The sequence below is a fragment of the Canis lupus genome, chromosome 10, assembly GCF_003254725.2.
Source record: "Canis lupus dingo isolate Sandy chromosome 10, ASM325472v2, whole genome shotgun sequence".
In the NCBI taxonomy this organism is placed as follows: Eukaryota; Metazoa; Chordata; class Mammalia; order Carnivora; family Canidae; genus Canis; species Canis lupus.
Window position 1 is genome coordinate 22,105,483 of NC_064252.1, and position 121,896 is coordinate 22,227,378.

The 121,896-nt window shown below is 58.2% G+C and overlaps 1 protein-coding gene and 1 long non-coding RNA gene across 7 annotated transcripts; one reads left to right on the forward strand and one right to left on the reverse strand.

The window, feature by feature from the left end:
- Window positions 1-24,341: 24,341 nt before the first annotated feature.
- Window positions 24,342-35,262, reverse strand: LOC112666268 (uncharacterized). 4 transcript variants are annotated; one of them, XR_004819280.2, is made up of 5 exons: window positions 34,687-35,175; window positions 33,466-33,831; window positions 28,714-32,918; window positions 25,260-26,776; window positions 24,342-25,148 (listed from the first exon to the last, which is right to left on the reverse strand). It is a non-coding gene; the product is annotated as an uncharacterized LOC112666268 (long non-coding RNA). The 4 variants fall into 4 exon arrangements; XR_007413423.1 differs by having other exon boundaries at window positions 25,260-28,888; window positions 30,261-31,820; window positions 34,687-35,172; XR_007413425.1 differs by having other exon boundaries at window positions 25,260-31,820; window positions 34,687-35,262.
- Window positions 35,263-47,015: 11,753 nt separating this feature from the next.
- On the forward strand, window positions 47,016-121,646 carry SHISAL1 (shisa like 1). 3 transcript variants are annotated; one of them, XR_004819288.2, is made up of 6 exons: window positions 47,579-47,733; window positions 72,774-72,869; window positions 76,433-76,646; window positions 86,160-86,477; window positions 116,171-117,801; window positions 117,894-121,646. XR_004819288.2 is itself a non-coding variant. In XM_025456914.3 (5 exons), coding segments are annotated over exons 2-5 (600 nt in total). In that variant the 5' UTR covers window positions 47,016-47,113; window positions 72,774-72,802; the 3' UTR covers window positions 116,172-121,646. The 3 variants fall into 3 exon arrangements, 2 of the variants coding, with proteins under 2 accessions (XP_025312699.1, XP_025312691.1); XM_025456914.3 differs by lacking the exon at window positions 47,579-47,733 and adding an exon at window positions 47,016-47,113 and having other exon boundaries at window positions 116,171-121,646; XM_025456906.3 differs by having other exon boundaries at window positions 116,171-121,646.
- The last annotated feature ends 250 nt before the right edge of the window (window positions 121,647-121,896 follow it).

The following is a 121,896-nucleotide window of genomic DNA, read 5'->3' on the forward strand; positions in this document are numbered from 1 at the left end:
ATTTAAAACTGACTCAGAGTGCGGAGGGAGCAGTGACAGGGGGCCCCTGAGGGATGGGATTGTCACCTGCAGGGGTGCAGCAGGTGTCAGCCAGCGTGGGGATGCCAGCGTGGCCAGGCCAGAAAGCATGCCTCTTACCTCCTCTGCTCCCTTTCTCTGTCTCTTTCTTCCTTCCAGCACCCAGCCCTGCGTCCCAGGGGAACAATCACGATGTAGAGGAAAGATCACCAGACTCTGTTTTTTTTTTTTTTAAGATTTTATTTATTTATGTATGAGATACACACACAGAGAGAGGCAGAGACACAGGCAGAGGGAGAAGCAGGCTCCCTGCAGGGAGCCCGATGTGGGACTCGATCCCGGACTCCAGGGTCACGCCCTGAGCCGAAGGCAGACGCTCAACTGCTGAGCCAACCAGGTGTCCCCAGACTTTGCTTTAAAATTGACTTAAATAAAATAAAATAAAACAAAATAAAATAAATAATAAAATTGACTTCCATCCAACACGCCGTGTGACCTTCAGGAAGCCACTCAACCTCTCTGAGCCAAGGCTTCTGCTAGGCTGAACCCGCAGATGACATTCTTGCCACCAGGCGCTGTGGCGCAGGCCCAACCGGTGATAAACACCATCGGGTCCTGAGGCTCATCACAGAGGCATTGGCATTCATTCATTCCTCCATCCATATGGATGTCCCCCCGGGCCGGCAGCCCCCGGCCACCCCCTCCTGGCCTCTCCCGTCGGCCCGGCTGTGAGTTCAGGCCATCAGCGTTCAGATGTGCTCAGTTGATGTGATTAACGTGCATTCCACTCAGCATCACACGCGGAGGGGAATGTGGCTGGAGAGCAATTATAATCAAGTTTGAGGAAAGCTGATGGTATTAATGAAAATCATTACACTCCTGGCAGCTAATCCAGGCTAAGGGAGGGGGTGACTCTGTTAGAATTCCATTTTTTTTTTTTACTGTTCTGCTTTCAATCGGGAACACTTTCAAATGGCTGGTGAGGGAAAGCTGCCTCTGGGCGTGGCCGGTTTCTGCTAACCTGGGTGGCGGTGGTGGCCCTTGCAGGGGATGTCGCAGGCAGGGGAGGACAGCTCGGGGTGGCCTGCCTCCCCCAGCCGCCCCCGGAACCTTCCTGGGGTCGTTCCTCCTTCTATCTTCCCATCCGTCTGTCCTTCTTGGAAAGGCTGGTCAGGCTCTCTGCCAAAGAGCACCTGCCGGGTGCCAGGGTCCCGGCCCCCTCTCGAGCCCCGGACCTGCCCAGCTCACTTCCGGCTCTGTGCTCCCCGTCTTCCACAGACCCGAATCTGGAGTCCCGCGAGGGCCTGTCCGATCCTCTCCCACCCCACCCCGCTCCTCCCAACCGCATGCCATGGCTCAGCCCTGCAGCCCCTCCCCAGATGCAGCCCTGTGCCCTGGCCCCTGTCCTGCACTCCAGGCACCCTCTGTGTCTTTGTGCACCCTGTCCCTCGCCCAGAGCACCTTCCCTTCCTCATTCGCCCATCAGCTCCTCCTAATCTAGTCATCTCCTGCCTCGGTTTCCCTAAGAAGCACTCTCCCAGTCTCCTTGCCACCACCAGGGCCATCGGTCTGGCCCTCTGTGCTCCCTTGGCTAATCTCTCCACTCATGTGTGTTTATGTCTGGCCTCCCCATCACAGCCACCGGTCCCCAAGAAGGTGCCTGGTTCCCCCACCCCTGTGGCCAGCATGTGCCCTACGCTCCTGACACCTCCAGGCTGTGGGCATCTGAGCCCAGCCTGCCCCTCGCTCCCCTGCGCTCCCACCCAGGACCACTCCAAGGGCATCTCGGGCACAGCCCACCAGCCAGTGTCACATGCCTCGCCTTGTACCCAGCCAAGATGTTCCGACAGAGGACAGCTCTGCCTTCTGGAAAGTTTGTCCTCTGGAGTTTCCTTATCTCCGTTCTCCAGCACGGGGCGGGGCGGGGGGGGGGCGGCCTCTGACTGCCCGGCAGCCATTCAATGGGAAGGCGTAATGGGCACTCGGTGGGCAGCACTGGTGTCCTCCCGAAGCATGCAGTGTCACCCGTCACGCACACCTGTGCAGGGACAAGACAGCTGTGGGGCTTGGCACAGGTGGAGGTTGGTGCCTGGCTTCTCCGGCTCCCTCTGAAAACCCTCCTCCAGGGGAAATGAGTTTGGGTCCCACCTCTGCCGCTTAGTGGCTCCGTGACCCCCCCACCCCCCAGAAGTTTCCCGAAGCTCTCTGAGCTTGGCAGCATCGTGGAGGGGGAGGGATGCTATTCGCATCCCCCAGCAGGCGGTGTAGAGACCCAGCTCTGCAGCTGGTGCTTTTCTAGGCGCAGGGATTTGCCCTATAGCTCAGCTGGTCTATTGCTCTGTAACCAGTGGCCACACATTTGGGGCTGAACTAGTAAAATCTGCTCTCTGGAGACGGTTCTGGAGGTCAGAGTTCTCACTCATCTCCCTGGGCGAAAACCAAGGTCTGGGCAGGGCCGTGCTCCTTGCTGGAAGTCCTAGGGGAGGCCCCGGGTCCCGCTCACTTGGAGGCTGAAGAACCTGGTTCGTTGAGTTTGTAGGACTGAGGTCCCGTTTCCTTGCTGGCGGTCAGTGGTGGGGCTGATCCAGGTTCTGGGAGGGCTGGGGGCACTGCATCCCTGGCTCCGGGGCCTTCCTCCTTCCCCAAGGCCGGCGATGGAGGGCGAGGCCCTCCCACCCTCGTGACCTCTCCTTCTCCTGCCATCCCGCCCCCAGCCAGGAAAGGGTCTCTGCCTTTAAGGACTCTTAGGATTAAATTAAACCCACTTGCATAACCTGAGATAATCTCCTCGTTTCAAGGTTCGTGCCTTGAACAGCATCAGCAAAGTCCCTTTGGCCAGGTGAGGCGACCCACTTACAGGGTCTCGGGATTTGGGTGCGGGTGCTGCTGGGGGCTGTTATCTGGCATCCACACGCGGTGCAGAGGGGGGACCCGCAGCCCTCGTGTTCCAGCGAGGGGAACGCAATACAGCCATAAATTACAACCTGAATGAGACACGTTAAGATGTAGGCAAGAGCCTTGGAGAGAAGGGGTGGGGAGGCTCCCTCGTCCTGGGGGCCCATGGATGGACACATGGACAGACACACAGACGGTGGCCTCGACTCTGGCAGGAGGCGCCCAGGGCAAGCTGAGAGAGGCACGGCAGGGGGAGGAGGGGGCGGGAGGACGGGCGGCCGCCTAAGCCCAGGGTCCCGTTTCTGATGAATAGGTCTGGGAGGGGGCTGGCCAGGCAGTGTCCAGGGGAGCCCTCTGGACCCACCGAGGCCTCAGAGCTCCCAGCCTGGAGCTAGGCGCTATAGCACTGAGCCGGGGTGGTCTAAGGGATCAGAATCGCGAGCAGTCCCGCATCCAGTGTGTGCTTTGTCAAAGGCATTATTTCTTGCAGAAACTACAAGACTTCGGGGCTGCCCCTGGTGGGTGGAATGGTCAGGTGTGGGGGGGCAGGGGTCTGCCTGGGGAAGCCCCCAGAGCCTCCATCATCTTATCTCAGGCCTTGTCCAGCTCTTAGGGGTTCCAGCTCTGCAGCAGGATGGAGGAAGATTCCAACCCCAGCTCTGCCTTGGAGAGCTGGCGACATGGAGGGAGGTCGTGACCACTCTAGGCGCAGGTTCCCCCCACGTACGGTTATGACAATAAGATCTGCCTCACTTGATGGTCTAAGCAACATTTGCTGCGCACCTGGGGAGATGTCAATGCCCCAAACCGGCCTGTGCCCATGGGCAGGAGGCAGACATTAGCTACCTGAGGGGATGAGTAGCTACAAGACAGGTCACCACCCTGAGCCCACCAGGGAGCGTGGACAGCTTCCTGAGCTGGGATCAGAGGATGGATGGACGTTAAACTAGGAGGGGAGAGAGCACCTGGGGGGCTCAGCGGTTGAGCATCTGCCTTTGGCCCAGGGTGTGATCCCAGGGTCCTGGGATCAAGTCCCACATGGGGCTCCCCTCAGGGAGCCTGCTTCTCCCTCTGCCTGTGTCTCTGCCTCTCACTCTCTCTCTCTCTATGTCTCTCATGAATAAATAAATAAAATATTTTTTAAAAACTGGGAGGGGAGGAGGGCAAGAGAAAGGAAAAGCATTGCAGACAGAGGGAACCATATGTGCAAATGTCCTGGGAGTGGGAAGGAACCTAAAATGCTCAGGAAGAGAAAAGCTCAGAAAACAGAGGGGGGCAGGATGTGTGACGCAGCTGTGGGCAGGGCCCAGTTCCCACAAAGCCCTAGGCAGAGGCTCAGCATGAGGTGACCGCTTGTCTGGGGGGGCTCAGGGCAGGCCCATTTATACCCGTTAGGCCAACTTCATTATTGATAGCTCTCCCTTGTACAGGGAGAGTAAACTCATGTAAACTGCCAGTTTGCATCCTAAGTCTGGGGAGGATTTGAGTGTTTATCCTATGAGAGGGTGCTGGGGGGTTTCTGTGGGCAGCTGACACCATTGGGCCCATGCGCAGAAAGGAGCCTGCTGGTGATGGGACCAGGAGGCCCGGTGCGGTGAATGGGGCGGAGCAGGGGCATCAGGAGGTCAGCTTAGCTGCCGGAGCCAGTGGGAGGCGTGTGTGGGGACCGGGGGGCCTCCGGGCTCCCTGGCTTGTGCAAGTGGATGGGTGAAGAGCTTTGGGTGAGGACAGGTTGGCCGCTGGAAGGCCGGGGGCTCCACGCTCGGCCTCCCCGCCTCCTCCTGTCTCCCAGACCCTCTCAGGGACACACACCCTCCAGGCGCACGCCCACGCACACCTGCCTTTGGCGTCAGCAGGGCTCAGGCCGGCCCGGGGAGGAGGCAGGGGTCGGCTCACCCACCTGGGCGAGGCTCAGCGACCCACAGCCCGAGTAGGCCACCCTCTCCTGCACCGGGCGGCCTGAGGCCCCGGGGTCCAGCACCCTCTCTGCCAACCCGCCCCCCTCCGCCAGGCCAGCCCCGGACCCTGCCCTCCGCAGCAGGAAGGAGGCCGTGTGCGAATCCCCCACGTAGGCCGCTACCGGCACAGCCCACAGCTCCAGACCAACGAAGGTGCCGCGCAGCAGCCCTGACAACGGCTCGCATCACAGGCGATGAACACACATTTGCACGCGCACGTGCGCGGACCAGAAGCCCCCGAGGCGCTCCCGGGGCTACCGCAGGGAGGTCCCTCCGCTGTCTCCGGAGGCTGAGCCCCCGGGGAAGGGGAGTCTGTACAAATCCCACGGATTGCAACAGTTCGCTCCCCGACCGAGCCTGTTTGTGCAACATGTTCTTGTTGACGCGGCCCTCCTCCGTATGTGGCCCGCTAACCCTCTGTGCGTGTGGGCCGCGGGGGACAGACCAGAAGGCGGGGCAGGGCGGGCACCGTGCTGGTGGCGCCCGGGGGCGGGGCTGAGCTGGCCGAGATCCGCGCTGGCTCCCAGGCAGCACTCGGGGGTCCTGGGGGGCACCGGCCTGGCACCAGGACGCCGTCTGAGCGCCCGAGGAAAGCCACTGCTACCTTCCTGGGTAGGGTGCGGTGGGGAGAGGCTCAGCAGGGCCAGATGGATCAAGGGGGCTGCCGGGGCAGCAGGGGGGTTGGGGCTGGAGCTCAGGGAGGCGACAGGCAGGATGCACACCGGGGGGCAGGGGCATGTAGGGTCGGGGTACAGAGACAGGGCACGACTTGCCGACAGGGGGTGCGGACACAGAGGGCAGAGGAGAGTGCAGGGCCCGGGGCACTGGGGCCTTCGGGGGGGGGGTCATCAACCTCTGCTGCAGGTATGGGGGTGGCGGAGCCACCCAGCCCCATAGAGCGCAAAGCACAGAGCAGGGGGGCTGCTGCCCCCGGGAGGGCATCCCTGGTCCTCCTGGATCTCGGTGGACAGGGTGTCCAGTCTCTGAGCTCAGCAGGTGTCACGCGCAGGCTCAGCACCCCTCCCCTGGCCAGGGTGGGGGTGCTCCTGGGGGCAGGGAGGATAACAGATCTTAACTCTTCCAGGATCCATCCCCCCATCTTCCTTCTCCCCCGAGAACAGTCCCTTCTCCTCCTGCCTCTACCCCGGCACCCAGGCCATCAGCAAATCCCACAGCCCTGCCTTGCAGACATCTCCCCTGTCCTCGGCCTGCCCGGCTTCCCTCTCCAGCTGCTCATCTCTCACCTGCTCCTCAGGTGGCCCCCTGCCGACTGGACCCCCCAACCCCGAACCCCAGGACTTTGTACTTGCCCAGGGGCTCTTTAAGGTCTTATTGGCACCACGTGATTTCTCCCCCATGGGTGGCTCTATAGCCTCCCATCAACATCAAAGGACCCAGCCACCCGATCTCCTAGCTCGGCCTCAAACCCAGCTCTCGGCCTTCTCCAGATTTCTGGAAATTTCCAGAAGGCTCTTTCTGGGCTCTCTGCATGGCTGGACTTTGGATGAGGGTTTGGATCAACCAGCCCACAGTGATGCCCCTCCATGCCTGGGCCTGTCGGGAACCAGGGACTCAGGCTTGGGCCCTGCCCTCAAAGGGGGCAAGTCTTCACTAAGGCAGGAAAACTGAACTCTCTGTGCTCCTTTCTATGACAGGAAAGCCCAGGGCTACTTTAGGTAATCAGGGAGGGCTTCCTGGAAAGGGCACCCTGAATGGACCCGGAAGGAGGCACCACCAGGGTGCTGCAAGGCTGAGCAGTGCTGGAACGGGGGGCCAGGGGGCATGAACCAGGAACAGTAATGGAACGGGGGGCCAGGGGGGCGCACGAACCAGGAACAGTGATGGAATGGGGGGGCCCAGGGGCACAGGAACGAGGAACAGTGAGCCCCGCACCATGGCGGACTCTCCCTCCATTATCTCAGTGTTTCCCTGGGAAGCCCTCCCCTCAGCTGCACCTGAGGGCGTGGGGTCCCCCGGGGCCAGGGGACCTTCTGGCAAGTGGCAGATCTAGGGTGCCGGCCGGCGGATCCCCCGTCCTCGCCACAGAGGGTTGCACACCTCCGAGGGACTGGGGCCGCTGCAGACTTCAGCCAGAAGGAAGACAAAGTCACAGACCTGTTAAGGGTCATTCTCATGCGGGTTGGATACGCCGGGTTCAGATCAATTTGTGGCCGAAAGCTCTGGAAAGGGTATCCTGAAGTACTTTGCGGGTGTGTAGAGCGAGGCCAGGGCCGCCTGAGGCTGGCTGGTGCAGCCCCCACCTGAGCAGGGCCAGGCTGGCTCACCTGCCCCCCCACCCCCACCCCCTAGAGGCGCGGCCCCCACCTGAGCAGGGCCAGCGGTGACAGGGGAGCCGGCTGCCAGCCCCACGCCAGCCCCGTGCCAGGATCCTGACAGTGAAATGATTAGGTCTTGAGCTCTGCTTTAAAAACCTTAATGGATTTCTTTCCACCCCACGAAGCCACCCCTCGGTCTGGGGATGAGTGAGCATCCGTGCCCTACAGCCCCCCCCCCCACCAGTCCAGAAGAGGGGGCTCCGCAGCGTGATGCCTCAGCTCCCTCCGTCTGACTCCCCAAGCGTGTGGCAGTCACCCCGGCGGGTGTCCCTAAGCGCCAGCACTCAGCCTCTGCAAACCGGAGCACACTGGGCCCTCGGCGGGCCTGCAGGATGGGGGCCGCCCTCACCATAGCCTTCTCAGGGGGAGACACCGAGGCACAGATGCCTGTGGGCTCCTCCCCTGGCCCAGGAGCTGCACCCCTACACCCAGCACCGAGGCTTGCACACCCCTGAGGACAGGGTGCTCTTTTTCTTCAGAGTCCGTATGATCCAGCTGCTCTGACCATCCACCGGGTAGGTACAGAGGTCACGCCTGAGGGTGGCCCCTCGCCGTTGGACTCGCCCTGTCCCCGCAGCAGCATCACTCCCTGCCTGGCCCAGGAGCCTGGAGGGACCAGGTGGGTGGATAAGAGCCACGTGTTCCTTGTAGCACCTGCCATCCCCCGGGCCCCTCCTCCGCGACTAGGGTCATCCTGGGTCCCCCTCACCTGTCAGGGGGGGCGTTAGGAAGTGACATGCTGGGGCCACCTGGCCACTGGACGCCTCTGCCCCAGAGCCTCGTCTCCCCGAGCTCCCCCTACCTCCCTCGCGTCCCGCTCACACTCTGTGCCAGCAAGTCACCATGACAGCAGTAGCAACGGGCTGGGTATTGGGGGTGCCGGGCCTGCCTCCAGCAGCTCCCACCTGTACCTCTGGGAATCATCCCACCGGCCTCTGCGGAACACACCCCGTCCATGCCATTGTCCCACTCAGGAGACCGAGGCCCAGAGAGCTCGGGATACTTGCCCAAGGCCACACAGCTCCCAAGGTGAGGGAACAGAAGGAGTTGCTCTCGCTGGCTTGTGACCAGGAAGCCTGGGGGCCTTTGGGGCCCTGGGAGGAGGGGGACCTTAGGGCACTGAGCCCAGGAGCCGCGCTGGCCCCTCCTCCAGGTGTGTCTGGGACACCCGGATGCTCGGCCTTCCTGATCCGACTCCTCTCTCTGCAGGGCCTGGACTCCCCTCCTCAGCCCTCCTGCCAGGGCAGCTCTTTAAAGGGTCCAGAGGCTCCAGACAGGGCCTGTGCCCTGTCAGGACCCCTATCCCCTGGGTATTCACAGGGGAGAGGCTCCTGGCTCCCTCCCTGGAGTCTGGCAGCTAACGGGTCTGGGCTGAGAGGAAGCTCAGAGCTCTACACTCGGTCCTGCCACCGCCCCTCACAGGTGACCTGGGCAGGTGGCCTGGGCAAGTGGTCCCTGGACCACAGTCCCCCTCTGCAGCCTGTGAGGGCGAAGAGCTGCTATTCTCCGCACACCTACTGTGTGCTGTGCGCCAGGGGTAGCCTTTTCCCATATCCACCCCAAAGATTCCTCCCAGGAGTCCAGTGAGGGGGCGATGCTCCCCCGTCACCAAGGGGGAAGTGAGGAACTGCCCCGGTGCCCAGAGAAGAGGACAGGGGCAGATCCGGCCCTCGCCTTGCTGACTCAGGTTCCCGCCGCCCTCTGGAGCTCTGGGGTCGAGCCCTCCCTTGTTCCCAGATAAACTGCCACCCTTTTATTCTCAGGGCTCCCTGGCTGCACTTGTCCCACCCCCCGGACCCCCTTGTGACCCTGGGGCACACACAAGGAGGGAAAATTCTTTGGAACCAACACTTGACCAGCTTTCCTCTGGCATGGTTGGAATTGGCTGGATGAGTAAGGGATGCACACAATGCGTCGAGAATAATTTTTACTTTGCATCTTGAGTGTTGGTCAAGCTTTAGCTTCAAAGTGCAGACTCAATTCACTCACCAGCGTGCAAGACTGCTGCCCTGCATTAGCTCCTTGCCCGCCCCCCTGTCAGCCACCCCGGAATCAGTGTTGTTTGGAAGCAGAGAACGTCTGGGCTGTGCGTGATCCAGCTGCAGAGGCAGCAGAGCCCAGCAGCCTGCCAGGAGGAGGAAGACAGCAGGAACCCTGCCCTGGAGACGTCAGGCATGCTGGGCTGGGTGTGCCCTGCTCTGCTAGGACACAGACCCGCCCATGTGGCCCCTGCTCTCTCCTGGGATCCCTTCTGGGGCCTGGACCAGTCTCTGTTACTGGGAGCACAGGTCACAGAATTGGGTCTATGTTTGAATCATGGCCCTACATGACTTTGGGCAAGTGGCTTCATTCCTCTGGGCCTCAGTTTACTTATCTGTAAAAGGGGGGTGGTGACAGTCTTCCAGAGCTATCCTGAGGACTCCAAGAGAGACAATTTGCAAAGTGTTCAATATGGTGCCCTGCCCCCCTACCTGCCACATCCTGACCCTGCCTCGACGAGGCCGCCACCTTTCACGCCCTCATAAACCTCCTCGTCTTTGCACACCATGCTCAAAGGAACGCTGGTGAAGGACTTGACAGTAACTGGTGATTCCACCCCTGTGCATTCCCATTTTGTTCTTTTTTGAGATTTTTGAAATACTACAGGTCCTTTTCATTTCCATATGAATAGTTGGATCAGCCTATCAATTTACACACTCACACATACACACACATGCATGCACACATGTGCTGGGAATTTAACTGGGATGGCATTCAATGTTCAGTGTATAGATTAGTTTGGGTTAGAACCAAAAGCGTGGGCAGCCTGAGTGGCTCAGCGGTTTAGCGCCACCTTCAGCCCAGGGTGTGATCCTGGAGACCCGGGATCGAGTCTCAAGTCGGGCTCCCTGCATGGAGCCTGCTTCTCCCTCTGCCTGTGTCTCTGCCTCTCTCTCACTCTCTCTGCATCTCTCATGAATAAATAAATAAATAAAATCTTAAAAAAATAAAGAACCAAAAGCTTTACGATGCTGAGGTCCTCATCCATGAACATGGTCTATCTCTGTTTAAAACAGATTTTGTTTGATTTCCTTCAACAATGGTACTTTTCCTGCATGGGAGTCTTGTACATCTTCCATTAGTCATTCCTGGGTACTTTGTTTTTGATACTATTGCAAATGATTTATTAAAATTTCATCTCCTAACTTTGTGGGGGAGGGGGTTATCTAGAAATCCAGCTGGTTTGGGCTTTTTGACCTTGAATCCAGCAATCTTGCTAAACTGATCAGATCTATCAGATTCTGTGTACATTCCTTTGGATCGTCTGTCCTCACAAACCATTCCCTGGTACATGCTGACAGTGTCATTTCTTTTCTTCCAGTCTTTGTGCTTTCCCTTATTGCAGTGGCTAAACCCTTAATGTTGAACAGATGCGGTGACCCTGGGTCCCATTGACTTGTGCCTGACCTCAGGTGGGGGATGTTTTCAATCCTTCATCATGGAGTATGATGTTCCCTAAAGGTTTCATAGATATTTTGATCAGATGAGAGAAGTTTCTCCTACTCGTAAACCACAAAGCAGTTTGTAAAAATCCTGAACGAGTCTTGAAATGTATCACGTGCAATTTCTACATCCACTGGGCGAACGCCATTATGTCCTACCTTCTTCTAATGCAGTGAATTTTCCTGACTGTCAAATGCCCAATCAGTCTTGCACTTCCAAAGTACCCCAATCATGGTGTATTGTTCTTTGTATAGAGAACCAGATTCTACTTTGCTAACATTTTATTTGGGATTTTTGCATCTTTAACTTTTGGCCTTAAATTGGTCACTCACTTTTCTTGTGTATTAGTTATGTATTGTTGCCCAAATTGTGCCCAAATATCTTGGCTTACTTAAACCAGTAATATTATCTCTAATGGATTCTGTGGGTCAGAAATTCAGATGCAGCATAGCGGGGACCTCTTGTGACTACTATATGATGTCTGGGGCCTCAGCTGTAAGACCCAAAGGCTGGGACAGGGCAGGAATCACATGAGGTCTCAGACACTCACATGCCCAGTGGTCCATGCTGATTGCTGGCTGGGGACCCAGCTTGGGCTTCCTCACAACATGGTGACTGGATTCCAAGAGCAAATGTCCCAAGAGTGAGAGAGGGAGAGAAAGAGGGAGACGCATACACTGTATTCTCTTATCCTTTATAGACCAGGCTGGGAAAGTATACACCATTACTTCTGCAGCCCTCCATCGGTCAGAGAAGTGCCCCCTGGCTCCTCCCAGATTCAAAGGGAGTAAGAAGAGTGTCCACCCCATCATTGTAAGAGGAGCCTGAGGCATGGGGTGAACATATTAGCATATCACCTTTGGAAAATGCATTCTAACCCTTTTCTTGTTATGTCCTTATCAGATTTAATTATGCACATTCTGCGCTGCTTCCAGAACAAGTAGGGAAATAGTCCCACTTCTTTATTCTGCCTGTAATTTATATCTGACTGGTGTTATTTCTTCCTTGTGTGTTTGGAAGAACTCACCAGGGAGGCCAGCTGGCCTGGAGAGTTCCCTGTGGGAGGGTTTAAATTCCAGATTAAATTTTTAAAATAGATGTAGGATCATTCAAACTTCCTATTTCTTTTTGGTCAGTTTTGTTCCGTTTTGTTTTTCTAGGAGTCAGGCTGTTTCAACTGGAAATTTTAATTTACTGGCATGAAGAGGGGTTCATAATATCCTTCTTTATTCTTCTTTAAAACGTTGATAAGGTGGGGACGCCTGGGTGGCTCAGATGCTCAGTTAAGCATCTGCCTTTGGCTCAGTTAGTGATCCCGGGTCCTGGGATCAAGTCCCGCATCGAGCTCCTCACAGGGAGCCTGCTTCTCCCTCTGCCTATGTCTCTGCCTCTCTCTGTGTCTCTCATGCATAAATAAAATCCTTTTTTAAAAAAAAAACCTTGGTAAGGTTTGTAAAGATGTCCTCTTTTTATTCTTGATACTGCTTTTTATTATCTTGATCAGTCATGCTAGCGGTTTGTCAATCTATTAGGCATTTGAAAAATTCTGATGGTTTGTGGATTTTTCACTATTACATGTTTATTTTCTGTTTTGTTATTTTAAGATTCCCCTCTTTTTTCTTTCCTTTTAGTTTCTTTACTATGTTTTTATTCACTTGTTTGTTTTTTGCCTCTGAAGGTGTATACTTAGATCATTTCTTTTTAGTTTTCCCCCCCACCAAATGATAAATTTTTAGACTATATTTTTTCCTTTAAGCACACGTTAGCTGCATCCCATATTTGGGGGATTCATTTTTACCATTGTTTATTTCAAAATATTTCCCCATCTTCATTGTCCAACTCAATGGTTATTTAGAAGAGTTTTTATTAGTTTACAACTGGCGGGGATATTCTAACTGCCTCTGTTAATGGTTTCTGGTTTAATTCCACTGATTTAATGCCAAAGAACTTATGATTTTAATGATTCGAAATTTGTTGAGACTTCCTTTCCAGCCTATCATATAATCTGTTATGGCAAATGTTCCAGGTACACTTGGTAGGAACAAGTGCTTACTTTCACAATGTTCTGTACGTATCAGTGAGATGAGGCTGATCAATCCCATTGTCCAAAATTTTCTGTATCCTGACTACATCTTTGTCTGCTTATTTGATCAGTTACTGAGAGAAATGCACTGATCTCTCGCTAGGATAACGACTCCATCCATCTTTCCTTTTCATTCTGCTCATTTTTCCTTCATTTATTTTGGGCTCGTGTTATGAAGTCCATACACATTTAGAATTGTTTTGTCGTCTTAGCTAATTGACCTTCTATCATTGATCTTGGTTAATCGTCCCTCTTTATCTCTACTTAGGATTTCGACCCTAACCTCTACTTTGCCTGATACTACCATAGCTAACGAAACCTGCTTTCCTCTGATTCCAGTTTGCATGATCTTTTCCGATCTTTCCACTTTCAGCCTATCCTAGAAGTCATAGTTAAGACCTCATAGTTAAGACCTCTCCTCTAAGCAGCACAGACCTGGGTTAAAATTAAACCAGTTAAGGGATGCCTGGGTGGCTCAGCAGTTGAGCATCTGCCTTCAGCTTAGGGTGTGATCCTGGGGCCCCAGGATCGAGTCCCACGTCAAGCCCTGCATGGAGCCTGCTTCTCCCTCTGCCTATGTCTCAGCTTCTCTCTCTCTCTGTGTGTCTCTCATGAATAAATAAATAAAATTTTAAAAAACAATAAAACTTTAAAATTGTGAGATGATGTCTTTTAATAAAAAGTATTTTCTATTGACTCTGGACATCCTGTGTTCTTTTACTCCCTTTCCTTTAAAAAAAAAAAAAAAGGATTTTATTTTTTTATTTATTTGAGAGAGAGAGGAGCGAGCACACACACCCAGAAGGAGGGAGAGGGACAAGCAGACTCTGTGCTGAGCACAGACCCAACGGGGCGCTTGATCTCAAGACCCTGAGATCATGACCTGGGCTGAAATCAAGAGTCAGTGGCTTAACCTATTGAGCACCCAGGTGCCCCACTCTTACTTTATTTATTTTAGAAAAATGAATTATTTTTATTCCACTTTCTCCTTTCTATTAGCCTGTCAGTTAAACATTCTTAAATTAGTCTGTTAGTGTTATGTAGAGGTTACACCATGCATTTTTGACTTATCGTAGTCTAATTGAAGGTACTATTTTTACCACTTCCTAGAAAATGCAAAATTGCAAGGGCCTCAGAGCATTTTAACATGATCTGCCCCCAAGTGTACTTTCCTTGTTGCTCTGCTATACTCACACATTTATAGGTTTACCTTTGCTCTTGCCTCTATTCTCCCAGTGTTATTATGTTCCTTTTTCAGTATGCCTGGGATTCACTTTCTCCTGCCTGAAGAGCTTCTTTTACAGCATTTCCTTTCTTGAAGGTCTACTCAACATAAATTCTCTAAGCTCTATTTGCCTGAAAATATCTTTACTTCACTTTTATTTTTGTAAGGTATTTTGATAGGAGGTATAGTTCCAGGTTGGTGGTTATTTTCCACCAGTTTTTGGAGGGGCCAATCTATGGTCTTCTGGAATGCATCATTTTTGTTGAGAAGCCACCTGCCAGTCCTAATGTTGCTCTATTGAAAGTCATGGGTCTCTTTTTCCCTGACTTAGAAGACTTTCTCATTTTCTTTGGTGGTCATCAGTTTTGCGACGACACGCCTCGTGTGGTTTGGAGGTGTGGTCAGGCTCCTTGAATCTTGGTTTGATGTCTTCTATCAGATTCGGAAACTCATTAGAAATTACTCTTCCAAGTAGTGTTTCTGCTTGATTCACCCCCAGATTCCCCTCCTGGGACTCCAATCATGTACACGTTGGATTTTTTTTTAATATTTATTTATTTACTTATGATAGAGAGAGAGAGAGAGAGAGAGAGGCAGAGACACAGGAGGAGAGAGAGGCAGGCTCCATGCCAGGAGCCCGACGTGGGACTCGATCCCGGGACTCTAGGATCACGCCCTGGGCCAAAGGCAGGCGCCAAACCGCTGAGCCACCAGGGATCCCCCACGTTGGATTTTTTAACTCATCCTGTGTCCTTTATCATTCCTTCTTTTGTCCCTCTGTGCTTTACTATAATACTTCCCAAACATTATTTTCCAATTAGCTCATTTTCTATCCAGCCTAGCCTACTTTGCTCTCAACCCTCAACTATAGAATTCTTGTTTTCAGTTATCACATTTTTCAGACCCAGATTTTCCATTTGCTTCTTTTTTGTGTTTTCCAGCTTCGGGTTGAAATTCTCTGCATTGTCATCTATTTTCTTGAACATACTAACTGTAATAATACTGACATCTACATCAGATCACACTAATATTTGCATAGCCAGTGGGTCATTTCTTTTGTCTGCATTTTTTTCCTCCTCTTCCTGTTGCTTCAAGCCTGGGCATTTTTAGAAAAGATTTTATTCATTTATTTGACAGAGAGAGAGAGAGAGCACAAGCAGGGGGATTAGAAGGCAGAGGCAGAGGGAGAAGCAGCTCCTCACTGAGTAGGGAGCCTGATGTGGGACTTGATCCCAGGACCCTGAGACCATGACCTGAGCCAAAGGCAGAGACTCAACCAGCTGAGCCACCCAGGTGCCCCAAGCCTGGGGATTCTCTTTAATGAATGTTGAACATTGGACACAAACTTGTAGGGATATAATTCTAGGTTGGCAGTGATTTTCTTTCGGCTCTTTAAAGATAATGTTAAAATTCTTTCGAGAGGGTTTAGCTTCTGAAGGCATTTAGGTGACAGCGAGGTAACTGTAAGTCTTTCTTGGGGATGCTCACCTCTGACTAAGCTTTATTCTTTGGGGATAGCTAACTTCAGGATCCTGCTGAGATGATGGCATTTCCCCCTCCTCACTGGTCCCCAAACTCCAATATTTTTTTCCCACCACCACAAATCTGTGCAAAGTTCTGCTAAGATTTTCAGGATGTTGGCAGCCACTTTGTGCTGGGCTCATTCTGCTAAGGAAATGGCAAGTTTTTCAAAGGGGAGATGGACAGAGCACAGGGCTCCCTCCTCTGTGCTTTGCTTCTGGAACCTAAACCTTCAAGTCCTTTATGGCCTGCTAGCTGTCAGTCCCAAACTTCCTCTCCCAGCCCCAGGAGGTTTCCAAAAGCTCCAAGAGATGCCAGTTTCTGCTCAGCCCCTTGGCCTCTTGGAACCACCGCCTACAAATGGGCAGGTGACTCTGGGGAAAGAGCAGGGTGGACAATCAACCTCACGTAAATGAGCTTCCCTTCTCTCTGGGATCTTGGCTCCTTCAGTCCTGGATATCCTGTTTCTCTTTCACATCTCAAAACAGATGTTTCCTGCATTTTATCTCACCTTTCTCCTTGTTAGGGCAGGAAGAAGGCCAGGCAAGAGGCGATGCTGGTGGCAGCAGAGATGGCAGCAATAGAGAGACGTGCTGATTTATTTGAGGGGGGAGGAGTCAGTGGGGAATGCAGATTGTCCCTTGGGAAACCGAGCACATATTCAGTAATGCCAGGCTGATGCTCCCACCCAGGCTCTGACAGCCGTCTCCCCTGGGCACCCAAACCTCCCTGTCCATCCTCCCCATTAGAGCCTTGACCACTCTGTGGTCATCATCCATGTCCTTGTCCACTTCCCTCAAAGGCAGGGGCTTTTTCTGCTTGTTCCTATGTTCCCCCAGTGTTGCCTAGCAGGGAGATGGTCACAGGGAATAAATTAACTAAAGAAATGTGAATTTGGTTAATAATGAGCAATGCTGAAACTAGAGTTTCCTGGGTCCAGAGGCACCTGGGACCTACTGCCCTGCACCCAGTTGGGCTTGAGCGGGGCGGTGGGTTTACTGGGTTTCCACTAGAGGTGCTCCCTAGGCCCCAGGCCATCTGTTCCTCTGGCAGCTGGCACGCCTGCACCCAGCTCTAACTGGGTCACTGGACGAGTCCCAAGGTTCTTCCCAAGGCTGATGCCTGGGCTCCTGGCTGTCTCTGGCCCTCACTTGATCCTGGCCAAGCCACATTCTCCCCGCCCCTCCGCTGTCTCAGGTCAGAGCAGGTGCGTGCTGGAGGTGGGCCTCTCCCTGGCAGTGGAAGGGCAGGAGTTGACAGTAGCCTAGAGGTAGGTAAATACTGATTGTTATGACTTGGCCCTCCCTTGGCCCTGGGGTGGGTGCAGGATTTAAGCCAACAACAGGACAATCCCTTGCACCCACCACTGGAGCACCCCCACCCCCACTGTGCCAACCCCCCTCCCAGCTGCCCCCTGCTCCTCTCTCCACACCACATGGGAAAGAGCTGGTCCAGTAAGTGCCACACCCCTCTGACTTTGGGACAAAATTCCTGCAGGGAAGGGTCTGCGGGACAGAGGCACTCCCGGGGGAGAGGCGGCTGGTGACAGTGTGGGCAGAAGCTGCCTTCCCAGGAGCCGTTTGTTGGTTTCAGATGGAGATTTTCTGTCCTGCTGTGGATGGGTTTGGGCAGAGAGGTGGGGTCAGAGAAGGGGGGATACAGGGTTGTGTGGGCAGGTAATGGGGCTGGGGTATCAGACACTAGGATCTGGTTCTCTCAAAGCTCCAGAAGCTTCTGGCGCTACAGCCAAGCTCCTAAACACTACCCATTGCCTCCCCCAGATCCTGGCCCCCAATAGACTCCTATTCCCCCCTCAAAACTATAAGGCTGCCTCTTCTGGGAAGCCTTCCCATTCCTCCTGAGTAGAGGCCATCCTTTCTCTAGACTGCCTCCCTGCTCAGTTTCATGCTGGGTGAGCTGTCTTTGCATCTGTTTGCCCCGCACCCAGACCTGAGCATCATGGGGGCAGTCTGATTCACCTGGGCCAGCCCCACCCCCAGCTCCCAACACCCAGCATGGGGTCAGGCTCAGAGCTGGGGCTCCCAGGAGTCCTTGTGGAAGGGGAGAGGCTGGAGGAAGGGCAGGGGATGGGGAGACTTTGCAGCCTGTCATTGGACATCTGATTTATTCATTTCAGCCAACCCCCTGACAGTGGTGGGGTGGGGTGGGGGACACAGGGCGTGTAAGTGCCATCAGGAAAACTAACAGTGAAGCAGGTAGGGCGGCCCAGGTGGCGGAGGGTGCTGGGGGTGGCTGCGGGCGTCACCCGCCGCGGACCTGCAGGAGGCGCTGGCTCGAGCCTGCCAGGGTGGCTGGGCGCCAACACCCTAGGACAGATCCTGAAGCTGACTGAGGCACCCCCCTCCCGGGGCAGGCAGCCTGTGCGGCCACACAAGGCTGGGTGGTCCCCCGAGTGCTGGCTGAGGCTGGAAGAGAAGCCCGGATGCCCTCTGGCTGCTGCCCCCGGGGAGGCGAACCCCCAGACCTTGTCCAGCCGGGACTGGCAAGTGGAGCCTCGCAACGCATCCCACGGAGATTTCCATCTCAGCTGCCCTGCCCCAACCCTCCTCGTGGGCAGGAGGAAGGGGGGGCCAGACCCCAGCATGCCCACACCCAGGCCTCCCTGTCCGACCCCCTCTGCACCCCTGCAGGCTGAGAAACAGGAAGGCCGAGCTGCGGCCTGGGCCTCGGGTCTCTCCAAGACATGGACGAACTAATCAGGTGGGAAGGGGCTGCCAAGCGCAGCCACGGGCTGCATAAACTCACAGGCTCCCTGCCCCGGGCACACAGATACAGCCCTCGAAGACCGAGACACCGTGTCACTCCCGAGAGGTGGCCCCAGCCGACCCCAATTATCTCCCTGCCACCGGCCCCAGGAGCAATTCCAAGCCAGGTGCTTACTGGCACCTATCCTCAGGGGGCTCGACGCAGACCCTGCCCGAGAAAGGTGCCCCACCAGGAGCGCCAGAGCCAGGGGCCGGCCGAGGGGCCCAGGATGGAGTGGGGACCTGTCCCCTGCCGTGTGGGGAGCCCTGGCGTCAATTCTGGTACGTGGGACTCTGGGAAAGCTCACTGGTGGTGCGGTCCGAGGTACCGGCTTGACTGAAGGCCCATTCCTGCCACATACCAGCTGGGACTTGACACACCCCAGCTCCTCTGCCCGAGCCTCGGTGCTCTCATCTGTAAAATGGGCTCCCACTTGTGTCACCGCCTTGTCCTGAGCGTCAGCTTCAGCTGGTGAAGGGGCTCCTGACCCTGCCCACCCAGGAGCCCTAACTTCAGGTGGCGGGTGGCTGTGTCTGTAAGAGCAGCTGAGGGTGTGTCTCATGTTAGGACTTTATGAAGGAAACGACGTATTTTGAAGATGTCTGCTCTAGAGCAAGAATGACGTATACGGCTTAGGAGGCCACTAACTGATATTCTCATAAATATATGTGACATCCTGTTGTAGTTGGGCATAGGTACAAACAACAGGAAATAGGAATAATAATAAATAGGGACGCCTGGGTGGCTCAGTGAGTTAAACATCTGCCTTTGGCTCAGGTTGTGATCCGGGGTCCTGGGATCGAGTCCTGCATCGGGCTCCTGGTAGGGAGCCTGCTTCTCCCTCTGCCTCTCCCTGCTGCTCCCCCTGCTTGTACTCTCTCTCTCTCGCTCTGTCAAATAAATAGATAAAATCTTTTTTAAAAGAAGAAGAAATAATAATAAAATAATAATAAATCTCTAGCCTCTGCTTTCCCTCCCCACGGAGGGATTGGGGAAAATGGCTCAGCTAAGAGAAGTACTTCTAGGTCAAAAGCGAGGCCGCTCTATTCTGTGTCCAGAGCCCCGGTAGTTGCATCCTCCATCAGGATCCTGGCTTTTCACTGCGGAGAACATCATCTGGGCGCTCGGTCAGTCGGTCAGTCGCAGCTGTTCACATGGTCTCCACCAGCCACATCGCTGGGAGGCTGGCCTCCCCTAATGGACTTCTGCTGAATGCCTGCCCCCCGATCTAAGGCATCTGGAGTGACCTGGACGCTCTGCATTGGCGCAGCTGCTGTCTGAGGCCTGTGCTGGGCGCCGAGCACTTAGCAGCAGAAGCTTTTGATGTGAAGAGTAATTTCCGGGCAAGCCTGCACTATAAGCAGCTCCCCTAATGCACGCAGGTTTTGAACACCTATCCCCAGTACCGGATTCTCAAATCAGATATTATCGACTATAACCATCTCAAATCTTTGTGGCTGAAAATAACAACCATTTACTTTGCTTGTGACGCCGCAGGTTGCCTGAGAAGTTCTGGGTCTGGGTCAGCTCAGCTTATTTCTGTTGGGCTCTCTCATGCGTCTGTGGTCAGCTGGCAGGTTGGCTGGTGATAGAATGATCTGGATGGGGACCCCTGGGTGGTTCAGTGATTGAGAGTCTGCCTTAGGCTCAGGGTGTGATCCCGGGGTCCTGGGATCAAGTCCCCCATGGGGCTCCCCACGGGGAGCCTGCTTCTCCCTCTGCCTGTGTCTCTGCCTTTCTCTATGTGTCTCTCGAGAATAAATAAATAAAATATCTAAAAACAAAAACAAAAACAATGATCTAGGAAGGCCTGACTCACATGACCGCTGGTTGGGGCACCTCGGTTCCTCGATGTGGCCTCTCTGGCAGGTGATCTGGGGCTAATTCACCAGGTGCAACATGAGGGAAGGAAGCCCCCAGCACACATGTGCTTTCCAAGCCTCTGCTTGCATCACACTTGCTAATGTCCCTTTGGCCAAAGCAAGTCCCATGGGCAAGCCCAGCCCTGGTGAGGGAGGACTACCCACCCAGATCAAGGGATGAGGAAGGGGACGTATAGGTGGCTGTTTTGGCGATCGAAGATCATTATTATTTCTATGATGAAGGTAGGACTCATTATAGAAAAATAGGAGAAGTGGGAGGTGAGCCAGCTTCTCGAGTGGCCATGGGCCTCCTGTCTTTGTCGGTTGGTGTTGGGGTGAGGGGGACACATGCTCACAACGCCCAGCCAAGGTACCATTGAAAGCCAGCCAATATTACCAAGCCAGTCTGAAAAGGCCGCATGCTGTATGATGTCAGCTCTATGACATTCTCAAAAAGGCAAACCTATGTTGACACTAAAACGACCAGTGTTTGCCAGGGGGCGGGGGTGGGGAGGGAGCACAGAGGGTTTTTAGGGCAGCAGACTACTCCGTGTGCTCCCGTAATGGTGGATGCACATCACTGTACGTTTGTCTGCACCCATAGCAGGTTCAACACCAGGAGCGAACCCTCATGGGCTTTGCCACCAAAATGGATGGCACTGGGTGCTGTGTCCATGTAGCTTTATCAGTTGTGACTAATGTCCACTCAGGGTATTGATGATGGAGGGGGCTATGCATGTGAGGGGGCTGGGCACATACGGGAAATCTCTGTACTTTCCACTTAATTTCCTGTAAACCTAAAATGTTCCAAAAAGTAACACCTATTTAAAAAAAAAATAACCAAAAACCCGACCAGCTCCACTCTGAGAGAGGATCTGATGTGAGGTGAGGAGGCTGTGCTGGGCAGTCAGGAGTGAGCAGTGAGCAGAGGGTGAATCGGGAGAGAGGAAGGAGCCGGAGGGGAGGGTCTCAGAGTGCTGGAGACCCGAGACGCCTGGTACGACCTCCAGCCCCTTCACAATGGGGAAACTGAGTCACAGATGTCCAGGATAGCCGAGGGGAGGGAAGGGGGTGGCCTCTTCCACTTCTAGCTGCCTCCCTCTCTGTGACCTTGGGGTGGGGCCCTTGACCTCCTGGGGTTGGGTCTCCTGTCTGTAAGGTGGGTCCATTCTCTGTCCTCCCATCCTAGGGTTGAGGGAAGGATTTAGTGAAATGATTTGTGTGAAACACAACCAGGTCTGGCGTGCAGGGCGTGCTTAGGGACACACTGTTTTTTTGTTTTTCGTTTTTTTTTTTTTTAAATTTAAATTCAATTAATTAACATATAAAGTGCATTATTAGTTTCAGAGGTAGAGGTCAGTGAGTCATCGGTTGCATAGAACAGCCAGTGCTCATCCCATCCCCTGCCTCCTCATGCCCGTCCCCCAGTAACCCCATCCCCTCACCCCCCTCCCCTCCAGTGACCCTCAGTTTGTCTCCTATGATTGAGAGACTCTTATTGTTTGTGTCCCTGTGATTTCATCTTGTTTTGTTTTCCCCTCCCTGTTCCTATGATCCTCTATTTTATTTCTTAAATTCCACATGAGTGAGATCGTATGATAATTGTCTTCCTTTGACTTATTTCGTTCAGCCTAAAACCATCCACTTCGTCGCAAATGGCAAGATCTCATCTTTTGATGGCTGAGTAATATTCCATTGCATATACACATACACCCCACATCTTCTTCATCCATTTATTGTTGCTGCCGCCACTTGAACACAGGCCTCCCGTCTCCCAGCCCCGAGCTTCTTCTGTGGCCATGGGGCGGCTCCTGGCAGCACGAGTCCTCAGGCCTGGGGCCCTCTCTTTGAAAATCTCACATCTGCCTCTCTTGGGAGTGAAGCCCCCGTGTTGAGGCCGCAGGTTGATGGGGGGCTTCCGTGTGCTGGTGCGGGAGGCTGGGGGCAGAGGGGCGGCTTGCAGAATGCAGCCAGTTCACAGATGTCCCCATTAGATGTTAGCATCGTGGTCACTCGGGGGGGCTTGCGGTCCACGCGGGGGCCAGTCCCAGCTCTGCTGTGTGACCTTCGGACATCCTTTAGCTTCCCCGTGCCTCAGTGGCCTCTGGAACGTGGGCCTGACAATCAGCTCCACTCAAAGGCCCTGTGAGGACAAATGGTAGCTCCTTAAAGCAGTGGGAGAAGCACCCCACCCATGGTGGGTGCTGGAAGGAGTCCGTTTTATCCTTTTATTATTATCGCTGCTCCTTAAAAACCATCCATCCGTTCCTTCATGCTCTCGTTGGAGCGAGTCCTGCAAGTCTCTGGGTTACAAGCTGATCCGGACCAGCATCTGCTCCCAGAGAGCTCCCCCTGGGCCCCTGGGGCTGAGACATAGGGAGCCCGGGGCTGGAAGGGGCCTCAGATGAGTCAACTCACGTCCACGTGTGACCCTGTGCAGGTGGCTCCCCCTCCTGAAGCTCAGTTTCCCATCTGTGCGGTGGGTGGGACTCCCACATCCCTTTATCTGACACTCGCACCTCATGCCAAGGGACATGGGACGGCGCGGCAGGAATCTGGGGCAGCAGTGCTAAGAGCCCTGCAGAGGGTGCTTGGGGAAAGCTCAGCCAGGCACAAGACCCCTGAGCTGGACCCAGAGACATGAGACCCCAAGGTCCCTTCCTGCAGATCTGAAGGCTCGGTCTATACCTGCTGGGAGCCGTGTAGACGCCCAGCTGCCCGAGGCCTGGGGAGGGCACCCCTAGGGTGCCATCTGCGAGAGCAAAGTCTTGAGGCACGAGCACTTCTCTCTGGCTTTACTCAATTTTCAGAGATCATCCTTTTTAGGATCCACCTGGGGCCAAACTGCTCAATTTCTTAAAAGCCAGGAAGAATGAGGGACCAATGATTCTAATGTAGCCCTCGGGTGCCGCGGGAATGAGGCTGCCCCCTGCAGAGGATGGCCTCGGAGACCCGGGAAGTGTTTGTGTGTGTGTGTGCATACGTGTGTGAGCTCACGGATGTGAGTGTGTTCACCCATGCGAGTGTGTGAGTGCACACATGTGATTTTTAGTGTGTGACTGCACATACATGAATGTGAATATGTGCGCGTGCACACATGTGAAATGTCCATGCACATAGGTAGGTGTGAGTGTGAGAGTCGACATCTGTACGTGCGAGCCCACCTTCTTCAAGCATCCATGTGCCATGTCTTTATTTCTGAAGCTTCCTGAAGACAAAGGCGCCCTTTCCGACGCACCCTGACTCAGGTTGTGATGACACAGCTGCAGGACTTAGGGCACCGAGGGGCACAGGACACAGGTGCCTCCAGGCCAGGACGGGAGTGGGGTGGCTGTGAACGGTCGCTGACATCAGGAGGGGTGTTTCTAGCAGGTGCACCGTGACAGCCCAACCTGAATCTCCCTTTGGAGGGACTAGGTTCTTTGGTGACTTGACCTTTCACCTGGGGTCAGCGCCCCCCCCCCCCGTGCCCCCTGCACCTCCTCCATCCTGCAGTGCCCCCACCCCCGGGGGACCCGGCACCCTCCCCCAGGGTCTGGGCAGCCCCTTCCCTGCACCCCTGCCATGCTGCTCACACACCCTGTCCTCCTCACATGCTCTTTTTAGGAGCCCTCACCATGGGTCCAGTGTGGATTGGGGCTCGGGGGCAGGACCCCCCAGCACTCATTCTTCCCAGATCTGCACCAACACTGCAGGTACTTCCTGTGGCTTTTCCAGGCAGGTCTGGGTAATCCAGCCCCTTCCAGGAGAGTCTCATGGAATGGAAAGCTCCTGCCTGCCCCAGCTCAGCTGGTTTAGGGGCCAGGGCCTTGCTGGTTCCTCCTCTGTGCCCCCTCCGTCCCCATTGCGAGGCAGAGCAGTGAGGAGGGGCAGCCGGAGCTGGGGTCAGGCCCCCTAAACAGTCTTTGGAGACCCACCCACAGGCCCCTAGGGCTGCAGTCCCTCGGCCATGCTCTGCGCTCTGCCCCAGCTTCTAGAACCCATCCTTGAGGGTTTAATACAGTCTCGAGAATGAGCCCCTTTGTCCCTTGGCAGCGGACAAGGGTGGCCCTGCCTCTTGGCTCCCCCCAGGCAGTCTCTTGTTCCCACACCTACATCCCCGAGGGGTCCCAGGGGACACTTGTTTGCTTGGTCCCTGCACCCATCCTCCTCAAGCAGTGACTGGCAGATTTGTGCAAATTAGAGTCAGGCCTCTTTTTTTTTTTTTTTTAAGATTTTATTTATTTTTATTCATAGAGATGCAGAGAGAGAGAGAGGCAGAGACACAGGCAGAGGGAGAAGCAGGCTCCATGCAGAGAGCCTGACGTGGGACTCGATCCAGGGTCTCCAGGATCACGCCCTGGGCTGTAGGCGGCACTAAACCGCTGCGCCACCGGGGCTGCCCAGAGTCAGGCCTCTTCCTCCAGGCGGACCCCCTGGCTTAGCTTGGCATGGAGGCTTGCCTGGAACCTAGTCCCGTTTGCATCCCGTGGGACCTGTCCCCAGGGCCAGGCTGGCTTGGGAGTGCACACCACCAACGCCTCCACCCCGAGCCCCCTTCACCCTGTGCTCCCCCTTGTCAGCACCCAGCACCTGGCCTGGAGACCACCCCCCCACCCACCGTCCCGAAGGCAGGCCGTGCCTCCTTGCTGGCAGCCTCCACCCACTGGGGCTTCAGGGCCGTCAGCGGAGTGGTGAGCTGGGGAGGAGCCAAGCTCCCTGCGAACTGAGGCAGGGCCCGTCACCACCTCGGGGTGGGGGCTTGGGAGATGGCAGCTGGCGATCTCCAGGGATGGGGACCCCTGCGGGAAGCACCCCCTTACTACCCCTCCCAGGCCCGAGGCCGCAGGGTCAGCCCTATTGCACCTGCCTCGGGCGGGGGCCCGTCCCCAGCAGCAGGTGGATCTGGAAGGAGGGCAGGACAGGGCGAGCAGTGGCTGGTGGGGGGCCCCGCAGGAGCTCAGCCACTCTGATGACCGACGGGTGGAGGCAGGCTCCTCCTCTGGGCCTCCGAGTCCTCATCTGTGAAATGGGAGCAGGGAAGCAGGTCTGTCTAACTGAAGAGGCTTCTAGCTCACGGGGCTCCAGGGGTCCCCGCCCCTCCTGTGACACTTGGCAGCCACTGCCTCTCACCGGCCCAGCACGGACTCAGCGTCAGACGGGAGCTGGAGTGGGATCCTGGAAGGCCCGTGGAGGGAAGCTGGGTGCCATCGGGCGCCACCGCCAAGGCCGCGCCAGGGAAGCCTCGTTAGCAGCCGGGCCAGTGTCCCCGACGCAGTGGCTGGCCCTTCCAGGGGGCTGCGGCTGTCCCGGGTGGAGGGTCCACACCTGGGCGCCCACCCCGCTGTCCTGCATCCCCACAGCACCCGACGCACGTGGTGGGGAGGGCGCCCATCTCTCGGCGGAGGAAGCCAGCGCAGCCTGTCGGCAGCAGGACTGCTCCAGATGCCACACCCCTCGCGCACATGGTCACTCAACAGCAGACTGCGGGGCAGGGTGGCCCCTGGTCAACCCCCCCCCCCGCCTCCATGGGCGAAGTGCTGCAGGTGGACCTGCCCTCGGCCTCTCTGCTCGCTATCTGCCCATCTGTGCAATGGGTCTGACCACAGTGCTTGCTGCCGGTGTTGGCACAGGGGACGTGGCGCGCTGGCACAGGCCCACGATGCCGGCGTTCACTGTGACGGGCACCTCCTGTGTGGAGCCCTGTGGAGGTGCCGGGGGCGGGTGGACATCCCCGGTTTCAAGACGCCTGGGCTGTAAACCACAGCCGCCCCCGAGCCCAAGGCTAGCAGGTGCCCAGAGGAGGGGCCTCCACCGGAGGGGACACTGAACCCAACCTTCCCCCGAGACAGGAGGCGCCCCTTTTCTCTCCATTGCGAGTAGGAGCGGGAGTTGAAGGAGCGTTTGAGGAGGAACTCCCGGGACCCCACTGCCCTACCCGCAGGGCCGTCTTCGGGCCGCCCAGCGCTGCTCCGACCCGCGGCGGGCTCCACGTGCCCCGCGCCCTGGCCAGGTGTTTCATTCTCTGAGGCCTGCCCCGGGCTCTGCCACCCTGTGGCCCCGTGGTCCTGGGCCTGCTCTTCAGCCGTGCGAAGTAGAGACAAACTCTCTGCTTCCTTAGGATGAGACGAGAAACCAACGAGATAACCCGGAAAGAGTGTCTATGGGGCCAGGCCTCGGAGAGCCGCTCAACAAACGCTGCCCTCCCCTCGCATTTCCAGGGCCGCCCAGTTTAAGCCCCTCTAGACGCCCTGGAACGGACCCGCGTGGCTCCCTTGATCGTCTCCGCCAATGGTGTGCGCCCACCGCAAGCACCGCCAACGTCTATGTGCCCAGAGCTTCCCCGTGAAGCCCCCCAGGGGTGGAGAACTCTTTGGGACAAGGTCAAGTTGGGCTGGGGCTCCTGCAGGGTGGGCTGGAGCCTTTGGGGGGAGAGATAAGTACTTCTCCTGAAATGCCAGGGTGTCCTCTTGTCCAGTAACAGGTGCCAGGGGCAGGGGGCGGCTTAGCCGACAATAGGCACTTGTCGCCTCGCTGTCTGGAGGCCGGAAGTCCAAGGTCAAGGTGTCTGCGGAGCTGGCTCCTCCTGTCTGCTCTCCTTGGTCTGCAGACCACCGTCCTCTCCCCGTGTGGGTCTGTGTCCTGAACTCCTTTTTTTTTTTTTTTTTTTAAGATTTTGTTTATTTATTCATGAGACACACACACACACACAGAGAGAGAGAGAGAGAGGCAGAGACACAGCGGCTCCGCACAGGGAGCCTGACATGGGACTTGATCCCGGGTCTCCAGGATCAGGCCCTGGGCTGAAGGCGGCGCTAAACCACTGGGCCACCCAGGCTGCCCCTGAACTCCTTTTATAAGGACGTGAGTCATGTTGGACTAAGGCCCGCCTTAATGCCCTCGTTTAATTTCATGATCTCTTCCAAGACCTTGTCTCCAAATCCAGTCACATTCCGCGGCACGAGGGGTTAGGACCTCACTGTACGAATGATGGGGTGCACAGTGACGCCCAGAGCCCTGCGGACTCATCACAATTCTGGAATTCCTGGAGCACCCATCACACGGAACCTGGTAATCCCCGTGAGAACGCCGCCCCTCCACCCCTGCAAGAGCTCTGTCTCCTCCAGGGAAACTGAAGCTGGGAGACACCATGACTTTCCCCGGGGTCACACGGCCAGCCAGCAGACCCCAGCCTGGCTCATTCCAGAGCCTGTTTGTTACAACGGCTCCCAAAATGGTCCAGGAAAGTTCTGGGCTCCCCAGAAGCCACCTGCGAGGGGCCACGACACGGCTCTACAGCAGGTTGTCCGCTGCCCAGCCCTGGAGACTCCAGACCTACTTGTCTTGCACCCGCGGTGGCCCCTACCTGACCCGCAGCTGTGGTCCGGGAGCCATGGGACGAATGGGGGCGACACAAGGCACAGTCGCTGCCCTTTAGGAATACGTGCCCTGGGCAGGAAGGCAGCTCGCTGCACATGTGACCCCTCAGGACACCAGCCAAGAGCCGGGCCACCGCTCCCCTCTGGTCTGGGCCGCGTGTGGGGGCCAGCCTGTCCCTTGTCCCAAGCCCTCGGCTGTCCCGGAACTGAGTCATGACAGAGCTTGGGAGGACTCCTCAGGGTGGGGGTAGGGGAAGGGGGGCAAATCTGGCCCTCACATGTTCTCGCTTGCTTCCGTCCACGACAGCGGCTTCAGCCCGTCCCCTCGTCACCCAGAAGTACCCACGGAGGACACATCTGGGTGCCGTGAAAAGCCCCAGCTCTGAATTCCTCCCCCCGGGGGTCCCCGGGGCAGCTGCCAGCTGCAAACAGCGTGACCAGACAGCCCCCGAGGGCAGGGAGCCACAGCAGCAGAGAACACGGGTCTGTGTCCCGTTGGAGTCGTGTGGCCACATCACATCCGATGCGAGGGGCCTCCTGTTAGGAGCTCAGTGCGCGCCCCAGGTGACAGGTGGCGCTCCACTAGGACGAGGCCCTAGGACCCCGCGCCTTGCCGTGTGCCGGGGCCGTGCCTCCGTGGCACTCGCTCAGGGAGCACCACAGCCCCACATAACAGCTGGGAAACTGAGTCAGGGTCCGATCACGCAGCACCAGGCAGGGAGGGGCAGGGCAAGGAGTCCCCGCTCACGCCTGGGGCTCTGACGCTCGTGTGGCTGGGCCGTCCCAGCTCCACCCTGAGGGATGCTTTTCCCAGTTGTGCTCTGTGCTCCCCCAACATTCACTGCCAACCCCCTCCCCCTCGCCACGTTTTCAGGTCCCATCGGCCTCCGGGCCTTGGCCTAAGCTGTTCCTACTCCCTGAAATGCCTTCCCAAGGCCACCTTATTGCAGGCCCTGCTGAGACTCGTGACCTGGGAGCTGGGTGCAAGGTCCCCAGGCCCAGGTGTGCATCTCCTCTGAGATCTAGGTGGGTCCCTTCACCTCTCTGAGCCTCCCCACCTCCGTTTCTGTGTCCATAGACCAGGAACAGATTTGGGTCCTTCTAAGGGCTGTGAGGGTCAGTGAGATGTAAGATGAGAAAACCTTTTCAAAAATAGGAAAAGCCTTCAATGTGTCATCACCAGTCGGCCCCAGGGCCCTTGCACATACCCGTTGGCAGCTCATGGGAGTGTAGGTGAGGATCTCTCCCCTTCAGCCACCCCAGTGGTTGAGGTGGGGGCGCCTAGTTCTTTCTTCTTCCTCCTCTTCCTCGTCCTTCTTTTTCATCATCATTGCTCACATGATAGGCCAGGCTCCTTGAGGACTGGGTATTCTGGTTACCTGTCTGGGGGATGAGGAAGCTGAGCCGGGCGAGGAGGCCAGGAGGTGGCTGAGCTGGGATTCAGCTCTACAGCCACGACAGTGCTGGGGTCAACCATGCCGTGTCCCCCACCCGGGAGCAGGTGGGTGCCCCAGACAGCCCAAGAGCTCCGAGCTCCGCCCAGACAGACTGCTCCCAGATCACTCGCCCTGGCTGATGCCCACCGCCCCCACCCCCACCCCCAGGGCCAGACCCTTCATCATGACACCAAAACCTGTGCTTTCTGGAGGCTGAGGGCATACGGATGGTCACCTGCCAACACCCGCCCCGAGGCTTTTGCTGCTCTTGCTCTGCTCACCCAAACGGGGGCTGGAAACCCCGGCTCTGTCAGTGCACGCTGGGCCCCCCTGGAATCTGGGGCCCGGCATCTGCTGGGTGCTCAGCGTGGCCCCAGCGTGGCCTCACATCCCTCCTGGCCTCCCTGCCTCCACGTCTCGGGACACCTCTGAGCCCTGCCAAGTCCCCAGGGACGCTACGGCCCTCGACCTCCTTCCCCTCTCCCCTACCATGTGATGACCCCCCACCTTGTCCAAACTCCCATGAGGCTCCTCTGAGAGCTCTCCTCCTTGACCAGACCTTGACCCCGCCCTACTCCAGCAGAGAATCCCACTAAGCCGTTTCATCAAGGATCCCCCAGTTCCTCAGCCCCCATCCTTGGTGTCTGAGTCCTTGGCCCTTAGGAAGAATTCTATGAGGCTGTTTGGCAGGAATCCCCCAACCTCTGGTGTCTAATCAAGCCCCTGTCAGTGATTTTCCATGCACTGACCCCTTGATCTGCTCCATGGCTATAAACCCCCAGCCGTCTTGGCTGTATTTGGATTTGACTTCAATCTCTTGATCTTTTTGCAATAGTCTTGACCCTTATAGCAATAATCTTGAACAAAGCCTTCCTTGCTGCTTTTAGCAAGCATCTGGTGCAAATTTCTCTTTAACAGCACCCGCCTAACCTCCGCTAGCCTGGCCATCCACCCCAATGCTGCTCACTCTTGAAATCTTTCTTTTTTTTTTTTTAGGATTTATTTATTTTTCATGAGAGACACAGAGAGAGACAGAGACACAGGCAGAGGGAGAAGAAGGCTCCACACAGGGAGCCCAATGCGAGACTTGACCCCAGGACCCCAGGGTCATGCCCTAAGCCAGAGGCAGAGGCTTAACTGCTGAGCCACCCAGGCACCCCTCACCCTTGAAATCCTACTCTGTGTCTTGGTCTAGGGCAAGCGTGGCATTCGGAGCCCCGACGTCACCTCCTGGCTCCCCGCCCGGGTGGGCGCTCCCTCCCTCCACCCTCATCCACATCTGTAAAATGGGTAGAGAAGAGAGAAGAGACCACACGCACACCACGGAAGGCAGCTCCCCGAGCAGAACAGGTGCTTGGCAGACATGTGCTCCTTTGTCCTTCTCGGGCTCCTGTTTATAAGACGCCTTAAATCTGCCAGCAGAGAAAGACTCCACGCTGCTGGGATATTCTGTGTTCTGATGGGGAAAACAAAATCCCAGGTGGCGAGCGAGCGGCAACTCTCAGAAATGGTGACATCTGCCCAGCTCTGCTTCCCTATTTATCTCTCTATTTCGGTGCTCAAAAGGACAGGCAGGTGGCCAGCCGCAGAGCCGAAACTGAATAAAAGAACCGGGAAGGTGTGGGACAGTCCAGGCTCAGCCCCGGCGGGGTATGGGTCTTCAGCGACAGGGCAGGGCATGTTTTAGGTGTTCATCGGGCGTTTCCCTTCTCTTACCCCAGGCCCGCAGCTCTCTCGGGACCTGGCTGGCAACCTGCGTCCTGACCTGGAGTGGCTTCGAGGGGAGGGCCTGGGGGGCAATGAGTCCTAGAGAATGTGACACCCAAACTCTCCCGGGAGTGGGGACAGGCCAGCTCTCGTCTGTCATGCAGGGTCATGGGATGAATACGTGCAGGAGCTGGGGCCAGAGGCACGGATTCCCTTCCTTTTACACCGACTTCAAAAGTCCACTGCTCCGCGAAGCCTTCTTTGCATCCACCCCCGCCTCACCCCAGGCTGGCTCAGGGTCCCTCATCAGAGCCCTGATCGTGCCCCATGGCATTCAGCGTAGCTCCCTCTACTGGGACCGGTGTGTCCCAGCACAGGGGTGGCAGCAATACGTTCCTGCAAGCAGGAACGCATGGAAGCCTTTCCCTTCTCTGATGGGCAGCCTCTTCTCCTGTGCACACGGTGGTACGCGGGGCGCTGTTATCCCCCCAGGGCCAGCTCAGACCTGGCAAATGATGGTTAATTACAATAATACTATTAATATGACAACAATAAAAATAACCACCACACTACTGCCACCACCAATTACTGAGCCTTACTACGAACCAGGTGCATTTCCCAGTGTACTTTACTGAAGACTCGTGACAGCCGTGGGAGGTGGGTATTATTATCCTAATTTCTCAAATGAGGAACCAGAGACTCAGAGAACTGACTCCTTTGATGAGCGAGGGCGGCGGCCCTGGAGGAGCCGGGTGTGGGCAGGGAGGGGAAAGAAGGGGTGCGCGGGGGGAGCTGGGTAGCCTGGTTCATGTCTCAGGGCTGCTGTGACGGGGGCCACAGACGGGCGAGGGCAGGGGGCTTACGACGACAGGTTCTAGGAGCTGGAAGGCTGAGATCAAGGTGTTGGCAGGCTGGCTCTTTCTGAGACTGTGAGAGAGAGAATCTTCCCTGGGCTTCTCTCCCTTTCTGGGGGTTTGCTGGCAATGCACGGCGTTCCCTGGTTTGCAGACGCGTCCCCGGATCTCTGCCTCTGTCTTCACGTGGACTGCTCCTTGTGCACGTACCTGGGTCCAAGTGTGTCCTTTTCATCAGGACATCCAGTAGCCATATGGGATTAGGGCATACTCCAGGATGACCTCATCTCAACATCATTCGTTGTACCTGCATCGGTCCTATTTCCAAATAAAGTGCCACATTTGGAGTTACAGGGTGTCAGAACGTCAACCCATGAATTCTGGAGGTCAAATTCAACCCGTAACAGTGACTCCAGGTGGGGCTCCGGGAAATGGGGTGGGCTGTGGAACCAGTGAGGTGAGGCTGAGTGCCAGGTGGGGACTGGGGACAGGCCAGCAGGTGGAGGGGGCAATGGGGGCACTGCGCACACCCGTGTGTCCCGGGGAAACCAGCAGGTCAGGGAAGTGTTGCCTGGGTTCCCCCAGCAGGGCAAACATTTCCACAGCCCTCCAACCCCATCCTCACACCATGAGCCCTCAGATCTGGACCCTGACCACCTCAAGAACCCTTAAATCTGTTCACTCCTCAGAAATAAGCGAATACGTATATAGTCTATAGCAGATGGCAGGGAACATCTCAGGGGAAAAAGCTGAGAAGACAGGTAGGAAGTGTCAGGAGGGGAGGGTGCTTCGGAGAGGTAGTGTGTCAGCCGAGGCAGGCAGGAAGGAGGAGGCCAGGGTGGGAGTGGACAGCAGAACCAGCCAGTAGTCAGGACCAGCCAGTACAAAGGTCCTGAGGCAGGCGTGTGCCTGACACGTCCTAGGAGCAGCAAGGAGGACAGTGGCATGGAAGAAAGGGTCAGGTGGGAAGATGCAGGAAAGGCCGTCTTGGAGCTGGGTGGGTTACCTCGCGTGCCCCCGGCCCAGCGCAGCCTCTGACCCAGGCTGGTTCCCCTCCACCTCCGCATTCGATGGTGAGAGGAGCCTCACGGCCTGAATCCCTACCCCGAGGCACACCTAGGTCCCCAGGCCTGTCCTGGCTGCACAACAAGCATGCTTGTCATGATGGAAATCCCTTTATGTAACAATATCATGAAAGCCTGGGGAGGAGCCGGGAAGAAAACCCCTAGAAATAATGAAATAAAGACAACGGACTCGCTATGAATAGAAAGCCCATTTGCAAAAATCGCAGAAGGGATCACAATATTTCCAAATCTTCCCATGGCTTTGCTTTAATTGCCGCCGAGCACCACTTTCTTCCTGATGCTTTAATCAACCAATTTAGATGTATTGCCGCGCTTGACACAGGCTTGATTTCTGATAAATGGAACAAAAATATTAAGAAAGCGGGCACAGTTGGAAACAGCAGGCCCGCGCTCCCTGCCCGTGTTCTGCCTGACGTTGCTGCAAAATGTCCCCCCTCGTTCAGCAAATCTTTGCGAAGGGCCTACTGTGTGCCAGGCCCCCAGAAGGCACCGCAGAAGCAAGCAGATCCATGAGAGCGGACTCCCAGATCAATGAGTATTTGTAACAAAGTGACAAAGGAGCAAAGTGCCCAGATGGGTAGGAGGTGCTTCAGCAAAGACAGGCCCTGGGAAAGGGGAGTCTTAACTAGGACGGAGGGGCAGGGGGAGGGGCAGCGAGAGCCCGTGGAGGCCTGAGGAGGAGGAGGGTGCTGGCATCCTAGAAAAGATTCCGCGGAATGAGCCAGTTAGCTGTGTGGGTCTCTTAGGGTAAGAGCCTTGCAGAGAAGGGGGGCCACGAAGCTGGCCTTGGCTCTGGGTGGGGTGGGTCCCTTGGGCTGCTGGCTGAGAGCAGACTGGGGGGCAGAGGGGTATTTGAGTCGCAGCTCTGCCCCAAATACCTCAACTGTGTGATTCTGTGCTCCTCAAACGACCTGGAAGCTTCCGTGGGGCTCAGGCCGGGGGTCAGGGAGACAATGGTCCATTGAGGTTTGCAAAAGGTGGTCCTCCTGACAGCCCTGCATCTGGGCGTTCTTGGACAAGTCAGTCAGCCTCTGGATGGCTTCTGGCCATAATCACCGCGTGGGCCGTCTGGCTGCCGTGAGCCGTAGTTTAGGGAGTGGGTGAGAATGTGCTGGACCCCATGCAGGTGCTCTCTGCACTTGGAGAAGCACCCCTGTGAGTCCTGTGGCCGTGACTGACTGGCCCGGGCAAGTCCTCAGAACGGGATGGGATGGACGTGCACCCACAGAGCACCTGCCACACACCTGTCGGGAGGCACAGGGCGTCGAGGTGAGGGCTGGGGCCACCTGAGCTCTCCACAAACAGGAACTTAGCTGCAAGCAATGGGTCTCATTAGGCCCCCGAGGCCAGACTTGGGGCTGGGAGGGCACCGTGCCAGGCCCTGCCCACAGTCTAAAGACCTCCACGCTTGGCTCATGCGTCTCCATGTTGACATAGATGCCTCCCGGTCCCTGAGACTCAGAAGGCAGGCCCAGGTAGGAAGAAGCACCCCTCCCCATGCACACACCCTGATGGATGGGCCAGGCAGCCTGGCCTCAGGATGAGGAGTGGGACCAAGGACCCTGGACCCAGTCAGAACTCTGCTACGTCTCCCCTTGAACAAGGAAGCAGTCAGCTGAACCACAGCCCCCGGGGCCCCGAACGCAAACCCCATCCCATTGCTGCCTATCTCATACCCTCCAGTAAACCTGCAAGGTGTGCTCATCATGAGGAATTCTCTAATAAATACAGGGCCCTGTCCCCGGGCTACTGCCACTGCCCCAACCCCAGACAGAGCCCAATTCTCCGACACAAACACCTGGAAGACCGACTGTTGGCTTCCTTTCATCTCTCAGGTGGGAGAGATGCCATCCTTGGGCAGGATCCCTCCTGCCCTGGGCCCCTTGCCTAGCCCACAGGACTCCTGTAAGCGCCATTGCTAGGATGACCCTGAAGAGCTGGGTGCCACCAAGCCCCACCTACTGTGCGCCCCTCCCTGTGCAGAGCTCACCCTGCAGCCATGCCTCCATCACAGCCTCGATCCCCATCTCACAGAGGGGGACACAGGCCGGGAGAGGTAAAGCCGCAGGTCTGAGATCAAAAGCCTGTGAGTGGCTCACCTGGGCTTTGTCCCTAGGCCGTCAGCTTCCAGAGCAATGTTCTGGGCTGTTAGAACTGGGCAGCCATGGAGAGCAAGCACTGGGCGAAGCTGGAGGGTGCACGCAGGGCCCTGGGACGAGGGTCTCCAGGCTCCTCGCAGCGGGCAGGATCCGGGAGGGGCCGGGGACCAGCTCCAGGTGCTGAGGCCGGGCCATGGCCATGTCCTCCCCTGGGAAGCCCAGCTCCGAGGACAGGTGGCTCGCTGAAGGTCACTCACCAGGAAGCAGCGGAGCCAGGGTTCAAACACCTCCCCAGACTCCAGGGGGGACCTCAGCCCAGCAGCCAAGCGTGAGTTCAGCACTTTCGGAGGTGGAAAACCCCCCTTCTTCTGGCTCCTCTCCTCCTCCAAACAGCTGGCAGGGCTCAGCCCTGTGCCCGAAGATGCCAGGAGCAGCTGTCCCCTCTGCGGGCGGTAGGGTCCTTTAGCTCCTCCCGCGGGGCTGGGGGCTGGGAGGGCAGCTGCCCCAGCTATTCTTAGCTCCTGGGGCCCACAGGCAAGGTCACCCTGCTGTCCCGAGAGAGAAGTACTCTGATCTGGACAAGTTGGCAGAGCGTGTGGTCCACGGGCTGCCCTGCTCGGGAAGGCGGGGGCCGTTCCTGGTTCGGGGATTGGGCCGGGGCGGGCAGCCAGGTGGAAAGCCGGCCCAGAGACAGTTAGAGACCCCAGCCTTTGCCTGTGGGTGCCCGGGGCCTGAGCCCCCGGGTGCCTGTGTTTGCTGACCTGATCTGGGGCCCCCAGGACAGCTCCTGGCACCCAGAAAAGGCTCCATCAATACTCATGGAACACATGGATTAATTAATCCGTGAGGAAGCCCCGATCTCATTTTCGAGAACTATGCTACCTGGGGAGGGGGAGGCAATGGCCGAAGCCATGGCCCACATCTACGAGGTGCTGTCTCCCTGTCAGCCTTCCCAGGAAGGACCCCTGTACCTCAGTCCTTGTGACAACCGCACAGACAGAGCACTGGCTCATCCTCATGTTGTGCATTGGGACATCGGCTGTGGGGGAGCCAGGGGTCCCCAGGGCAGTGACTCCAGTCCCCAGGCTGGAAACCATCCCGAAGTTGCAGGCTGAGGTGGGAGCTCCTGAGGGCAAGGCCATCTCAGTGGACCCTGAGATGGACCGTGGAGATGGGCATCCTAGAAGAGGCGGCACATAAGCCATGACCCGGAAGCCTGTCATGGAGAAAACCTTCCACTGTGGACGCTGGGCACACTAAGAAGACTGCATGTCCCAGGGTTTTGGGGGGCGCAGGGGAGGGCTTGGCAGGAGGCAGGATTTAGGGTTGTGCTTTGGAGAGAGCCCCTGGGCTGCCCTGCTGAGGGGGCAAGGGGGGGGGCCAGCAGGAAAGCTAAGGGGGACTGGAGTTAGTTGGTGAGGCCTGAAGTCAGGGTGGAGATGGCCCCGAGTCTCCCTGCCAGCTGGGGGAGGGAGGAGCATGGGAACCTAATTACAGGGTGGGATTAATCACAGCACTTTTACGGAGAGGACTTCACACATCATTATCTGCCGGGGATGAGCAGCTTGTTTGGGGTGCGGGGAGAATTAATTAAGGTTGGGGACGCCTCAGAGAGCTGCGGATGAAAGGTACGAGGCAAGTGCCAAATATACTTATTAATAAAATTTTGGGGCAAACTTGCAGAGGCGGCCGGATTGTGCACTGGAGTCGGGGGCGGGGGCGGGAGGGTGTCAGGCACCTGCTGGCTCCGCCCAGGTCTGTTAGAACCAGGTATGCAACCTCTTGAGGCTCGGGCTGGGCCTTGTGCTGGGGGATGGGGGAGACGGGGGGGGGGGGGGGGGGGGGGGCACCGGGAGCCAGGTCAGACCCAGGCCGGCCCTCAGGAAGCTCCTGGTGGTGACAGGAGTACAGACAGACAGTGTCACTCAGTGTGAGCAGCGCTGTGATGGGCGGGAAGCCCAGAGGCAGCAGGACGGCAGCCTGGGCCCGAGAAGGCTTCCAGGAGGAGGAAACAAGTGACCAGGTCGCAAAGGATAAAGAAGGAACAAGAGACACACACTCTGGGATCAGAAAACAAAGAGCCAGAGGCAGGTGGCATGAAATAGAGTCAGGTTCAGGAAAGATGAGAGCCTGAGCGAGCCTAGGGTGACTCTGCGCAGCAGACAGAGCTTGGCGGCCTGTGGAATCCAGACTTTGTCCTGAAGGCAGCAGGGAGCCAGGGAAGGGTCCTGAGCAGGAGAGTGAGGGTCAGATTTGGGTTTCACGAGGATCCCTTTGGCTCTGGGGTAGGGGGGCAGAGTCAGGGAGGCTGCTGGCTGCTGCTCGAGTCCAGGCAGGAGGGAGTGAGGCTTGGACTGGGTGGCACCGGTGGGTACTGGGAGGAATGGCCGGGAGGCTGAAGCCAGGGGACCCTCAGGGCTCTGCCCGGTGAAGCCAGCCCAGCTGGTGCTGGACGGGTGGAGGCGTGAGTATCGTTGAGGACAGAGTTCCCCACACGGTTGGCCTCAGCGTCCATGGCACCAGTCCTATCCTTCTCCCCGGCTAAGCCCCATGCTCTTGGGGCAGGGCCTTGACCAAGGGTGTTCATGGATCATGGGCCCTGTGGACTCCACCCAGTGGGGAAGTACCCAGAGCCCCTGGTGAGCTTGATGACCCCACGTCCCCCTCCTGCATGCCCCCAAGCTGTCTCGGGTGGCCCCCTGTGGGTGGAGGACAGATGATGATGCAAAGTGCCTGTGTCCTGCCTCATACACAGTAGGTGCCTAATCCACAGCTGCTAGTAGGATCAGTGAATGCCAAACTCCAGGCGCTGGCTGCCGACAGGGGGAGAGGGCGGGGCTCATCGAGTAGAGCCCCCCTGTGCACCAGGCTTTGCACTGAGGCGCTCGCTAACTTAGTGGCCTCAGCTGGCCATTTCTCACAGGGTCCCTGAAACATAGGAGCTGTTGTCTCCATTTCAAAGACAAGGAAACTGAAGCTCAGACGGGAAGGTGACTTATCTGACGGCCATCCCGGGAGGAGGCAGGCCCAAGAGTCTTACTCCAACGCTGGGGCTTATTTTGTAACGAAAATGCATTAAGGCAGCGAGAAGGCTTAACGTGCTGTGTGACGTTGGGCAGCTCACTGGCCCTTTCTGAGCCTCCGCTTCCTTGCCTGCACTGGGGGGTCCTGCTGCTGATGGTGGAAAGCGGCCCGTGTGGGCCATGGTTCTGGGATGCATCCTTGCTGGTGTGTCACTGCCCAGGACACCCCATCGTGCTCTGCAAGCAGAAGGCAGCCCATCCTCTCTTTGGTCTGGGGTCCAGTACGAGGCATTGCATTCTGGGGGTGACGGAAATAGAACCAACTGCAGGGGGCCTGGCCCTTCCCATAGTCGAGTCCCAGTGGGCAGGACTGACACAGAGGCCTGTCCCCCAGGACACCAAAGGGAGGTCACCTTTTCTCTAACAAAGTGATATTGGTGTGAATGGTCCTGAACTCAGGAATCTAACACGGGGTGGACAGGTCTCTACTGACCTGGTGTGTGACCCTGGGCAAGGTACTGAACCTCTCTGATCCTATCCTCAACTGAGAAGGTGCTAAGAGAACAGTGCTTCCTTTAGGGGGGGTGGGGGAGCTCATGAGGAAGTGTTTGCCAAGCTCTAGGCCTGGCCCAGGGGTACAGTCATGTTCCAGAAGCTGGACTTTCCCTTCCTCCAAAGGAACCAGGGGGGTGGGCTAGGCCTGCTCAGCCAGACAAGCCCTGGGCAGGGCCTGGGGGGCACCAGAGCCTATGGCCACAGCCACACCCCTTATTCTCCTCCCCCAGGCACACCCCCCCCCAGGCTCCTAGCGGCCCCTCGGGGGTTCTGACTCACTAGATGTCCACCTACGAATAGGCTGTGGCTGCCAAAGGGCTAGACCGGCAGGGGCTACCTGGCCAGGGTCATGGGCTCCACCCAGCTGTCCAGGCCGGGCCCGCTTCCCCACAGCGGGGGGTCCCCCCAGAACAGAATTCAGACAGATGTTGGAACCCACCACCAAAGGCTCCAAAACCCGAGATTTTTGCAATAATAGGCTGCTCTGTGAGGCTAAGCCAAACAATTTACAATATTTGGAGAGGCTGCTCAGAAAAATCAAAGAAGCCTGGAGTTCCAACCCGGGTCACAGGGGGCCTGTTGACCCCAGACACCCACCTCCCAGGGCCTGGGTTCAACCCACAGGAAGCAGCGCTGGGCTGAGCCCACCAGAGCCTCACACCATCGGAGCCAGAAGAGGCCCTGACCAGCGTGGAGCTTGGAGCAGGTGGGGGGATGGAGGCCTGGGGAGACAGAGCCAGGACATGCTCCCGGTCCAGGGCTCTCTCCTCTGCCCCTCACTGCATTGAGGGCAAGAGTGCACTGGGCTGGGGCAGGGCAAGGACAGACCCGAGTTCAAATCCCAGCCTTAACCACTTCTTAGCTTGTGTGACCCTGGGCTAGTCACTTAACCTCTCTGGGCCTGTTTTGTCAACTGTAAATAGGAATGTAGAGAAGCAACTCCCGGGATGGTAACCAGGATACAGGGAGACCATCCAAGTGATGCCAGGGGGCGCTGAGCACCCAGTAAGTGGAAGCTGTGACCTATCCAGGGCGGAGCAGCTGCAGAGTGGAGACTCCTTCCAACGCTGGTTCTACAGAGCAAGGCCCTCACCCCACTTCCCCAAGTCAGAGCTGCTGAGGAGGGGCCGCCAGGGCAGTGAGACCCTCACAGAGCCCCCCCCCCCCCCAGGTTCTTACAGGCAGTGTGCCCTCGGGCCGTCCGGTGACCTGGCTGGGCCCCCTCCTGCAGCTCTGAGCTGGGGGTGGCCCCCTGCCCCCCACCCCGCGTTGGCTCTAGGTGCAAAGGCCGCAGAGGCTTGGAGCTGAGGAGGCTCTGCACAGGCCAATTATCCGGATTATCACTGTTGTTGTGATGACTCCAGGGCGTGCCCGCGAGGAGGGCTGCATGGCGTGGAAATTAGGCCTCCGCTCAGGGTGCTTGGCTCAACCTACCAATTTGCATCATATTAATCCTCGTCATCTGCACTCTGGGTTGGAGGCACTGGTGAGACGGGGGAGCCCCAGAGCCACCAGCTGCCGCCGAGCCAGAACCCAGGCGGATGCAGGAAAGGGGTCCTCTGGGTCAGATGGGCGCAGGGGGCAGGGGCAGACCCACTGGGTGTCCCAGGCCTGGCCGGAGGCCTCCCACTACCCCCCACCCAGTCTGGCCTCTCTGTCTTCCGCAGGGACCTGGGCTGTGCCTCCTGGGAGCAGGGCCAGGCTGAGCTCCCTAGACCCCCCCCTCCCCCGCAGGAGGTGAACCAACGTGTCCATGGCCACCAGCGGGGACTCGGGGGAGCCAGGGTTTAGGTTTAGTGTGTGCCACGCCGCGAGGCCAGGGCTCTGCTTCCCTGGGTCCTCCCCACTCCCAGTGTCACAGCCTGTCACTCCTAAATTCTGTACCTGCGAGACTGTCATAATGACAGAGAGGACACCGGCTCCAATGCCACAGGCTTGTCACGACCTGAAGGCAGGTTATTATCAGTGACGTGGACAGATGAGTAAACTGAGCCCCTGGGGACTCTTGTTTTGCAGTTTGAAAAGCCAGGTTGGGTGTCGCCCGCCAGCCCTTCCTGGCTACCACTGCCCCCTTGCGGCAGACACGCTCCTGCCACCCCCTCCACCCCCACCCCTGCGGCGGCTCCTGACTGCTGGGCATTCACAGGCTCCAATCCAAGCCTTAGGGTCTGGGGCAGGCAGGTGTGCAAGGGCCACCTTCCGGAGTCTGGATGTTTCCCTGGGCACGAGGCCCGTTGCTAGAATCGGCTGCCCTGAGCCTGTAGCAGGGACCTCGCTGCCAGCTTTCTCCAGATGGATGAAGACTCTGTCTTTTCATCCCTGGGCTGAATTTCCTAAAATGTGGAATTTTCAACTGTGTCTCCCATTGGCTTAGATCTCCCCGATATCCACATCCCTGCTGTCAGGGACGGGGGCACACTGAATGAAATGGAAACGCTTGGGAACACGTAGGTGCCCTACCCGAGGACAGGGAGCTGTCATGATCCAGCAGGTGCGTCCAACCAGGGACCAAGGCAGCCCTCTGCCCACAGCACACGTGGATGTGGGAAAACAGGGACCAGAACCCAGAGGGCCTTGAATGCCAAACTAGGGACTCGAACTTCATCCCAAAGGTGTAACCACAGAAGGGCCACAGGCGGAGGGATGGCCAGGTCAGGATCCCGTTGTACCGAGACCACCCCGGGGGCTCTGCAGTGGGAGCGATGGGCTGTCAGGATCTTCACCCCGTAAAAATTAAGTAGTTGGCCTGAGTGTTTGCTCAGTATATTGGTTTTTCTTTATATATATATAAAGAAATATATATATATATACCTAGATTGGTATTTCTATGACCACCTAATAAATGTGGCAGCTTCAGACAGCGCCCACTTATTGCCCCAGAGCTCCGGGGGTCAGAAGCCTGGGCGGGCTCAGCACGTCCTCCTCTCAAGGTCTCACGAGGTAGAAATGAAGGCATCGGCCAAGGTGGGCCCTTGTGGGGAGACTCTGGGGGCCGGGTTCGGGGCTCCTTCAGGATGCTGGCAGGACGCGGTGCCCGGTGGCTGTTTCCTCCTGGCTGTTGGTGGGGGGCTGCTCTCACCTCCTGGCCCCGAGACCACCGCACTCTGCAGGAGCCTCGCTCCCCTCTGGCTTCGGCTTGACTCTCTTCTAACACCAGCCCGGAAAGCCCTGAGCTCTCGGAGCCCGGAGGCCGGTGTAAGCAGCTCAGGCACCAGATAATCTCCTTATCTTGGGGTCGGCTGATTAGCCATCTTCATTAAACCTGTCAAGCCCCACATAACGTGATCTCAGAGTAACACCAGGAGGGAAGGGGGTGGGACCACTTTAGAACTGGGCCTGCCATGTGTACTTTTGATGCAGACAGAAGCCCGGTCTCTTCTCGCAGTGAGTGGTCCTGCCGGGCTCCCTGCCAGGGCCAGAATAGAAGCTGTGTTCGCACCTTGCGGCCAGGAGGGAGGCAGGCAGGAGCAGGGAGGAGCGGGGGGCTGTGCAGAGGCACCCCTGGCCCGGGGCTCGCGCATCCGTGTCACCGCAGCACCTCTGGTCCACGGAACGGGCTTCTGGACCCGGCGACCAGCTCCCTGCCTCCAGGCTCCCGAGTCTCCTCCAAGCGACAGTGACCACAGCAGCGGCTTTGATGCACTGAGCGCCTACTATGTGCCTGGCTCGGAGCAGTCAAGACACCTTCCAGATGAGCACACACAGGCAGCGCAGGCTCAGTGCGAAGTCCTCTTCGTCCCTGGGCTGCCCTCCGGACCCGGCCCTGCGACTGCGGGGAGGCTGCAGCTTTTTGCCCATTGGGAGAGCATAAGCAGCAAGGTCACAGGGTGGCCATGACCTAACTGGCCTCCCACCTGGGCAGTGGTGGGGGTGGGTCAGGGCTGGGCGGCAGAGGCCTGGCTGCTGGCTGCCTCTTCCCACCCTCCAGGGGCTTGTGTCCTCTGAAAATAAAGTGATGGGACTTGATGCCCACCCCTCCCCCCACCCCCGCCCTTCACAGTGCTTTATCCAGAGGTGGAGGCAGCATGGGTGCTTCAGCCCCTTTGGATGGAGAAGGAAACAGGCTGCAGGCAGTGAGTGACCTGCCCGTCACCCCCATCCACTCCATAGGAGGGGCCAAGTGGCCAGATGGCCCAGAACCGAAGCCCCGAGCCAGGCCAGCAGTTCAAATCTTGGCTTGGCCTCATCCTCCATGGGTGACTCTGAGGGTGGGATTTCAATCATCTGTGAGCCCCAGTTTCTTGTTTTGAATTCTGGAAATCGGGCCTCGGGGTGGGAACCATAAGATCTTGACGAAGGAGAGGCCCTTGGGAGGGCAGAGGCTGCTCCCCAAAGGAGGGGTGTTGAGGGGAGACAGTGTAGAGGCTGGGGGCCAGCTGGTGGTGCTCACTCTGGCTGGCACCCCCCCCCCACTCAGCCGCCAATTACTTTGCTCCCTCCCCAAAGGGGGGCTTACTGTACAGACTGCTGCTGAATGCCTCGTGCCCCCAACTTCTAATTAAATGGCAGTGATTTTGACGTGGCAGGTGATCTTCTCGGGAGGCCTGGCTTTAAATTTAGCTCCCTCCCCAGCCAGCCCTTTGAAAAGGCTGCTCTCCACGGAGAGAGTGTGAGTCATCCACAGGCCTCCCTCCCGCCCGCCCTGGTGAGCAGCAGCGTTTGCGGGGGAGCAGGCCTCCCGAAGGCAGAGAAATAGTAAATAGGGATGGTATTAAAGGCGACAGTGCATGTGGAGCTCAACACACAGTAGGCTCAGAAATGGGGAGTCTGTAATTACCTGCACACTCGCCCTCGCCTCTCCCTCCCCCAGCCCGGCCCCCAGAGGGGACGCAAATATTTGTGGTCCGGGGACCGGATGCTGGCGTCCAGGCTCAGCTCACCTAGCCCCCAGTGGCCCTCGGAGCCCACTCCTCCTGCTCCTGCAGATGCACAGCCTGCTGGCTGGGGCTCTGAAGCCTGAAGACGCTCCCCACCCCCAAAGATACCTTCTTGTGCCCCTAGAACTTGGGGATGTTACCTTATATGGCAAGAAGGAAAAAAAGGAACTTTGCAGATGTGATTTAGGAAGGGTCTTGAGATGGGGGATTATCCTGGATTATTGGAGGCCCCCAAGTGCGATCCCAGGGGGGACCTTCTGTAAAGGGAGCTCTGGTGTCCGTGGAGGAGCAGGCCACCCGAGGAGGAGCACAGAGATATGGACAGATGCTGGCCTTGAAGGGCTCCGGAGTGACACGGCCACAAGCCAAGGAAGCTGGCAGCCACCAGGAGCTGGACCAGTCCTCCCCTCGAGTCTCAGAGGGAGGCAGCCCTGCCCACACCTGACTTGAGCCCAGTGACGCTGGTTTTTGGCCTCCTGGCCTCCAGAACTATAAAGGAATAATATGTGTTGTTTTAAGTCACCAAGTTTGGGGTCACTGGTAGTGGCAGCCATCAGAAATCAGTGCACAGCAGTTGGGAGGAGTGAATGTACTCGCCCTCTGTCACACGGCCGGGAACAGCCATGCAGAGATGCAAGCCCAAGTCCGAAGGGCCAATAGGAAGGAGGGGTTGCTGGGGATGACAGGTGGAGGCAAAGACTGGAACAGGAGAGGGGAGCCTGTGCAGTGGTTGCAGGGGTCACAGTTGGTCAGTGCCAACATGCCCAGGCTTTTCCCTGCCCACTCGGGACCTCCTGGAAAAACAGAAGGGACACTGAGGCAGATTGAGTACCAACCGAGTGCCAGGTGCACATTTCTTTCCAGATATACTCTCCCATCTAATCTTTATGTTGACACTTTGTAGTGGATAAAATCACCCCTATTTTGCAGATGAGAAAACTGAGGCTCAGGGAGGCAGCCTCACTTTGCCCAAGGTGGGGGAGCCAACCGTAGGGAAGGGGAAAGCACGGCCTCCAGGGAGCAAGGTGAGGGCAGCCCCACCGCACACAGTGGTGGGGAGTGGGTTTGAGGCCTCCTAGGGAAACCCCAGCGGCTAGCGGCCTCCGTGCGTGTCTGGCTGCAGACAGGGCTGGGAAGGCGGGCTGGGCCCCCAGTGCCAGGAAGGGGTGATGGGGTTTGTGTTTGATCAGCAAGCAGAAAATCGGGGTCGATGGAGGTTTAACATCCCGAGTCATCACTGGACTGGGCTGTGAGCCTCTTTGGGGCAGTGAGCTCATCTCACCTCTGGGTGTCTCGTACCAGACAAGGGACAGGCCCAGAGCCCTGCTCAGTGACGTGAGAGGGGACGAGGGATCGTCTTGAATAACAAGGCTTTGCGGTATCGGTATACCCTGAACACACCACACAGGCACACAGATCCCACACACATGGACTCACACACACACACAAACGCACGAACACCGCACACACCCCACATACACACACACCCACACCATACATATATCATACCCACCTCACATACACACAAGCATCACACACCACACATTGTACACGCACACACCACACCCCACATACACACAAATGCCACACACATACATAAACACACGCATACCCCACTCTGTACAGCCTCGGTGCCCCCCAGGATACAGCCTCTGGCTACAGAGGACAGATGCCTCAAACCTGAATACCTCCCCCACGAGCACTTTGGCCTGTTTCTTAACCTTCCTTGTCCTTGGTTTCCACCACAACACGGGGTGATCACGGGCCCCCTCTCGGTGGGGTCTGCAGGTACCAGGAGAGGATCCTGCCTCATTGAATCCTCACATGATCCTGTGAGGGGACTGCTGCTGTGATCTCCGTAGGGAAGAACAGTGCCCCAGGTGGAGAGCCTGCGACCACGATGGGAAGTCAGGGTGACGTGGAGGCAGCCCTGCCTCTTGCGGGCTGTGTGGCTCTGGGCAGGTGTCCTAACCTCTCCCGCTCGTCCCATCTGTAAAACAGGAGGGACACCACCCAGTGCTGTGGGGAGGAATAAATAAAACACAGTGCAGGAAGGGCTCAGGCCAGTTTCTGGTGAGGTTCAATCAATGTCTGTAAACATTTGTAAACGTGAAGCCAGAGGAGTTTGCACTGGAGGGGACTCACTTGCCCTCGGGGCACTTACATGCACTCTCTCTCCCCAGATGACCAACTGACAGCCATCCTCAACACTACTCCCTCAGCAGGGTCCTTGCAATGTACCCCCCCCCCCCCCCCCGCATTCCCTACCACTGGAGGTCAGGGGGTCTGGGACAGAGGAAAGTGGGGGAGACCGGCTTACTGAGGTTGGCTCTCTGACTCGAGGCCATGCAGGGTGTAGCACACCTGTGGGGTACAGGGGAGGAGTAGAATGGGAGGCCAATAGGAAGGAGGGGTTGCTGGGGATGACAGGTGGAGACAAAGACTGGAACAGGAGAGGGGAGCCTGTGCAGTGGTTGCAGGGGTCACAGTGGTCAGGGAATTTGGGTTTTCCCATCAGAAACTGAACAGAGCATCCTCTCTGATGAGATGGATCTTCCTGCCCCAGCCTGATCTTGCCACTCACCACCTGGGCCTGACCCTGACCACCTGGGTCTGACTCTGCCACTGACCAACTGGGCCTGACCCTGCTAGTGACCACCTGGGCCTGACCCTGATCACCTGGGCCTGACCCTGCCACTGACCGCCTGGGCCTGACCCTGATCACCTGGGCCTGACCCTGCCACTGACCACCTGGGGCTGACCCTGACCACCTGGGCCTGACCCTGCCACTGACCCCCTGGGCCTGATCCTGCCACTGACCACCTGGGCCCTGACCACCTGGGCTTGATCTTGACCATCTGGGCCTGACCCTGCCACTGACCACCTGGGCCTGACCCTGACCACCTGGGCCTGACCCTGACCACCGGGTGCCTGGTCTGGCAGGAAGGAATGCCTCCCTTGACAAGAACAGCCCAGGGAAGCAACCTGCAGGCGCCAGGCCATCTGCCAGGACGGGGCCCACCTGCCAGAAGGGGGTCTGTGTTACCGGAGGCAACAGGAGTAGGGGGAGCACCCGGGAGGAGGCAGGTGATGGGGAGCCGGGGATGGAGACAGGGTGGGGGAGGCAGAGAGACGCGGCAGGAGGGAGGAGAGAAGCGGAGGAAAAAGTAGAAAGGACGCAGGGAGGAAGGAGAGAAGGGAGGGAAGGACAGACGATGGTGAGAAGAAAGAACGAGCCACAAAAGGAAGGAAGAAGAAAGACTGCGAGAGAGAAAGCGAGAGGAGGAGGAGGAGAGGAAGAGGGAGAGCGCGCCGGAGGGAGGAAGGAGGGAGGAGGCAGCGGGAGGGAGAGAAAGAAAGAGGGAGAGAGCCCGGGAGCGCGAGGGAGGCGGAGGGGGCGGGCGCGGCGGCCGCGGGGGAGCGCGGCGGCGAGGGCAGGACGGCGGGGAGCGCGGCGGGAGGGGGCAGCAGAGGGCGCGGAGCGAGCGCCAAGAGTGAAGTGGCGGCGGCGGGCGCGGGGCCGGCGGGCATGAGCGCGGCGGCGGCGGCGGGGAGCGCGGCGGGCGCGGCGCGGGGCGCGGGGCCGGCGGGCGGGCGGCAGGCGCGGGCCGCCCAGTAGCCGCGGGGTCCGGCGGGCGGGGGGCGGGGGCGGGGGGCGCCGGCCGGAGTCCAGCCCCAGCCCCGGCCCCGGCCCCGGCCCCGGCCCCGGCCCCAGCCCCAGCCCCGCGGCCGCGCCGCGCCCCGCGCGCCCAGGAGCCCCGAGCCCCGAGCCCCGAGCCCCGAGCCCCGGCCGCCGAGTCCCCGCAGCCCCCGGGGCCGGGACAACTGTTGCGGCGGCGGCGGCGGCGGCGGCGGCGGCGGCGGCGGGGGGGCTCCGGGGGCGTGGGCGGCCCCGCGCCCCGGCAGGCGGCTCACCCCGCGGGCGCCGGCTCCCGGCGGCGGAGCGAGGAGCGAGCGCGCGGCGGGCACGAGGTGAGCGGCGCCCCGGGCGGGCGGGCGGGCGGGCCGGGTCCCGGCGGGGGAGGGGCCGGCGGGGGCCCGCGGGGCAGGGGTGCGGGCGCGCGGGCCGGGAGCGCTGGGCGCGCCGGGAGAGGCGCGTTCGGTGCCGGGGGGGTCCGGCGGGCCTCGGAGCGGGGCCGGGGCCGCGGGGCGGAGAGTCGGGGGCGGGAGCCGTGGGGGGTCGCCGGCGCCCGGGCCCCTCGAGGTCGGGGTCGCCGAACCCCGGGGAGGAGGGAGCGGTCCGGAGCGCGTCGTGCGGGTCGCGGCAGTTGGGGCCAGAACGCGCGCCCGCGCTGGGCACCGCGTCCCGGAGCGCAGAGCCGGGAGCCCCGAGCGCGCCGGACGGAGTTCCGGAGGCAGGCGGGCACCCGGCCGGTTCCGGGACCCCGCGGGGCGGCGCGGGCCACCGGGAGGACCTCTCCAGGAGCGCGCCCCTGGCCCCCCGCCGGCCGCGTGGCCCCGCTGGAGCCGCCGCCGCTCCCGGGGCCCGAGTCAGTATTGATCCCGCGCCTGGGGCCGGGCGGCCGGCGGCGGCCTCCGAAGCTCATTAGCGCCAGCGGTTGCCGTGGCAACGGGACCCCAAGCCTCTTCAGGTTATATTTATTCTAATTATTATTATCATTATTAGTATTAGTATTTGTTAGCCGGAGGAAGAAGAATGGAGGAGGAAATGCCAGCGCGTCCTGGCGCCTCCAGCTGTCCTCTCTTTGGAGAAAGAGCCTGTGCGGGCGGGTGGGCCAGGCCCGCTGGGTGGCTGTGCCCTGGGGGAGGGGGGGAGGCCGCGCCCCGGGGCGGTGGGGCCGGTGGGGCCAGGGACGGGGAGTTACATAATCTGCCGTGGGAGTCTGTCTGTGTACCTCTGTGCGTCTCCCCTGCCTCTCTGGGCCTCTCTGATCCCTGCGCTTAGTGACTGCTCCTGCCCCAGGAACCCCAGACCTGGATGGGAGGAGCAGAAAGTGCCTTGCACGGGCAATCATAGCAGGTGGCCTGGAGCCCTGCTCTTCCCTGGCTAGGGTGACCTTGGGGGGGGGTGCTTGACCCCTCAGAGCCTGTTTCCCCATCTGTAGAGTGGCACGGGAGCCTTTGCCACCTCTGAAGGTTGCACTGAGAAGGCCCTGTCTGTTCTGATGGTGTGCTGTTGGCTGTGTGACCCCAGGTGGCTTCCTGTCCTTCTCTGGGCTTCAGTCCCCTCGTCTATAGAATGAGGGCCTTGACCCCCCCCTGTAGCTAAGATGGCTTTAGTCACTGGTGTCTTGTGAACCTCCCGCTGAGCTGTGATTGAAATGCTGTTGAGCCAGCAAGCTAGGCCCCATTTGGAGCCAGACTTGGGGGGGAGGGTTCCCCTCCATCATCCCTTGTTTCTTCACCTGTCAGTTGGTCTGACCGTGACCAGGAAGCGTGTGGCCCAGTGGAACATTGCACCGACAGGCAGTCTTCGGGATATGGTTGGAAATGGCTTTTGAACCAGAATGAGAATAAACCCTGGGTCCCTGGTGCCAGCTCAGGACAAGCCCCATGCTGATCAGGGTTGTCCAGAATTGCGGGATCCCCTCCCCCCAGCCCCTGAATCTGTCACTGCTCAGGGTAGGACACCTTCCTGCGAGCAATCAATCCATCTCTCCAGGGAGGCCGTTTGCCACGCCCGGCCTGACCTGCGGTTGAGCTTTGGAGCGGGAGGTGGCCAGAAAGTTCTCCGTTGGCCGGGTGGCTCCTGCGCGCATGTGGGGCGGGGCTCAAGGTGAAAGCCCCGGGTAGGGGGTTTGCCAATTTCTTTAATGTCACTGTCACGCTGAGTTCCTGGCTCTGTCTCAGGCATCTGGGAGCAACGGGACTGTCGGGGAGGTGAGGAGAAGCCGTTTGGCTTGGAGCTGCGGGTGTATGTGTGTGAGAGAGAGTGTGTAAATGTGTGCGAGAATGTGAACGTGTGAGAGTGTGTGCTGTGAAAGTTTGTAGCAGCCGTGGTGTGTGTGCAGACGTTGTGGCATGAATGTGTGAGTGTGATCATCTGTGGTGTGTGTGTCCATGTATTTGTGTGAGGGTGAGTATGTGTCCCACCCCCAATCCCGGGCCACCCAGCCTGAAGCCTATCCGATGGATGGGAGGGGTGGGGGCAGGGCCAGTGCTGCTCAGACTTTGACAGGTGAGAAAAGAGGGGGAGGGAGGCCTGCGCCCCCCCAGACGCGGAGAGCCACTCCCGGGTCCTCCCATCGTCCATCCACTCATTGCTTCACGCAGACCGCCCAGCGAGCCCCCGTGGCTGCTGCCGAAGGGCATCAGCTCTGCCCTTGGCAGCTCTTGAGGACACAGCCCCTGACGAGCTAAGGGGTTAGGGCCCCGCCTGGGGGCAGCCCAGGCGGTGGGGGCGCAGGTGGGGAGCACCTGCCCTAGAGACCCGGGGCAGGAGGGCTGCCAGGGGAGCCTGGTCCAGAAGGCAGGCCTGAATCAGCCAGAAGGGAGGAGCAGAAGGTGTTCTGGGCAGAGACCCTCGGTGGGTGATGATGCAGATTGGGGGGCAGGGAGGGCTGCAGGACGAGGGAGACAGGCGGCAGATGGTGCAGCCATGTGGGCCAGGCGCCAGGGAGCTGGACGCCCCCCCCCTGCCCCCGGCGTGCGGGAGGGTTCAGAGGCAGGGGTGGGGCAGCGAGGAGGGGAGGGTGGGTAGGTTTGGAGCTGGGACACTTGTGCGGTTCCCGGGTGGGGGCGGCGGGGGGGAGCCCAGGGTTGGGATGGTTAGAGGGAAGGGTAGTTTGGGAGGACAAGATGGGTCTGGTTTCCAGCCCTCTAGGACAGTGGCCCTCCCGCTTCCGGCCACACTGCGGAGAGGAGTGCCCAGGGCCAGGGGCTTCCAAGGGAGGGAGGGAGGGAGGCAAGTGGACACCAGATCGGGCCGCTTCTGCTGTCTGCGTGTAACACACGACTTTGCTGACACGTGCGCAGGGTGGCACCTCCGCGGCAGTGGGCCGGCACCTGTAGCGGGAGCAGAAGGCCTACTACGTGCCAGGCGTTGCGCTGAGCGGGCTCCGAGCCCCAGCGCCCCCTTTGATCCTCACGCCATCTGTGTAGACTGGTCACTACGGATGTGACTGCAGACAAAACCTCGGAAGGGTCCAGAATAACCCAGCTGGGATCCTGCTCACAATGGCTCCACTACTCCTCCCGGAGCCCGGCCCAGGCCCCACAGCAGTCCTTCGAGCCGCTGCCAGTCAGGGCCTCTGGAGTCTCATTTCCGAGACATCGTTCTGTTTACTCTGCTCTGGACCGAGCCGGAGCGTGGCCCCATCCTATGCTCAGATGGCAGCCGTCACCTCCTGTCTCAGGGACATGCTCCCTCTATTCACTCGGCCCCTGTTGGTTTGCTTCTCCCCAGCTGAGTCACACCACAGATTCACGTTGATCCTAGGGTGAACTGAGAGCCCCATCCCCAGCTCCCTGCAAAAAGTGGCTTTTTCCCAGCCCAGCTGCTCTTTCTAGAAGTTACTGAAATAATAGTCAACTTCGAAGAACAGGAGGGCCTTGTGTTCTAAACACTCTTCTGTAGGGTGGAGTCCTGAACACCTGGAGCTAGCAAAAGCAAGGAGGGTGACCAGAGGCCTGGGCCACACCCTCCCGGGGACCGCAGGTGCCCCCCTACTCTATTGGTTTTGGTCTCACTGCACAAAGCCAGGCAGGAAGGAAATCCCATCTCCTCCTCTCTCCATCCCTCTCTTTTTTTCCCTCCTGACTTCCTTCCTCCAGCTCGCACATTCCTTGACCCCTTCTCTGTGTGTGATACCCACCCCCACCCCCACCAGGAACATAGAGAAGATCCCAAGGCCCCTCAGTCCTGTCCCCATGGAGTCCCTGCCTAGTGATGACCAGGGTTCAGTTTGTGTGGCGACTGAAATAGATAATTCTCTGGGACCATGGCTGCTTTGGCACCCCTGACCCTATTAACATACACCCCAAGTGTCAGCTAGGCCCACTTGTGACAGGCCCCTCCGTCCTCTTCCCCTTGACTGTGATCAGGTTGGAAATGTTCTGGAAAGCCTTCTCTGGGCCTCCTGACTTTGCCACTCCCTGGCCTGTCACTCGCCCTCTGAGTCTCTGTCTTCCCGATGCAGGACGGGAAGGTTGCAGGACGCGAAGGTTGTCGGCGGGGGGACGGACTGGTAGGGTCTTGGGTATGGGAGCCCCCATTCTCCATAGCCTAAAGTTGGGGGAATCAGACAAAGACGGGGACCCCAGCACATCTGGGGCCCATGTGCCACACTAAATAGAGGGGCAGCCCGAGGAGCTGCTGCTGTGGGTCCCGAGAGGGAGCTGGCAACGTGCCCGCGTACCCGGTTACAGACGGGGACACTGAGTCCAGAGCTCATGGTCCCAGTGAACGGGCGTCCTTGAAGGCCAGGGATGTTCAGAACATGATGCAGACTTGGTAGGTGTTTTTCGGAGCCCCCCCCCCCCCCCCGCCCCCAGGCTGCCTGGGATGGGGGATCGGCAGGCGGCATTTTTACTCCCTTTAGAAAAAAGGCTCCAGACACCCCACCCCCCAGCCCCACCGGGACCCATGGCCACTGGAGCAGAAAAGCAGGAGCCAGAGGAAATGCAAATGCCTCCCATCCCGGATTTCCGGACCTGGGCCCTGAATGGAGCCTTTGCTTTGCAGGTTGCCAGCCTGCCCCCTCCCCGCCCCCCGCTGGGGCGCGCTCCCATCACCGCCCATCTGTCCCCACGCACGCGTACCTCGGCAGATGCGTGCAGACTCGCCTCGAGAAATTAAGAAATAATGCATGAGTTTCCCAAATTACACCCATTTAACACTGAATTAAGTTCTGGAAGCTCTTAACAGAGCCCTGGGAGGGAATTTTTTTTTTTTTTTTTTTTTGTTCACACTTCCCTGGAAAATGAGACAAACCGTGATCTTTTCAAACCCAGCTACATAATCTGATTATTCCTGGCTGGCAGGCGTCAGGGAAGTGCCCGGCGGAGGGCAGAGATGGCTCGGCCACCGCCGCGGGATCTGCACGGGTAAAGTTTGCCTCCTGCGCCAGATTCGAGGCTCCTCGGTGCCCGATGGGCTCCGAATAAAGTGCCGCTTTCTCGGATACGGGCACAAATTAAAAATAAAGGCAAATTCCTTCCATTATCCAGCGTGAGAATTTCCTCCGCGGCTCCCCGAGCTAGTTACGGAAACGAGGGTGATTTGCTTTCACTTCGGGCTCCTTTTCTTTTCGGGGAGAATCTTCCGCGTGCAGCTGGATTTGTAGACACACAGCAAATGAGTTTAGCTGCATCCATTCCGCGTTCCCGGAGCACCTACCCTCTGTGCCCCCCCGGACACGGTGCCAGGCCCCAGGGACCAGAGACCATGAAAACGGGCCCCGGTGGGTGGGTTCAGGAGTGTGTTTGTTGGGGGGCAGCACAGAATAAAACAGGCATCTGCGAGGTCCCGCCCTGCCTGAGCGGGCAAGGAGGGCTTCCTGGAGGAGGTAGCTTTTGGCTTGGGTCTTAAAGGGTTTGTAGGAGCGTGCCTGGCCCAGAAGTGGGTAGAGGGCATTTCAGAAAGAGGAACAGCCCGATGCGAGTCTCTCACAGCCTTGGGCTCCCAGTGGCATCTTCCAATTTTCACATTGGCAGATTGCCCCTTCGTATGCATTACCTTCCGGCACCCTTGGGAAACCCCAAGGCCAACCTCTGAGTCTCCCGCTCCCTAAGGAGAATGGAGCCCAGAGAGGAAGCAGGTGCTTGGAGTCACAACCAGAGAGGGCTCTGGAGCTCAAGGTTTTGGGTGGGTCCCGTGGGCTCTGTGGGGTAGGGGAATAAGTCTAAGCCACCAAAAATGGAAATCCTAAACATGAAATCATAGAACCACAGACATTAATACCAAGGTCTAGAGAGTCCCCTTCCTCCTTCCCCCTGAGCCCTATTCCTCCTCCGCCTGGAGCAGAGGCTGGGCTTCAGGACGTGGGGCCTGGGATGCCTGTGCTAGAGGCTGCCAGCACCGAACCTCAGTCCCTACATCCAGAAAATGGGGGCAGACAGCCTCTCTGCCCGTTTGCAGGAAGCCAGGTGTAGTCACTGAGCCCCAGAGGCCCGGCCTCGAGGGTCCAGCATGCCCCCAGGGGCTGGTTTCTGCGGCCTCTGCTGTTGCAGCGTTTCTAGTTCTGGGAGCAGGTGGGGAATGTGGCATCATCTAGGGTATGACTGCCTGGAATCTGATCCCTGGGATCCCGGGGCCTTTGGGGAATGAGCTGAGCCTCTGAGCTGAGGCCCATCGTCAGGGCAACGGCGGGGCTGGAGGGAGGCTCCTGGCCCAGATGGCTGGAAAGCGGGTGCTGGGGCTCCATCTGCCACCCTGGCCTCTGTTTCCTCATCTGCAAAAAGGGGTTATTGTGGGAACCAGATAAGATTTGCAGAGGTGCTTCATGAGCACGTAGCGTGCATCCACAGACACGTGAGCAATCTGTGTTCTCACTTTGTAACGGGGAGCAGGACTGTCCGTGTTGCACTGCTCATACTGCTCCGGCCCTTCCTGCAGCAGCCGCACCCGCCCGTCCCTGAACCTCTGGCGCAGGGGACTCCATGGCAGTGATTGTTGACTGAATGACAAAATGAGTCCAGGGAGCCACCAGACCTGGTGGTGCCCGGCCCGCCCAGGGGGGGTGGGGGCAGCGTAGGGTGGCCCGGGGCCAGCTCCAGCTCATCCTCCTGGGCTCACACCCCAGCTCCAGCATCAGGCCGCTTGTTTCACTCCAAACCTCAGTGTCCTCATTTGCAAAAATCAGGGTGATAATGTTGATAATAAGAATAATAAGTTACAAGGGTGGCTTTGAGGGTTACAGGTAAGAATCATAATGTCCGGGTTCCCGGGTCCATCACAGTGATGTCCGTGATTCCTTATCCCAGAACTCTGGAGGGACCATCAGGGCTCCAATCCCAGTGTCCCTCCCTGCTGGCTGTGCGATGACCTTGGGCAAGTTACGTGACCTCTCTGAGCCTCAGTGTCCTCCTCTGAAGATGGGGATAGCACTTACCTCACAGGGTTCTCTCAAGAACTGAGTAAATCCAAGGACCGTGCTTGGTGCAGAGGCTGACGCGTAGTTAAGTGCTCAGTAAACGTTACTGTCATTACCACCACCGTTCCACTTACTGACAGAGACACCCAGGAGGCACGGTTGCAGTGGTGCTTCTCTCTGTCCTCCAAGGGTGGAGACCACGTCACTCCTGATTTAGCGCTGTGACCCGGGCCTCATTCAGGTGTGCCTGGACAGGATGGACAGATGGGCGGGCCGATGGATGGATGGATGGATGGATGGATGAGTGAAGGGAAACATGAAGGGAGGGAGGAGGACAGCCGTGAGGACACGTCACAAGCCTAGGATCAGGGCAGCTGGGGAGGGGCTTCCCTTTGAGGGCCTTGAGCAATGAGGTGGGATGAGTTTTATAGGCATCTCTCTTCTCTGCACAAATGTCTCTTGTCCCCTGCTCCAGGGCACCGGGCAGGGGGGCCCAGGCCACCTGGTGCCCCTGACAGTTTGTGAGCTGGACAGAGCTGAGTTCAGGCCTTTGCACAGGAGAGTCCCAGGGCAGCTCTGAACCTCCACTCGCTCCTCCACAGTAGGGCCGAGTGCTGCCTGCCTTTGGGGGGATGGTGATGCGCAGAGATAACGTGTTTGAGCGTAGTTTGTAATCTGTGAAGCTACGCTGGAAGTCGGAGGAGGTGTTTGGACTCCATACGGTGGGGGACAGGTTGCACGGGAGGCTTTGGAGCAGGGGTGGCACGCTGCAGGCAGAGATTTCGGAACACCAGCTTGCGAGCCATCTGAGTTCTTCCAGACGGGGCCCAAAACACGGGGTCAGGGAAGGGGCAGGACCAGAGCGCCGCCAACCCAGGGCAGAATTAGGCCTGCCGACCCTGGGCGCCGGAGCACCGGATCCCAGGCCGGCGGGAGCCCCGACCTGCTGGGGAGACCCATGAGTCGCCCCCCAGCCCCTGCGCTGGGTGCCCTCTAGACCCCACCCGGTTTCATCCCCGGAACATTCTGTGAGCAAGGACAGGTTACCACTCCCACCCAAGAAGTGACTTCCCTGCGAGCACACAGCTGCTAAGTAGCAAAGCCAGGACTCGGATCTGGCAGTGTGGACTCTCCCCCGCAGTGCGAGGCTGGCTATGCACAGCAGTCAGGAGGGGTGCGGGCGTGGGGGCCACAGTCCTGGGCACCCCCTCAGCAGTGTGTGGCCTTGCCAAGCTGCCTCCCCTCTGTCTCAGTATCCTCCTCTGTGAGATGGGGTCCACAGCAGGGCCTCGAGGGGCCGGGCAGAGTGTTCCAGAAGCTAGCCCCTGACACGTTGCACTCATCTGTCACCATCATGGAGCTCATTCTCTTTGGAGGAGAGAGATGCAGGGGAGTGAGACCCTGGGGAAGGGGTGGGGTCTGGGTGGGCTTGTTCTGGGGTTGCCCCAGCATCATCTGGGCCCAGAGATGAGGGCAGTGGGGTCTTTGATATCTAGCACCTGCTTTCTGCAGCCACCCGTGACCTCCTCAAAGGAGTCAGGTGTCAGATAGGGGTGTGCAAACCATCTGCTTGGGTGCATGTGGCTTGTGGTCTGCAGGAAGATTGGGCACAGTCGCCTATCCTGCCCGGGGTCTGAGCCCCGCTCGGTAAGGGACCGAGCCAATGTGGGTGATGACAGAGGTTGGAGGAGCAGTTTTGCATGGAAAAAGGGGTCGGAGCAGCAAGGAGGCCTTCCCAGAGGAGGTGGCACCCCAGGAGGTGGAGTATGAGATGACCAGGTCAATGAGCGAGGGCTGGAGGGGCATCGAGTCAGAAGGGACGATGCACATGGGGCGCAGAAAGGGAGTTGGAAAACTTTGGGCACATGGGCTGGGCCGTCCCGGGTGTTGGTGGAAGCAGAGCAGGTGAGGCTGTAGCATTCGTGGTGGGCTGACCTCCAAGGTCTCTGCAAGTTAAGGAGCATTTGTCCCCTGCTGTGGTCATAGGGATAATGTTAAGGAGTGTTTGTCCTTTGCCGTGGTCACCAGAGATCATGACGGCCCTTTACAGTTGCTTGCGTTGCGGCTCAGCTCAGCACCCGGCGTACTTTGCTGAGGAAGGCAGGTTGCAGCCTCCAGCTCCGTCCAGGCCTCCAGGCTCCCCTGTGGCCCCCTTGCCTGGAACACCCCCTCCCCCAGCCCAGGTCAGTTCTTCCTGGGCAAGCAAAGCCTTCTCTTCCAGGGACAGGATATCTCCAGGGGGTCCTGGACCTGAGCTCAACCTGGGAGCACAGACCCCCAGCCAGGGTGAGCCCCAGGCTGTCTCCCGCGGCCCCACAGGCCTGCAGGTGGGACGTCCCAGCCCGGTCACCCGGGGCAGGGGGCGAGGGCCTCCTGGCAGATTCCTGGGCAGGGTGAGGGAAAGATTAGGAGACTTTTCTCCTGAAATTCAAACAATTGGACAATCTGTTCTGGATCGATTTAGAAGCAGTGAAGTGGGAAAAAAAATCAGAAAATATAGTGTGAAAGCTATTTTCTCTCTCTTTCAGTTAGGAAGAGGGATGAGCAGTTTATTTGTGGACTGTCCAAGGCCATGGCCGAGGCCTCTTACCTCCTCGCTGCCCCTCCACCACGGGAACCCCCCAATCCCCCCACTCGCTGCCTCCTCCTCCCCCATCTCCTCCGGGGCAGGGCTGGGCAGCCAGGGCAGGGTCTCAGGGGGGCATCAGCCCCGGCTCCAGCCTCCGCCGGGGCCGCAGGCGTGGACATCGCCAAGATGCACAGCCCGGCTGGGTCCGTCCTGTGCAGACAGCGGGTGGGGACGCGTGGATGGGGCCCCCCTGCCTGCGCCGGACCGAGGCCTCTGCTCTGGGTGCCAAGGACAGGCATCTGCCCGGGTCTAATTCCTGAGTCCTGGAGGGCTGAGAGTCAGGGGTGGCACCTAATAGGTGCTCAGTGAAAATTTCCAGGCTGAATAGTGGATGGGAGGGAGAGAAGCGAGAACAAAACCGCGGGTTCGGATGAGGGGACCTGCTTGCAGTCCCCTGTGTCAGATAGTGGTGGTGGTGGCATCAGAACCGGACCTGTCATCCCAACGCCTGGATGTCCCCCACCCACACTCCACCCCTACCGGGAGCTAGGTCTGAGGCCCTGGGCTGGGGAGGGGGTGCTCCCACCAAAGACCCCCTCCTTTCCCAGGCATGGCCTATCCCACTCGTCCTGACACAACCAAATGCAGATTTCGTTTTCACAGCTTGAGCCAAATGCCGATTGTTTTAAAATAAGCTTGTGGAGTGTGAGGCCAGACTAGCGTAGAGGGGAGGGGCAGGAGTGCAGATTCCTCCTCCCCAGCTTCCCAGGGTGACTGGGCCCAGGAGGATGGGCCCCCGGGGGCTGTGGGGAGCTGACTTCTGGGGACGGAGGGAGTTCAGTCAGGGGCCACGTCTGCCGGGAAGTCCTGAGTGTGGGCGGAGGGCCGGCTGGGTGGGAAATGGGACCAGCTTATTCCAAAAATGGTCTCTCCTCTGCTTTCCCCCAGGCCTTGGGAGAAGGGGGGAATTCCCTGTGGTTTCGCTTCAGGAGCGTGGCAGGTCCCTCCCACCACCACTTCCTACCGATTGCCCAAGGCCAAGAGCCAGAGGCCCAGAAGGAACCTCGACTGGGAAACCGGTCGGCTTGGGGCCAGTAGCTCAGCAGCACTGGGGCCTTGGCCTGGTGACAACCTCTCAGAGTCTTACTTTTCTTGTCTGCAAACTGGGAGCAGTAGCCACACTCCCTCCCACCCTATGTGAGAACTAAAGGAGAAAAATATTCATCAAATGCCCATCCCAGGGCTGGACACGTAGTAGGTGCTCAGGAAACAGTCTCTCTCTCTCTCCTGTCTCCACTGTACAGAGGGCCAGGTCTTGTATGCACTCTGAGTCTTGTTTGGGTTCTGCTTCCAGAGCCTGGAGCTGCGGGCTCTCGTCCAAGGAAGGACGGTGGGGGGGGGGAGGGTGCAGGGGGGTGAAATGCATGGCACAGAGCCCCGTGAGCCCCAGGATGTCTCGGCGCCCACCCTTAGCCATGCCCCGGGGAGCTAACCAGGTGTGGCCAACGTGGCATTGTTGGAGGGAGCCCTGTGCTGAGAATCTGGAAATCCTGGTGCCAGTCCCAGGTGGGCTTCATGTGAGCTATGTACCCCCCCTCCAGTGACAGCCTCTCTGAGCCTCCGTGTCCGTATCTGAGGCTAATAGCCTCCCGCTGGAACACTTCTCGGGGTCACATGCAGCTCACCTAAGAGAACATGGAGTGGCTAGAAGCCAATCCCGAGCCCCAGTGAAGGAAGGGCCGAGAAGGGAAGAAGCCCTGTTTATTGACCACCCGCTGACTGCCCCCCCAGCTTCGTCCTGGGTTGACAGGTACCCCCTCCTTTAATCCCCCAGGTCTCTCCTGTGAGGCTGGGATGCGCACCCCACTTCGCGGGCAGGACGGAGGCCCAGACAGGCTAGGTCGTGTGTCCGGAGTCATAGGACAACCGTGTGCCCTCCCCCTGGCTGGCCTGCTCCCCATCCTCCCTGCGCCTGCCCTCTGCCAGCCTCGGCCCCCTCGCACCCGCCTCCTCCTGGACTTCCACCCTCCCCACCCCAGTTCCGACGGGGTTTCCTGCTGACAGAGCTCTTTCATAAATGCTTTTTGATGTTACCTCTCCATTCCCCAGAAATTTCTGAGCCCACACTCCCCAAAGCAGCGCACTAATTAGACCTCCGTTATACTGTTTACCTAGATGTCAACCTATGCTGTGAAATTGAGCAATTTTCTCCCCGTTATGAGCGATGTTCAGTTTTGAAAAGCAGGAAGCCTGCTGTGGTGGGCTGGGATGGTCCTTTGGGCCCACAGAGGCCCTCCCAGGGCCAGGCCCTGCCACCCAGTAGACCGGGATGGATCTCGGGGTTGGGGTGTGTGGGGGGGTGTAGGCCTCATGGCCTGACGTAGGCCTGATGGTTGTTGGACCAGGATGGACCTCCGGGTTGGGGGGTGGGGTGGGGGTTTAGGCCTCATGGCCTAATGTAGGCCTGATGGTCGGGCCCTCCCGCCGGCAGGGGCCTGTGCTCCACCCCTCACCCCCTGCTCCCTCTCAAGCATTTCTGGCGCCAAGATGACCAGAGAGCCCACCTGGGGGGGGTCCGAGGGCTCCAGCCGCTTGGTGGAGACAAGCTTCTTAGGGATTCTTTTGTTTCTGGAGTGCAAACTCAGAAGAATGGCTCTCTGGTTTGGGTTTGGGGAGGAAGTGAGGGCTGGTCCTGGCTGTGCTGGGGAGGAGCCCCCAGGCTGGGAAGAGCAGGGAGGCAGACAGGAAGGGAAGAGCACCAGAGGCGGCTCCTGACCAGACACCTGATGGTGCCTGGACATGGAGGCCTTAGGCCGGAGAGCTGGCTTCCCTCCAGATCCCCTGAGACCACGTGGTACTGCCGTTCCTCTGGACAGGGTGAGGCCTGGGGGAGTGTGTCCAAAGCGAGGGTCTCCTCTCTTTCCTGGAACCGCCAACTCTCACACCAGTCTCGTGGCTGACCACTCGCTCAGCCATGGGAGGGGGCAGCAAAGCCCAGGGTGGGGGCCCCAGGGCAGGGCCCGGTCGAGGAGTTCAGCTTGGGGTGCCAGGGGCCCCAGGAGCGGAGATGAGCAGGAGGAGGGCTGCAGGGGTGAGCAAAGGTTCGTAAGCGCTCAGGGAAGGTGGTCAGGAGCTGCTTCCTGGCACCTCTGGAAGCGTCCTGTTTCCCCCGGCTGCCTGGCCGTTGCCACCAGGGAGCCCTCTTGGGTGTGGAGGGTCCCAGGTGAGGCCAGGCTCGGCTCACTGGGGGCCAGAGTGGACTAGGGACCCAGGACAGCTAACCTGGGTGGCAGCAGATGCTTTGGAGAGGGGCATCAGGGCCCAGCTTGGCTTTTGGCAGCTGTTGGCTCACCTCCCGCTCAGCAGCTTTGGTGCCAATTATGGGGAGTGTGGGCGGGAGGCTTGTTAACCCCCAGAAGGGGAGTGGGTCGGGGGTGATTTGTGTGGACGTGGCCCCTGCAGGCCAGTGGGGGTGGGGGTTAGGAGTGCCAGGTCCAGCAGGGGAGCCAGCTCTCACGCATGGTCCCTGTGCTCTCCTTTATGGCCCTATTTGCATAATTTTGAAGTTGATTGGCCTAAAGGCAACTTCGCTTAATCACAGCTGACAAGTCTCTGGTTGCAACAGCAGCTGCTGCCAATTAGCCGCGTTGGTGCTGTGGTTTGTTATAACTGGCCCTTCCCCCTCCCCTCCCCACCCCCGCTCATCAGACCCGAAGGGACTGGCCGGCCTGGTGGCTGCCTGGGCAACCTGCCTGGACAACCTGCCTGGACAACCGCTCTGTGGCCGGGGCTTCACAACCTTGCAGGCGCCAGGACCGGCTAGCAGGCCCCAGGACTGGTTAGTAGGCACTGACTAGCAGGCCCTGGGACCGGTTAGCAGGCCCCAGGACTGGTTAGCAGGCACTGACTAGCAGGCCCTGGGACTGGTTAGCAGGCACTGGTTAGCAGGCACTGGTTAGCAGGCCCTGGGACTGGTTAGGAGGCACCGGTTAGCAGGCCCTGGGACTGGTGAGCAGGCACTAGGTAGCAGGCACCAGGACTGGTTAGCAGGCCCTGGGACTGGTTAGCAGGCACTGACTAGCAGGCCCTGGGACCGGTTAGCAGGCCCCAGGACTGGTTAGCAGGCACTGACTAGCAGGCCCTGGGACCGGTTAGCAGGCCCCAGGACTGGTTAGCAGGCACTGACTAGCAGGCCCTGGGACTGGTTAGCAGGCACTGGTTAGCAGGCCCTGGGACTGGTTAGCAGGCACTGGTTAGCAGGCCCTGGGACTGGTGAGCAGGCACTAGGTAGCAGGCACCAGGCCTGGTTAGCAGGCCCTGGGACTGGTTAGCAGGCACTGGTTAGCAGAGACCAGGACTAGTAGCAGGCCCTGGTTAGCAGGCCCTGGGACCGGTTAGCAGGTGCCGGGACCAGTTAGCAGGCACCGGGCCTGGTTAGCGGCACTGGGTAGCAGGAGCCAGCACCGATTAGAAGGCGCAGCCCCTGATTCGGCAGGTGGGGCGGCCCGGGAGCCTGTGTTTCCAACCAGCTCCCAGGAGGTGCCCTGGATGCTGTCCGTGGACTGCCCAGTGGGCATCCAGGCTCCGGTGCAGGGGTTCACAGGCTGGGCTGCCTGTTTCTGTTAATAAAGTTTTTTGGAACACCGCCTCACCCACGTGCTTAGCGTGTATGGCCGCTTTCTTGCTACGAAGGCAGGGCCATGGCAACAAGACCTAGTGGCTCGAAAGCCAATGATAGGGACTGTCTGGCCCTTTCTAGAAAACGTCTCCTGACCTCTGACTAGCCCAGTGGTCCTTATTCTTGAGCTTGTGTCAGAGTCCCCTGAAAAGCCGACGTAGATACAGATTGTGAGATCCTGCATTCCTAGCCAGCTTTCGCGTCGAGCGCCAGGTCCACACCGCGGCACCCTGGTCTAGCCACCTCTTACAACATTCTGTACACGTCTTGCCCTACCCTGAACACCATCCCCATTAGACAGAAGAAGACGCGACGGTCTGAGAGGCCCCTTGATTGTCCAAGGTCCTGAGCTGATAAGTGCTGGCTCTTCCCTGCACATACTCTACCCTTGACGCAGGTACCTCTCACCCCAGGGTGAACACACCCCGGTACAACAGTTGCTTAGCTTGGTCTGTTTCGAATCCGGGTTCCACACTGGGGCCTACGATTAGTGTCAGCAACACCTGAGCGAGGCACAGAGTGTCATCATCCCCCTTGGGTGAGGGGAGCGCCATCAGGGAAGGTCATGGTGTCAAGGGCACGGCCCAGAGCACCTGGCCCTTAGTGAGGGCTTTGTCGTCTGTCGTCCCCCCACGTCTGCAGAACGGCTGGCAGTTTGTGGTGCGTTCGGTCACCGACATCCGTTTGGTGTCATTTCCCCGCCTGAGACAAAGCCCACCCATCCTGCCATCCCTGAATCACCTGGCGTCACTGTGAATGATCAAGGGCACCTTGTGTACAGCATGCTCCTCATCTCCCACGTCCCCCCAGATCTGGAGAGGGGAGAGGCAGGGCACCCGCCTCCCGGGGAAGAAACTGAACTCGCAGGGGCAGGTGAGCCGCCCAGGCAGGTACGAGGCAGCATTGGGCTTCTGTGTCTGGTTAGGTCAGGTGGGTCTCCTAATCCCGAGGATTAAATAAATACCACCCCAACCCCGCCAGGCCGGGTAGGGCACCTCCCCACGGCCCCTGGTTACCCCGTGATGCCATGGTCACCCTGGGGACCACTGTCCCCCCGGGGCCGTGGCTGGAGAAGGGGAACCCAGAACCCAGGCCAGTCTGAACTTCGTGATAAGCAGAGCCCCCGTTCTTTAGGGGGTGAGGAAGGGGGTTAATCTCCGGCCCAGCTCCGACAGGCAGGGGATAGAGTGGAGGGAGAGGGAGCTGGCCTCCTTTATGGCCCGGCTCGAAGTGCTTTCAACCTCCCGCCTGTCCACCCAGCTCCCCGGAATGGCCTGTGTGCACACCCAGCTGGCCAGACGGAGGACTGAGTGGGCAGACTCGGGCCCCCCGCCGGGTCACACTGGCCCCTGTGTGAGCAGGGGTCCCTCCCTCCCTCCCCCATTGAATGCAGCCCTAAGAATGCCCAGAAGGGCTTCGCACACAGTAGGTGCTCAAGTGGCTCCCTCCCACCCCACTTCCCTTGCTTTTTGCCCTTTGCTCTGTTTCTCAGTCCCTTCCCCACCCAAGAGTGTAGCACCCCTCATTTATGGTGGGCCTTATAAATCGTAGGAGTGAGCCCGTCAGCACCCCTTCTGTGCCCGGAGTGCCCACCACGGTCCTGATAGGTAAACAGGGCCTCCTCCCCCACCTCGGCCTCCCCTCCCCCTTCTCCCAGGGCACCTGCCTCATCCTCCCCTGGCTCTGCTCCACCTCTCGGCCTTTCCCCGAGCTGTGCTCAATGCTGGCGCACTCCATCCCCGAGGCCCACCCTCTCCTGGTCTGGGTAAGGCCCAGCGACCTCAGGTCTCAGCTGCCCTGGGGTGCCCCCAACCCAGACCAGGTCAGGGCCCTCCCATTGGCTCCGCTGCCCTGGGTCGCACAAATGGGTATCTGGCTGGTTTCTGAGGGTGGGGCGGGTTTGTTCAGCTCACCGCGATGTCCGCTGTCCCCAGCCCAGCACCCGGTGTCCCACCTTGCAGGGAATGAGTGAACAAATACATTCAGGCATGCCTCCCTGGTCCCTCCCAGCACCCCAGCAGGGCGGGTGTGTGAGCCTCATTGACACATAGGAAACTGAGGCTTGGCTCCTGTCGTCCCCCATGGGGAGGGTTCCCAGGGCCAGGGTCCCTCGCACGGTGGGAGGCCTGGGTGTCAGGAAAGAAATCGGGGCCACCCTCCGACAGGCGTTCTGCGGGCCTGTCTTTCCTCTTCCTGCCCTGACACTTCCAGTGATTCATTCTTCATGTGATATTTTTGTGTTTCTCCAGTGGGGAAGACAAAATGCCGCTGGGATTTCCAGGGGTTGTTTTATCTCCATGGTGCGGCCAAATAATTCGAGGGAACAGACAGAGGCGGAGGGATGTCAGGTTGCAGAGTGTCCCTCGATGGCTTCAGCTAAGCTCTCCCTTTAACGAGGGAGGAAACCGAGGCTGAGGCGGGAGAGCCGCTTGCCCTGTGACCCGAGGGGGAGAACAGAACCTCCAGGGGCTGGGATTTCCCGCCTCGGTCTCCTCACCTGTGACGTGGGTCGAGCAGCAGTGCCTACCTCCAGCATTGGAGAAAGGGACATGCAGGGAGGACTTGGTTGTGCAGAACTGGCCCCGGGGCAAGGGGTCAAGGAAGGGGTCCAGGGAAGCAAGGCGAGGTGAAGACTTGAACCCAGAGCCCAGCTGGCCGGGTGGAGAGTGTCACAGAGGGCAGAGAGCCCTATCAAGGAGAGGCTGCAGTGTGTTCTGGAAGCAGGGATTGGGACGCTCTTTCCAACACCCCATACTATAGTGTGCAGAAATCCCTCTGACCCTGCAGCGGCCCCATGGAGCAGGTGTGATCATGCCCGCCTGATGTGGGTGACTGCAGGGGGCCCGGGGGGTTCCCCGGCCCCAGAGTTGGGGTTTGGGGTTTCTCGGCTAAGGCGAGTGGCTTCCACGGCGAGGCTGGTGCCCAAGGGTCGCTGGCAGTGACAGTTGAAGTCGAGACCCTGTCTCTACCGGAGGAGAGAGCGTGTTGCCCTAAAGGCCAACGCCTGATGCACCTTGTTTCCTCCCAGAGCTTGCTCCTTGCAATGAGGTGGGCCTGGCACCCAGGCCAATGAGTGTGGACGGGGTTCCCACCCTTTTGGGCAGCAAATGTCTACTCAAGCACCTACTGTATGCAAAGCATGGTGGGGGGATAAGAGGCACAGAAGTCCCCTCTGCCCCAGAAGCTTGCACCAGGCAGGGAAGCAATTAGCCAGCAGGCGGGGTGGAAAGATCTTAGCGCCAACTAAAGGCATAGGCGCAGCACGAAGAGGAATTCACCTGGAGGCATAGTGTTCAAACGCCCTTTCATTTGCTAAGGGGCACCCAGGAAACTCTGGGGTCCTTAAACCATTGGCAACAGTGGATAGGAGGCACTCATGGAGCGTTAGCATTATGCTCTGGCACTAGCCTTTCTGGCTCTTTCTGTCTCTTTGTAGCCCAGCAAGGTGGGGGCCTGGTTCCCACCTTACAGATGAGGGACCAGAGGCCAGGGAAGTAAGCTGCCGAGAATACTCAGCTAGTGAGCGGCAGAGCTTAGATCCCAGGCTAGGTGATGTCACCCCCGCACCCACCACCAGCCCATTTGCCAGCAGACAGACCTGAGTTCAGGTCATGGCCCTGCCCCCTCCAGGTCCGGGCAAACCACTTAGGCTAAGTTATGGTTTATTTATCTGCAAAGCAGAGCTAATGATGCCTACAGTCATCCCCCAGCCCAGCGAGTGTTTAGAAAGTGCCCACTGTGTGCCAGGCCCCGTGCTGCTTACGGTGACACGCGGCGACCGCATGGTCTCAGCAGGGCCAGCTTTGGTGGCACGGGACCTGTGCAGTCACGCCGAGCCCGGCACTCAGGAGGGCCCAAGCTTGTTTTTTTTTAAACAAAGACCTGCATTTTTTATTTTGCACCGGGCCCTGCAAGTTATGTCGCTGGTCCCAGGTCCCAGCCCTCGTCCGGCCTACAGCTCGATGGAAGACAGATGTGCTCAGAGAGCCCCTGCGCCAGGCATGCAACTAGAAACCGCCTTCTGCGTGGGAGGGAAAGGTGGACGGGCAGTGAGCGCAGCGGCAGGGGTCAGGCCTTGGAGGCCACAGGCCCTGGGGGATTTGTCTGGAAGTGCCAGGGGCGGAGAGATGGCCAGTGAGGCTGGAGGGGGACCTCCCGGCCAGGGAGGAGCCAGGACCCCTCCAGAGTCTGCTCTTCAGCCAGTGCCTTTGGGGGGTTTTGATTGGGTCGCTGGGGCCCGCATTTTGAAAGCCAGCTCTCTGGCTTCCAGGTGAGGATGGGTTGGGGGTACAGCAGTGGTGCACAGGGACCCCGAGGTGCTTGACTGATCAAGGGAGAGGAAGTGGGGGGCCGGAGGGGGCTCCCTCCCAGGCTTGCAGGTCTGCCCTTGAGGTGGGAGCAACCCGGGACCTCAGGGGCCAGCACAGTGAGGGGGTGGTAGGAGCTGTGGGGAGGGGGCTGGCGCGGGGCTCAGCGCACCTGTTGCTCTCTGGCCTGTGTGTGTCCTCCACGCGTGTGCTCCGGCCCCCTGGCCCCGGCCAGCACAGGGAGGGAACACGTCCCTCCTCTCTCCGCCCCGCTCCCTCCACTTTGATCTTGTTTCATGCAGGCGTCCCGCCTCCCTGCGAGTTTATTCCCAGACTTCACATTTCGGAGTGAGAGTTCATAACCTCGAAGGGAGCGCCGTCCTGAACGAAAGTTCAAGTTCGTGAGCTCAGGGTCGGGTCTGTACCTCTTGGGAATGCGCTGGAGATTAAACATCACTGCTGATACCACGTGTGCTTCCATATGGGTGCGGACGGGTACGGTGTGTGGATGTGTGTGCACATGTGTGTGTTGCCTGGGGTGTGGACGCGCTCATCTGTCAGTGTAGACAGGGCACAGGGGCAGAGCACGAGGTTTGAATCCTGGCTCTGCCCTCACCCTCCATCTGCTCCCTGGGGGCGGGGTGGGGGGGGAGGTACAGCCTCAGGGCTGGGGTGTGGCGAGCGGTGAATGAGCTCGGGGAGGGGCCCCAAGGGCTGTCGCCTCCCCATCACCTGTCTCTTGGGCACCTGCTGCCCGCAGGACGGTCTGCGAGTCCCTGAAGCGCCCCACCCTTGTTTCATTACTATTCGCAGCAGTCCTGTTACTGCCAGTAGTAGTGGGAAGACTGTCCAAGCTTTGTGACTAATTCGTCATGGAATCGGGTGCTTCATGAGTCGCCCCCCCAGACCCTAGTCCCATGGCCGCCAGGCTGTGTCCCTCTTGCCTGTGTCTGAACGCCCACCCACCCTCGCCTGCACTGGGGTCGGCCCATTTGGGTATTCATTGAATGGACCTCCAGAGGACGAACCACTCCCCGGACGGTGGGGTGGGAGGGTGACCAGGTGGCCTTGGCGCTGGGCCTGGTAGGTTGGTCTGACTTGGATGTAGGAGTTGGGGAAGGGGGCACCCGGGAAGGACCCCACTGGACGCCCGTGCTCTGCTCTCCGCCACCCGGCACCCAGTAGGCTGGGGCAGGACCTGTCCTCGCCCTGCCGTGGGGCCCTCATGCACCCGGCAGGGGAGGGGGGGGCTGGATGTGTTTGGGTGACACACCTGTCACTAGTCAGGCGTCCTTGTAGGTTTCCAATGCCGGGAAATTCCGGGCTTGGGTGGCCAGGTCTAAAGGGGGTCAGGGCCACATTCATTGTCTCTTCTCCCGGTTTGCACTAAAGCTTTGTGCCCTGCCGTGCTCCTGCCCATGCTGGGGGTGGGTGAATCCAACACAGCCTGAGACAACCCGGGGCAGGCGCAGGGGCAGGGAGCTTTGGGAGCCCACCCAGGGGCTGAGCCTTGAAAGTTGGGTCGAAGCTGCCCAGCTGCGGGACAGGGGAAGGGGCTCCCAGGCACGGGGTGGGGGGGCAGCCTGTGCCGGCGCCCAGAGGAGAGGGCGGACCCTGGAGGAGCGGAGGGAGTCGGGGTGGGGGCCAGACCGTGCGGGGCCTCAGGATAGGGTATAGACTTGAACCCGGAGCTGCCGGGACTCCTGAGAAAGTGGGCACGTCAGAAAGCCGGCCCTGGGGCCACGGGGACCTGGGCAGGTGCTGGGGGGCGGGGGGCTGGGGCAGAGGCAGCCCAAGGAACACTGAGCACCGACACTCTCAGCACCCACTGCCTGCCAGCTCCGTCCCAGGCACTTTGATGCATCACCTCATTGGACGGACAGTCACGAGGATCCTGTGAATTAGATACTATTTTTATTCCCATTCTAGGTCCAAGGAGACCGGGGAGACTTGTCCCAGGCCACACGGGGTGTGGTGACATAAGTGCAGCCAAGTCCCGGCCCCAGACGGTGTGGTCCAGGCTGCGGGACCCAACCTGCAGGCCATGCTGCCCTTGACCGGGTCCCGGCAGGAGGATGCGCTCGGCCAGGCCCGGGGCCGGGTGTGGTGGTCCCAGAAGGGGGTGCCCCCCGAGGGGTGCCCGGCCTGGGGTGTCCTCGGCAGCCCCTCCTGCCTGCACCCAGGCCCTGCCCCGCGTCCCTCCCTCGCCCGGCCGGGCTGACGAGAGCAGATCTGCTGTCGTCCCCGGTGGGGCATAATCCATCAGCTCTTTCTCTCCGCGTGCCCTCCTTCCTCTCCTCTCCAGCCTCGCCAAATTCGGTGTTTAAAAATAATCCTCGAATCTGGGAACAGCAGTCCCCGGCTGACCCGAGGGGTGGACCGCAGAGATGCGTGCTGGACCCGTGATTCTGGATGCGATCAGAGCTTGGGGGAGTCCTACTCATCCAGAACATTCTTCCAGTTATTTGAGTTTTATTGGCGGCCCCGAGCTACCCTCGTGGGGGTAATTTTACCAATTTTCAGAGAACTAGAACCCAGGACGATAAATCTAATCCATCTGTGGGAGATGTGCTTCCTCAGGGGGAGGGGCGGGGGGTGGGGCGACGCCCCGAAACCCTGCAGCGCCCAGGCAGACAGCAGGACCCCGGCGGGGTTGGCCTCCTGTCCCGTCCTGGTCGCTGAGGGGCCGGGTGACCTTGAGCCTGTTTCCTTCTTTACGAGACGGGGTTTGGTGGCCTGCCTGCCCCGGGTGATGGGGTTCCCAGAGATGACACAGGGAAAAGTCAGGGTCCAGGACTCAGGCCCCGGGGAGGAAGGGAGTCTCCCCTGTCCCGCAGGCGTCACCCATGGAGGTCCCAGGTGGCCACACCTGACATGTGACGTCCCCTTTCCACCTGCACCCGTGGCCCCTGGGCCCGTGGCCCCTCTGCGGACCCCACACGAGCGCCAGGGGATGGCTTCCACCTTGTGAATGTCGGTGCTCTCAGTCGTGTGACCCCTGAGAATGGACCTAGGACACGGCTGCCCCCAGGCACCGACTTTCCAGAAGCCACTCTGACCCTGCCAGCGGGGGCAGGGGGGCATAGCTGGCTTCTGAGTTTTGCTGTCTCATTAGAAATGGGATTTTTACGTAACTTCCCATGTGACACGAGGTGGGCTTTTGTTCCGCGGTGGATTCGGCCTTCAGGTCCGGCACCTGAGCTGCCCTGAGCGCCTGGGGAGCAGGGCCCCCCCATAGGCCTGCAGGCCCCAGCCAGACTCCCCGTACCCCGACCTTTGTCCAGCAAACAGGGCTGTGGCTTCTGTCCTCCGTGAACCCCCCCCGCCCCCCCCACTGTTGACTCAGGCCCAGGCAGCCCTGGGTGGGAGTGGGAGCACGGTCGGGCCGTGGACTCTGAGCAGCCCCGGAGTGTGTCCTGGCCCCACACACCTGCAGCATGCTGGCCTCTGGGAGGAGCCAGGACAGGCCTCTGAGGCTGGTGGGGGCCAGGCTGGGAGTCACACCCAGTCTGGGGGACTCTGGAGCCCAAGCCCCGTGCCCGTGGCCCCCAGCTGGCTCTCATGGCCTCATAGAGGAGGGCACAGGACCAGGCCCATAAAGTAGAGCTGACGGGCGTCCCCGCCCCCAGAACCCCACTCAAACCTGTTCCAGAGTGGGGGTTAATGAGAAGATACTGGGAAAGCAGGCGAGTGAATAAATGAATGAGCACAGGAATGAAAGCAGAGATGGAAGGTGAGGTGCCGCTTCTTCCAGCGGATGGGATCACGGCGGGCCTCCTGGAGCTGCCTCTAAGGCGGTGTGGGATTTGCACTCAGGAGTGAGAGGAGGACACCCGGCTATGAGGGACAGCCCCCAGCCCCCATAGATGGAGGGCTTTGTAGGGGCTGGAGCAGCAGGAGGGAGTGCTGGGTGCAAGGCAGGGTGGATCCCCCCACCCAGCACACACACACACACCCTATATTCATTCAACAAACCCACTGGCCCTAGGGTTTGTGCCCTGGACTCCACCCTACAGGAGCCAGAGGGTCAGGAGACCTGCGGGCCTGGGCTTGCTCCCATGGAGGGTGTCACCTCAGAGGACCTGTCCCTCCCCACGCCCCACCATGCGCTTTTCAGGGTCGATCTTTGGGTTTCCTCGGTGCAAATCCTGGCTAAGCACTTTGAAATGCTTTAATCTCCTTCATCCTCCTAGGAGGGCCCTGAGGGAGGCCGGGCGGAGGCCCAGGCTCAGAACAATTAAGCGGCTTAGAGCCGGTGGGCCGGTGGGTGCGGAGAGGGGCCTGCGGGAGGGATGGGAGGGCCAGCGGGCACAACCTCCGAATGACGGCGTCTCGGGCCCCCCACCGCACGCTCATGCCAACCCCCATCGTATCCTGGCTCACGCTTCAGAGGAACAGCCCCTGGCACCCTTGGCCACCCCGCCGCCCGTGCTCCGGGTGAGAGCGAGGCCTGAGCGGCCCATGGAGCCCGGTCCTGTCTCCTCTCGGAAGTTCCGAGCCTCTGGGTTTCCCAGGTGGCTTTCTCCTCCGCCTGCTGCCACGCAGAGGGACCCCCTCAGGCCCCAGCTGGCACCCCTGTGCCCCCCCCGACCAGGCTGTGAGCTGCCGAGGGCGAGGACGAGCTGGCCGTCCTGACCCCTGGAGCCCAGCCCGGGGCCGGGCCCAGAGCAGGTACCCCAGGACAGTCAGGCGGCCGGAGGGCTCTCGTGCCCTTCCCGGTACCATCTTCCAGAACCGTGTTCTCTGGCAGCAGGTCTCTGCAGTCTGCTCTGCTCGCAGACCTTCCCCTGGGAGACAGAGGGCTTCACGGGGCGGGGGGACAACACGGCATCGGCACCAGACCCAGGACGGAGGGGTCAAAACCTGCCCTGCAGGTGGGGGTACGGCCTGGCTGGGAGGGCACTCAGGGTCCTCACATGGGCCCCAGCTCCCAGTGAGCCGCGCGCACCCCTCACACCTCACTGCGGATCCCGGCCTGTCCTGGGGTGATCCCCGCAGGAGGAGGAGTGACAAGGTCCCGGGGCCCCGGAACAAAGCACCACGGCTGATGTCTGCTTGCACGGGCGGGAGGCCGGAGTCCAGGACCAAGGTGTGGGCGGGGCTGGACCCCCCTGGCCTCCCGGGGCGTCGGCCCAGGCTCTCCCCCAGCCTCCCGAGGTCTGCTGGCCGTCTTGGGGTTCACCGGCGTGTAGATGCATCATCGCCCCAACCTCTACCTCTGTCTTCACTTGGCCTCCTCTCTTCATGTCTCCACGTCGTAACATCCCCTTCTTATAAGGTCACCAGTCGTGTTTGGTTGGGGTCTCCCCAGACCCCAGGAATGACCCCCTATAACTATATCTCCAATGACCCTATTTCTAAATAAGGTCCCATTCTGAGGTTCCAGGGGTGGGGGGTTAGGACTGCGACCTAAGGATTTGGGGGGGCACAATTCATACACCCTGACGGGGTGTGACACGAGGGAAGAGGTCCATGAGCGGAACCAGAGCCTGGCACATATTAGGTGCTCAGCAAATTAATCCCCATCCCGAGTGTCTACACCTCTCCGCAGCCACATGCAATTTACAGCCCACTGGGAGTAAGGGGTCGACCACAGGGTTTACACAGAGCACATTTAGGCCTTCTCAGGTGCCCTGCCTCCATTCCCACACCCCCGTAGGGAGGTGGTGATGATGGTGAGGTGCCCTAAGGTTTGTCCTGGGGCTTCAACAACCTGATATGAGGTGGCCACTGAGGGCCAAGGCTATGCCTCAGGTGGCCTCCTGCGACATGTACTCCCTAGTATCCCCCACTGGCCTCTCAGCTGCTCCTGCCTCAGGGCCTTTGCACCTGCTGCTCCCTGGTCTGCAGCACGGTTCCTCCCAACAGCCACGCTGCTCACTCCTGTCTCAGGTCTGCCGGCTGTCACCTCGGCCCGAGGCCTTCCCCGACCACTCTCCTGAACCAGCCCCCTGGCACCACTGTGTACCCCCTCACACACACATCTGGTGTTATTCCGCCCTCATAGCTTTGTTTATTGTGGTAAAATACACATGACATGGAGTCTATGTTTTAACCATATTTAGAGTATAGTTGGGCGGCATTAAGTCCACGCAGCCATCACCACCATCCCTCTCCAGGACTCTCTCCATCTTCCCAACTGGTGGGAACAAGCTCTGTCCCATGAAACACGCGCTCCCATCTCTTCCCTGGCCCCCAGTGCCCACCATCCTACTCGTTTCTACGAACGTGACGATGACCCCGGGGACCCCGTGTCAGTGGAGTCACACGGCGCGTGTCCTTCCATGGCAGGCTCGTCTCCCCCAGCACGATGTCCTCGGGCTCACCCGTGGGTGGCACCTGTCAGCCTCCCCTTCCTTTTAGAGGCTGAACCCTCATCCGCCATGTGTCCATCTTTCATGTCCCCGTTTATCGGGACACGGGGGCTGTTTGCACTTGCTGCAGCCGCGCCTCGTGCAGCTGCGAACACGGGCGTGCCAGTGTGTGTCCAAGCCCCAGCTGGCAGCTCTTGAGGATGTAACCCTGGGAGCCTCGGAGCGTTTCAGACATTCCTCTGCTCGTGCGCTTGCCCTCAGCCTCCCTCGCTGGACGCAGGGCCGGGCCACGGGCCGCGTTCGTGCTGCGTCGCATCTGGTCTGCCCACTGCCGTGTCCCTGATGCCCGGACGGTGCCCGGCCCTGTGCGGACCGGCGGAGGGGTTAACGGGAGTCCCCGTGAGCGGCACAGCAGGGGGACCTGGGGCCTGCAGGCCCCCGGGGGGTGTGCGAGCTCCTGTCCAACACCCCGGCCCCCCAAACCCCCCGTGCTAAGCAGCTGCGCTGGCCCCCCGCACCCCGGGGTGCCCGCCCACTGGCCTCTGCCCGCCCATTTTCCACCACCTGAGCCACCGGCCCGCTTTTGATTAAGTCTCATTTTGCCGTGAAAAGAAAAGGAGGTGACAGTTGACGGGTGGGGGAGGTCATCTGTTCCAGAAGGAAATTGGATGGCCGCGCTTCCATCCTCCCGGCCCTGCCCCTGCTCTCGTCCCCCGCCGTGGGCAGCAGTGTCAGCCCACACCCAGCCTCTGCCGAATCTCGTTAAACAGGCAGCTCCCCACGGATCGATGCCAGCCAAATGATGACCAGTTGTGGCCAGCAGTCCTTGAACGTGCTCACCGTCCTCTCGTTGCTGATCTCTGCAGGTAGAACTTCCATGGGTGCCCAGCGGGGGGGTGGGGGGGTGGCACGGGTGATCCCTTCCCAGGGTCCGTGCTAGCCCGGCCGGGGTTCTGGGTCCTGGCAGGTGGGGGGGGGCGCTGCCCCTGGCCCCCCAGCCTCCCCCTGGTGAGGAGCTAACGCTCAGTGCTGTTCGGTGAGAGCCTACTGTGTGCTGCCCCCCGAGTGCCCTCGCCAGGAGCCGTGCTGAGTGTCCCCCCAGGCACGAGGGGGTTAACTGCCGCTGCCAGCCCTGAGAGAGCCTTCCCGTGGATTCCCTACCCCACACCTGAAAGTCAAGGCCGAAATGCCGTGGTCATCCCATTGTATGGATGAGGAAACTGAGGCTCAGAGCCGAACTGGGTAGGAGGAGGCCATACAGCCAGCGCGAGGACTGGGGTTCCAATCCGCCGGCTGTCACCCGACCTCCTCCTGGGCATCGCCTGATGCAGCAGGTGGGCCCCCACACTCCTGTCGACACAGATGGGCATAAAGCAAGTCCTTCAGCTGCTCCGAGCTGAAGCTGCCGCCTGGAGAAGCCCCCCTCCCGCCCGCCAGCAGTGGTGGCTGGAGGAGCCCTGGCCTGAGCCAGGCCTCTGCTCTCTCTGTATCTCCCTCTGTGTCTGTCTCCCTCTCTGTATCTCTCGGTGTCTCTGTGTCTCTGCCTCTGTCGTTTGTGCACAGGACCTCCTCATGCCCTCTCGCTCCAGCAGACCTGTTGACACAGGCTTCCTGCCCTTGTCCCTTTGCTGAGGGACAACATGGCTCAGAGGAGGCCCTGAGGGCCCTAGGGGGGACAGGAGGCTCCAGGATGCAGAGCCAGAGCCAGGCCAAGGGTCTGGGAGCCACTGTTCACCAAGCTCCTCCCTGACTCCTGTTCCAAGCGTTAGTGCCCGTGGTCCTCACTGCCTCCTGGGAGAGAGGAGGAAGTCCTCACCCATTTCACAAATGAGGGAACAGGCTCAAAGGACGGGGAGCTGCCCCAGGCCACACAGTCACACGGCCGTTTGATGATGAGGGCGCGCCGTGGTCCTCCCTTGGAACCCAAGGGAGCGGCTGCCTCCTTGGGGTCCCCTTTCCACTCGGACCAGTTCTCCTGGTGGCTTGGAACCCACTGGTGGCCTGCTCACAGAGTGTCCCTCTGCCCTGGGGCCCAGGCACAGCCCGAGGACCCCAGCGGGTCTGGAAGCCAGCAGGTGCAGCCCTGTATCAGCCGCTCACTTGCTCGCACCTCCCTGCTCCAAGCAAGGCCCATGCTTTGCTGTTTACTGTCTTCGGAGCCCCAGCCATCGGGGGTGCCAGTGGGCTCCCATCTGTGAGCGCAAGGAGGCACACAGAGGTCGTGATGGGCCAGATCACCCTGCATGCTCCATGATTCAGACCCAGCTGCCCCGGCTCCGAGCTCTAGGCAACTTCAGCTCTCCTACATTCTTCCTCGGGAAGCAGCAGTGGCCTCCTTATCTTTGCCAAGTGGCAAAACAAGTGGCACCAGACCATCTGTGGTGGCCGGGGTGATCCAGTGGGATTTCTCCTATTTTCGGCCTTACCCAGCCTCCCTCCCCACCCCAGAAGCCCAGAAGCCACGCTCAGAGGCCACCTCCCCGCTCCATCCCTTCCCTCCCTGGGTCCCACTTCAGGTCCTAGCCTCTCGATCCAGCCTCAGGCCTGAGCCGGTCTTGCTGACGAGCTGCTTGCGGGTTGTGGACTTGTCCAGCTGCCTACAGGCCCGCCCACAGCAGGGCTTCCTCACCTCTGGATGGACGCTGGACTTCCCGCCTCTGGCCCTCACATCCAGCCTCCGCCGTGTCCTTCCTCCGGGCCGGTGGGTCCCAAACCCCAGGCCGTCAGCATCACCTGCAGGCCTTGCCTCCCACGCCAGCATTGCTCATGCAGAAGCTCTGCTGAGGGGCCTGAGACGCTGCGTTTGTGATGCGTCCCCAGAGGATGCAGATGCAGCAGGTCAGGTCCGCACTGTGAAACCACTGCTCTGAGCCTCGATTTTCTCCTCTGTACGATGGGAGTACGTGAGATTAAATGAGATGGGGCATGCTTAGGGTTGTCATCCCCCAGGAGGGTCTTCTGTTTCCCAAGGTCAAGGTCGAGCAGGGGGCCTGGAGGGCTCCCCTGGGCCCTTCTTCCCAAAGTGGTCGTGTCTATCCCCACGGGAGAGGGTGCTTTACTTGGGGCCCAGGATTTCATGAGCACCCCCCCCCCCCCGCCGCCCAGCCTCAGCACTCTGGCTCATGAGGCCTGTCTGCCCACTGGCCAGTGCAGCCCAGCTGGGACTCCCCTCCAGCAGCCCGGGGCGCCCAGGGAGCCCTGTGGGCTGCTCTCTGATTACCTCTCAGCAGAGACAGAGCTTTCCACGAGCTGAGGAGCTTTTGCAAAACCAGAGCCTTTGTGGTTGGAGAAATGTATTCAGCCAACGAAGCCCCTTTTCAGCGATACAAATTAGATACAGCAATCCCTTTTATGAAGATACTAATTAAGCCCGAGACAGCGGGCTCCAGGTTTTTTTCCATTGTTATATTTGCTTAGGCTTTCGCTCCTATTTATCACCATCCACACGACTGGTAAATACTGTCCTGGGTTTGCAGCAGCCTCTGTGGCTGAATAGAGGCCTCCCGCCTTGAGCCAGGGGAGGCAGGGCCCAAAGCCAGGGCAGCTCTGTGACCGTGAGATGGGGGTGGCCAGGGCAGGCCCTTGGGGACCTCTGGGGCTAGGGCACTGGTTTAGCAGAAACCGTGGTACAGACGAGATGTTGCTTCCTTCGAGAGGGGGACCGGGTGTCTGCACCTGTGGTGCCCTCCAGCCGGGCCTCTTGGGCTTGTTGGCAGGTTGTCACCAGTCCACACGGTAGCAGAGGTCATCAACTGGTGACAGGGGTGCCTGGGTGGCTCAGAGGTTGAGTGTCTGCCTTTGGCTCAGGGCGTGATCCCAGAGTCCCAGGATCGAGTCCCGCATCGGGATCCCTGCAAGGAGTCTGCTTCTCCTTCCTCTGCCTGTGTCTCTGCCTCTCTCTCTGTGTCTCTCATGAATAAATAAATAAAATAATAATAATAATAATAATAATAATAATAATAATAAAGCTGGTGACAGGAATGGAGAGGGCTGGACTTCAGACCCCGGCCGGCTTGAGTTAGAGTCCCCCTACCACCTCTTACGAGCTCAGACAGCTCACGGAGCCTCAGTTTTTCCATCTGTAGAGTGGGATCCCAGACCCGGCTGCTAGGATGGCTACGTGGGCTAAATGAGAGGTAGTGTATGAAGGGCAAGGCAGGCGCTCAGTTAACACTGTCCTGGTTGAGTGCCTGCTGTGTGCAGAGCCGCTGGAGGGGATCCCCACGAGGCTTAAGATGCATCTGGGGGACACAGTGCCAGCTGGGCTGGCATGGAGGGAGGTCTGGGTGGTGACAGCTTCCCGGTCTGGACCACTGAGCCCTCCTGGGGAGGGAGGAGGCGCGCAGCACCCCCAGGCTCATGGACTCCCAGGGCAGTGGGGCTTGGGGACCCCCCTCCCCACGCTGACCCTGGGGACTCTGTTTTCCAGTCTTGTCCGCGCACTTCCGAGTCTGTGAGCCCTACACGGACCACAAAGGCCGCTATCACTTTGGCTTCCACTGCCCCCGGCTCTCGGACAACAAAACCTTCATTCTCTGCTGTCACCATAACAACACGGTTTTCAAATACTGCTGCAACGAGACCGAGTTTCAGGCGGTGATGCAGGCGAACCTCACGGCCGGCTCCGAGGGCTACACGCACAAGTGAGTACCGCGCTGGGCCCCCCAACAACTCCCCAGCCCCTTGGACAACCAGAGCAGGCCGGGTGGGCCTGGGAGGATTCTGGGGAAGTCTTCAGGTAACAGGTTTTCGGGCCTGTCTGTCCCGTGACGTTTGCCTTCTCTTCTGAGCAATGGGCACCTGTGAGCCCCCCTCCCGGGGCCGCTGCAGATGTTAGGTGAAGTCAAGGGCGTGGAATGGAAGGTGCGTGGGCCTGGAATCCGCGTTCCTTCCTTCGCGTTGATTGGTACCGCAGATATGGTGTGCCGGTTCCGACCCACAGATTAATCCTACACAGCCCCTTTCTTTAAGGGGATTAGAATGCAGGAGACCAAGGCCCTGATGGAAGAGACCAAGAGTGTAAAGAGAAGTGTACCCTGCAGAAAAGCAGTGGGGAATATGCTGAGTAAAGGCGTGCGGGATTGAAACTACATGCATTTCTCTTACCATGAGTGAAAGAAACTAAGCATCTTTCCGTGGGTTTGAGAGCCACTTGTATTTCTTTTTCTGTGAGTGAGCTGTTTATATCCTTTGCCATTTTCCCATTGAAGTTTTGGCTTTTTTTTTTCTTATTTATTTATAGGGACTCTTTATATGTGAAGGAAATACGATGAGCTGCAAATATTTTGTGTGTCTTTAAATTTGTGTTGCTTTTATCTCATACTCAACTTTTAGTTGTTATGTCAAATCGGGTCCATTTCTTTTCTTTTATGTCTTCTGGGTTTTGTAGCAGACGGGGAAAGGCTTTCCCTGCTCGGAGATCGTTAAAAATCCTCTTACATTTTCTTTCACTTTTTTTTGTGTGTTTTAGTTTTTTGCCTTCAAATCTTTGACCTGTTAGGAATTTATTTGGATGTAATATTTGCATTAGGAATCTAGCTTTATTATTATTATTATTATTATTATTATTATTATTATTATTATTTTTCCAAATGGGTAGCCAGTTGTCCCGAACCATTCACTGAATTGCCCATCACTCCTCCACTGATGTAAACCGCAAACTTTTATACTGTGATATACTAGATTTGAGTCTCTGGATGGATGTTGGTACGTCTTCATGGCTTTCATTGATCTATCCATATACTAGTATCTCACTGTGTTACCTACTGCGGCTTTTGATGTTTTAAAACCTTCTTAGTCTGTTCCCCCAGTTCTTTGGTTATATGAACTTGAGAAGCAGCTTGTTTCATCTTGTCCCCTCCAAGAATCCACTGGGTATTTTTTTTTTACTGACACTATGTTGAATTCATAGATTAATTCAAAGAGAATGGACTTTTCTTGATATTGAATCCAAGCACACAGTACAGACAATCCCTGACTTATGAAGATTCAACTTACGACTTTCCAACTTTTTTTGTGGGGGGGGCTGGGAAGGTAATGACTTTCCAGCTTTTTTTTTTTATGACTTTCCAACTTTACGATGGTAAGAAAGCGGTACGCATTCAGTAGAAACTGTACTTTGAACTTTGATCTTGTGCCAGGGTAGCAGCACACAGGACAACCCTTATTTGCATGCTGGGCAGTGGCAGCGAGCCAAAGCTCCCAGTCAGCAGGCAACCATGAGGCTCCACATCTAACTCACTTGCTAGTTTCTGTCCCTGTATAACCATTCTGGTTTTCGCTTTCAGTACCGTGGTCAGTAAATCACATGACATGGTCCACACTTGTCTACAAGCCTACACCAAGTAGGCTTTCTGGGGATGACTTTGCCTCACTGCAGGCTACGGTGAGCCGTCTGAGCACGTTCAAGGTCAGCTGGGCTAAGCTGTGATGTTTGGTGGGTTGGGTGTAGTAAATGCAGCATGTACTTAATGAAATTTTCAACTTACAACTGGCTTGTTGGGACATAGCCGCATCGTAAGTTGAGGAAGATCTGTTGGTCTTTCCAGTTGTTCAGATGTTCTTGCATAGTGTTTTGGAATGTATCTTCATGGATATTGTATGCATATCTTTTGCACTTGTTCCCACTTACTTCTTTGTACCCTGTTATTATAGATAGGGTCCTTTTTTTCCATTACATCTTCCAACTGACTCTCATTTAGATGACAAAACCTGGGCAGCCCGGGTGGCTCAGTGATTTAGCGCTGCCTTCGGCCCAGGGCCTGATCCTGGAGACCCAGGATCGAGTCCCATGTCGGGCTCCCTGCATGGAGCCTGCTTCTCCCTCTGCCTGTGTCTCTGCCTCTCTCTCTCTGTGTCTCTCATGAATAAATAAAATCTTTAAAAAAAATAATAGATGACAAAACCTAATAGTTTCTAAATATGAAGCTTATACTCAGCCATCTTACTGAACTTTCTTATCTTTGTTATGCTTTTTCAGTTGATTCCTTTAAGTTTCCCATTATGCTACTTGCAAGCAACGATGATTTTATCTGCCTTCCAATTTTTGTGCCTCACTTCTTTTTCTTGTCCAATCATGTTGGCAAGTACCTCTAAAGCCATCTTTGGAATTATCAAGCACTCATCTTCTTCCTGATATTGACTGGGCCACTTCAGATACGTTCCCAATAAGCCTGAGGCTGACTTCTTGGGTGGCTATATATTTTTTTCATGATGAGGAAAAGTTCATTTGGAAGGAGAGTTTTGTTAAGCGACTGTGGAAGGGAGTGGTGGCACCACTGTGGGGGGGCCTGAGCCCCAATCTGTCTGATGTTGGGGCTTAAATGCTTTGCTACTGTGCCGTGCTCACTCAGGGGAAATCTCCTTTCCCTGTGGTCAGGCAGGAGATGCAGACTCCTTGACTATCATCCAAATCTCCCTCCTCCCACCGAGGCTGACTCCCCAGCCTTCCTTCCTCAAATGCATGGGTGCTTCCCCTGAATATCTTGCCATCTGCTCAGGCCTTAGAATAATTCTGTGTGTGAAGTCGTTCAGCAAGTCCTGTCCATCACAAGGGCTGGAACCAGGCCTGGAATCTGACCCAAGCCTTTTATACGACCAAAGACTGACTCTCCAAGGGTGGAGAGAGGTGCCAGCAGTGGGGTTAAGACCCTGGAGTGCAGTCCTTGCCGGCCGAAAGCCAGACGGAAGACAGAGGCTTGGCAAAGCAAGCAGACTTCTCCGAGGCTCTGGCGACTGGTGTCTGGGATCCTTGTTTTGAAGCCCACAGGTTTCTATAATCTGCACATTTCCACAGGATCTCACACAGAATACTCCATCCTCTCAGCACCGTGGGGCCTGGTTGCTGCGAGGAAAAGTTCGGCCATACGATAAAGCCATTCCCCCTGGGGAGGAATGGAAATATTGAAGAAGTTTAGCTTAGCTCGAATTCTTTAATCTCAGAAAGCATTCACAGAGTGCGCGGCATGGGGCTGGCTCTGCGTTCAGCTCTGTCCTTGCCATATCACGGAAGGCACCCGTGGGCTCCATCCTGAGCCCACATCACACACGGGGAAGGCGAGGCATGGGGAGGCTGTGTGATGATGGAGCTAAGCGCCAAGCCGGGTCTGGAGGCTGCTTAAATGAATCTGGGGCCTCCACCAGCCCAGGCAGATCTGAGTTGGGAGGCCCTAGAGTGAGGATCCCCAGCACAGCACCACTGACACCTGGGGCTGGATCCTTCTTTGCGGGGGGAGGCTGCCCCGTGCCTTGGACGTTTAGCAGCCTCCCTCGCCACCACCCACGAGACATTGCTAGCAGCCCCTCCCCACCAGCTGGCTGTGACAACCAGCATGTCTCCTGATGTTGCCAACCGTAGGGTGCAGGATTGCCCTGGCGGAGAGCCACTGCTCTGGAGGGATTCCTCCTTGTTATTCTCTGTCGAGCTTCCCCCTGCCTCCCTTCCCACAGATGTGGATGGAGGCCCAGAGAGGGGCTGTGCTCCTCCCCCAGGCGGTAGCACGCCGGTTGTCCCTGTGCTTCCTGTAGGGAGGCCTGGTGCCGGATTTCCCTGCATCCAGAAGTTGTTACGAAGGTGGGAGCCACGTGGTCCAGAGGAATGAGCATTTCCAGGCAGGGTTCCCTGCAGCCTGAGTTTGAAGTGCCAGGGGAGCCAGGGGGAGCAGCCGCAGGGGCTGGGGACCTCCTACGGCCGCAGGGGTGGAGGGGAGTGGCAGGGGGCCCTGAGGGCTTTAGGCTGAGTCTGTACTCATGGCCGGTGCTGGGGACAAGGACAGAGGACACCACAGGAGCCATGATGAGGAGAGAGGCCAGCGTCACCCAGAGACGGGTGATTCAGAGCTCAGCTCAGAGGCCCTGGAGGCCGCTGCCCGAGCTCAGGGACTTGGGGAGCAGGCCTGAGCCCAGGGAGCCAGACTGGGACTTTGCATCCAGGCAGAGCCCACGGCAGAGAGGGGGCTCCCCGATGTGAAGGAGCTCCGGGTGGTGTCCACCTCTGGGACCGGCCTGCCCACCGGGGCCCTGAGCCCCCCGGATGGGGCCCTGACTCCGGCCTCGGGGCTCTGCTACCCCAGAGAGCCGGGACTTGTCTGGGGGGGGCAGGGTACGCAGCCGGTCTCTGCCAAGGGACCGGACGTTCCACTCTCCCAGACCCGTGACGTGGCCCCGGGCGGCACGGACCCTCCCTGGGCTTCTGGAACATGCCCGGGGTCCGTGAGCAGCCGTGGCGCCTGGCACCCGCCCACGTCACCCACCCCGCCCGTGAATCAGCGAGGAGGCAGGGCTGGTGACAGGGAAAAGGAGAGCGCTTCTGATGACTTATTTATTTGTGTTTTTCTGGAGGAACAGAATGGTTTGTTTTGGTTCTCGCCGCCTGGCGGAAAGGCAGGCAGAGCGAGGGAAGCAGCGCGGCCCACGGCCCCGCAAGGCGCCCCTTCCTGCCGAGCGGGCGCAGGCCCTGGGCCCTCAGGAGCGGCGCTGCGCCCCTTCCCTCGCCAGGCGCCGGGGACCCTGAGCCCCGACCAGCCGGGCCCGCGGGACGGCGGAGGCGCGGGGCGGTGAGTGGGCGCTCCCTGGCCAGGCAGGTGCTGCGAGAGGCGGACAGTGGGAGGGATCCCGGGGAGGCAGAAGGGGCCTCCGAGGCTCCAAGGGCGGCCTGCGTGCATTACCGTGCTTCCCTTGGCCGCACGTGAAGCCTCCGTCCCCCAGAGCTTTCCCTCCCCAGCGCCGGAGGACCTGAGAGCCCCCGAGCCCTGGGTCTCCTCCCGCGGGGCCCGTCCTGCCCGCCTCACAGCCCCGTCCAGATACTTCGAGTGCTAGATGCAGCCCCTGAGTGTGGTCCGAAGCTTCCGGATATTCTTGTCCATTCTTCAGCCCCGTCAGGCCCCATTAGGCACCAACCCCGAGTGCCCACCGGCAGCCTTCTAAAGACCAAAGACTTTCTAGAATCATGCTGTTTCATAATCAGAATGCTCTCTGCCAAGCCAGGGGGAGGGAAACAAATGAACAATTTTGAGCACTTATCGTAATGCGAGGGGCCTCCCAGCACCTTTGATCCACATAGAGGTGTTATCTAGGGAGAGGGTCCTCCCCTGGCCCCCTTACACCAGGGTGAAAAGGCGCCTGTAGTCGCACAGCACACACAGGGCCCAGCAGGGTGGGGGACAGGTGCATTAGTCACCTGGGTCAGTCACGCTCGGTGATGAGCAGCCCCGAAATCCCCATGCTTCCAGGCTCAAGGGCTTATTTTGGGCTCACGCTCTGTGTCCTTCTGGGATCACCTGCGGCTCTGTGCGTGCAGCGTTCTGTGGCCCAGGCCAATGGAGCGCACCCCATCTGGGGCAGGATGTCCCCGTGGCAGAGGGTAAAGAACACTGGTGGAAGCACGAGGCGGCTCTTAGACTTCTGCTCAGAAGCAGCCACAACTCGGCTGCTCACAGTCTGTTGGCCGAAGCACATCCTTTGGCCCAGCCTATTACCAGTAAGGCTGGTGAGAGGCATGAGGACGACGCAGGGAGGGACAGTGAGTGTTTGGGTAGCCGTGGACTCTGGTGGGGGGACTTCCGGCCCCAGCCGCCCGTCTGGCTGATGGACCTGCTCCAGTAACAGTAGGCATTCGGTTAATTTCTCCAGCAGGGGTTTTTGTTTATCACTTGGGAGACACCCAAAGAATGTGACTCAGTAAATATCCCCAAACCCACTGAAAATTTGCTATCTGTGGCTTTCGGCTGGCTTCACATCTTGCCCCATAAAACAGCCTCTGTTTTATCTCCTGCCCTTTACACAACATAGGCATGGACACCACAAAGCCCCCTGCATCTGGATGGAATTAATTTCCAGATCACATTTTAAAAATTGAATTAAAAAACTCAGAATGCTTCCAGCCAGCCAACCATGGGGGAGGTCAGGCCGAGAAAGGCAGAAGAGCTGCCTGGGGATGGCATCTGTGGCCTGGGCCCTCCAGCCAGCTGCCACTCCCGCGTGGGCTCCCTTGCAGGGAAGTGGGAGTCCACGCATGCGGCATCTCCCACAGGTGCACCCCTCGTTTCCTGAGTGGGGAGGGCAGAGGGAGCAAGTCACCACTCCCCCGTTCCCCCCTCAGCCCCCCAAAGGCCAGCTGGAGCAGCCAGCGGCGACAGGGACCTGCAGGCCCAGCAGGGCCCATGCACACATGCAAAGGCAGTGACACAGTGAGATGCAGGATGCTCGGGGGGCAGGGACTGGAGTCTGTCCCCAGGTCCTCAGGTCCCCAGGTCCTCAGGTCCCCAGATCCCCAGGTTCTCAGGTCCCCAGGTCCCCAGGTCCCCAAGTCCTCAGGTCCCCAGTCCTCAGGTTCCCAGGTCCTCGGGTCCCTGGGTCCTCGGGTCCCCGGGTCCTCGGGTCCCCAGGTCCCCAGGTCCTCAGGTCCTCAGGTCCTGGTACACGGGAGCCAGACAAGAGGACCACACCACGCAACTATAGGAAACCCCTCCCTGGACACGTGGCCAGGACCTTGGGGTTCTCCCAAGATTCAGCACACCCCGGGGATACATGGACCTGGGTCCGAATCCCAGTGCGGCCACTTCCCAGCTGGCTGGTGACTGTTGAGTTTTCTTTTAATGATTGGTGGAGAAAATTAAAGACAGCAGAGCCAGGCGGTAGGTTCGAGAGTGCTTTAATGGGGAGCACTCCCGGGTGAGGTTCCGTGACTCGTGACTCGGAGAGGCTCGAGTCAGGGAAGTCGCACCCAGGCAAACCTCAGGGGGGTTATAAAGAGTTTATGGTGGGAAGATGAGAGTAGGGCGGCGTTGGCGAGAAGATGCTGGCCGGGGGTCGGCCATTCTGAGGTCCCCAGTCTCGCCAGCCCAACAGCGACTTTGCCTGCCCGGCGCCCACCTCCTCGCCTGTGCATGGGGCAGACTGGCCCGTTTGCCACCTCCCGGTACCACTGCCGGGGTGATGGCCAGCAGGGCTATCAACTATTAGCGAACACGAACACGTAGAGGGAAGGTAACATGTAGCCGGGAAGCTAATTATATCAGGCCACCATCGTCGCCAGCTCACCTTACACCCCACGTGTGTCAGCAGTGGCCCCCCGACCCCAGCCTCAAGGGATCTCAGATGAGCCTCTTAATTCTTCCGAGCCTCAGTTTGCCATCTCTAGAATGGGGATGGTGGTGATAGCAGTAATGCCTCCTTCTGCGTTTGCTCAGCGTGCTGACCGGGCTCCCGTGCAGAGCGCGCACGCCTGCCGCCGTCCTCGCTATGGTTCTGTCTCAGTCCTGCTGGCTCCAGGCCCAGCTGTGGCCCAGCCCCCGCCCCCAGCTCCCTCCGCTCCCTCTCTGCGGGGCAGCATCTGCACGCAGCTGCCCTGCCTCCCCCTTCCCACTCCCCTCCCTCAGCCCTGAGGCTGCTGCCATGGGAACCACCAGGGAAAGGCCTGATGCTTGCAGAGATGCCCATGCTGTGCGGGCTCTGGGGAGCCTGGAGAGAGGGTGCTGGGGACGTCAGGAGGGCCGCAGACCAGAGCCAGACCGCGTCCTCTGTCCACCCCAGGCCTCCTGCCCTCGCGAGCCAGGCCGGGCTGCCAGCCTCTGCTGTCCTACAGAAATCACACCCAGATGTATCCAGGCGAAGAAGGCAGGCGGCTTGGGGCCTGGCTGTCAGTCATTCACACCTTAGTGTAAACAAGCCCCCAGGCTGCTGCAGGCCTCACAGGGGTGGTGGCTGGAGGTGGGGCCGCACAGGGGAAGGGGGCAGCCCAGATACACAGCTGCGTCCAGGCCCTCAAGCAGACACCAAGGCCTGAGCACTTACCAGGGCCAGCCCCACGCTGAGTGCCTGATACCGAGACCTCCCACTTGAGGGGCTGCAAGCACCAGAGCCAAGTTTTCAAGGGGAGGATTTGGTTAAGTAACATGAGGGGTGGCGTTGCAGGCAAAGAGCACATGTGGGCAAAAGTGAGCAGCCCCTGGTCCAGGCCCAGGGGTCAGAGGGCAACAGCCCCTGCCTCACTGCTGAGGCCAAAGCTGGGCAGGGGGTAAACTGAGACCAGAAGAGGCCTCAGTCATGTCCTGCAGATCCAGAGACACATAGGGGTTCTCCAGGCCACACAGCACAGCTGGTCCAAGTCAGACCCTGGACCGGGTCTCCCGGCACCAGCCTGTGCTCTCCCACCTCAGGCAGGGTCTAGAGGGACCCCAAGGGGCCCGGTCTGGGCAGGAGCTGGGGGTGGGGCCCCCTCCTTGTGAGCAGGGGCTGCGAGGCTGGACACTGGCTCTGCCCGTGCAGTGTGTGGCCTGTGCCACCCGCCGGCACACACCCACCTGAGCAGATGCCGCAGCAGCGAGCACACGGAGGCGGTGTCTGGGTGATTCATAAATCAGCCCCTTTAGGTAGCTGTGGGCCCTGGTGAGCACCGTTGGGAGCACAGCAGCCCCGGCTGCACCGGCCAGCCCCAGAAACAGCCCCCCTGGCACCCAGGGGACACTCGGACCCCGGCCTGGGAGGGGGACAGATGGAGCCAGACAGCCTGGTCCCGGGGAGGGTGGGGAAGAGGGTGCAGCAACCCCCCCGGGGGAAGGGGGGCATGAGGTGAGCTCTCGGCAACACAGGTGGGTGTGAGGTGCCCCAGGGTGCCCAGGGCGGATGCTGGGGGCCAGGGGCCTACGGGCTCAGGAAGTTGGGTTGGTTTGTCCTCAGACAACAGATGTCCCATGTTTGTGGGGGATCGGAGGGGGTTAGGGAGGAGCTGTGGGGGGACCAGGGGTGGAAGAAGCAGGAAGGGATGCAGGAGACCTCCTAAGCCAGGAGCCAGGGGGCAGGCACAGGAGACAGCTGGCCCCTCCCACGTCGGGAGGGACCCGAGGGTGACGGTCTCTCCAAAGCCTCTCCCAGAGAGGGGCCCCCCTGAGATCCTGGGGGAGATGCTCTGGGGCAGAAGGAGGGACGGGGGTGGGTGGGGTGGATTCCAAGGATCTGGGAGGAGGCTATCAGGCAGGTGGGGGAGAGAGGGCGGAGGGTGGGCGTGGGGAGGGGGGACCCAGACTCCCTGCTCCAGGGGGGCGGTGGGGGTGATGCAGCCCCTCCCCACTGGTGCCCCCAGGTGGCCCCGTGGGTGAGCTCCGTCTTTGGGGGCTGCTTCCTCTCGCCCCTCAAACTCTGTCTCCCTTTTCCCCCAGCAACTACACCGCCCTGCTGGGAGTGTGGATCTACGGCTTCTTCGTGTTGATGCTGCTGGTCCTGGATCTTTTGTATTACTCGGCAATGAACTACGACATTTGCAAGGTTTACCTGGCGCGGTGGGGCATCCACGGACGATGGATGAAACAGGACCCCCGGCGGTGGGGCAACCCTGCCCGGCCCCCCCGGCCAGGGCAGCCCACCCCGCAGCCCCAGCCCCCGCCAGGCCTGCTGCCACAGGCGCCCCCGGCCGTGCACACGCTGCAGGGAGACGCCCACAGCCCGCCGCTCATGACCTTCCAGAGCTCGTCCGCCTGGTGAGTGGTTGCCGTCGGGGCCCGGCGCCGCGGTGGATCACTGGGCTTTGCCAAGCTGGGAAAACAGCGGGTCTGGCTCCCCGATGACCCGATCGTGCGCGTATCTTATTGGCCAAGCGGGACTCGAGGTTGCCCGTGGGCCCGAGTCAACAATGCGAGGTGGAAACGGAGCTGGGGAGCCAGGCGTGCGGGTTTACGCCCGAGAGCCTGATGTGGGGGTGATGGTGGTGGATGGAGCGGTGGATGGAGCTGTGAGTTTCCCGGCTGCCGAGGCAAAGGGGGCAATTGGATGGCTTTCCCAAGTGTTCAGGGTCAAACGGGGCAAATGGGTGTTTGGGGTCGGGGGCTAAGCTTTCTCAGCGTGAAGTTAGGAAGTAAGCCTGTTCCTGGGTTGGTTCCTTGTGTTCCCATGCCCTGAGGCAGGCTGCTTAGCGATGGCTCAGGGGACAGGAAGGGAGGCGGCCAGGGAGGTGGGGTGTCAGGGGGTCAGCCTAGAAGCGTGGCTGTGTGGCTCTCACTTCCGCCCAGTCCCAGGCACCTGGGGGGTGGGGGATGACCAGCCTCGTCCCCGAAGAGTTGGAGGGAGGGAGGAGGGCTGTACATTTTGGAGCAGGAGCCCCCTGGGAGGGAGGCCGGCACAAAGGACAGCAAGGAGCCAGGCAGAGGGCAGATACCACCACCCCCACCCCCCCCACCACCCCCCCCACCCCCCCACCCCGGCAAGAGGTCGGAAACCGAGCTGCAGCCACAGGCATGTGGGACGTGGGGCGCGTCACCCCGGGGCACCCCAACACTGAGCCCAGGCTGCACAATCCGTCGCAGAGCCCGCCTGCCCGCAGACGCACGCGTTTTCAGCACAGCGATCACTGTTGAGTCCATGAGCTTTGCGGGAACCCCGACCTGGGTTCGAGTCCCAGCTCTGCCGTTTACCAGCTCTGTGTGCAGACAAATAACCTCAGCCCTCGGGACCTTCCAGTCCTCGGGGAGTAGTGGAGAGAGTGAGCCTGGTCCCCCGCCAGGGTCCCCCAAGGGTTAAATTAAACCCCTGGCACCTAGTAGGTGCCCGGTTAACCGTCGGTGCTTCCTTGCTGGGGGAGGCAACCAGGCTCGATGAGGATGAGGATCACGGACCGAATAGCCAGCAGGTAGCGACCTTTTCAATAATAAATGACTTAAATAATGAATAAGATGCACTTAAATCAGCTTATTGATCGAGTAATTGCCCCATCTGTCACGCAGAAGACAAAAACACAGCCCTGTTCAGCTCAGCTTGACAAATGCCGACTGAGCCGGTCCCCTGGGTCCTCCCCCCACCCCCACCCCCCGGTCAAGGCAATGGGTGGAAAACCTTGAGGAGCAGAGAGGAGGGCATGAACCCGCACAGAGCTACGCGTGAAACCGGCCTGACCCGGCGGCAGCGGGGTTTTCTGTGGCAGGGGACACACCTGGGGTGTTTGTCAGCATGAGGTCTTGGGTCTCCTCCCCTCAGAGCCCAGTGGTCAGCAACCCCTGGGGGGTCGTGCCTGAGGTACCAGAGTTAGAACCGCTGGAAAGCATCGTTACAAGCAGCCAGGTGTTTGGAGAGCAGGGATCCTTTCATTTGAGCGATGGCTCTCTCCCCACCCCCTTACCCCTGACCCCCCCCCCCATTTGGAATGCCTTGAGCCCCCCTGAGCCTGCCAAGCTTGTTGGGATTGTGCATCAGGTCTCAACAGGGGACCGAGCCCTGTGGCCTAAGTGGGAGACGTTTAATTTAGGTGCTCGGGGCTCCTCGTGTCCCCCTGGTTCCCACCCTGTGGACCCAGGATGGCACCCCTGTAAGCGCGTGAGCGCCCATAAAACAGGTCATCAGAAGCCCGTGAGGATGGGATGTGGGATAAAGGATTCACCTGGCGACTCCCAGCTCCTGCTCTGCCCTCGACAACCTGGGGTGACCCTGGGCGAGGGGTTCCCTGCTTGGGCTTCCCCTCTACCCGAGGCGGGGAGAGGGGCGGGCGCGGCGAGCCCTGGTTAGCTGCTGGCCTCCTGGTGGCTGCCTGTGGTGGCAGCAGCATCTGTTGAGCACTTGCTGTGTCCCTGGCACTGTGTTGGCTCCAACCCCACGGGCTTGGTGCCAGGGTTGGGGGGGTGTGGGGAAGAGGGTGAGTGGTTTCCCCAGAGTCACGGGGCGATGACGCAGCAGGGCTCTGGCTGCCGCCCCTGTGCTGGCGGAGACCCCCTACCTCCCACCGTGTGCTGGGCACTGAGGACGGGACACGTGAGACCCCACACATGGGTGAACCAGCTCGGAAGGTCGGAGGATGGGACACATCCTGGGGGCGGAGCCAGTGCATGGGGGAGGGCACAGCCAGGGGGTCTGAGCAGGTGTCCCGGGCAGAGAGCCCGGGCTGCGACCCACTGTGGTGTGGCCCCCAGGGTGTCACCGGGTGTCACGGGTGTGTGGCTGGGGCAGGGCTGGGCTCTTCTCACTCACAGCTTCTACCAGAACAAGAGCTGGAGTCTGTGCCGCTTCATTTCCAAACTGTCACCCTGGGTCCTCCAAACAGCCGCCTGAGCTGCGTCCCTGGCCTGGCAGAGATGCGTCCCCCTGGGGCACAGATCCCACCAGTGGCTCCCCTGCTCCTCACCTCCAGGGCCCGGGGACCTCAGGCTCCTGCACCCCACTCCAGCCATCCCCCCACCACTCAGCTCTGCAGCAGAGCGACCTCCTTCCTGCCCAGAGGCCCTGCTCTTCCCCTCCTCACCCACCACCTGGGAACCCCGGTCACCTTGCCCCTTGGGTCACAACTTCCTGGTTGGCAGGCCCCCTGGCCCATCCTGCCCCTGCCCCCCGCCACGGCCGAGGCCATTGACTGCCCTGCCTGCCGTTCTGACTGTAACCCGGCTGGACACCCCAGCCCCGCATGACGCAGCCGCGACCTGGTGTCACAGCCGTGGAGCCACCACGGGGCGCTGAACAGTCACCACGAGTGCGTCTCGGGGGCACAAGGCTGCTCAGCCCCCAGGCCCCTTCCAGAAGCCCCCGCAGACGGCTGGCTCGCTCTCTCTCTCTGTCCCCCACTCCAGGACTCCTTCCTTCGGCGGCCCCTCCCTCCTTGTCCGTCCCTGCACCATGCACTGATCCCAGGACCTCTGGCGCCTGGACGCTTCTCCCTCCGTGGCCCCCGGTTTCTCCTCACAGGGGCCAGGGCACCCGCACACCAGACCCTTCCCCGTGTGGGGGGCGGGAGGAGGGGTGCGAACTCACACGCATCACCTGGGTTCCTGCATCTCCATTAGGTTCATGGCACCCTGGGGTTCCATGTGCTTATTCAGAGTTTTTATTTGGGGGGGGAGGGAGGCGTTCGGGGTCCAGGGATGCAGGAAGGGACAGAAACGGGGGATGGGAGAGGGAAGCGGTCGCCGCCGTGTTCCTGTCGCAGGCTCTGTGCGGGGCTTGGCACCGACGCCACCAGGGCCGTCACTCTTACCAAGTGGGTGGTGTCGGTATTAGCAGCCCCGCTAGGGAGGCTGGGAGCAGCAGGTCTGCCTGGGGCTGCGGTTGAGCCCCGGGTTCACGAGCCACTGGCACCAGTGGTAGGCTCTGCGACCTCAACTGTCCACACCTCAGTTTCCCCATGAAGACACCAGAGGTCACAACCATCTTGAGAATTCAAGGGGGGGATCCTCAGGGAGGGGCCGGGCCTGCTGCCTGGCCCCATGTCATCAGCCCGAGTGGCCTCTCAGGCGGGCAGGTCAAGGGGGTCAGGGTCCTGCCTGCTCACCCAGCGCCCCACATGGCTGGCCTCGGCCACTGTCCTCTCCTGTCTGCCCTGCGCGCCAAGGATGTTGTGCCCCATTTTTGGATGTGGAACCTGGGAGCTCGGGGGAGGTCAATGGGTCACCCCGGGTAACCCAGCAAAGGGGAGACTGAGGCAGGGCCCCACCCCAGGGCTGAGTGTCACCCCACAGCCAGTGGGCCTCTGCTGGGGACTCGGCCACGGTGGCGGGGGGCTGAGGCTCTGGTCAGGACCCCAGGCCGGAGGGTAGGAGGGAAGCAGCCCCCAGGAGAGGCAGCCCCGGGGGCTCCACGGAGGAGGCCCATGTCTGCCCAGCCCGGCTCTGCTCTGTGGCCCCAGACACCCACTCTGTCCAGCCCCTGCCCCAGACCCTGCCCCAGACCCTGCCCCAGACCCTGCCCCTGCTCCTGTCCCTGCCCCCATCTCTGCCCCTGCCCCTGCCCCCACCCCACCCCAGCAATGCCAGGTTCTGGCCACCAGCCCGAGGCCTGGTTGCCTCTGCAGCAGGATGGCCAGGCTCTCCCCATCCATGTGGTGGGCCAGCCTGCGGGGTGCTGCCTTCAGCTCCCCCTCCCCTGACTCCCGTCATCCTCCCCAAAGTGGGGACAAGGCGCCCTTGTGGTTCTCTGCGCACCTGCCTGCTGTTCTTGTCTCTCAAACATGGGGGGGTGCACTTCGGGTCACGCTGCCCTCCTCCAGCTCCTGGAGCAGCAGGACCTGAAATTTGGGCTGCAGCTCAGCTCCCCTCCCTCTCCCTCCCTCCCTTCTCTCTCCTCCTCCCCTCCCTCTCTTCCCCCTCCCCTCCCCTTTCCCCCCTCTCCCCCTTCCCTCCTCCCCTCCCTCCCCCTCCCTCACTTCTCTCTCCTCTTCCACTCTTTCCCTCTTCTCCCCTCCTCCTCCTCCGCTCCCTCTCCCTGTCCACCCCCTCCCCTCCCCTCCCCTTTCCCTCTTCTCCTCCCTCCCTCACTTCCTACTCAGACTGAGCATTCAGCCAACACTCTGAGGCTCCAGCACCACCCCCCGCGGCCCCCCGCCCCCCCCCCCCCCCCCCCCCCGTCCTGTCTGTCCTTGGCCCCGCCCCGCCCACCATCACTGACACTGGGCCACACCCTCCCTCAGCCAGAACCCGAGCCCAGGCCAGTGCAGGGACCTCAGTGTTGGGTTCAGGGTGCACAGTGGGTGCACAGCTTCTCCTCCACTGAGCTGGAACGCCCCTCTGTCCCCTCACACTGGGACTCAGGACTCCTGCCCGCCCCAGGGGCCCTCATGGCCAAAAGGGGAACAGAGGGCACCCCCTGGGGCCCTGGGGCCTCCATGCCCTGGCCTTCACTCCTGCCTGCGCTGCCAGGAGACCCTCCAAGGTGCAGCGCTGTCATCCTTGCTGTCTCGTCCTGAGGACCAAGTGCCCACCTGAAACCCCAGGCTCCCTCCCACTCCCACCCCCCTCCTGCAGGGCCTCAGCCCCTGGCCTGGCCCCCAAAGCCTTCCCCACCCCACTGCTCTCTCTGAAGCCTCCCTGTGAACAGCACTGGGAGCCGTGGCTGCGTGCACAGTGTAGACGCTGCCCTCCAGAGTTGTCTCCACTGGCTGCCCCCTGACTCCTGCAGTGAGAACTGAGCACAGTGGGGTTATCATCCCCTTTTACAGATGAGCCAACACAGGCCCAGAGACGGCAAGCGATTTGCCCAAGGCCACACAGTAAATCCCTGGGCTTGAGCCAGACCTTCCTTGTCCCAGGTCTCCCAGGACCAAGGAGGACCCTGAGCCAACTGCCACAGGCCACTACCTGCCTCCGAGCCTCTTCCTTTTTTTTTTTTTTTTTAAGATTTTATTTATTCATGAGAATACACAGAGAGGAGAGAGAGAAGCAGAGACACAGACAGAGGGAGAAGTCCGAGCCTCTTCCTGCCTTGTCCCCAGCCTCCCTCCTTCCCCTGCAGGCCTGGCGCCCCCTCTGGCCCTTGCCGAGTCACACCTCTCTGGGGAACACTCCTATTCATCCTTCAAAACCTTCCTGAGGTCACCAGCCCTGCTCGGGCCTGAGGGATGAGGCAGTGACAGGAGAGGAGGCCGCCCGGACCCCGTGGCCTCTCCGTCTTTCAGAACTCAGGGCAAACTTCCTGACTTGGCCTGGGAAGAGTGTTGTTTGCGTATCTCAAACTTGAATGGCCGTTCAGTCCCCTGGGTTTTGTTAGAGTTGCCAGTTCTGGTGTGACTGGTCCGGGTTGGGCCTGGGAGGTACCGATGCTGCCGGCCTGGGGGCCGCCCCTCGAGTGGCAGGGCCAGAGCTGGGAGCGACTTTGCAGGGTGGTCTCTGAGACTCCTGGGCCCGGATTGACAGAAGGAGGACAGAGAGTCTGGGGTGGGGGGTCTGGCCCCTTAGACAGGAGAGGAACAGCTCCCCGAAGTCCGCCCGGCCTGCCAGCAAAGCCCCAGCCAGAGCGGGGCTTGGGTGGGCACAGAAGGATCTCAGATCACTCAAGATCCTGTAGAACCAAATTGCATCAGGCTCTGACGGGTCCTGGAGGTTCCTTTAGTGGCAGCAGGGGTGCCCTGCGCCCAAGGGGCTCCCAGGGCAGGACAGAGGACAGCCACAGTTACACAAAGTGCCTGGAGAAGCTGGACAAGGCCTCTGCGAACTGCATGGTGGGGAGGAGTCAGGGCAGGCTTCCTGGAGGAGGCAGAGGCAAGGTGGAGCCAGACCTGGGGAGCTAAGGGGAGGTCACTGGGTTGGAACAAAATGGAAAAGCCGCTTCAGACAGGAAGCAGCACCAGTAAAGACCACAGGGACCCTGGACATTGCAAGAGGCTTGCAGATGTCATGTGGCCCGAGGCAGAACTGGACTGTGGGCCGATGCGTGGGGCGCCTCTCAGCCCCAAGGCCCCTGTTGCCAGCAAAGCCCCCACAGCAGCCTGTCCCACCTCCTTCCTCCCTAACCCCAAACCCGAACCCTTTGGCTCTCGATAGAACTCTTCAGAGGCCTCGCCATGGGTGCCCGGAGTTCACCCAACCCCACACCCTTCCTCCCCAAAAAGCTCGGGATCCCGGCCCCGCGGCCAGATTCTTGGAATGTGGTTTCCGTGGGAGGCCACGGGCCAACGGCAAGGAATTCCAGAAAGCCAGGAGGCAGACAGGGAGACGGTTGGCATGACATCAAATACCAAGGAGGCGTCAGTGATTGGAACTCAGGAGGCAGGGAGTGTCTGTGTGCGGGTGGAGTTTCAGGCCCCGTGGCTCTCAGCCGGCCTGGAAGGCCCCCAGCCTGTCCCCCAGGATCCCAAGCCTGTCCCCCAGGATCCCCCCCCTCCTCCCACCCCGGCCCCGTCCGCAGGGAAGGCACATCCTCTTGCCCCCCGACCAGCGGGCAGCACGGAGTCGGGGGTGACCGTGCGGTGTGTCCTCAGACAGGTTGCCGGCCCTCCCTGAGTCTCAGCACTTCCCCTGAGCCCGTCGCAGGCTGCTGCTGATTCCTTTCCGGGAGCCGCGCCCTCACCCCGCCAGTCCTTCCTCAGCCCCCGGGGGAGGCTTGGCCCAAGGAGGGATGCTGGGGTTTTGTGCCAGGGAGCACATTTAAGATCGCAGCCCAGCAGGTGCCACGCGGAGCACTCAGGCAGGGTGTCCTCCAACCCCCCACCCCCCGCGGGAATGTGAGAATGAGTGTTTTGTCTGCTTGGTCTGCCGCTGTGTCCCCAGCTCTCCAATGCTGACTTGATGAACCCCCCATTTCACAGCTGAGAAAAGCGAGGCACAGTGAGGTTAGGTACCTGGTCACAGGCGCACCCAGCATCGGGACACTGGGCAGCTTGGAGGACTGCGCGGCGTTCAGGCCCAGGTCCGCCCCCTGGTCCCCTCGGCCAGGGAGCCAGACACGACAAGGCAGGCAGGACACAGGAGACAGAGCCCGAGGGCCTCGGATGCCCCAGGCAGCCTTGGCTGGGAGCTGGCTGTGCCACAGGTGCTCAGCCCCTCGCGGGGCAGAGGGGGAGGACGATGAGGTGTGGGGTCCAATCCTGGGCCAGAGACCAGTAGGGACAGGAGCCCATCTTCCCACCCCTGTTCCGGGCCGGGCACCTGGACGTTCAGCTGGGCTGACCCAGGGACAGATAATGGCAGTGAGCCATCAGCCTCCTTTGACAGGAGGGAGCCCAGAGGGTACCCAGTCCAGACGGGGCATCGGGAGAGCTTCCTGGAGGAGGCGACAGCTGGAATGCTCTTCACAGATGAGTAATAATTGGGCAAAAATATAAAGGGGGGAGGGTGTCGCTGGTGGGAGGAAGAACACGTGCAAAGGCCCGGGTAAGGGTCAGGACACTCGGGGTCCCCGCAGGGAGCAGCCGTCCTGGGACAGAGTGCATCTCAACGTTCTCCTTCTAACAGGATAATCACATTCCTTTCTCTGGTGAGAACCTCTTTACTGATGCTATTGCACAAGAGGCCAGAAAGGCCCCCCTGAAAGTCTTCTCTCTTCCTGCTCCTTCCCTGCCCCAAGGGCCACCAAAGACCCAGACACAGACCCCAATTCAGGGGTCTTAGGACAGACCGGGCCCCAGGGTCCAGGAGAAAGGACCAGACCACATCCAAAGCGACCGGGGCTGAGGCTGGTGGACTTTCCCGCTTGTAACAACCAGCAAACCCCACACCACTGGAGCAGAGGGGAGGGGTCGGAGGAAGGGAAGCAGTTTGGATGGAAAGCCACGGGCAACCAAGGTTCAAAGCCCGCGTCTGCCCTCCTGAGTTGTGGAACCCACACAGGTCCTGCAACCTCTCACCCCCCACCCTGCCCCGGGGTCCTCATAGGCTCCGGGGTCACCCGGAAAGGGCGAAGAGGGCCTGGGCAGCCCGGAGCCAGAGCACCTGGTCCTGAGGCCTAGGCCTAGCTATCAGCCTCTCAGCCCTCCCCGAGGCGTAGCGCGTCATCCCCGGCAGCGCCCTGTCCACGCCATTGCCATCTGCACATCAGGTTGCGTATCCTGGGTTTTTAGTTTAACGTTGTGTCTTGGCGAGCTCGCTGCATTACTGGGGAGGCTTCCTAACGCTGCTGTACTGGCTGCTTTAGCCGTCCGTTGAGAGATGATGGTTCATAAGTCGGTGACCCACTTCCCTGACTCAGGCCACCAGAGGCCTCTGAACCCCCTACACGCACACGCACACACACACGCACATGCACAGTGCTTCTCCCTCCACCCCTCGGAGCATCGCTCTGCCTCGAGCCGGGCCCCTGCGCCTCCAGGGCCAGAGGGTTTCCAGATGTGGGCATCAGGCGACCACAGCCCATGATGGAGCGCTGGCTCACTCGCTCCCAAAGCCTCCTGCCTCGTTGGAACGACCCCACCTGCTACGATGCTCTATTTTTATTTATTTATTTATTTATTTATTTATTTATTTATTTATTTATTTATATTATTTTTCTTTATGGGCAGGAAACAGTGTTTAGATGCAAAACCCGTTAGAGGCAGACAGACCTGGGTTCAGATCTTGCGCCCCCATTTTTGGATCCCTGGAATCCCTCCTGCAGGTGTGGGAGCCAGAGTCCCCTCACCTGGAGCGCAGAACGATAGAATCAGCACCGTCTGGCTCAGCAAGAGGAGACGCAGAAACCGCCCCCCCCCAGTGTTCCTCCTCTCACCCCCGGCGTTGTGTCAGACTGGGGCGGTTTTTCTGTGATGTTGAGGACAGCGGTCAGCTGTCCCAGGGTCCCCAGCCCTCCGGGCTGAGTGCTAGCTGCCCAGGGAGCAGTCAACACTGGAAAGGGTTTCAGTGGACACGTAGGAGTTTTCTGGAAGTGGAGATATGGCCACGTGGGCAGAATGCAGCTCAAGCTAAGTCGCAGAGGATGGGAGAGGCTAGTAAGAAGTGGGGAGCCCCGGGGGACCTCCAGCCCCTGGGTCCCGCTCCTCGCGGTTCTCAGCCCCACCTTGGTTCCCCTTTGCTGCCGCCTCCTCGTCTCCCCAGCCGTCCACACCACAGGGCCCAGGGCTCCCACCTTGACCCTGTTCTCTCTGTCTCCACCCACGGGAGCCCCACCTGCCCTGACAGCTCCAGACTTGTCCCTCTGCACCTGCCTTCTGGGTCTGTCTCCACTGCCGTGTCCACCACCCCCCGCCACCGACTCCAGACTCGGCCCTGTGAACCCTGAGTCCTCACAGGCGGCCCCTTCGGGTATTCAGTGGGCACACCCAGCGTCCTCTGCCCTCCCGCCATCTCCTCGGGACGGAATCCCTGACTCTTTGCCACTTCGCACATCCTAGCCGGGACACTGGGAAAACGGACCCAGAATCCACCCTCCACTCCCCTCTACCAAAACCACCCACCTGGCCCATCCTCCTGCCGGACTGAGGCGGGGCCTTCAAAGTCTCGTCCTGCTTCCTTCCTTTGCCGCCCACAGCAGCAGAGCAATCCTGTAAAAATGTAAATCAAGGCCTGCTGATGTCTCCCCTCTCTCTAGAAGATGAATCCCAAATCCTTTCAATGGCCCACAACCTCATCTGATACCCGTCCCGGTCCCTCTGTCCTCATCTCCCCGGATTACTCCAACCACACTGGCCTCCCTGCTGTTCCTGGAGCTCTCCAAGCTCAGTCCCACCTCAGGGCCTTTGCACCTGCCATTCCCTCTGCCTGAAACTCTCCCTTCCCAGATCCCTGCTCCACTCCCTCCTTCCCTTCTACTAGGCATCTGCCCAGATGTCACCTGATCAGAGAGGCCTTCCCTGGCCAAGATCTATAAAATAGCACAGCCCCCACCACAGCCATCCCTTTGTACCCGCCCCCACCCGCATCCTCTCTCATCTTCTGGTGCTCACCACCTGTTGCTGTGTTTGTTTTCTTGTCTGCTGTCTGTCTCTGCTGTAAGGAGATGCCAAGAGAGTTGGGATTGGTCTGTCTGTGCTCAGCCATACCCCAGCACCCAGCACTGGGTGCTCAACACCAAGTGTTGAATGGATGTGTCCTTATCTGCCCAGTGCCCGGCCTGTGGTAGGCACCTGTTAAGTGCCAGATCAGTGAATGAATTATATTATTATTGTTGGTAATAGGTCCTCCCACTTCTTGAGGATCTTCTGAGCTAAGCAGCTGCAACAAGCAGCTGTCATCGTGAACTCTGTGTGTGGAGGAGGAAATGAGGCTCGGAGGAGAGAGCCGCTTGTCTTGAGCCACACAGCAGCTGAGTTGGGCTAGATTCACACCCAAGTCCAGCTGACTCCAAAGCCCACAGTTGTGGAGTGGGAAGCAGTGTCGGCCTGTACTTCACCCGCCAAGAGAATAAACCCCAAATGGTGCTCACAAAGCACATGGCCCCATGCTGGACCCGATGACAGGGGTTCTCTGCACAAGTCTGGTCCTTCCCTCCCTTGGCACAGGATGCTGAGGATCCCCCAAAGCGCATGAGGCCTGGCACACCAAACCCTCTCTGGCCTCGGCCCAACACCAACTGGAAATTTTTCGCAGGTTCTGACCCAGAACAGGCTGTATCGCAGCCTCCAGGGGACATGTGGTAGGTTTGGTTTGGCGGCAGGGTCTTCGTCCTCCCTCTTGCATCATCTGTGAAGGTCTTTCTGGCCCTCAGAATCTCTCTGGAGCCCCAAGGAGGGGCCAAGGCAGCCAGGTGATCCTGTCTGTCCACCCAAGTGACCCCATCCATCCACCTGGCGGCTCCCTATCTGTGGCCTTCCTGTAGAAACCTCGCCCCATTGGAGGGGGACCCAGCCGCGTAGAAGGTGAAATGCAACACACAGGCTGTTTTTAAATAAAACTTTACTTGAAAGCTCTCAAAGCCGCACTCCAGCAAATGTGCAGAGGAGCCAGCCACACAGTCTTGGAGTCAGAGCTGGGCTCAGACCGTGCCTCCGCTTGGCAGTGGGGAACCTCGGGCAAATTATTTAACTTAGACTCACTCTCGCTGTCAGTAAAATGGACTCAAGTAGACTTGCCTTGGGATGATTGCGAGGGTTATAACAGGGCCCAGCAGGTGCCAGGTGCCTCAATAAATCCTGATCGTAATTATTGTAATTACGATCAGAGTAAATTAGAGAAGAATGGCCACATAGCACTCCCCCCCACACACACACACACAACTATGGGTGTTTTGCATTTTCTGTTTTCTTCTGCACGTGGTTTAATACTTTTCTAGTAATGACGTGCACATCGTTTTGCATTCTAATTATATTCGCATAGCATTCAATTAGCCATTACCCTGTGGTTTCACTTAATTTTTCTAAATATCATTTTAGTAGCTACCCAGTAGCCCAAGTCCCACATGCTAGCATTAACTGAATTGTCCCCCTATGGTGAGGCATTCATGCCACTTCCAAATTGTTTTTGCTATGACAAATAATGTTGCAAGAGGGTAAACATACTCCAGAAAGTCAGGGGCAGCAATAAACACCTTTAAGTGTTTACAGTTTTCCCTTTTATGAATTATTTCCTCTGGATACATTCCAGGCAGGGCAGTGATTGAGCCGAGGCATGTGACAGCTGTACGATTCTCTGTGCCAGTATCAGCCTCCTCCCCAGCAGCAGCTTGTGAGGATGGGGTGCCCTCATTTTTATATGGTCTGCATTTCTTTGATTTTTAGCGAGGCTTTACACCTTTCCTTTCATTCATTATTAACTGCATTTCCTCTCTTGTGGGTTGCCCATCTATGTTACTGTGACCCCAAGGCCGGTGGTAATTGAAGGCATATCAATGAGGCAACTTTTGTTTTTCCAGACTTCAGCTTCTGGGTGTTCCTCTTGTCGGTATCTCTTTCCCCTGTGCTGTTTACTTAATACACGTTTAATGACTTTAAATTAAGTCGCCTTTTTTTTTTTAAAGATTTTATTTATTTACTTATTCATGAGAGAGAGAGAGAGAGTCAGAGACACAGGCAGAGAGAGAAGCAGGCTCCCTTCAGGGATCCCGATGTGGGACTCGATCCCAGGACTCCAGGATCACGCCCTGGGCGGAAGGCAGGCACTAAACCACTGAGCCACCCAGGGATCCCAAGTCGCCTTTTTCGAAAACTCAGACTTGCTCTAAGCAATCACATCTTTGGTTTAAGGGTTATAGTTTTCCTAATATGCATTAAAACAAAGTACAAACATAGCCAAGGTGTGCCGGGGCCTACTTGCACCGGCTCACAGGAACTGGTAGTTAATTTTTTAGGAATTCCGTGAACTTGTTGTTGAATACAGCCTCTATAAAAATTAAATGATATTAGCCGACAATTAAATAAATTCTATGAAACACAGAAGTAATAGGCATTCGCAACTCATCACTTCTTCATGATTTTGCTCCATTTCTTACCATCTGTGTTCTTGAGCTTTTATCTCGTGTCTGTGCCATGAAGCTTACATAATGTTGACTCTTGTGCATCTCTTCCCAACGCTGACATCACGTTGACAGTATTTACACCATGGAAATGGGCAGCAGATGTTACAAATCAGGGCTTTTCGCTCTCAAGATTTGGTCATTAAATGTTTGCTGACTGGCATGCCACTGCATGTAACATTTCAAACGCTTGTGCGTTCAGCACCTCCGACCATCTGCCTGCCCCATGGTCTGTGAATCTTTGTGCAGAGAAGCGAACATGTCCTTATATGTTTGCGAAACTGGATCCTGGTACTGCCAGGAACACCCATAGACAGGCATCCTGGGCAGTTGTATCCGGAGCAAAAGGCAAGGTAGTTCTGGAAAGGAGATTGATCAACTTTTTCCAGTTCCTGGTTCTTTCTGGAGGAAAGAAACAAAGGGAGATGAGAAGGCAGGAGGACTGGTCAGAACTACCTGTCGTGCATCTGGCCCTCGGTCCCCCGAGGGAACATCCTGGGCCGCCCCTTTGCAAACTCGCCACCCCCGTCTGCTTTTGCTTCTCAGCGCCAGTGTGTACTGTTGTGAGGCTGTGGCGGGACACCCGTAAGTCACTCCTTCAACTGTGCTTGCTGAGGGTTGGCCATGCCCTGCGCCAAGTACAGGAAATAAAAGATAAAAAAGGCACAGCCCCCTCACCCTCCGAAAGGAACACCAGCCAGTGATGTACAGAAAATCAATCCTGGCCACTTACTTCACCTGGAAAATCAATGTATTCAGTCACAGGGCGGATAGACCTTAGAGAAGGTTCTGGAAAAGTCTCTTTGAAGATGCACATCCAGAATGAACTAGACTGGACTTGATTGCAGACACCTCTTCCAGCTCAAGTTCCAGATAGAAGTGCACTGCCTCTGGGCCCCGGATGCAACTCTGTGGGGTGGACGAGCCGGAGGGGGGGGACAGCCAACCAGATCCGCAGGCCTGTGACCTTGGGCTAGTCACTTGCCCCTCCTGGGCCCGTTTGCCTGGCTATGAAAATGGGGGCGTTCAGGGGACAGAGATGGAGCCCCTCCCCCAGGAACCTGGCACAGAGCAGGTGCTCAGCCACGGGGCGCCCCATTCCCGGTGGCATCTGCCAGGGGGCCTCATCCTTGGAGGGGGCTCCTGCAGTCCTGTCCACACTCTCAGCCGCCTGGCCCCAGGGCGCCGCGCCCAGTCAGCACGCTAGTTTGGAATCAATTATGATTCCCTAACCCGGTGACTGCGGCCAGCTCCTGTTTAAACAGAGATGCCAGTCTGAGCGAGCAATCAGCACACAGATGTTTGCACGGAGGCCCGGGCACATCTGGGGGAACCCTGCCTGCGGGAAAGGAGGAAGCTTCTTCATGTCAATTGGACAGGAACCCCATCCCATTGCCCACTGCCCCCCCCCCCAGGTTTCGTGGAGGCCTCACGATTGCCACGAAGGGAAGCCGCGGCTCAGCTCACAGCTGTTATGTGGCCCCAAAGCATTTAGTTCGGGGGCTCTTATCGGCCTGGCTCCCAAATCAGGCAGCTCCGGGCAAGAGAACCAGGAACTCGTCTCCTTCAGCACAGGCTGGGGAGGACCAGGGAAGCTTTCCTTCTTTATTCCCTCCGTCATTAAAACTCTGGCCTTAACCCTGAAAATATTTGCTTCCAAGAATAGATGCTCGTTGGCGCCGCGAAACACTCCCAGCCTGGGCATCCCGCCGCCGTCAGAATGATGGAAACGAAGGCTGGCCTGTGGGCCGGGAGGGCGCCCACCCCTCCTAAATGCCCTGATGTTTCTGAGGTGCCTGGGGGGTACCAGGGGGAGCTCCTTGCCAGGGTGCCTGGGCTGCCGACTCAAGGTATGGCTCCAGCCAGCCTCAAGTGCTGGGACCTATGGCCCCAGGAATTTCTTGGTGTGGCAGCCCAAGGACCCCATTGTCCACCGAGGCGCCTGCCCAGCTGTGTGTCCTTGGGCAAGAGCTGCTTCACCTCCCTGAGACATCAGCGGGGGAGGGAATAATCCCCCCTGGCAGGGGAATCACTGGGATGCAATCTGAGGATGTGCGGAGGACCTTCAAAGGGTCCCCTTTCCCTGTCTCCGTCTGCTCTGTGAGCAGGAACAGGGCCCCCTGCCAAAGGCTTCCTCCACCCCCTGCCCCCCCCCCCAAAGCTGAGGTTGCTGAGAGCTTATGTCACAGCTCCTCCAGCCAGATAAGGAAAAAGGATGTTGTGCTGGATTGTTCTGTTATCAGCTTGGTGACCCTGGGGTCTTCACATCCCAGGATCCACATCCCTGGTAAGGCCGGCCAGAGCGCTCTGAGTTTCAGGAAGCCCAACACCAGCATCGCGGGGCCCGGGAGGCGTGGTGGCAGAGGAGCCCGGGCCCCAGTGTGTTCTCACATTCCCCGTCTGTGTCCGGCCCTTCTTCCTGGCTGCTGACCGCAGGCCGTAGGTCCCGGAGACACGCCCCAGGGGCCCTTCCATGGAGCCCGGGCCCCCTCAGTTGCCCCTCCGCTCCCAGCCCCCTGCAGGTAGGTCCCCTTCTCCCATCCAGTGTAGCTGAGTAATCCTCCTCCGAGCCTTCGACTCCCCCTTCTTGACCTCCCCTGCCCCAGAGTGAGGAAACAGGACTTCCTATAATACATGCCTTGTTCCGTGACAGCTCAGCGGCTGTGTCCCCGCTGGGGCCCGGCCCCATGCCATCGCTTACGTGGCTCTAAGGGGCACATCTTCATCGCCTCTGGCATCCAGACGTATCCCCCAGCCGAGGAGTCAATTTAGGGAGCACTGCCTACTTATTACCCCAAAAGCCATTCTTTACGCTATGGTGCATCTCATGATTGATGGCATCGGCGGAGGGAGGAAACACAGGACCCCATGGGGTGGCTGTCCTGATGGGGAGATCGTGTTGGTTAGTTTAAGGAAAACATAGGGCAGCAGAGCACTTGCAGCAGGGAGTGATTTGGTCAGATGGGAGCTTTGCTGAGAGCCCCACCCCCGCCGTCAGCAGGGCCAATGGAAGGAGGCGGGAGGCCGTGGGGAGGCTGTTACTGTGCTCCAGGGAGGAGACTATGGGGTTTAGGCTAGGGACTGTGGACGGATTTGGAAATATTTTGGAGCCAGGATTATGGAAGGATTGGACCTGGGGGCAGGGAAAGGAGGCACCCTGGGCAGCTGTAGGGTCTGATGTGAGTGATGACCCGTATTGCTACAGGTAGGAAGGACACCGCTGGCAGAGAGATGGAGCAGGGGTGGCAAGCACGGCACAGTGGGGCCTATTGTCGCTGGCTACCGCGTGACGGGAGAGGACCTCTAAAGGTTGAGTGTGCATCTTGAGGCTGGGGCGGGTCCCAGGTGGTCGGGAGCCAGAGGTGCAGGACAGACAAGTGTGTGCCAGGTGGGCAGCCAGAGGCCGCAGGAGGGAGGGTGTGCTCAGGACATATTACCCATCATATATAGCCTTCTCCCTGGCTCTGGGGCCAGCCAGGAAAGCCAAGACTAGGGTGTGTGTGTGTGTGTGTGTGTGTGTGTGTGAGAGGATGTAGCCTGTGTAGGTAGCAGGTGTGTGGGCGTGTGCAGCATGTGCTGTGTGTTGTTGTGGGGCATGTATGTGTGTGTGCATGGGTAGTGCACATATATGCTTTGGGCCTTGTGTATGATACATATGTAGTATTGTGTGTGTAGTGTGTGTGTGCATGAATGTGTGTGTTATGTGCACACTCACATGCTCAGGTTTGACCCTGGCTCCAGCCTCGGCCCCTCCCGCCAACCAGAAGGCAAAGGAAGGGCGTGGGGCATGGGCTGGGTATTGAGGCAGCCCAGGGGTGCAGTACATGAAAACAGGTCAGCGGCCCCCAGGAGGGAGCACAGAGGTTTGGACAGGGCTGGGGCCAGGGGACCAGGACCCATGGATGGTCGAGGGCAAAGTATAAACAGCCCCAGAGCTTGGAGGTGCATTAATTCATAAGGATTTACAAAAGAGGGACCAACGCCTGGGCTCCCAGCCAGGGCTGGGTACACGGAATGGATCTGACCCCATCTCTGCCCATGAGACTCGCATCTACGCCTGCTCACCTCACTGGGTTCCCCACTCCGGCTCCCCGGCGAGCTCCTACTCATCCCTCAAAATCCTGCTCAGGCTGAGCAGGATTTTCCCTTGAGGCCTCCCGTCCTCCTCCAGAGGGGTCCCCTTCTTTCTCCCCACTCCCATCACAGCCAGGCCCACATGGTCCATTACCATATCTGTGCCCACTGGCTGGGGTGCAGCCAGGGACAGTCCCCTGCAGATCCCCGTGCCCGGAACAGAGCCCAGGGCCGGGAGTCACGGCTGCTTGTTGGCGTCCTCCCGCTGCTGGCTTGTGGTTGCACCCCGGGCAGCCTTGTCCCCCGACCCCCACCCCCCCAGGCTCCGCTTCCTCCTTGTGCGACCTGATGCTTCTACAGTATCTTCCAACTTAAAACCCCTCTGACCTTCTCTCTGGCTAATGGAGGCGCTGATCGGGGCCCGGAATGGATGTGGGAAGCACTTGAAAAATTCCTAACAGGAGGCTAAGGGGGAGTCTTTACTTTTGTGGAGCATGAGGAGGTGGGGCCGCCACGGAGGCCGCAGAGGACGCGCCTCCAGCACTTGGTGGCATTTAATGCAAAACTCCAATCTCTCGTGAAAGCACTGGCATCAAATATTTACCAAAGCAGCATTAAACATTAACCTTCAGGATGGAGATGTTTATTTTTTTTTTAAGATTTTATTTATTTATGCATGAGAGACACAGAGAAAGAGAGAGGCAGGCTCCATGCAGGGAGCCCGACGTGGGACTTGATCCCCAGTCTCCAGGATCCCACCCTGGGCTGAAGGCGGCGCTAAACCACTGAGCCACCAGGGCTGCCCATGTTGGAGATGTTTAAAGACCCCAAGCTCCCCCAGGAAATGTCCCAAAGTCAGGAGGGCGAACTGCCGGGAGGAAGGCTGCGAGCGGGGCCTGGATAATGAAGCATCCCCGAGCTCCCCGGGGACCCTCACCACCCCCTATCCCCCGGAGCAGCCCCTAGCCCGTGTCTGTGGGGCACCGGCCCTGTCTGCCTCCTGGGCCACCAGCCCTCCCAGGCCCCCCGACACCACTGAGGCAGAGAGAGCCGGTGCCTTCGTGCATCAGAAGGAAGGTCGGGGCGCAGGAGTGTAGGGAGAGGAGGGGGTGAAGCAGGGGCAGCACCCTCGAGACTGGCTGTGGGATGGTAAGGAAGAGGGGGGACCCTGGACCCAGCCGCTGGGGATATACTGATGGGATTTTCTGAGATGGGAACCCAGAGGCGGGGGCGGCTTCGGGTACCAGCTGCGTGGGACGCCTTAAGTTAGAGATGCCCGTGAGCATCAAGGATGACGTTAGGGCCACAGACACGTCGAGGAGGATCTTAGACGACGGCCCAGGCTGCAGCCCAGCTTGGACTTAGCCGAGGGTGCTGGTCATGGAATCTGAGGGGCTGGGGTCGCCTGGTGAAGTGTGTGGGTGCTGTTGGCGGGGGAGGGAAGGGGACAGGTGACGCAGTGGTGAGAGGGGCAGCCCCTGAGGCAGGAGGAAGCCCGGAGTCGCGGGGTCCAGGGGCTGAAAGAGAGGAGCAGGGGGCAGCCGAAGGGATGTGGGGGCCTGGCCTCGGATGCCAGGACCAGATGCCCTGCCCTTTGCCTGTCGCTCCCACGATGCACACCCCCCGTGTCCCCATCCTGCCCCCCAATGTCGTCCGTGTGCTCCTTGAAACACAGACACAGCGTCTTGTCTGTGGAAGCCGACACCGCAGCATCGTCCTTCCCTCCGCCCTCCGTCTGGCCTCTCCGTTCCCCGGGATGACAGCCGTCTTCTTTCCAAGGGAAGGAAAGTGAGGTCTCACATTAAATTCTTTTGAATGACACAGCGTCCTACACAACACCAAATTATTCCAATTCGTCCACGAGAAGATCTTTGTTGGGGCAGCTTCTCAGCTCTCCCGGCGCCCCAGTGAGCAGCAAATACCTGGGCTCCCCAGGGGCACTTTGCAGGGGGAGGGCCGCCCGCCGTGTCACCTGCCACGGGCTGGGTCCACACGGGCACTCGGAGCCGGGACCCGCGCCCGTGCTCGCCTTCGGCGCCCGCCTAAAGCAAGGGAGGACGACGTGAAGCCGGGATCCCGAAGTTCAGGGTGGGTCTTAGGGATGCCTGCTATCCAGGTGTCGGCTCCCTCGGGAGGATCTAGGGGAGGACCTGCTTCCCCGTTTTCCCGTTTCCAGAAGCGTCTGGGTTCTGTGGCTTCGTGGCTCTGCTCTGAGCTGTTTCTGTCCCCACCTTTGCTTGTCTGACTCTGGCCCTGCCGCCGCCCCTCTCTGATGGACCCTGGTTGTGCCACCAGGCCCGCCTGCAGAATCCGGGACCATCTGCCCATCTCGGGGTCCCCAGCTCCCACAGCAGAGTGTCTCCCTTTCCGGGTGTGAGGCCACACTCGCCGCTTCTGGGGCCCGTCGTGCCTGCCCGGGTGTGCACAGGTCAGACTCACAGCGTAGGCCTATGTTCCGCGTTAGGATAGGACGTCCTGCCAGCCACTTTCCCAAGCGGCCCACTTTGTACCCTCTCCGGCCCCGGGAGTCGGGGGATGTGACGTCCCGCCTCTAGGCTCCCTCCCCAGCCCTCGGGTGGCCAGGCTTTTACATGTCAGTTGGTTCCGGGGGGTGTGCGCAGGGGCAACTCATCGTAGCTTTATGTCACATCATCCCAACGCTTGTGTCACACAAGCGCACCTCCTCCAGGCAGCCTTCAAAGACCGCCTCCTTCGTGGCTTAAGAGCTCTGCCCTGGTGGGGGTTGGGGGGGGAACGCTGCCGTCACCTCCATGGGACTGCTGTCTTACCCAGCACGGTTCATTTGGGATGCCTGCCCCGTTTGCTCCTTGTAAGACCTGGATGCTAGAGTCCCCACCTCTCTGGGGGCCGTGGGAATGCGCTGGAAGGCGTGCTGCACGCTCCCCGCCCCACGCCTGGCGTAGAGTCAGCGCCTCACAAACTGAGCTCTCATCACTGCTGAGGGGCACGTTGTCTGCATCTCACCTGGCAATTAGTCATGTTGGGCCTTGTGATTCATCTGCTCTTGTCAGCCAACTGCCACTGTCACAGACTCACTCAGCCTTCTGGAAGCCTGCATTGTGATTCAAATCACCAGGTGCTTCTCTATCTTCCCCAGTGAGGTTGCAGACACCAGCTGGTGTCTCATCCTTCCCGGTGGGCCCCCGGGATCCAGGCCCTCACCTCTCCCCTGCCTCTCCCCTGGGCCACCACCCAGCCACCTCCCTGCGCCCAACCCACCAGGCCCCGGCCCTGCCCCAGAGCCACAGCCGCGCACAGGGGCTGGCAGCCCAGACCACGCTCCCAGCGCTGCCACTAACCGGACCCGTGACCCCCCCACCCCCGCCGAGCCTCAGTGTCCCCATCTGTACGTGGGGGGAATAACGTGCCTGACTCGCAGGGCTGAGAGCTCCGGGAGACCGTGCGTGGGAAGTGTGTGCACAGGGACCCCCGGGTGGCCCAACGGTTGAGTGTCTGCCTTAGGCTCAGGGCGTGATCCCAGGGTCCTGGGATCGAGTCCCGCATCGGGCTCATAGTGAGGAGCCTGCTTCTCCCTCTCTCTCTGTGTCTCTCATGAATAAATAAATAAAATCTTAAAAAAAAAAAAAAAGGAAAGTGAGTGCACAGAAGAAACACCCAGCACATCAGCCCAGACCCCTGCCTCTATTAGAATGAGGAAGCAGCGTCCAGGTCTGTGCCCCGAGCCCTAGGATCACGTCCAGGGCCTCTGCCTGGCGGGGGGACTGCTTGGTGGCTGCCACTCTCCAGACTCGCCGCCGCCAGGAGCATCTCATGCCGCCCGCTGAGAGCCTCCGAATGGCCGGCCTCCTCGTCCTACCGGCCCTGCTCAGGCCCCCTCTCGCCACCAGCTCCCTGAGAGCTTTCCCCGAGCACCCCCAACCCCTATCCCATCGCCTCTGTCCAAGCCACACCCCTGGGCCCCAGACACTCACCCCTGATGCACCTCCTGCTCCTGTTTGGGAGTCCCCACGTGGCTCCCCCACCAGTGGAGAGCCCTCAAGGACAGGGCTCCCACCTGACTCAGGCCTGTGCCCCCAGCACCCAACCCAGGCCCAGCAAAAGATGCCAGCAGTAAGAGCTTCCAGAAGGGCCTCGGAGGAGGCCCTGACATTGGTCCTGAGTGAAAGGAACGCTGGCGGCCCCAGCCCCAGTTTCTCCGGGCTGCTGGCGATGAGGAGCCAGGGCACCTGCAAAGTGCCTGGGAGCATCATTTCACACCCTCGGTTCCTGCACCCCGGGGGGAGCCAAGCAAAGTCTAGGCAAGTACCTGGGCTTCCTCTGTAAGCTTCCCCTGACTTTCCTCTTCCCTTAGTCCCTGGGGCTTCCTCTGTCTCAGCACTTCCCTGCTTGTGAGGAGCATGGCAGTGAGCAGTGAGCAGGGCGTTGGGGGGGGTGCAGGGGAGTCAGGAAGGCCTCCCTAAAGAGCCGTCTGCACCCACACCTGAGATTGCTGAGAAAATGAGCTGTGCACAGATGCCTAGGCAGAGGGCACAGCAAGTACAAAGGCCCTGAGGCAGGAGCACCCAGGAATGTTGGAGGCACAGCAAAGAGCCCCATGTGGCTGGAGAGGAAGACAAAAGGACATGGCAGGAGACCATGGCAGAGAAGTATGCGGGGGCAGCATGGAGGGAGTCACCAGAGCTTTGGTGATAAGAAGCCATTAGAGAGTTTCAAGAAGAAAAGATTTAAGATATATTTTTTTAAATATGTAAAAAATTTTTCTATATATTTAAAAAATATATAAAAAGAGAACTCTGGCTTCTGTGTTGAGAATATACTGTAAGGAGGCGAGGGCAGAGAACTCGGTTAAGAGGATTGAAATCCTCGAGGACGGTGGCTTGGACTGTGGCGGTGATGGTGGGAGCGGTGAGAAGTGGTGAGATTCTGCGTGTGTTTTGAATGGTGAGATGGGCTGAGGGGTTGGACCTGGGCGTGAGAGCAAGCAAGTCAAGGACAGCCAGCTCCCAGTCTTTTGACCTGAGCTACAGGAAGGATGGAGCCACCATCAGCTGAGAGGGGGGTCTTGAAGGGGAACGGATTTAGAAGGTAGCATAGGAGTTCGGTTCGTGCCATGTCAGGAACGAGCTGCCTACTAGGCACGCGAGGAGGATATCCCAGAGGTGGCTGGGTGTTTGAGAGACTACAGTTCAGGGAAGAGTCCCCGGTGTGTGGACAGGATTAGAGTCACAAATCCCGAGGACAGCTGGGACAGGGACTGGACAGCGGGACGAGAGGCGTGTGAGGATGGGGCTGCCAGCGCTCCCGGACAGCTGCCTGGGCCTTCCTGGTATCTGCGTCCATCACGAATGGGGAGCCTTTGCTTTGGCAGCAGCGCCCTGCGGGCGGACGTTCCACTGGGCCTAATCTCCACTATTGCCCGCGTCGCTGCGACGAGCGAGCCCGTGCGCGCTTTGCCCTTGTGCGCATATTTGGAGGATGACTGTCAAGTGGAGTCGCTGGGTCGGAGGGCACGTGCACCCGTAACTTTGCCGCGCGTCAAACTGCCTTCCAGAAATGACCTTGCTTCCCTCCCAGGAGCCGTGAAGCAGAGGCTCTCCCCCCCCCCACAACCCAGGCGACGCCCGGAGCGCTCAGCCGTCTAGAGCTTTGCCGATGTGACCAGGGCAGGATGTGGAAGCGTCCTGTGGTTCGTGCTCCAGAACGCCGTCTCGTGAGGGCTTTGGTTGGCATTGCTCTTATTTTAGACTTTGGATTTGCGATCTGATAGTTTTCCTTCTTGGCAATTGGTCTGTTTAGATTCTCAACTCCTGGATCCTTGGGATAATTTCTCTTTTGTTGGAAATTCACTCATTTCGTCAAGGTTTTCTGATCGAGTTGGACAGAGTTGAGTGGGTAGGGTCCCTCACTCTTCTCTCGCTATTTGTCCAGTTACTTCATTTTACGAGCACCTGCTCTGTCTGCATCCAGCATCCCTGGGGATGTGGTCATGCACCAAAAAGCCAATGAAAAGTACTACTATTATGTACGGAGGATTTTTTAAAAAATACGTATGGCAAACCTGTGTACTGTTAGGATGTTGTATGTGCTAGAGAGAAAAGCAGTATGAGAACGGGGAAGGAGTTCGAGAAAGAGTGTAAACTTGGTGGGGTAGCCACAGATGACTTGAAGTCCGTGAGGGAAAAGCCATGTGTTTATCTCAGAGAAGAGATGGGTGCAGGTGGTGCATTAATCTGGGTCTTCTAGAAACACAAAACTAGTGGACAGATGTAGAAGTAGATATTGATACACTGGAAATGCCAATATAGATACGCTGTAGCTGTAGCTATAGACATACTGTGGATATAGACCTGCTGTAGGTATCGATACAGGCGTGCTGTAGACATAAACATGCTGTAGATATAGATACAGTCGCGCTGTAGTTCTTAATACAGGCACGCTGCAGTTATGCTCTGTAGATAGAGATACGTTGCAGTTACAGATATAGACACGCATATAGAGACACGGAGATATAGATATAGACATGCAGTGAATATAGATAGATACACCTTAGACATAGATACGCTGTAGACATAGACACGCTGTAGATATAGATACAGACACACTATAGACATGGACTGCTGTAGATGCATAGACACACTGTAGTCCTAAATACAGGCACGCTGTAGATAGAGATACGCTGCAGTTACAGATATAGATACGTGTATAGAGACACGTAGATACAGACATGCTACAGATCTAGATAGCCTGTAGGTATAGACCTGCTGTAGATAGAGAGAGACACACCTTAGATATAGGTACGCTGTAGATATACATATACTATATAGATACAGATATGCTGTAGATATACGTATGCTGTAGGTATAAATACAGACACACCAGAGATATAGACACGCTGTAGATATAAATACAAGTACACTGTAGATAGAGACACACCGCAGTTACAGATATAGACACGTGTATAGGGACAGGTAGATGTAGATATAGACATGCTGTAGATATAGATACAGACATGCCATAGATATAGACGTGCTGTAGATACCTAGAAACGCTGTAGATACCTAGAAATGCCATAGATGTCGATATAGACAGCCTCTAGGTATGTAGATATGCTGTAGAGATAGATACTGACACCCCGTAGGTATACGTACGTGTGTATAAAGAGATTTACTGAAGGAGTTGGCTCATGCAGTCTTGGAAGCTGGGCAGTCCCACGATGTGCAGTTGGCAATCAGGAGAGCCAGGACAGCCAGTATGGGCCAAGTCTGAAGGCAGGAGAAGACCGACATCCCGGTCCAAAGACAGCCTGGCAAAGAGGGAATTTTCCCAGAGTCGGTTTGTTCTATTCCGGTTTTCAACGGACCGGGAAGGGCTGTCTGCTCTACACGGTCATCTGATCCAGATGTGAGTCTCCTGCCCAGAAGCACCCTCCCAGACGCACTCAGAATCATACAAGACCAGCTCTCTGGCCCCACGCCCATTGGCCCAGTCAAGCTGGCCCATAAAATGAGCCACCAGGGATGGACTGGAGTGAATAAAAGAGAGAAGACAGGGACGTGATCAGAGAAGATGGAGAGGAAGGTTTTGGCTTCCCCTGTGGTGGGATGAGGGCCACTGGGTGTTTTGAGCTGAGCAGGGACATAACCCGGCTACCCCAGAGCCACTGCAGGAGCCCCGTGGGCTTGGCCTGTGGTGGGAGACAAGGGTGCAGGAAGCAGCGGTTCACAGATGCAGCAGAAGGCAGAGCCAGCGGGGCTCGCTGATGGATCGCAGTGGGCTTGGAGAGGAAGAGGGGGGCCGGAGGTGGCCCTGGGGCTCTGATGCACGCAGCCAGAAGTGAGGTCGGGACAATCGTGGGAAGGCTGACTGGGAGAGAAGATCCGGGTTGTAGTTCTGAGAAGGTTAAGTTTGAGATGGGTGGTAAGTCTCCGACTGGCCACGTCAAGCGGACAGTGTTGGAGATCATGTGAGAGCTTGAGGCCAGGGAGTCGTCGACGGAGGGAGCCTCTGGGTCCCTGGGAGGACATGAGCGGGGATGGAGAGGAAAGGAGACGGGCAGATGGGGAGGTTCCCAGAGAGGAGCCTGAGCAGCGGTGGCCAGAGAAACAGGAGGGGAACCAGGAGAGGGTCCGCCGGGTCCCGGAGGCAGGAGGAGTGATCCCCTGGGTCAACGGTGCCGAGGGGGCCGAGCCAGAAAGGGACTGAGATCTCACAGCTGGATTTAGTGACACAGAGGCCCTTGGTGACCTTGGCAAGGGCGAATTCTGCACAATCGCTGGAGTCGAAGCCCGTGTGGAAGGACTGAGGGACGGTGGAGAAGCAGAAGGAGAAAACGGAAGCACAGGCCACTGCCACGTGCTCGCCTCCTCCTTCCGCCCCTAGATCCACCAACAGCTAACGTTCCATGGTTTTTCAGAGAACCAGAAATCGGGTTTCTTTCTTCCTTCCTTCCCTTGTTTTTAACTTCATTTCAGTTTTAATTTATCGCTCGCTTTCCTATGCCTTCCTTGAGCTTATCTGGCCATTTCTAACTTTCTGAGTTGGAGAAGTTAATTCATGTCCTCTTTATGAATATCAGCATTTAAAGCCATACATTTTCCTCTGAGCATTGCCCAAACATCCCACAGATTCCGAGATATGGTATTTTTATTTTTATTATTATCTCCATACTCTGAGATTTTAATTTTTTTGGCTGTCTCTCGGACTCACAAGTTATTTTAGAGTTTTTAAGCTTCTTGGTGGTAGAGTTTGTTCTGTTGTGCGGTTTTTGTTATAAGTATTTTCAAATTCTAGTGTATCGTGATCAGAGAACGTTATCCAGTTTTTAAATTTTGGAATTCATGTTCTTTGTGGCCTGACAGGCATTTCCTGTGTGTCCTTTTTTTCAAGAACATTTGAATAGGATTCGATTCAAATTGAATTCTGTTTAATGCACACACCTGCACACACACCTGCATGTACACACATGTACACGCATACACAGGTGCACAAACACACACGTGTGCACGTGCACACACAGTATGTTATTAATTAGATATTTGGCCAGCTATGTTTTTATTCATGTTTTTGGTCAACTTTATCCGTGAAGGACCTAGAATACACAAATACCAGCATACTCCGTCTTTTTCTTCCTTCATTTCCAGCAGTTCTTGCTCTGCAATGCAGAGGCTATGTTATTTGGTGCACAGACGTTCATTAATTTGAGATCCTCATGATGACTCTCATCCTTGATCCCCATACAGCACCCTTCTTTTTCCCATTCACTGTTTCTTGCTCTGACTTCAGCTTTATCTAATAAATAGAATTCTCTTCATTTGCATTTGTTTGTTATGTTTCTACCCATCTTTTTATATATATATATACATATATATATAACTGTGGTACAAGTCATAACAGGGGCAGCCCAGGTGGCTCAGCGGTTTAGCGCTGCCTTCAGTCCAGGGCCTGATCCTGGAGACCCGGGATCGAGTCCTGCATTGGGCTCCCTGCATGGAGCCTGCTTCTTCCTCTGCCAGTGTGTCTGCCTCTCTCTCTCTCTGTCTCTTTCATGAATAAATAAATAAAATCTTTAAAAAAAATGTCATAATATAAAATTTACCATGGTGACCACCTGAAGTGTAAAGGTCAGTGGCCTTAAGTACATCGCCGCTGTTGTACGACAGTCCAGGGGATGTTTTCATCATCCGTCCACCCTTTTATGTAAAACCTGTGTGACTCATCCCACCTTCAGTAGATTTTGTTTGTAATCTGGACTGAGAGTCTTTTTTTTTTTCTAAGCAAGTGTGTATGGCTCATTAACATTTACGGACATGACAGATACATTTGGTGTTACTTTTGTCATGGTTTGTGATATGCTTTCTGCTTTTAGAGCTTTTGTGGGGGTTGTCAATTTTCACCATATGGTCTCTGTTTTCTTTGTTTTATTTTTTGTGTATATGTCTTCTGACAATTTGCAAAGCTGTGTTTTTAATCCTGTGGTTATCTTTATAATTATACTGTGATATGATGCCCTTAATTCTCTATTTCTTTAGACAGTGTTTATTTTCTCCCTACATATGAAGAATGTCCAAATTAGAATATATCTGTTTTCCTTCCTTCTCTCCCTTCCACCAAATGACTTTAGTCCATTCTATTTTATATTTTTTCTGTTTACTGTCCTACCTCTAATTTTACCTAAACCTCTGAAAGATTGAGATCCCTAAATAAAAGCGATGAAGACATAATCTTAAATTCCCTCCCTCCTTCTAACCTCTACCATCCTATTGTTATTTACACCAGGCCTCTGCTTTTCTCTCCCAATCTTGCCTAGGATAGTCACAGTCCTTGGATTTGTTTCAGACAGTCCTACCGTTGAATAGATTCTCACTGCTTGTGCCCTCACCAAACTCAGCCCGTTTGGCCTTGGTTTACCCTAAGTGTGTCCTCTTGTAATTTATATTGTATACAATGTATACAATGTATATTGTAATCATGGGGATTATATTTCAAAAATAGGCTCAAAAAGTGTTTCTGTTGATGTTAAACTTGAAAGATGGTCCATCTGGGTTTTAAGTTCCTGGTTCATTCATTCATTCAGCCAATATTTATGAAGCCCCTGCTATCTATGTGCAGGTTACTGCTCCAGCCCCCAGCAACACAGCAGAGAACAAAGCACACACTTTGGCCCTCTTGTAGCTTACTTTCTAGTTGGGGGAGACAAACAGCAAACTAGACCAGGAAGTAAAATCTGTGGTGTCCTGAACAGAGATGGAAGCTATGGAGAAAGATAAAGCAGATGGTGGGGGATCACTGGACCTGCCTTTGTTCTGGGAAAGAGCAGAGAAGGCTCTGTGGAATCCCAGCCCTGAGCCCATGCACACGTTCCTACTGATGCAGAGTGGGGAGGTTGGCTCTACTTCTGGGATTCTCACCTGCTCTGGAAAGATGGGCTGTGCTGGCTTTGTCAGAGCCCCTCCATCCACTCCCCGCTGCCCCCGCCACCGCCCCTCCTAACATGCCCTGCAGCTTGGTTGAAGATGGTTTATCAGTGAAGAGCTATAATGAGATGCAAGTAGCAGAGATCCAGCTGCACTAATATGGAGATGAGCAGTCACCTCCACCAGAGGTGGTGATGCCACCACCAGAACCAGGTTTCTCCCTGCTTTCTACTTCACCTGCATTAGTAAGTGTCTCTCCTTCTCATGCTCTTATCTGGATTCATGTCCCCTTCCTAGTGGACTTGTACTTATACAAGACTGGGTCATGTGACCACCCCATCTGCAAGGAGGTCTGGAAAGGTAAGTATTTGTGACTGAGCAGTTGCCCCTATAATTGGACATAGGACAGGGGACTCACAGTGCCATCTCGACTCTGCCAGTCGAGGCTGCAAGCGCCCCATGGGCCAGTGTTTACCAACCTGGCTCTGCTCCATTGGTCTCCTGAGCACATCCCTGTGCTAAGAGCACCCTCGTTTCCCTTCCATGGCTTTGTAGGATACGATCAATCCAGTGATGTGATTTCAAGATTCATAATGGTTTTTATTATAATTATGAATGGTATCTGTATCTGTTAATATTTTCTAGGTTTTTTTTAAAGACTTCATTTATTTGAGACACAGAGAGCATGGGGGGGAGGTGAGGGGCAAAGGCAGAGGGAGAAGCAGACTCCCCACTGAGCAGGGAGCCCAGTGCAGGGCTGGATCCCAGGATGCCAGGATCATGACCTGAGCCAAAGGGAGACCCTTATCTGACTGAGCCAACTAAGCACCCTAATATTTTCTTTTTTTTTTTTTATAGCAAGGGTGACCATATCATTTAAAATCCAAATCAAAATACTTATTAGCAGATAAGGGGAACAATATTAAAAATTATGTCAGGACAACAGGTGTTAACTGGAATGACGCAAGCTAAGACACATAATTAGTCGGTAATTGTTGAGATAGATGAACACCGTTGGGTTTTGTAAATTAATCTGATTATCTCCTGGATTGAAGATCGTATCTCTGTATTTGCACTCTGTTCTAATAATTAGCCTGTTGATTCTCTTGGATTTTCTGTGTACATTATCTGCCATTAATTGTAACTCAGTTTCTTCTCTTCCACTCCTAAGATGCTATATTTTTTTCTTGTCTTATTACATGGGCCACGAGTGCTGGTACAGAATGGAGCCATGGTGGCAGCAGGCTTGCTTATCTTGCTTCCAGTCTTAAAGTCAAGTCGATCTCAATATCCAGGGGCACCTAGGTGGCTCAATTGGTTAAGCATCTGCCTTCAGCTCAGGTCATAATCCTGGTGTCTTGAATCCAGCCCCGCATTAGGCTCCCTGCTCAGTGGAGAGGCTGCTTCTCCCTCTCCCTTTTCCCCTTACCCCAGCCTGTGCTCTCTCTTGCTCTCACTCTCACTCTGCTCTCTCAAATAAATAATTTGAGAAGAGGAAAAAAAATGGCTCTCAATATCCAGAAGTCATGCACTCAGGGAAAACCTGGCTTCTCCGGGCACTGAGGCCCAAGAGAAATGTCCTCAGTGAGTCCCCATGGAGGAGACACCATGTGATATTTTGTTTCCTTCTGCTTCCCCAGAAAACCCTTTTGCCGTGCCTCAGGATGGGGGAGGTGAGACCCGAAGCAACCGGCCCAGCCTCCAGGAAGAACAGCTTCAACAGAGACCCCCGGGAGAGCCAAGGTGGCTGCGGCAGTGGCAGAGGAAGAAATGCCACCTGTGCCCACAATCCCCTTCCATGGACTTCCAAGATTAGGAGCAAACTCAGGGGTGGGGGCCAGGGGTTGTAAGGGAGGGGGTCTTGAGCCACCCGTCTGCAAGCAATAGTCCCATTCTGGGCTGGTGGCTTCTGAGAGGTGATGCCGTTGTGGACTCAGGATGACCAACACAAAGCTGCTCTGGCTAATTCAAGCCGTAGGGATTAGGCCTGTGCATCGTTCCTGTGGGCCCCTTGTCTCTACTCCGTCCAGTTGTGGCCTGTGGGCCTGTGTCAGGATACCAAATGTGAGTGTGTGTGTGCACGTGTGTATGCGTGTGTGTGTGTGCACGCGTGCACGCGTGTGCGTGTGATTTGAGGTGTTCTTTTTGTTTGATTGATTGGTTTCTATTGGAGTCCCCCCGAGTCCTCTGATGGGCACAGGTCACCGGTAGTGGGGGCCCTTGCCAGCGTCCCGGTTCAAGCTTCTTGCTGCAGCTGGCAGCTGTGAGCCAGCGAGCCTGGGGCACAGCCCCCCGAGGTCTCAGAGGGTGCTGGGGATTTGAAAATGCTCATGAGGGTTTGTTCTTATGGAATTTGTTCCCATAGCAGTGTCATGAAAGGAGGCCACGCATCTTGGGCCGTCCATGGGGCAGGCACTGGGCTGCGTGTCTTCATGCGCTCCCTCTCTCACCGCCTGGGAGAGGGCTGTGGTGAACCCCTTGCAGAAATGGCTCTGAGCAGGGAAGGTGCCCAGGGTCACACAGCCAGGAGGAGACCAGCCCCTCTGTTTGATCTTAGGGGTGTAGAACCCAAAGTCCAAGGTACCCCCCGCACAGTCCCTGGGACATCTCCCCAGTGATTTCTCAGCAGACTGGCCGTTGCCCTGCGTTCTCTGCCGTCACTGCCCTGCAGCCCTCATCCACACGGCGCATTCTGGTTATGTATCTGCTGTGTCAGGCCCCAGGCTGGGCAGTGATGGGGACTAGCCCTGAGTCAGGCAGGCCTTGTCCCTGCCCTGAGGGCGGGGGGTGGGACAGACAGACAGATCTGTGCTGGATACGGTGATGAGGTTCTGCAGAAGCCCCAGGGGGAAGTGTCTAGAAACCATTCCACTTCAGGGTCCCATGCAAACCCGGATGCCTCTAACATCCATTCCCCAGAGCTCCCCCACCCGCCACCCACCCCGCGGGCCCAGGGCATACACATGGAAGGGCATTGCCCGGGAAATGATGTCATAAATCCTCAAGGGCCACACTGCCAGTGTAGACACACTCATTCCACTTGTGTTAGTAATAACCAGGTCTCCCCCCAGCTTTTAGCACGGGGGACCCTGCTCAATAAACGTGTGTCCCTCTGATGGCGTGTTCCTTGCTTAGCCAGACCCAGTGCTCTTGCACACAGACTGCTCTTCAGGCGCAGCAGTGAGCGGCGAGGCTCCTGTTCGTGGGGCTGGTTTTCCAGTTGGGGAGAGAGGACGAGAAGTGAGTGGAGAGTCAGGATGCAGCTGTAGTGGTGAGTGCCCCGCCGAGATTTCAGCCAGAACAATCTGTTGCGGAGGGTGTTGAGGTTGCGCAGTCTGGGTCTGAGAATGCCTTTCTGAGCAGGTGACCGGAAGCCCAAATCTGGATGATAAGCAAGAGCCAGCCATGGGCCTGGAAGGCAGGGGAAGAGCATCCCAGCACAAAGGCCCTGGGGCAGCAGCACGCTTGAGTGTTTCAAAGAACCAAAGAAATCCGGGATCCAGGATGGCTGGGACCCAGAGGGAGGACAGAAGGAGTTGAAGGCAGGGAGTCCAGCTCTGGAAGGCCGCACAGACACAACTCCCCATCCTCTGATAAAGGATTTTCCAGGCAACCTGGCTCTCCAGCTCCCCATTTCATGGCCTAGGAAACCAAGATGCAGAGGGGCCCCGTGACTTGCGCCCGTTCACCTGTGGCGGACCAAGCCCGCGGCTTCGTGCTTCTCCCCCAGACAGCGGCACCCAAGCACATGGCTCGCAGCTGCAGAGGGGGAAGACTTTGTTGGGGTCTTGAGTAGGGATGGGCCTGTCTTCCTTTGCCCAGGCCGCTGTGGGGAGCCTTGGGGAGTGGGGCTTGGCAGCCGCCCAGCCCAGGGGGATCAGCTGTCACCTGCATCTGGGGTGCAGAGCCTGGGGAATCCGGAGAACTTGAGGGTTGAGAGCGGGGAGGGTAGAGGGGGACGGGGAGGCACCAGACCCGGATTCTGACATCAGCTCTGCACTAAGAGCCGTGTGACCTCGGGCCAGTCCTGTGCCTTCTCTGTCCTCAGGATCCCCCTGGGTTAAGAGGAAGGAGTCAGACCAGGTATTTAGGGGGCTTGCACCTCTGGCTTCCTGTGGTCCTGGGTGACGCTCACAGAGCTGCAGCTTGTAGGACTCAGCATCCGGCCCCTGCCAGCAGTCTCACCGGGGAGACCAGTAAACCCTATGGGGCTCAGGATGGAACATCCTGTTTGTGTGGGGGCCTCCCACGTGTGGCTCGGCAGACAGACGGGGGGCCAGCTGAGGGGTGAGACGGGGCACCAGGTGTGAGAACCCTGAGTGCAGGGCAGGTGTGCACAGGGCCATCCCCCCACCATGTCAAGGGCCCCTCAAAACCCTGCAGGAGCCCAGCGAAAACCCATCCCACCCTACTGTGACAGGCTCCCGTGCCAGTCAGTAGAGTGTCCCTGAGAATAAGACACGGGGTCGTGACAAGTTCAAGTAGAGATTTACAGAGTTAGTGTTTCCTAGTGACTCCCAAACCCGGTTTTTCAAGCTGCCTATGTTTACTTCTTACTGTGAGCTTCTGGCTATCACCACGTAATATGTAAAAATAACAATAGTAACAGTACAAAAAAAGAGAAATAAATAGCAGAGGAAGAAGACGACAGCGTACCTTACTGGGGGGTTTGTCCCGCCGGGCGGTCTGTGTCCTGACCCCAGTCGGTAAGCACCCCCTCCCACTGGGAACGGCCTGGCGTTGACGGGCAGCTCAACGCTTTAACTCTCGCCTGCATCTGGTGTGATTGGTGTGGTTCGGAATCGACCCAGAACCAGTACCCGGTGCACCCTCGGGCCCTCCGCCCTCACCTTAACATCCGCAGTTGTCCTGAGCCTCAAGGAGCCGCCCAGGGGAGCATCTGACACCGACCAGGACCAGTTTGAAACAGGCCTTAATGGAAAACACACGCACGTGCACGCACACAGGCAACCATGCACACGTGCGCACACCCAGCGGGATCCAGTCCCTCTGGCGGTCCCTGATCCTTTAGAAGGAACAGGTGGGCAGCTAGCTAAGGTGGGTGGTGCTCCCCTTCATCTCCCAGAACACACGGCTCAGGCACATGGAGCCCCAGGGCCAGAAGGAAGGGCTGGGGCGGGTTGGAGGTGACGGGATCCAGGACAACACGGTCAGGAGTGGGGGTGACAGATTGCGAGGGGACACTTCCCGGCTCGCCATCCAATCCGAAGCTCTCCTGAGATCATTTCAGTCACAATGAGGCCGTGTGCGTGGCCGTGCCTGGCACTGTTCCCACCCCCCTGAGGCCCCCCAGACCCTTGTCCACACCAGGTGGGGATCCTGGCCCTGGGCCATCCGTCCCGCCCGGGGCCCCGTCTGCCCGCTCAGCTGACACCCCATCCACTGTGTCTCCTGGAGTCTCTGCTGTAAAAGGGGACGAGTTTCCCAGAGTAGCAGGCGTCCAAAAAGTGTTTTAGTGGTTTACGCAGCTCCCTCTACAATCCAGATTCACGTCACAGCCCCAAGTAGAGTTACTGGGGGGGCATTTCTGGTCAGTGCTCATCACAGGACATGTCCGTGCCCTGCCCTGTCCGCCCCTGTCGTCTGCTATGGGAACCCGAAGGCTGGGATGATAGGAGTGACCTGCGGAAATTCTTGAGCTTACCGCTTATCTGGTCCCCAGGAAACATTTGTAAGGTCAGGGGGGCAGCCACTCCCCCTGCCCCCCTCCAGGGATGGTGACACCATGCTCATTGTTACCTGTGGCCTCAGAGCCCAACCCCAAGCTGGGGCGATGCCCTTTACCCTCCAGATCGCAGACACCGCTCACCAGCGGTGTGACCAATGCCGCACGGGGCTCCCCGGCCTGCCTCGCGGCACAAACCGCCCCAGATGGCAGTCCGGTGAACGCAGATGTGGTTGCTGAGCAGTCAGTCAGGCGCGCGCGAGAGAACATCCTAGCAAAGCCATTCGTTCATGCATGCGTTCATTCATCTGTCCAACTAATATTCTCCAGCTCTGAACCCAGTGCGCCTCTGCGAGCACTTGCCAATCACGGAGGTGTCCGGGGACGCGCCGTGTCCGTAGGAGAGGTTGTGATCACCTGAGAAGTGACTCGCGGTGCCTAACAGATCGAACACCCAGATCCACAGAGCAAATAGGCGACACTTCCCTATCCCCTCCCTGATAGTGACCTTGGAGGTGGCACTGTCCCCAGCTCTCAAATTCCCAGTACCAGACCCCACCAGATAGTTGGTGCTAGATAGATGCTTGGTGAGTGAGCCGCTTTCACCCGTAGTCACACTGTACTGCCCCCCAAAACTCCTACCTTTACATTAAAACCCCGATGTACTTGCCCTTCACACAGTGAAATGCAGGGGCCCCCCTCCAGGAGGCACCACTGGCAATGCTGTCATAGAAATGGTAATGGGCTCCCAGGAACCCAGTTTCTTTGGACTGCAGTGGGAGCAGCATCCCCTGGGTCTGTGCAACGGGGTGCCCTGTGAATGGCCCCCACACCACCCTCCGAAACGTGCAGGAGCCCACGGCAGTCAGACGAACCCGGGTCGGGGGGATCGCTGGGGCTCGTGATTGCAAGTCGCGGGTGGCGCTGCCACCGCGGGCCCCCCAGTGGGACCAAACTGGTGACCTGAATGAACCTGGCCTGGGTTCCCGCGTGTGTTCTCTCCGTCTCTCCCCGATTCTGTATGTTCACGCTGGTGGGATGCGTCCCAGGTCAGCAAGCAGTCTGGGTGATGTGCAATAACCTGTGGGGCGCCGGCCAAGAGGGGCTCGGTCTCGGTAACAAGGCAGGATGCCCCCCCCCCGGGCTGGCATGTCCACCTTGGGGTCCGTCACACAAGGGCACACAGGTGAGGGTGGGCCCGAGCACATCCCCTCTCCTGTGCACCCCGACTTCCCTTGGGCAGGCACAGGGTCTCCCTGAGAGCTGATAACTGGGAAAACCAAAAACCAATAATATTCCTGATAATAATAATAATGTAATAATAATGATGTATTTTACACTGACTGTGCTACGCTGCTTTTGTCTTTATATACAGTAGTTTTTATAAAGATGTCCTTAGGTTTTAATAAAGGAGTGTCTTGTCAACTGTTCCCCGTGTGAAAACTTGCTTTAATGCGTCCAAACGCACTGGAGGGAACCTGCCCTCGTGGTCGGTCACACTCAGCCTGGGAGGCCGGCAGAGGAGGGCCTGAGGCCCTCCCCTGAGGGCTGAGGAGTCGTCCAGGGTGGCGCTCGGGGTCCGGCCCCAAGGACAGATAGGAGGCCGGACGGGGACCAGGAGCTGTGAGCATGCAGGCAGGCCGGCCGGGGACAATTGCCTGGTGTGTTGGCCTGCTGCTT

Excerpts from the sequence above, each read along its gene's own strand:
- SHISAL1 (XM_025456914.3), top strand. The coding sequence starts at position 72,803 with ATGATGACCAGTTGTGGCCAGCAGTCCTTGAACGTGCTCACCGTCCTC. Across the intron at positions 72,870-76,432 it reads CTCGTTGCTGATCTCTGCAG|TCTTGTCCGCGCACTTCCGA; the intron begins GTAGAACTTCCA and ends TCTGTTTTCCAG. Across the intron at positions 76,647-86,159 it reads TCCGAGGGCTACACGCACAA|CAACTACACCGCCCTGCTGG; the intron begins GTGAGTACCGCG and ends CTTTTCCCCCAG.